Source organism: Trachurus trachurus (genome assembly GCF_905171665.1).
Source record: "Trachurus trachurus genome assembly, chromosome: 22".
NCBI lineage: Eukaryota > Metazoa > Chordata > Actinopteri > Carangiformes > Carangidae > Trachurus > Trachurus trachurus.
In genome coordinates, this window is record NC_139907.1 from 20,777,886 (window position 1) to 20,922,064 (window position 144,179).

The 144,179-nt window shown below is 42.0% G+C and overlaps 10 protein-coding genes across 13 annotated transcripts; 3 read left to right on the plus strand and 7 right to left on the minus strand.

Moving 5' to 3' along the window:
* Positions 1-15,772: 15,772 nt before the first annotated feature.
* LOC311005250 (calpain-1 catalytic subunit-like) lies at positions 15,773-34,682 on the plus strand (the record flags this gene model as incomplete). The annotated part of the gene is made up of 20 exons (XM_083997606.1): positions 15,773-16,009; positions 16,133-16,202; positions 16,286-16,404; positions 16,745-16,878; positions 17,180-17,354; positions 17,726-17,800; positions 17,966-18,051; positions 18,401-18,475; positions 18,929-19,086; positions 25,204-25,349; positions 28,904-29,112; positions 29,268-29,307; positions 29,475-29,543; positions 29,704-29,761; positions 31,138-31,199; positions 33,834-33,902; positions 34,009-34,087; positions 34,204-34,320; positions 34,513-34,565; positions 34,656-34,682. 20 exons carry the CDS (start codon positions 15,773-15,775, stop codon positions 34,680-34,682), a joined length of 2,058 nt encoding a protein of 685 aa, XP_083853732.1.
* A 15,803-nt stretch (positions 34,683-50,485) lies between these two features.
* LOC311005251 (uncharacterized protein) lies at positions 50,486-59,004 on the minus strand (the record flags this gene model as incomplete). The annotated part of the gene is made up of 7 exons (XM_083997607.1): positions 50,486-51,597; positions 51,706-51,796; positions 52,230-52,268; positions 57,510-57,537; positions 57,691-57,810; positions 57,988-58,097; positions 58,959-59,004. The coding sequence occupies 7 exons, from the start codon at positions 59,002-59,004 to the stop codon at positions 51,540-51,542; spliced, it is 492 nt and encodes a 163-aa protein (XP_083853733.1). The 3' UTR covers positions 50,486-51,539.
* On the minus strand, positions 52,376-54,252 carry LOC311005875 (uncharacterized protein; the record flags this gene model as incomplete). The annotated part of the gene is made up of 4 exons (XM_083998482.1): positions 54,204-54,252; positions 52,947-53,077; positions 52,642-52,761; positions 52,376-52,486 (listed from the first exon to the last, which is right to left on the minus strand). Exons 1-4 carry the CDS (start codon positions 54,241-54,243, stop codon positions 52,376-52,378), a joined length of 402 nt encoding a protein of 133 aa, XP_083854608.1. The 5' UTR covers positions 54,244-54,252.
* Positions 59,005-63,372: 4,368 nt separating the features above from the next.
* ldlrap1b (low density lipoprotein receptor adaptor protein 1b) lies at positions 63,373-101,728 on the minus strand. The gene is made up of 9 exons (XM_083997817.1): positions 101,382-101,728; positions 82,200-82,342; positions 80,246-80,358; positions 76,445-76,559; positions 74,750-74,822; positions 70,152-70,247; positions 67,528-67,661; positions 67,122-67,156; positions 63,373-64,737 (listed from the first exon to the last, which is right to left on the minus strand). The coding sequence occupies exons 1-9, from the start codon at positions 101,464-101,466 to the stop codon at positions 64,593-64,595; spliced, it is 939 nt and encodes a 312-aa protein (XP_083853943.1). The 5' UTR covers positions 101,467-101,728; the 3' UTR covers positions 63,373-64,592.
* A 3,500-nt stretch (positions 101,729-105,228) lies between these two features.
* Positions 105,229-117,680, minus strand: maco1b (macoilin 1b). Of its 2 annotated transcripts, none has more exons than XM_083998898.1 (11): positions 117,388-117,680; positions 115,874-116,015; positions 113,994-114,120; positions 112,691-112,814; positions 111,841-112,019; positions 110,680-111,238; positions 109,115-109,273; positions 108,696-108,878; positions 108,443-108,563; positions 107,634-107,808; positions 105,229-107,516 (listed from the first exon to the last, which is right to left on the minus strand). In XM_083998898.1, exons 1-11 carry the CDS (start codon positions 117,465-117,467, stop codon positions 107,326-107,328), a joined length of 2,040 nt encoding a protein of 679 aa, XP_083855024.1. In that variant the 5' UTR covers positions 117,468-117,680; the 3' UTR covers positions 105,229-107,325. The 2 variants fall into 2 exon arrangements, with proteins under 2 accessions (XP_083855024.1, XP_083855023.1); XM_083998897.1 differs by having other exon boundaries at positions 110,680-111,241.
* A 1,019-nt stretch (positions 117,681-118,699) lies between these two features.
* On the plus strand, positions 118,700-121,321 carry rhd (Rh blood group, D antigen; the record flags this gene model as incomplete). The annotated part of the gene is made up of 10 exons (XM_083998910.1): positions 118,700-118,850; positions 119,172-119,352; positions 119,480-119,630; positions 119,734-119,881; positions 120,007-120,179; positions 120,306-120,443; positions 120,533-120,660; positions 120,744-120,823; positions 120,980-121,053; positions 121,204-121,321. 10 exons carry the CDS (start codon positions 118,700-118,702, stop codon positions 121,228-121,230), a joined length of 1,251 nt encoding a protein of 416 aa, XP_083855036.1. The 3' UTR covers positions 121,231-121,321.
* A 96-nt stretch (positions 121,322-121,417) lies between these two features.
* On the minus strand, positions 121,418-124,691 carry tmem50a (transmembrane protein 50A; the record flags this gene model as incomplete). Its single annotated transcript, XM_083998911.1, is given in 9 exon segments — positions 121,418-122,191; positions 122,289-122,349; positions 122,558-122,650; positions 122,916-122,983; positions 123,578-123,690; positions 123,930-124,059; positions 124,061-124,062; positions 124,595-124,648; positions 124,650-124,691. Coding segments are annotated over 9 exon segments (609 nt in total). The 3' UTR covers positions 121,418-122,145.
* A 731-nt stretch (positions 124,692-125,422) lies between these two features.
* mgst3b (microsomal glutathione S-transferase 3b) lies at positions 125,423-127,241 on the minus strand. Its single transcript, XM_083998264.1, has 4 exons — positions 127,026-127,241; positions 126,766-126,888; positions 126,456-126,528; positions 125,423-125,757 (listed from the first exon to the last, which is right to left on the minus strand). The coding sequence occupies exons 1-4, from the start codon at positions 127,149-127,151 to the stop codon at positions 125,657-125,659; spliced, it is 423 nt and encodes a 140-aa protein (XP_083854390.1). The 5' UTR covers positions 127,152-127,241; the 3' UTR covers positions 125,423-125,656.
* A 994-nt stretch (positions 127,242-128,235) lies between these two features.
* rsrp1 (arginine/serine-rich protein 1) lies at positions 128,236-131,663 on the plus strand. Of its 3 annotated transcripts, none has more exons than XM_083997931.1 (5): positions 128,236-128,463; positions 128,925-129,496; positions 129,628-129,806; positions 131,098-131,172; positions 131,314-131,663. In XM_083997931.1, the coding sequence occupies exons 2-5, from the start codon at positions 128,950-128,952 to the stop codon at positions 131,467-131,469; spliced, it is 957 nt and encodes a 318-aa protein (XP_083854057.1). In that variant the 5' UTR covers positions 128,236-128,463; positions 128,925-128,949; the 3' UTR covers positions 131,470-131,663. The 3 variants fall into 3 exon arrangements, with proteins under 3 accessions (XP_083854057.1, XP_083854059.1, XP_083854058.1); XM_083997933.1 differs by lacking the exons at positions 131,098-131,172; positions 131,314-131,663 and adding exons at positions 129,879-129,935; positions 130,262-130,525; XM_083997932.1 differs by lacking the exons at positions 131,098-131,172; positions 131,314-131,663 and adding an exon at positions 129,879-130,525.
* Positions 131,664-133,341: 1,678 nt separating this feature from the next.
* On the minus strand, positions 133,342-139,490 carry syf2 (SYF2 pre-mRNA-splicing factor). Its single transcript, XM_083997849.1, has 7 exons — positions 139,443-139,490; positions 139,033-139,131; positions 138,683-138,808; positions 138,347-138,464; positions 136,583-136,673; positions 135,922-136,020; positions 133,342-134,632 (listed from the first exon to the last, which is right to left on the minus strand). Exons 1-7 carry the CDS (start codon positions 139,458-139,460, stop codon positions 134,467-134,469), a joined length of 717 nt encoding a protein of 238 aa, XP_083853975.1. The 5' UTR covers positions 139,461-139,490; the 3' UTR covers positions 133,342-134,466.
* Between the last annotated feature and the right edge of the window lie 4,689 nt (positions 139,491-144,179).

Genomic DNA, 144,179 nt, shown 5'->3' on the forward strand with positions numbered 1-144,179 from the left:
ACACTAAACGGTAAGTCAGGTTCATGTATCGTCGGTGGTTTTCCACCTCTCCTGCTCCACTCACCACATGGCTAATACAGTTAGCATGCGCTAGCTTAACTCCACCAACTCACCATGACACCGCCAAAAGTAGTGATAGTCCCGGCTCACGGCTCCTAAACCACCGCTCGGACTCAAGTTGCGTCCCTCAAATAATTATTCAGTGGTGATAACCGCGTTCACAACCACTGTGTGCTTAATTTCTGCTTGTTTTGTATCTCACCCCTGCAGCCTCACCGCTCTGACTCGGCACTGACGAATTCAAACTGGAAGGGGCGGGACTTACTCCCCTCTGACCAATCATTGATCTGCGCTGCCTGATCTAGCCAATGAGGATCAAGTGTGTGCAAAATCACTCTGACAGATTAATGAACAAATGGGGAAATAATGTGAATAACTAGTAAACTAACTGGACCCAATTCTCTACTGGGGATCAATAATCAATTCAAAACAGTTATTGTAGTCTTACCATGATCCACGGTCACAATCTGTGCCTCCAATGTGGACTTGGGAGCTAAGTAGTCTGAAGTTGCAGCAGGTTCCTGGTTCCTGTTGTGTCCCGCCGGCTTGGGGGTCAAACCACCAGTCAATCACTATTGGTGCAAGTCTTGAATTTTAATATTTTAATTTTATTATCCTGTAAATATACCCCAAAACCATTAAATCCAAATTGGCAAGCTTTCAGGCCACCATATAGCTTCCCCCTAATGTACACAACCAAGTTGCCCACTTATTTCAAACAGCCCACACAAATATAGTGGGCTGCATAGAGCTGCCTGTATTTTATATTGTGGCAAAGGAGTTGTTGTCCTCATTCGGGGAAAGATGGACTGTAGAGTAGACAATGGATAAATAATTGCCTGCCCATCTCTGTCAGGTTTCTCATGTTCCCATGATAATTACTGACTTTTCTCATATCAAACTTCATATCACAGATATCATAAAATTCAGCTGCTGCTGATTTGAACATTTTCTAAAGTAGCCTATGTGAAAAATAACTTTTGCCCCATACTGTAATCAGTGTCATACAAAACGTGCCCATTGATATCGTGAGAGAAGATGAGTCAACCTAGTGCATATTTCCTTATAATTGATGAGTAAAACATTGATAAGTAAAAAATAATTATTAGCTGATGACTGACTGAGCAGTCCTCTAGTCATCATCAATCATTGTGATAGAGCAGGATGGTTTATATATATAAAAAAAAAAAGGCTATAATGTAATCGAGGCCTTGTTAACATACTGAAAACCTGTTCTGAATGTTGCTTTGAGAATGTTCCTCTGTTATTTTCCTCTAACATCATGGAAATGTTTTATAGAATAACATTCAATAATCCATTAACTCAAAAACATCCCCAGAACGTCCTAAGCATGTTTTAGACAAATGTTCTACGTTTGTTAACATATCACATTGCAGAAATGTTTGGGAAAAGAACATTGTGTAGTCTGAAATATCAATAACATCCTGAAAACATTTTTGAAATATTACTTTGAAAATGTTCCTCATGTGATATCACTTAACATTGTGGGAATATTTTAATAACATTTTGTGATCTGTTACCTAAACATTGTCCCCAAAATATCCTCAAAATGCTATGGGTAAAACGTTCTTCCTTTGTTTATAAATGACATTACACAAACATGCTATTTGTGATCTGAGGCATCAATAATATCCTGAAAACATTTTCCAAATATTACTTTGAAAATGTTCTTAATGTAACATTATGGGAACATTTTATAAATAACATTCTATAATCTCTACGTAAACGTTGTCCCTAAAATATCCTCAGAATGCTATGGGTAAAATGTTCTTCCTTTGTTTATAAATGACATTACACAAACATGCTATTTGTGATCTGAGGCATCAATAACATCCTGAAAACATTTTCAAAATATTGCTTTGTGCATATTCTTCGTTTATCATCATATAACATTGTAAGAATGTTTTATAAATAACATAATATAATCTGAGGCCTTAATAACATAATTAAAATGTTTTCTGGATGTTGCTTTGAGAATGTTCCTTTGTGGTTTTCCCCTAACATCAGGGAAATGTTCTCTAGAAGAACATTCAATAATCCATTAACTCAACAACATCCCCAGAACATCCTAAGCATGTTTTAGACAAATGTTCTACGTTTGTTAACATATCACATTGCAGAAATGTTTTGGAAAAAAACATTGTGTAATCTGAAGTATCGATAACATCCTGAAAACATTTTTGAAATATTGCTTTGAGAATGTTCCTTCTTTGTTATTGTATAACGTTGTAAGAATGTTTTTAAAATAACCTATTGCAATCAGAGGCCTTAATAACATCCTGAAAATGTTTTTAAAATGTTTTTTTGATAATGTTTTTCCTTTGTTATTATGGAACATTTAGATAATGTTTTATAGAGGGGCATTCTATAATTGTTTACCTCACCAACATCCCCAAAACATCCTTAGAATGTTTAATCTAAAACGTTCTATCTTTGTTAACATTTAACAATACAGGAACATTGTTTGAAATAATAAACATCATTATAATGTTCTTTAAACATTAGATGAAAATGTTTTCTTTAAAACACAAACAGAACTTGTAGGGAATGTTAGCCAAAGTTGTGGGAACGTTCCCTGCTAGCTGGGTTCAGGCATAAAGTCACAACACACTGACATTTACACTGACAATGAAAATAACGCCATACTGTAACATGTATCAAAACACGGGCTGAGAGACCGGTTTTAATGTGAACGTTATTTATAAAAGAAAAACCCAACCGGTCAGACCGCCTTGGCCGTTCTAGTGATCAATGTTCCAAACAAAACATTAAAAAAAAACACATGTATTTCTTTTATCTCCGGCGGTGTCCCTTTGATGTGCACGGCTGCAGCAGCCCGAACAGCACATGTCGACGTGCTGAGTCTTGTTGTGCTATGTGCGTCACATGGCTGGCTGAGAGTGTCACCTGTCTCATTATCACTGGCTGTTTGTGTTGTCTGTCAAAACATGGATGAATGTTGTTGTTCTATCGGCCGTGTCTTGTAGCCTATTTCTATTGAGGGAAAGTGATTTCAGGATATCATTATGTTTTTACCGAGCCCGAAAGTGACAGGCTATTGCCCGTTCACACACTGGCAGCAGCACCCACTGAGTTGATTAATTGCTGTGTGGAAAACCACGCTGTGGTTTGTAATCGCGTGCAGACGGGTGTGTTCGGAGCTGACGAGAGGGCCGAAAAAATTGAGTGAGACGTATAGCTGCCGTTGTTACATTTTTCTCATTGAAAAACTAGACTGTATTATTATATTGTCTGTCCATTCCCCGTTTATGTTCACTGCTCCCTGCTGCTGCATGTTGTCGTCCTCCTGCTCACAGATGCCACCTGGCGGTTGTTTGGGCACATTGCCGCTTCTCATGAAAACACAATTGATCCTCCACTAAAAAGGCGCGTCACGCGAGAGGCGAGAATCACGTGTGAACTCGGCCACAACGAAGTAGTAGGCTTTTTATTTAAATTACATCCCAGTCTTGTAATACATTTTCTGATTTAGCTTCATTTTAAACGTGTGTGGGTATGAGCCTGAAAGTAAAGTAAACTATGTGTTAAAGCAGAAGTAAGCGGAATTTTTGTGTTAATATAGGCCTAAGTCTTAAATAGTTATATCTTCCGACAGCAATCACTTACATAGAGTGTTTGGTCTGAAACACGGGTCTGTCAGTCACTCTGCTCTGCTGTAAGCCGAGGAGAAAACTTGAATGAGAACAACCTTGCCTGAGTTTCATCTCAAGTTTTCTCAAAGCATTTTATGACCGACAGGTTAACAGCACAGGTCAGAAGTCACTCTTGGGTACAGGTACAAACAGAAGAAGTAAATAACCCTATGAAGCTAAAGTGACTTAACAAGATGAAGGGGAAAGAAGGTCAGGCAACAGCTGTGTATAGTATCTGAAAATGTGACAACATTGTCTTGGACAGCATTGTTGTGTTTGGGAGTGTGGATGTGTCATTAAGTTTACCTTGGGTCAAACTATGAGTCATTACTTCTTGTTACGTTTCATTGGCTGGCTCTGCTCACACCACATAAATATTACCTCACCCCACAGACAGATTATATCATTAGCGCTTTCACTTGACTTGATTCTCAACTTCAGGTCAGGCAGTGAGTCATAAGTGCTCTGTGTATGTTTACAGAACTCAACAACAGAGTTGGACAGTAGTAATGAAGCTAAGCGAAAGTTCAGACAGCACGCCTCAAAGCCCTTTCCCTGTTTTCCTGCTATCCTCTCGCTCCACCCTCATTCTCTTAATTCAGCCAATCACAGTCTGCCATCCTCTTTCCCTTCCACTAATCAGTCATTAGCATCAAATTTAAAAGTTCTCTCTCTCCTGTCATCCAGCCGTCATTCCTGCAAAACTCTCAGCCCACCTCCACCCCGGCACCACCTCCATCAAGATACAGACTGTCTTAACCTGGATCTTCAACCGAGAAGTTCCCTCATCAGGCGACTTCAAGCTTCCCTACCACCACCAGTGTCTAGGCCCGGGGGGGGGGGGGGGGGGGGGGGGGGGGGGGGTATACTTCAGATGCAAGCTTCTCATCCCCAGATCAGTTTCACAATAAATGTAATTTCATCTTCATCCTCAAACCTGGCTCTCGTGTCGTAAATGGTCTATCCTGATTGAAATGAAGTATGATCACTGACTCACGGAGCTGAGACAAAAAGTGTTACAACCATCCCCAGTCTCCCTCCTGTGTCTACACACACACACACACACACACACACACACACACACACACACACACACACACACACACACACAGCAATACGGACCAGACTATAACAATAACAATATAACAATTGCAACTTTCTACCTCAGGTGCAATCTTAATAAAAGTGCCATCTGTTTTTTTTTTGTTTGTTTGTTTCGTTTGTTTTTAACACAATGTGCAATCCACTTTGTATCTTTGAATGTTCATATATTATTTTTTTGTGTGTGAGTAGGGAGACCGGGGATGGTCGTAACAAAGCCACCCTGGTAGTGGGGTAGGTTGTAACAGTGGCACTTCTTGAATTTGACTTCAAATAGTGAATTCTGTGATATTCCGGTAGTTTGAGAAGTGTAAGGCACTGCTATTTATAGAGAACAAATGGGGGAACTCTGTGTCAAAATTTGGGAGCCCTACTACGAACACTCTGCAAGTTATAGGGGAGCTGAGACAAAAAGTGTTACAACCATCCCCAGTCTCCCTCCTGTGTCTATACACACACACACACACACACACACACACACACACACACACACCCCTTATCATCACCTAATTAAAAAAAGAATAACCTTTCTTGAGAAATGGAACTTGGCACCGCAGCTGCTTTACCTTAGCCTCGTAAACCAGTCGCTCCCGGAAATGCAATTCATTTCATTTCTGAGGGAGAGTCTGGCCTCATCCCCGTTGTAAGCGTTTGGCCTGAAACCCTCAGAAGGCCGAGCCAATCAGCGTCGCCGCTGTGATTGACACAGCACGTTGGCCAATCAGGGACCGACTGGTGCAAAACCCTGTCAATACACCAACTTGCTGATTGGCTGAATGGGGTTGTCTGTCAACGCTACTACTCCCGCCCAGCTCCCACCCACCCCACACGCTTACAGGGGGAATGAGGCCAGACTCTCCAGAGAAATTAAATGAAAAGCATTTCCGCGAGAGGCTGGTTTACGAGGCTACATCGAATCTGCTCTCATTCATTTTCCGATTGTAGATGATTAACAGGTGCCAGGTCCCGCCCTTGTCATTTGCCGACCATTTGGGCTATCCTCGTCGTATCCCCAGGCTGTTCATACAGGGAGGAGAAGAGCCTGGTTTCTGTTCACTCTGAATTTTGTCTGGATTCCTGTTCCAGTCCAGAGAGCGGATCCAGAATTCACAAAATTCACCAAAGTAAAAGTGTTCACCAAAATAAATTTAAATTCTGGTGCACCATCGATTTCCATCTCCGGTTTTGAAGCTATTATATTCATTTAAACATGGATGCACAAAAGTTTGTTCACTACTTTCTACTGTTTACTACTACTGAACACCTTGCTTGAAAATTTACTTTGGTTTCTAGTAGATTTTGATAACTTTATTTTATATCAGGGTACCAATGAGTCTAGATTGGGAGTTCTAGACACATTTGGCATCTTGGACAGTCTAAGTCTGGGTAACCACAATGACTCAAGATTCATCAGACTGTGGTTCGCACTGAAGATGGCTCCCCTTTTGTCCCATGTTGATGAAAAGTTCCTGATCCAGCTACAGTAAGCAATCAGAACTTCAGCTGCAGTTCCTTCCAAGAACTGTAAGTGAATCAACTTTCTTCGTCCAAAAAGACACACCAAAAAACATCCAAATACCTCCATGCTGCTCGTCTGTAATGTCCCTCTTGTATTGAAGCCCCGACATGAGAAATTGTTCCAAAAAAAATTAAATAAGTCTATATTTTACGCTTGTTTGTAGCGGAAGCTCCCAGTGTCTCAGTTCACTGCTCTTCCTGTGTCCGTGCAAATCTCGCGTGATTTGCACTGACCGGCGGAACAATTTCTCATGTCGGGGCTTCGATACAAGAGGGACATTACAGACGAGCAGTATGGAGGTATTTGGATGTTTTTTGGCGTGTCTTTTTGGACGAAGAAAGTTGGTATCCATTGACAACCATTATACGGACAAATACTGCTGCGCGGACCCCCCCGTAACTCAGAGAAGGGACGGAGGACTCTGATAATTCTCACAGCTCTCTCAGTCGACATGAGGGTGAGTAGATAATGAGTGAAATTTGAATTTTGGGTGAACTTTCCCTTTAATGTGGGAAGTTGTTCTTGTGAGAACAAGTTTTAAAGCGGCGTTCACACCGGACGCGATAGACGCGAATGGAGCGGCAACTCTACATTGAAAATCAATGTAAATGGCGCGACGACACGCGATGCAGGCGGAGGCGGCGCGAATGGAGCGTCTGGCGCGATGAGACGCGGCGCGAATGAAGCGTCTGGAGCGGCGCGAATAAAGTTGAAAATATTGAACTTTTCAGGCGGCATCGCGCCGTGACATCCAATCAGCGCCGAGTTCAAGCCGACGACGTCACTTCTCTGTACGGTTGTTTACACTCAGAACAACATGAAGGAGAAGCTAATTGTATATGAGCTGTGTGCGGGCACCGCTGCCGTCTTCTACACAGAGTGAACAAAAAAAAACACACACACACACACACAGTGAACCCAGACACGACGGCGGGTGGTTTTCCAGTGTTTACAGCAGGTACAGTGCAGCAACGGTGGTGATATCAGCCACGATCGACATGGAAAGAGAGCAGGTTGAGATCACCGGTTTTCGAATTTAAGGGGCGGAGCGTCTAGCGCGAATGACGCGATGGACGCGAATGATCCAAAATGACCAAGCGGTGCGAATGAAGCGTCTGGCGCGATTATATTCGCGTCTATCGCGTCCGGTGTGAACACCGCCTTAGAACACTGCATGCTATGCATGCATGGTGCAATGTTGTCATGGTCTGCATGTATGCACTCTTCTTCATCCCCTCCACTGCATTTTAAATCCTGTACAGGAACGGGCAGGTTTACCCCTTAAATGTCAGTCACCACTGGATTTACAGAAAATTACAGAGGACAAGTGAACTGGGGCAAGGATAATTTTACATAGGTGCTGCTTACCTATAATGGTACTGTAGGTAGTTCACGTCTTGCAAAAAAAACAAACAGAAATGTGAATGAAAACCTTGACTCTCTTATCACTCCCCACTTCAGCAGCCAATCACTGCCTTGTGTCTATTGTTTCAAGCATTGTCACAAGTGGAAGAAATGAGGTAAGGTTATATTGAATATCACTTTATCCTCCAGTTCTCAAGAAGAAGAGTCATTTTGATGATGTATCAATGTCCATGACAGCAAATCACTTTTATATTTCCAGGGACTTTTTCCTACTGTTTCTTAATGTGGGAAGTTGTTCTTGTGAGAACAAGTTTTTAGAACACTGCATGCAACAAGAATTTGTGTATTACAGTGGGTAATTAACTAACCCTTTTAGGGAGTGGACCTTGTGGCAGTCACGTTGCAGCATTTCCAATGCAATTTAATCATTTTCATTGACAATTTCTGCAGGTATATAACTTTTATCATATAACACAAAGAATCTCAAGATTCAGCCTATGGCATGTTATTGTGATTCAGCTTTGCAATAGGTTAACGTTCCTTCAGTTTTGGTTGGACAATCTGGAGTAGGTGACGCATTCCAGTGTGGTGCAATGTTGTCATGGTCTGTTTAATGTTACGCCTTGGAGGTTGATTCTAAACACCTCTTATCATCACCTGATTCAAAAATAACAACCTTTCTTGAGAAATGGAACTTGGCACCGCAGCTGCTTTACCTGAGTACTTCTAGTCTCTGTGCTTGATGGGAATAAATATTGTTAATGGCTTATGTTTTTGATTTTTTTTTTTCAGGTAGAAGTCAGTCAGGTTTTTTTTTTATTTAAAAAAAAAATCAAAACATTTTGGTGTCTGGGCCTTAATCACTGGTGAAAATGTTTAATTTATTGTAGTCAATGCTGAAGTCATTGCCTGACTTTGCATGTTTTGGCATATGCAAACAAGGTCTCGGTTAATTTTGCATAGGTGAACCTGTGCTATGGGAAATGTTTTACTGTGGGTTACATTGTACTAACTGTGGTTCTCTGAGTGAAGAGACTATCTCTCCACTCAGCTACACATGCCATATGAAGCTGAGTGGAGAGTAGTCTCCATAAATCTGCAAATCTGCAGCAATGGTCGGGACCGGGCAATATTAGGCAATTAGAAAGTGAAAGTTCCAAAGCTGTTGCACATATGGTTGATCTGTTATGAATTTTCAAAGTTTTGAAATTTAGAGAAACCATTATTCATTCATACCATATTCACACGTTACAGATCATGCAACATAGCTTTTCCCCACAGCAATACGGACCAGACTATATTAAAACAATTTCAACTTTCTACCTCAGGTAATACTTGTAATACTTCATCAAGTGCCATCTGTTTTTGTTTGTTTGTTTTTTAACATAAGCAATCCACTTTGTATCTTTGAACATTCATATACTATTTTGTGTGAGTATGTGTGTGTGCATGTTTGTTAGGACTGATTGTGATTTTTCTGTCAAGTACTTTGCAGGAGCTTATATAATTTTGTTGTATATTTTGTCAGTGAAAATAAAGACATTCACAAATGACATGAATGAATTATCATTGCTGTGGCCAGTTTCCCCCGATCCTTTGGTGACAAAATCTATATAAGGACATGGACTTGACCTTGGTCATAGAATAACACCTTTTGTAAACAAAAGTGCATGAGCCACTGGCCAGATGCAGTGCAGTCCATTTTAACAAGAGCGTCTTGTCTTCTCTATGCCCTTCTATGTCTATCTCGTGCCCTTGATGTGACAGCTTCATGTTACAGCTAATCCCAAGATTTAGCCTATGGCATGTTATTGTGATTCAGCTTTGCAATAGGTTAACGTTCCTTCAGTTTTGGTTGGACAATCTGGAGTAGGTGAAGCATTCCAGTGTGGTCATGGTCTGCATGTATGCACTCTTCTTCATCCCCTCCACTGCATTTTAAATCCTGTACAGGAACGGGCAGGTTTACCCCTTAAATGTCAGTCACCACTGGATTTACAGAAAATTACAGAGGACAAGTGAACTGGGGCAAGGATAATTTTACATAGGTGCTGCTTACCTATAATGGTACTGTAGTAGTTCACGTCTTGCAAAAAAAAAAAAAAAACAGAAATGTGAATGAAAACCTTGACTCTCTTATCACTCCCCACTTCAGCAGCCAATCACTGCCTTGTGTCTATTGTTTCAAGCATTGTCACAAGTGGAAGAAATGAGGTAAGGTTATATTGAATATCACTTTATCCTCCAGTTCTCAAGAAGAAGAGTCATTTTGATGATGTATCAATGTCCATGACAGCAAATCACTTTTATATTTCCAGGGACTTTTTCCTACTGTTTCTTAATGTGGGAAGTTGTTCTTGTGAGAACAAGTTTTTAGAACACTGCATGCAACAAGAATTTGTGTATTACAGTGGGTAATTAACTAACCCTTTTAGGGAGTGGACCTTGTGGCAGTCACGTTGCAGCATTTCCAATGCAATTTAATCATTTTCATTGACAATTTCTGCAGGTATATAACTTTTATCATATAACACAAAGAATCTCAAGATTCAGCCTATGGCATGTTATTGTGATTCAGCTTTGCAATAGGTTAACGTTCCTTCAGTTTTGGTTGGACAATCTGGAGTAGGTGACGCATTCCAGTGTGGTGCAATGTTGTCATGGTCTGTTTAATGTTACGCCTTGGAGGTTGATTCTAAACACCTCTTATCATCACCTGATTCAAAAATAACAACCTTTCTTGAGAAATGGAACTTGGCACCGCAGCTGCTTTACCTGAGTACTTCTAGTCTCTGTGCTTGATGGGAATAAATATTGTTAATGGCTTATGTTTTTGATTTTTTTTTTTCAGGTAGAAGTCAGTCAGGTTTTTTTTTTATTTAAAAAAAAAATCAAAACATTTTGGTGTCTGGGCCTTAATCACTGGTGAAAATGTTTAATTTATTGTAGTCAATGCTGAAGTCATTGCCTGACTTTGCATGTTTTGGCATATGCAAACAAGGTCTCGGTTAATTTTGCATAGGTGAACCTGTGCTATGGGAAATGTTTTACTGTGGGTTACATTGTACTAACTGTGGTTCTCTGAGTGAAGAGACTATCTCTCCACTCAGCTACACATGCCATATGAAGCTGAGTGGAGAGTAGTCTCCATAAATCTGCAAATCTGCAGCAATGGTCGGGACCGGGCAATATTAGGCAATTAGAAAGTGAAAGTTCCAAAGCTGTTGCACATATGGTTGATCTGTTATGAATTTTCAAAGTTTTGAAATTTAGAGAAACCATTATTCATTCATACCATATTCACACGTTACAGATCATGCAACATAGCTTTTCCCCACAGCAATACGGACCAGACTATATTAAAACAATTTCAACTTTCTACCTCAGGTAATACTTGTAATACTTCATCAAGTGCCATCTGTTTTTGTTTGTTTGTTTTTTAACATAAGCAATCCACTTTGTATCTTTGAACATTCATATACTATTTTGTGTGAGTATGTGTGTGTGCATGTTTGTTAGGACTGATTGTGATTTTTCTGTCAAGTACTTTGCAGGAGCTTATATAATTTTGTTGTATATTTTGTCAGTGAAAATAAAGACATTCACAAATGACATGAATGAATTATCATTGCTGTGGCCAGTTTCCCCCGATCCTTTGGTGACAAAATCTATATAAGGACATGGACTTGACCTTGGTCATAGAATAACACCTTTTGTAAACAAAAGTGCATGAGCCACTGGCCAGATGCAGTGCAGTCCATTTTAACAAGAGCGTCTTGTCTTCTCTATGCCCTTCTATGTCTATCTCGTGCCCTTGATGTGACAGCTTCATGTTACAGCTAATCCCAAGATTTAGCCTATGGCATGTTATTGTGATTCAGCTTTGCAATAGGTTAACGTTCCTTCAGTTTTGGTTGGACAATCTGGAGTAGGTGAAGCATTCCAGTGTGGTCATGGTCTGCATGTATGCACTCTTCTTCATCCCCTCCACTGCATTTTAAATCCTGTACAGGAACGGGCAGGTTTACCCCTTAAATGTCAGTCACCACTGGATTTACAGAAAATTACAGAGGACAAGTGAACTGGGGCAAGGATAATTTTACATAGGTGCTGCTTACCTATAATGGTACTGTAGTAGTTCACGTCTTGCAAAAAAAAAAAAAACAGAAATGTGAATGAAAACCTTGACTCTCTTATCACTCCCCACTTCAGCAGCCAATCACTGCCTTGTGTCTATTGTTTCAAGCATTGTCACAAGTGGAAGAAATGAGGTAAGGTTATATTGAATATCACTTTATCCTCCAGTTCTCAAGAAGAAGAGTCATTTTGATGATGTATCAATGTCCATGACAGCAAATCACTTTTATATTTCCAGGGACTTTTTCCTACTGTTTTCTTAAGTTGTTCTTGTGAGAACAAGTTTTTAGAACACTGCATGCTATAATTTGATTTCCTTAATGTGTATTACAGTGGGTAATTAACTAATCCTTTTAGGGAGTGGACCTTGTGGCAGTCACGTTGCAGAATTTCCAATGCAATTTAATCATTTTCATTGACAATTTCTGCAGGTATATAACTTTTATCATATACAGGGGCGGAGTGGCCATCGGGAGGACCGGGAGATTTCCCGGTCGGCCGGCGGCCAATAAACTCAAGTGAGCCGGCCCTTAAGCTGCCCTGCGTGGCCGTGTGGTGCTCACGAGTTAAAAGTAACATTTACTGCAAGCCCACATCATAATCTCCAAGCTCTACCTATACATATATACAAAAGTCCACCCATTATTTGAACCCCTTAATGTCTCTCTACCTCTCACTCATGGTTGCGATCAATCCAGCCTACTAAATTATTTTTGTTTAGCCTCCTATCTTTATCTAATTATTTTTTCTTCAATGTTACAGAACTTTCATGACCACAAAATATAAAATAACCAGCAATTTAATTTGTTTGTTTGTTCTTAAACTAATGTAGAATGGTGCAAAGCCTCATGGGAAATGGGAAATCCTATCACTGTGAAAGTTATCATTAAACTAGCGGCTACGGCTAAAAACAGAACGACTCACGGACGCCAACCAGCAAACCTTATCAGTCCTGCCCGTGTGTTACGTTATCTATAAGTTATATTAATTTAACAAGACAACACAGTCCGTGCTTTACTGTAAGTGGGCCAGTGCGCGTCGGTACGCGGACCGCGGTACCGTTACGAGCCGGAACCTCTCACATCACAGCAGCAGCTGCTCTGTCTCCTCCACGGGCACCGAAGCATGTTGGTGAGTAGGACAAGACCCGAAACGAAACCGTGGCGTTTGCAGAGCGCTGTCAGTAAAATCCATTTGCAGAGTAGAGTAGTTGAGAGGGGGAAATAAAGGAATAAACATGACTGGATGTAATGTTATGGTCAGCAGTGTTACTGTACTGTAAGTAGGCTAAATCTGCTTGGGAGGCACTAATTGCAGCTCTTTCACATTCTGTATTTCTGTAATTTCTTTCTTTCTTTCTTTTTTTTTTAGCTAAGTAACAATGTGTTAAAATGCACCAGAATATGGGAAATGGTGTAGCCATTATAAAAAAAATTCTGGGGGAGGACCCCCAGACCCCCAATTAAGTTGTTTAACCCACATTTTTCTTTTTTCTTTTTTTTGCTTGTGGCACTCATATATTTTGCCATACGGAATGACACATAGCTCTGTTTGAGCGGTGAGCGGAAACAGAAATATGTAAATGGTGTGGGTGTGTGTGTGTGTGGGGGTGGGGGGGGGGGGGGTTTGGGCCGGGCCGATGGTGGGCCGGTGCGGTCAGAATTTTCCCGGTAGATTTTGGTGCCCCACTCCGCCCCTGATCATATAACACAAAGAATCTCAAGATTTAGCCTATGGCATGTTATTGTGATTCAGCTTTGCAATAGGTTAACGTTCCTTCAGTTTTGGTTGGACAATCTGGAGTAGGTGAAGCATTCCAGTGTGGTGCAATGTTGTCATGGTCTGTTTAAAGCTGCCCTGTGGAGTTTTGCTCATTACGAGCCATCAGCCGTGTTTTTTTTCCGAGTAGGCTATTGCAACAGTCAGCCTGCGCCGTTCGACGACGTTAACCCCCCCCCCACCCACCCTCCTCCCTCTCCGAACGGTAAGTGCAGGTAACCAGGCAACCAGGTGACTGGCGAAGTAGGAACAGAAAAAAAAGGTGTGGTCATTCAGCTTTGGCATTTATTTAGGGGTGTGACCTTGTACATGTGTAAACGTTTACACGGAATGAAACTGTAAACGTTTAGTAAAAAAAATCCCTAAACAATATCTAGGCCTACACGCAATTTATTTTCATATTTTTATACATAGGCCTACATTTTGGGGGGGCTGGGTGAAAAATAGTCCCGCACAATTTAGAGAAAACTATAGCTGTGTCTCAATTCAGGGGCTGCAGCCTTCGGAGGACCCAGCCTACGCGGTCTCCGGAGGCAACGGCTTCGGAGGCTCCTCCATCGGCTGCATCAACCGTCGGTAAATGAGACGGTCTAGCCTTCGGAGCATTTCCTGATTGCATCCGAATGTAAACAACGGCCGAACGTAAACAACAGCGTAACGTTAAACATTTGAAAGTGGCGCCTGCAACGGCTGTTCCGCTTCTCCGCTCCTCACTTTTTTTTGCTGTGACAGACGGTGACATGCCTTATCAGTTCTGAGGAAGGCGGACGAAAACGCAGAAGCCTCTTGTCTTATCTCGTGCCCTTGATGTGACAGCTTGATTGATCATTGGCCACCACTCTGGTGCTATTGAAATAACTGTGTATAATGTAATTAACAAACCAACAAACCAGGTCAGGTGTGCTTCACACAAAGGGGCATCTATCAGGTTCCTTGAAAGTGAAAGTGTTTTTCTCCTTGTCTTTCCCTCTGTCTGTTAAAAGATTACACTGCAGGTACACTACAGGCGGGGTTTGCTCCATCTTCAGTCTTGAGGCATTTACAGGCATTACATAGGCACCTAAGCTTCTCCACTATGACTTGCTGATCCACTTCCCTCTTCACTGCACTGCAGATTTTCTCTTTCAAGCCAGTGAGGTAAGTTCTTTGAAAACTATTTTCAGTAGTAGTGTGTGTTGTCCCTATACCAGCGACAATCTTTAAAAGACGTATAATTTTGTCACACTGAACAGTGATATGAATACTTTTAAGCATGTAAATGCACAAAACCCTTTCTTTTGCTAATGTTATTACTAATAATATTTCAAAATATTCTACCATTCCAGTATTCTTTTCAGACCACAGTAATTGCATATTTTATACAAGTCTTAAAATGTATCTGATACAGATGGAAACAGATAAGAGGAAAACCAAATTATTGTAGTAAACAAAACAAATACAGATTTTAAAGGTAATATTTCGGATTTAGGTTCGTAATGGTTTAACAACATGCTTTTACTTACAAACCTCCTTGTGACTTGTTAAAATGGTCCTAAATTCAAAGAATTAAAGAACTACAGAAATATCTTTGTTATTGCGGTTGACTAAATGTCAAAGAATTATTCAGTATTGGGATTTGAAACATTTGATTGATTTTACACCACCTCTCCCTCTTTCCATCAGCTTTGCAAATGACAAGAAGCCATTTAATTTGTAAACATACATATAATGTGGGTCTTTTGGACTTTTTCAGCAGTTAGACACAAGTTACAGTTCCATTTCTTTTTTTGTTTTGTGAAACTAAACACATTCACTTATATATTACACACTCTGACTCATTATCATAATAATTATAATAGTAAACATTGCAAAGGTAGCAGAAGTTAAATACAATCACATGGGTGGCTTAAACTCAAGTCATTTTTTAAGATGAGTTTTTAATGTGACTCTTTGCCACATACAGGACAATTGTAGAAGTTAAAGATTCAAGAATTCTTTATTGTCATTATGCATAGACATAACAGAATTTCATGCCCTTGCATAAAAACAACAACAACAAACTTTCTTAGTGTCTCTTTTAGAACTTGCATGCAAATCCCTAATGAATATCAAAGTAGTTCTTCTTTTCCTTAACAGAGTCCAAACATAACCCGCGACAATGCCTCCTCCTGGTGTGTGCCTGAACATCTTGGGGGCTCGTAATAAGCAGGATGGTTATGGGAGTGTTGCCAATCCTGAGAAATTCTTAAACCAAGACTACCAGCAGCTTAAACAGTACTGTCTCATACAAGGGGTAAGGTACATTGATGACATGTTCCCACCTGACAGAAGATCCATAGGTCAGGGGTTGCTAGCCCCAAGTGACGAGGGACGTGTGGTGTGGCTGAGACCAAATGTGAGTGCTTTTGAGAGCATTAATATCCCTCATCACACAAAAGGTTAATGTAATGTAATGTAAAATGTTTTATAATAAACATATCTATCTATCTATTTTTTTATTATTATTATTATATTTTAGAAAATTGCTCCTAATGCATCCTTCGTACTTGATGGGGTCTCCAGATTTGACTTTGGTCAAGGAATACTTGGTAGGAAAATGTCTGTATTCAAAATGTTTTACTGTTAAATGACTTTCTGATATCTCAATATGTACAATTTCTATTCTATTCAGGAAACTGCTGGTTTCTTGCATCTATCGGAGCTCTGACCTTCCAGAATCATGTCCTCGGGCAAGTTGTTCCTCTTGAACAAACATTTGATGAAAACTACTGTGGGATGTTTCACTTCAGGGTAAATGCACACACACACACACACACACACACACACGCACAGACACACACACGCACAGACATGCACAATTGCACACACGTTATTATCTTTTAGTCATATTTACACGGAGAGAACAGCTGTGTCGGCTGATGTGATGCGAAGCCACTTTGAAATATTAACTGGATGTCTATGACTTCTTTACAAAAAATGCCACTGTGGGCCTCTTCACCTAACCTGCAAGTCAGCAATCCAACCTAGTAATTATTGTTTGAGCCAGTCTTGTGGAGTACAATAGATGAGTCTCATATTCCTTATATAGGCCTACTGTATATTCATCATATCTTACTTTTTGTCATTTCAGTTCTGGAGGTTTGGAAGATGGGTGGATGTCATCATTGATGACAAGCTACCAACGATCAATTACAAACTAATCTTTGTCCACTCAAAAGACCCAAATGAGTTCTGGCCTGCTTTGCTGGAGAAGGCTTATGCCAAGTATGAATGAATGAAAGTTCATTATGTCCGTATGAAATAATTAGTTTCCTTTTTTCTTTTCCAAGACAAGAAATTTCCTCATACCTTTTTGTTGACAGTTTTGGCGTTTTCTTCCGCCTTCCTCAGAACTGATAAGGCATGTCACCACATGCCGAAGGTGGAAGAAAGCGCTGAAACTGTCAACAAAAAGGTATGAGAAATTTGTTGTCTTGGAAAAGAAAAAAGGAAACTAATTGAAATAATTTTGCCTCACATGTGGATTATAACAACTGCAACTCAATATCTCTTCTGCTTGTGTCAGGGTGTGTGGTTCCTATGCCGACATGAATCTTGGTACTCCAGCAGAGGCTATGTTGGATTTCACTGGTGGTGTCCACATGAGCATCCAATTGCAAAACCCTCCTTCAAACTTATGGGAGCTGCTATTCAGAGCTGGCAGATGTAGCTCACTGATGGGATGTGGTACAGCTCAGGGGGTATGTAATATGAAACCACAAAAACCCAATACTGAAGTGTACACAGCCTATTAATATGCACAATGATAATAAAATGTTTCTTGGGGAGACAGAATGAAATTTAAGGCTAGACTATATTTTTTAATTAAAGCGGTGGGCTGTGGAGAAATTATGATTTTCTGCACAAACAATTAAAAAAATATGGTTGACTTAAATTAAGATGGAAAGACATTTTGGTGGATGGGTACATTTTCTTTTAGCAAGTAATAAATACTCAGATTCTGAAAAAAGAAATTAGAGATTGAAGTGATACTTGCAAAAAAAAGAAGTGGCTGTAATCCTCTATACATATCTGTCAGCTCTCAGTGATGATACATATTTTTGGCTTGTAGGAGACCTCTGAAAACACTGTTTTACCAAATGGACTGGTCCAAGGCCATGCTTACACTATCACAGGTGTCAAACAGGTGAGGAACTACACCTCAAACAATACATTTGGAATTGGAAGTAAAGCTAATATCACTTTTCTGATATTGATCATGAAAGTTGTTGCTGCCACAGTTGACCAGATTTATTTGCACTTTTACATTTATTGTACATAACCATGTACCTCTTCTGTGATGATTGGACAGCTTATGTCCCGAGGGCAAGTTGTGGACCTGGTGCGTCTGTGGAACCCATGGGGCCAAGGAGAATGGAAAAGGGACTGGAGTGATAAGTAAGAAATACTATAGGTCTATAGATTTGCTTTTGCAAAATTATTTAAATGTTCTAGTGGTAAAATCAGTTTAAAATATATTTATTGTTGCACACACATACACACAAACATTTTACTTTTTGTTAATATAATCTCTTTGCTGAGAATCTTCCTCTAGTTGTTCTAAACTGGTTTCTCCAGTGAGAGTTAAGTAATTAAGTCTTGCCTTAAAGGCAGCTTAACAATGACCTTTCAATCACAGAACATGCCACCTGCAAGGACCTGAACTGATGTACATGTTAAGAAGAGAGTTGAGAGGGGAGGGGAAATATTGTCTCTTCTCTTGCTTAAACTATTAATTGTCTTCAAGGTCACCTCTGTGGCAAACAGTGAGCCCTCAGGATCGTGAGATGTGTCTTGCAGTGGATGATGATGGAGAGTTTTGGTAAGCACACCAAGTCACAATGTAGAAATCTTCTCTAACCATCAACCTTCTCTAGCTATCTTACACCTGATACACATTTTTATGATATTTTTTAACATGCATCCCAGGGGCATGCATGTTGTTGTTGTCATGACCGTTCAGTAGTACACTGGAAGATAAGGAAAGATGGTTACGTAATGTATCATAAGTCATGCTACGGTAAGTCCAGCAGGATAAGAACTGCGGCCTGAACTGCAGGATAGTACCCCATAAACAAGAGGAGACTGCTTGACTCTAAGAGGATCAGAGATCTGGAAACCTACTGCCACCAGAAAATATTTTCTGATTGCCTGTGGTACCCAACTGGAATTTATGAAACTTTAACTGTCTTTGTCAGGTATAGGGTTTCAAATGTTTTTGACACACAGAAAAGAACATAGCAAATTGTGTGTCATCTAACTTTTGTTTTAACAGGATGACTGTGCAAGACTTCTGTAAGTTCTACAAAGATCTTGACATCTGCTGCGTGACTCCAGACTTCCTTGATCAAAACTCTGCTAAATGGAACACCTCCACTTATGAGGGCAGATGGGTTGCAGGAACCACTGCTGGAGGATGCATGAACAACCGAGGTACTCCCAGGATGTTTGTACTTTATAAAAACCTAAAACGATAAATAAGAAGCTTCATAATTGAATAGAATATCTTACATGATGGTTGATCATAGAGGATGGAATCGGGTCGGGTACCCGCCCAGGTCGGGCAGCCCGCCCGGGTAACGGGCCGGGCCGAGTTTTTAATGAATTAATTCGGGCTCGGGTCAGGTCGGGCTGCATGGTGGCCTGTGATGAGATAAATATTGACATTGTGTTACGCCCGGAGAGGAGACTCCTCCTCATGAGTGCTCATTAGGCACACTTCATGAAACGTAGGCTACCACTGTGATCGGTACCGTTACAATATTCTCAGGTAGCTACCGAGTGTCACAGTCCGAGATTCCATTTTTAAATGATGGATGGCTGTTTTTCAGTTGGTGAATTAAAACGACGGTAGCCTACCTCCTCCTCCACTACCACTTCTCATTTCAAATAATGGAGAGGGAGGGAGGGAGGGAGGGAGGGAGAGAGAGAGAGAGAGAGAGAGAGAGAGAGAGAGAGAGAGAGAGAGAGAGAGAGAGAGAGAGAGAGTGTGTGTGTGTGTGTGTGTGTGTATGGGTGTGGCATAGATAGAACAATTTATTTTTTAAATCGAGTGTGCCAAATACCTGACGTGGAACTAATGCTGAGTTATGGGAGCACTATGACCTGGTGTTTGATCCTCAGATCAAAGAAATTACCGGCTTTGTGCAGTGCCGTAAGTGTCACAGTGTCTTATCCTATCACAGTAAGGGCACGGGGACCAACAGCCTTCGCCGTCATCTTGAAGGGGGAGGGTGCAATCGTTTTGGGGCAGGAAGTGGGAGACAGCTGCAACTAACTAGTTTCACCGTCTCAAGTTCACCGAAAGTTCCAGCTTCGGCAAAATGTCAAGTCACAAAGAAAACAGTCAAGTTCTGCTGCCGTGATGTGGTGCCCTTCGCGACCATTGAGGGGGAGGGATTTTTGGAGCTTGCTCAGGAGCTCATCAATGTGGGGGCGACCTACGGCCGAGTTAAAGTTGAAGATGTGCTACCTGATGTTACCACTGTCTCTAATAATACTGCCACAGAGACGGAAAATGACAGGAAAGTGCTTGTTATCAGATATCATCTCTACTGGTGTAAATGTCTCCATGACCACTGATATGTGGAGTGACTCTTTCCAACAGGCCAGCTACACCTCTGTTACCTGTCATTATGTGACAGCAGATTTTCAGCTCAAGAGTCGTGTCCTTGTCACAGCCAAGTTCCCTCTCGAAAAAGCCAAAAGTGGCGAAAATATCAGAAGAGAGCTTAAAGCAGATATCAGCTTCACGGCCGTTTCGGCTAATGCTGCGTTCAAGGCAGGCTTTTGAAACCGTAAGTTACAGCTTCAAGTCACAACTACGACTTGGTAGCGTTCCAGGTAACCCGTAGCTCGTGTTTTTACCATCCTGTTGTCTGTGAAAGTTCCCTATAACGGCCACTCGTAACTTCCGACCCGTGAACTCGTACCAGATCGAACTGGTATGACTTCACAGGAAGGAAAAACACAAAGTACGAGTTTCTTTGAACGCACCATGAGTTAGCAGCCCCCGCCCTTGTCAGGCATCAATTGGTCCTCGTGCTACGTCACCACATTCACGCGCATCCCTTGGCTGCACACACAGCCCTTCATGCCGTTCTCTCTCCTCATTGGATAACACTTGTATCCCACAAGGAAAATTTTCTCCTCGGGTTACAGCAGAGCAGAGTGACGGAGAGACTCGTGTTTAGGCTGAAATACTTCATGTAAGTGATTGCTGACGGAAAATAGGACTATTTAGGACTTATATTAACAAAAACATTCCACTGATATCTGCTTTAAACGACTACTGATATCTGTGCTGGGATTTGATGCCAGTCTCTTCAACAAGGTGATGTGGGTTACAGACCAGGGTGCGAACATTTTGAAAGCACTCGAGCCATATCCCCACATGTCCTGCATCGATCATACCATCAACACTGCTCTCAAACATGCACTAGATATAGAAGAGCTAAAACAGGAAGCCCTTGAAGTCGAAGAGACTATAGTGGCAGCCAAGGTCCTCGTAAAATATGCGAAGAAGTCAGGAATCAACAGCACACGGTCTACTACTGCTAAACAGATGGCTGACACCAGATTCAGTAGCGTTTTTCTGACCTTACAGTCTTTCAATGCAGTGTATGGAGAGCTCACTGATAAGCTGGCCAGTCGCGACGAGAGCCACCGCATGGATAATGTATCACCTGAAATCCTCTCTTTCCTGGTTGATTTCCTCCGTCCGTTCTATGAAGCCCAGAAGGAGCTTGAGGGTGATAAATCCCTCTCCTTTGTCACCTCCGCCCCCTGGTACACCCCCGAACTGCGCAACATGAAACAAACCGGCCGTCAATTGGAAAGATTGTACAGGAAAACCCACCTCACCGTCCATGCTCAGGCCTACAAGAGTCACATCTCCTCCTACCGTGATGCTCTCCAAGCCGCCAAGACTTCCCATTTCTCCACCCTTATCAACAGCTCTAATCGCAACCCTTGCATCCTTTTCTCCACAGTCAAGAAGCTTCTTCATCCTTCCAACAACAACCCACCCTCCTCCACTAACCTCTGCAACTCCTTCCTCCACTCCTTCAGCAACAGGATCTCCCAAATCAACACCTCACTGGCCGCCTCCATCTCTGACCCCTCTGCCCCAGCACCCCCTCCAATCACCCTCCCCCTCCCTGACCACCTGATCACTGCCTTCACCCCAGTCACCTCCTCCCTTATCTCTGACATCATTTCTGCCTCCAAGACCACCACCTGCTCCCTGGACCCTCTCCCCACCCCCCTAACTAAGGCCTGCCTTCCTCCCCTCCTCCCCCACCTCACCACCCTCTACAATCAGTCTCTGTCCCTTGGCTATGTTCCCTCCATCTTTAAACTTGCATCTGTCACTCCCATTCTCAAAAAGCCTTCCCTTGACCCAGCAATCCTGTCCAACTACCGCCCCATCTCCAACCTTCCGTTTCTATCCAAAACCCTTGAGCGTGTTGTCTCCGCTCAACTCCACTCTCATCTTCAGTTCAACAATCTCTATGATCCCTTCCAATCTGGTTTCCGTCCCCTCCACAGCACTGAAACTGCCCTGGTTAAAGTCATCAACGACCTTCTCATCTCCGCAGACTCCGGTGCCCTCAACATCCTGCTGCTCCTGGACCTCAGCGCAGTCTTAGACACGGTCAACCACTCCATTCTCCTCCAAAGGCTGCGCCAGCTGGGTGTTGAGGGCACCGCACTGGACTGGCTCACCTCATATCTCACTGACAGACAACATTTCATCTCCCTTTCCGGACACACCTCACCCCTCTCCCGTCACACAGGGCGTCCCCCAAGGCTCTGTCCTTGGCCCCCTCCTCTTCATCTGTTATCTGCTCCCTCTTGGCCACATCATCCGCAACTTCAAACTGGACTTCCATTTCTATGCCGACGACATTCAAACCTACCTCTGCACCAATACCACAAATCCCACCCAGAACCCACCTCTCACCCACATTGAAACCTGCATCTCTGCAATAAAATCATGGTTAACCCACAACTTTCTCAAACTCAATGCCGACAAGACTGAACTCCTCCTCATTGGCACCAAATCCACCCTCCGTACATCTGGTCCCATCTCACTCACCATTGATAATGCAACCATCACCCCCTCCCCTCTCGCACGTAACCTTGGTTTCATCCTGGACCCCACCCTGTCATTTGATCCTCACGTCAACTCAGTCATTAAAACCTCATACCTGGACCTCCGTAACATCGCCAAAATCAAAAACTGTCTTTCCCCCCCAGCTGCTGAATCCCTCATTCATGCCTTCATCTCCTCCCGTCTTGACTATTGCAACTCTCTCCTCACTGGCATCACCGCTCACTCCCTCCATAGACTCCAGATGGTCCAGAACTCTGCTGCTCGCCTACTCACACACACTCGGTCCCGTGATCACATTACTCCTGTCCTTCACTCCCTCCACTGGCTCCCTGTCAAAGATCGCATCACCTTTAAAATCCTCCTCCTCACCAGAGGTGGGTAGTAACGCGCTACATTTACTCCGTTACATTTACTTGAGTAACTTTTTGGATAAATTGTACTTCTAAGAGTAGTTTCAATACAGCATACTTGTTACTTTTACTTGAGTATATTTCTTCAGAAGAAGCGGTACTTTTACTCCGTTACATTGAGCTGCATTCCGGTCGCTACTCGCTACTTTTTCTTATCGATCCAATGCGCAAATTGTTTATTTTTTAATGGAGATACTTCCGAGCCTCTGTCACATGACTTCGTTTCACCAATCAGATGTAGCCACTCGCGACGTTTGCCTCCGTTTAACCAATCAGACAGAGCCAGGGAGTCACATGACCGCAACATCACAATTACCGGTAACTCTATGGCTGTGTTCGAAACCACATACTCCATACTACATACTTCCATACTGCATACTTCCATACTCCATACTAATCGATCATACAGTATGCAGAGCGTTCACACTGCTGCGTACTATGATAACCCACAATGCATTTCGCTCCTGCCCGAGCCGAAATCAGCCGTCCTGAAGCTGATTTCACTTAAGCTCTAAACTCTGTAAATATATAACTTCAGCAACATTTGAAACATTTTCAGGCGAGAAAGTACTACTTCGTATCCCCATGGTGTTGAAAAAATGACAAAATAACACATATTTACAATTTTAGTCGGACGAAGTCGGACTTCTCTGGCGTTAGTAAAACCAGCCGTAGTGAGCACTGTACTTTCGGTTTCTGTGTCAAAATAAAGCACCCGTTGCAATTGACCATAAAGAAAGCCGTTACAATGACGTCAGTGCTCTTACTTTATAAACAGGAAGTGAACCTGTCCCCACTGTGGCTAGCTTGGAAACGCCGTTTGGACCGACCTCGTGCTCCTCCTTCTCCGTTCTTTTTTTTTTTTTTTTTTTCGCGGCAAGGAAGAGGCGGTCCTTGACGTCACGTTGCGTTGCATCTTGGGTAGTTTGAGTATGAGTAGTGACCTCATGATGTATACTCAACATTTCGGCCGAATCTAGTATGCATCCGGGAACTTCTCGCCTACTGCTAATCGCATACTGCGCAGTGTGAACATACTGCATACTCAAATCGTTAGTATGAGTAGTACGAGTAGTAGGAGAAGTATGCGGTTTCGAACACAGCCAATATCTGGAAACAAATTAAAATGGTCAGTGAAATCAAGCAAAGTGAGTGATTCCTCCTGTTGCTGCTGTTGTTCACTACATTCAGGTGATGTTAGACAGAGGACGGGGTGGGGGCTTAACTCTTAACAAGTAGTTAGCTAAACAAACACAAATGGGCGCTTTTCTCAAATATGACTCATATTAAGCTCGTTGAATAAGTGGACGGCGACTTGTCAGAATCGACAAGGAAGTTATGTTGGTGGATTTATAACTCACAAAGGTTTAAGTCGCTCCACTGTCACGTCTCATCTATGTGCAGCACACACAGAGTTATCGATGAGGCAGCAGCTTGTACTTTTCTCTCTCTCTCTCTCTGTGCATGTGAGGGAGCGTGCAGCCCCGCCCCTCAGTGAGAGACAGAGCGAGCGGAGCAGCAGCGGACAACACACACACACCAACGTACATACATGTAGGCTATATTACAAGGAAATGCGTATGGTAGATAACCGTGGCATGTTTACAGCGCCGTTGTTTACTTCCCCATGCACAACAGGAATGTATTTATTTATTGAAAAAAAAAAAAAAACATAAAAAGGGCACTTTTTAATACCCTTTGGGCCCTATGTGTGCACGTGCCTGGTGCAAAGTGGATGAGCAGTGATGTGATAAGACAGGACGTCACTGTAACATGGTTTTACACAGCATCTTATCTTGTATGAACCAGTGGCACACTTCATACAAGCCAGACAGTTAAAATTGGCAATAAAAACAACTCACACAAGTCACAATGTCATGTACTCAACTTCAACCTGTTCAACTTGGCAAATCACAATAGTAGATTTGGTAATGGATATTTTTAGATCAGTTTTGACTTGATTCACACACAAAATGTCTGATTATGCCACACATAAACTTTGTTTCTTTCTTTGTCTACCAGACAGTTACTGGACTAATCCACAGTATCGTATCAAGGTTTCAGAGAGTGATGGTGAAAAAAACATGTTGGTATCTCTAATGCAAAAGCCTGACAAGAGAAACCGACGCCTTGTTCAGAGTTTCCACATTGGATTCTGTGTGTTTGAAGTAAGCATAGCTCTTTATTGATTCTGTCATAGTGTGTGGATATTACAAGCATTGTATTAGATAAGTGGTCGAAGCCGATGGGCACCTACACTGAGTTTGGTTCTGCTCAATGTCTCTGCCTCTTTAGGGACGTTTTTTTCTTGTCACTGTTGCCATGTATACTTTCTCTTGGTGGGATCTGTTGGATCTCTGTCAACACTGTTATGAAGAGAAGGTCTTGACCCTCTCTATTAAGTGCCTTCAAGTGATACATGTGTAGATAAAATTGGCTTTACTTCACCATATGCAATGTAGCCCCTCATAATTATACCACCTAAAGGAATTTTTAAAATGTCAGAATCTGTCCCTGGTTGCAACTTGCAAACTACGCCTGAGGCCTTGTATGAGGCCACATTCTATAGAAGTTAAAGCCTTTGGAAACCCAAATCCACCAAAGCCTCCTAACTATGTATTTTAGGGTCTTATGTACAGTGGGTACGGAAAGTATTCAGACCCCTTTAAATTTTTCACTCTTTGTTTCATTGCAGCCATTTGTTAAAATCAAAAAAGTTCATTTTATTTCTCATTAATGTACACTCAGCACCCCATCTTGACAGAAAAAAACAGAAATGTAGAATTTTTTGCAAATTTATTAAAAAAGAAAAACTGAAATATCACATGGCCATAAGTATTCAGACCCCTTTAAATTTTTCACTTTGCAGCCATTTGCTAAAATCAAAAAAGTTCATTTTATTTCTCATTAATGTACACTCAGCACCCCAGCTTGACAGAAAAAAACAGAAATGTAGAAATTTTTGCAAATCTATTAAAAAAGAAAAACTGAAATATCACATGGTCATAAATAACCCTTTGCTGTGACACTCATATTTAACTCACATGCTGTCCATTTCTTCTGATCCTCCTTGAGATGGTTCTACTCCTTCATTGGAGGTTACAAAAGAATTTCTGCAGCACTCAAGGTTCCTAAGAGCACAGTGGCCTCCATAATCCTTAAATGGAAGAAGTTTGGGACGACCAGAACTCTTCCTAGACCTGGCCGTCCAGCCAAACTGAGCAATCGTGGGAGAAGAGCGTTGGTGAGAGAGGTAAAGAAGAACCCAAAGATCACTGTGGCTGAGCACCAGAGATGCAGTGGGGAGATGGGAGAAAGTTCCAGATGGTCAACTATCACTGCAGCCCTCCACCAGTCGGGGCTTTATGGCAGAGTGGCCCGACGGAAGCCTCTCCTCAGTGCAAGACATATGAAAGCCTGCATAGAGTTTGCCAAAAAACACATGAAGGACTCCCAGACTATGAGAAATATGATTCTCTGGTCTGATGAGACGAAGATTGAACTTTTTGCAATTAATTCTAAGCGGTATGTGTGGAGAAAACCAGGCACTGCTCATCACCTGCCCAATACAAAGGGCTGCAGTGATAGTTGACTTTGTGGAACTTTCTCCCATCTCCCCACTGCATCTCTGGAGCTCAGCCACAGTGATCTTTGGGTTCTTCTTTACCTCTCTCACCAAGGCTCTTCTCCCACGATTGCTCAGTTTGGCTGGACGGCCAGGTCTAGGAAGAGTTCTGGTCGTCCCAAACTTCTTCCATTTAAGGATTCTGGAGGCCACTGTGCTCTTAGGAACCTTGAGTGCTGCAGAAATTCTTTTGTAACCTCCAATGAAGGAGTAGAACCATCTCAAGGAGGATCAGAAGAAATGGACAGCATGCGAGTTAAATATGAGTGTCACAGCAAAGGGTTACTTATGACCATGTGATATTTCAGTTTTTCTTTTTTAATAAATTTGCAAAAATTTCTACATTTCTGTTTTTTTCTGTCAAGCTGGGGTGCTGAGTGTACATTAATGAGAAATAAAATGAACTTTTTTGATTTTAGCAAATGGCTGCAAAGTGAAAAATTTAAAGGGGTCTGAATACTTATGGCCATGTGATATTTCAGTTTTTCTTTTTTAATAAATTTGCAAAAAATTCTACATTTCTGTTTTTTTCTGTCAAGATGGGGTGCTGAGTGTACATTAATGAGAAATAAAATGAACTTTTTTGATTTTAACAAATGGCTGCAATGAAACAAAGAGTGAAAAATTTAAAGGGGTCTGAATACTTTCCGTACCCACTGTACATATTATTAAACATGTAAAAATAATTAGAAAAAAGTTTCCATCCAAATTCAAAATATTTGTCTTTTAAGGTTTTGTACAGTAGGTTTGAATTGGGCGGAGTTATCTCTGGGATTTATCACGCAATAAATTCTAACCACTCATAAATCGCCACGTCAGTTCTCTCACCCAGCCCCCCAGTGGCAGCGAACAAAACCGTTCTGCTAACGGTCGCTCCACCACTCCTCTCTAGTCCTCACAACCAGAGCCATGTCAACAGGGATTGTGTGTGTGGCGATTAGCTTTTAGCATTTATTAGCTTTCCAGCGCGACCTGCTGTGTCTGTCTGTCTGTCTGTCTGTGCCCACAGCTCCTCACAACTCCTCTCTACATACAGCCGATACAGCCGTTTTTTTTGTGGGGGGGCGGTGTAAATCCGCGATCAGCATTTAGCATTTATTAGCTTTCCAGCGCGACCTACCTCGTCTGTGTCTGTGTGTCAGTCTGTTTGTGCCCACAACTCCTCACAACTCCTCTCTACATACAGCCGATACAGCCGTTTTTTGTGGGGGGGTGAGGGGAGGGAGGGAGGGAGGGTGTGTGTAAATTGGCGATTAGCTTTTAGCATTTATTAGCTTTCCAGCGCGACCTGCCTTGTCTCTGTGTGTGTGTCTGTCAGCCCCTTCTGGCGCTCACACAGACATGAGTGACGGTTAAAAGCTTTTTTTTCCTGTGAGACTACGACCAAAGACGGTTATGACGCTCCAAAACGAAGCTGGTAGTCTAGTTAGCTGCTAAATAGCATCAATCAATCTATGCACCGCTGAGGACTTTTTTTTTTTTTTTTTAACGGTCGCCATTGACGTGTTGCTATGACATTGTTTGAAGTGGGCGGGGCCAGAGAGATGTCAATCATAACGAGGGAGCTGTCAATCATAGCGTTATCTGCCACGCCCACACTGTCCTGACCAGTGGCCTCAATAGCAAAATGAGCTGTTTTTAAACCAGGTTTTCTAATAGTTATGAATAGTTATTGTCACTCAGACTTTTGTGGATGCTTAATGAGGCACTTGACTTTGATATAATATAAGCATTTTTACTATATATAGTCGGGTTTCCAAAGGCTTTAAATGCCATGGTAACACTGAAAGCTGACATAGTGATTTGACACCCAAAGCCTTTTAAGGTGCGAGTAAAAGTGGGGACATGTTTCTGCTGTGTAGGTGTGTATGCATGATATAATTATCTTTACTGCAAATTTGCCAACTAGTAAACTAATTACTTGCCTTCTCTCCCCAATATGAACTCACTGTCTGATTTCCCTCAAGGTGACAGAACAAGTAAGAAACAATTCTTCTCTCACTGCTCACAATACAGATTTGCCATCTACACTGTTTGTTGTCAATTATATAACTTGAAAAGAATGGATATTTACAGTTTATTTACAATTGATTGCAGTACAAGACACAGAAGGGGAAGTTCCCAGCCACTTTCTTCAACACCCGCTCACCAGTGGCCCAAACAAAAACCTACGTGAATGCCCGTGATGTGGTTGAGTTCCTGCACCTAAAACCTGCTGAATACCTGATTGTGCCATCCACATTCAACGCCAACGAGACAGCCTCCTTCCTCTTGACCATCCACTCCAAAGCAGAGACCCATGGCTAGTAAGTACACACTATTTTCTCAATGTTACTTGTCTATAGTAGATTATATTAAATAATCTGCATGGCATATGTCACTCATCATCACTGCTTTTTATATCAAGAAAAAATTAAATACAATAATCCCATGTGCAATGTCTTTGGATCTTTCCTCACAGTGAGAACTCTGGCCACTGTAATGAGGAACCAGTTCAAAGGGTGAGCAAGAGCTGTAATGACATTGTTTTTTCTCATTATTTTTGCACTCGAATTGTGTTACATGTTTTTAACTACTTTATATCTCATAAGAAATATGTTTTGCATTTCCATTCCCTTTAGAGTAAAATGGCGAAATGTTTTGTGTTTGTTTTTATCTGTTATTTCAGATCAAGCCGGTCTCAAATACAGAGGAAGATGACAATAAAAGGACTATTTTCCGCCAGTACTCAGACCAGGTATGTTCTCACTAACATGTTTAACTTACATTACTAGTTTATTCATGACTTGAAAACTTTTATTAAAATGTTGACACAAAAAAGAAAAAATCAATACATTAAAAAAAAAAATCTTTTCATTTCTCAATCATTTTTTATACTGTTTGTCTGTCATTGCCAGTATGATGAGGTGGACGCTGACAAGCTCCAGAGCCTTCTAAATGAAAAAATCCTGAAAGGTTTGGACAGTAAAAAGAACACCAACAAATTACAGAGCAATTTTTAGGGCCACGGGGCAAGCGCACCGGGCACTACTGTTATTGTGTGGATTTTTCCTACTTATTATTCTTCTCCTTCCTCTTCCGGATGATTTTCGGTTCGCTACTAGTTTAAATTATATATCAAAATGTGCGGTTTGATCGGGATCAGTGTGCGATTACTTTTCTCAACAGTTTACGAATTTTTCATGACATAAGTCGCGAAAAACTGCCCAAAAATTTGCATTAAGTCAATGGGACGGGCGGGAAAAAAAAGAGCAAAAAAGAACAATCATTGGAGTTTACTGCTACTGCTCAGTAGCTACTGCTCAGGCATACTTTCACCTAGATACACAAGTCTTGTGTATTGGTGTATTATTCCACATTTTGATAGGTATTATAGTTTTTGATCAATCCCTGATCAATGGCCATGATCATTTTTGGAGAAATTATGAGGTTATAATGATTGTGTATTGCACGGAATGTTCGTGTCAGAATGCGTGACATCATCGTCAGCCTCTAAAGGCCCCCACATACTCGGGCGTACATGGGTCCGCGGACATCCGCGCGTACTCGAGGCGGACTCAGTGCAGAAAGCGAAAAGCGGATGTCCGCCAGACCCGTCTGCGCAAAGCTCAATATTTACGACCGTGCGTACTCCGCGTACACGTACTCTGTGTCACGCAATAGACTGCTCGGTGGGAAATCTTCACATCAACCTGTTTTTAATATGACGCCATACGCCCGACTATGAAAGCTCAAACGTCCGCGGACAGTGCGCACGGAGTCCGCGCTGCTCACAGTACGCGCACAGTATGCCTGAGTATGTGGGGGCCTTAAGTGCGGCCACGTCTGTCTCTGCTCCTCATCGACTCCAATACAAAGATTTTCTGAAACGGACCTCTGTTTTAAAATCGCCAGTGTCTCCAAAATATTTACTGTAGAAACACCAAATCGTACCAAATTTTTCAGGAAGTCTTTACAGCACTCTTGGTCTGTGTTTTTTTCTGATAGGAGTTACCGTTTTGTCACAGTAAGCCTAAATGCGAGACCAGTGCAGAGGCAGAAAATAGCTCTTTTGGTTGACGTTTCAAGCCGCTCCAACAAACACTACCACGGCAAAAAAAAAAAAACTACCGCCGCTACGTCTTCTTGTTACGTTACTGCTCAATGGTCGGGTCAATATCAACACCTATGGCTGTGTGGGTTAAATGGTGGTTAATGGTGGTCCGCCTGTCCTTTTTTTCCCTAGTTTCTTTTGTTCTTGTATTCTTCTTCTTTTTTGTTTCTTTAATTTTTTGGGTTGGCTTGTGCTGTGTAATATACTTTTGCTGATGATTCATTTCTGTTTAATTTAGGAGACCTGAAATCTGGAGGCTTCAGCATTGATGCCTCTCGCAGCATGGTTGCTCTGATGGATGTATCCTCTACCACCAAAAATCATAATCAAATTCAAACTCAAATGTATTCATATAGCACCATATCATGCAGAAGCAGTTCTGAGTGCTTCACATAAAGATAGGACAACATATTAAAAAGTAAACAGCAATAGATAGCCTACTAAGACACACAGACATTTAGCAAACAGAAAAGTCTCAAGTTTAGCTTTGGAGGAGCACAACGTTGGAGAATTTCTGGGTTCATTATGGTAAACTATTCCACTCTTTAGGTGCATAGATGCTGAAGGCCATGTTGCTGGATTTGGAAAAGGTTCTGAGCACATGGAGGAGATCTCTACTTTGTGGCCTGAGCAATCGGCCAGGATTGTGAGCTGATAACAATTCTGATAGGTACTGAGGAGACAGACCATTAAGTGCTTTATAAACCAAAAGGAGTATTTTAAATCGAAAGTGGAGATTGCGAAGGGTTGGAGTTATATGGTCTGATCTTTTTGTCATGGTTAGAACCCATGCAGTTGAATTTTGGATAAGTTGTAATCTGTGGATTGTATTGTTTGGAAGACCCATAAGCAGAGAGTTACAGTAAACGAGCCGGCTCATGACAAAAGCATGCATGATTTCTGAAACGGACTGGGAGAGAAATCCTCTAATCCTTGAGATATTTCTGTGCTGAAAAAAGGCCATCCTAGTGATGTTGCTGATATGGCTTTTAAAACAGAGATCTCCATCCATGATAACGCCTAAGTTCTTGATTTGTTCACTGGTTTTGAGTGATCAAGTACTCACACACCCGCTGTATTTGGGCTTTAGCACCCACAACCAGAATTTCAGTTTTCTGTTAGCTGCCATCCAGCAGTCAGTTTCTTCCAAACAGCTGACAAGGGAGTTTATGGGTAGGAGGTCATCAGAGGGTCGTTTATTTATTTATCCTTTATTTAACCAGGTAAAACTCATTGAGATTGAGAGTAGTGAAATGAGAAGCTGCATGTCATCAGCATAATTATGGTAATCAATGTTGTATTTACTGATAATGCGGCCAAGAGGGAGCAGGTAAAGATTGAAAAGAAGCGGACCCAGGATAGAGCCCTGTGGGACCCCACATACTATGGCATGACTGTCTGACAGGAAGTCACCAAGTCTAATTATAAAATTCCTGTCGAGGAGGTAGGATTTAAAGCCTTTGGAAACCTGACTATATATAGTAAAAATGCTTATATTATATCAAAGTCAAGTGCCTCATTAAGCATCCACAAAAGTCTGAGTGACAATAACTATTCATAACTATTAGAAAACCTGGTTTAAAAACAGCTCATTTTGCTATTGAGGCACTATTGGGGCCACTGGTCAGGACAGTGTGGGCGTGGCAGATAACGCTATGATTGACGGCTCCCTCGTTATGATTGACATCTCTCTGGCCCCGCCCACTTCAAACAATGTCATAGCAACACGTCAATGGCGACCGTTAAAAAAAAAAAAAAAAAGTCCTCAGCGGTGCATAGATTGATTGATGCTATTTAGCAGCTAACTAGACTACCAGCTTCGTTTTGGAGTGTCATAACCGTCTTTGGTCGTAGTCTCACAGAAAAAAAAAGCTTTTAACCGTCACTCATGTCTGTGTGAGCGCCAGAAGGGGCTGACAGACACACACACAGAGACAAGGCAGGTCGCGCTGGAAAGCTAATAAATGCTAAAAGCTAATCGCCAATTTACACACACCCTCCCTCCCTCCCTCCCCTCACCCCCCCACAAAAAACGGCTGTATCGGCTGTATGTAGAGAGGAGTTGTGAGGAGTTGTGGGCACAGACAGACAGACAGACAGACTGAAACACAGACACAGACGAGGTAGGTCGCGCTGGAAAGCTAATAAATGCTTAATGCTGATCGCGGATCATGTTTGCGGCTGTCAATAACAGTTGAGAAAAGTCTTCTGGCTTGTTTCAGGCTACTATTGTATTTCTTGAGTAGGTTTATGAAAATACAGCGGTCGACAAACAATTTTGTTCTTCTCCAACTCCTCTCAGCTTTACAGCAGTCTCTCTTGAGCTGGGTCGCAGCATTTCTCCAAGGGGCTTTACATTTGTTTTTTTGTTTTTTATCTCAGAGGTGCAGCAATGTTAATACTGTCAAGGAGAAGAGTGTTAAAACGTTCAGTGAGTTCATAACAGCTAACACTCTCAGAAAAAGGTGGTAGGGAGGATTTTGCACAAATAAAATGAGTTTGGAAAGATTGATTCGCAAAAGTGACGTTTCATGACACATCTTGTAGAAGGGGCACGAACAGCAGTTAGGTGTACACTGTAGAAAATGCCGTAATGGTCTGATAGCGCAACATCAGTGACAGAGCTTATTCTGATATCTGTACCCAAGGAGATGACAAGGTCAATTGTGTGGCCGTGTTGATGAGTTGGCTCTGTAACATGCTGTGTTAAATCAAATCATTGAAACAGACTGTAGTGGACGCTGTGGGGTTATCAAGATGAATACTGAAATTGCCAGAGATGATTACATAACACACTGCAGTTTAATGATTCAAATTTTATTTAAATATTTTGATAAAGATCTTACGCCATAGTTATATTTACTCACACTACTCGATTGAAAAGGTCAGAATGACCCGTGTGTAGCTTTGTTGCCTTAATGTTGAGTTAAAAAGACATCAATCACTGGCAAACTCAACAGTGAGGAGTTTCTCCGTCTGTGGAGAAAGGTTGTCGCATACAAGGTAAATAGATCTAAATCCTTCTTAAACAAGCCATAACGGATTGTACTTTAATACATGCATCAGCGTGGAATTAACATTTTCCTCGTAATGTGTTTTCTGTTGCCAGGACATTTTCTTCAAAACAGATGTTTCACGGACTGGTACACTGTCACTGAGTGAACTCAGGAATGCATTTGTGGTCTCAGGTAAACCTTCTTTCAATTATTTTATTCCCTTGATGAAGATTCCCTTAAGATCAGAGGAAAAATAAAACAAAAACAAACTAGTCCTGAATGTTTACCCTACAATGTGTATTTTTCAGGAATCAATGTCAGCGATGACATGCTGAATCTGATGGCTCTGCGCTACGGGGCCTCCTCTGGACACATGACACTGGAGAGTTTCATCAGTCTCATCCTTCGTGTGGACTGCATGCTCAGTAAGTCAAGTCATGCAAGACTGGTTCACAATACTGTAGGTCAGAATAGTAACTGTCTACTACTCTTGTCTTACAAATTAGTCAAAATGCAGTTACAGTAATACAGTAATCTCATAGTGGAAAGATCAAAGGTTTTCCTACTACAGTATTGGGTGATATAGGCTATTTTACAATTTGTGTGTTGTTCAACAGAAATCTTCAAACAGCTGTCTGATGGGAAATCATTGAATTTCCAACAGTCAGAGGTAATACAACATCATTATTCCTGGTTACAACTTTTGACAATCTTAGCTCATCGTTGGTTAATAATCTCTCTCTCTCTTTTTTGTTTCCAGTGGCTGTACATTTCATTGTACACCTAACCTGAGAGGGACAAGGACATACACAATACAACTGGAATTACACCAGTTGATATTTTGAAAAAACAAAAAGAAAAAAGAAAGAAAAAGCTTTTCTTCTCAGTGACAATAATGTGAACTGTAGTGTAGAAATATTTTTTATATAACTTTGCTTATGTACCTCAACTGACAATAAGAGTGAAAATAGGTATAACCAGTCCTATCAAATCTAACTCCTTTAGCGCCCCTTGTGGGCTGTGGCGCAATGACTTGTGGGTGTTTGGTTGATGTTGTAAATACGGGTCGTCAATGTGTTTGTAGAAGACAATGTGTGAAATAGTTGCGATAGTGTGTTAATTCCTTCATTCTGTGGTTACATTGTGTTGAGTTTTACAATGACAGTAAAAATGTCGGCACCGGGAGTGAAAGGGTGTTTGCCGGCAGAGACTTCCGGTCTGTTCAGCTGTTTGTGTTGTGAAAAATAAACCGTTGTTCTAAGTACGTGACTTACGATTGTCTCCTTGACAACCCGATTGTCACAGTATATTATGCAGATAGCCGCTTATATGTACAGGATCATGATGTAATCAATCTGTGCTTGTCAAAATGAAAACTTATGACACACATATTAACACATCTCAGAGCTTAATGCATGGCATGACTGTTTTTCACTTTTTTAATAAAAATAATAACAAAAGGAAAATTGTGTGAATGGTCTCCTTTAGCATGGCATCCACTTTCTCACCAAATGTCAATAATGCATTACAAGTTCAGGCTCTAATTTTGTGGCACAGCTCAAGGTGGCGCAGCATGGTGCAGCCCTCGCAGTGGTAATTTTGTCCTAACATCGTGTGAAGCGAATTTGGCAATTTGGTAGACCTAGGTGTGCCGAGATGGGTGTGGCGGTGCAGCAGGGGGAGGTGTCGACAGATTCATCTTGGCACAGGGACAATTTCATGGCAAAAGACTGCGCCGAAGGTACACTGCGTCTCACCTGCACCGCGCCTGGTCTATGAAATTATAGCCCTGAAAGTTGATGATCAATGTTATCTGTGTTTTTTCTTTACTTCAGCTTAAGCTTTTGAACAAGAGAAAGCACTCTAATTTTTATTGGTTAGAGTGACTGGAAGTCTAGATTAGAAATCATAAAACTTGTGTCTAGTGTCTATTTCGAAGTCAGACGAGTAAAGAATCCACCAGATGTTTTCAAGGGGGTGACTACCGCAGGAACACGATGCAGCTGTCACTAGGGATGTGCACAGTTACCAAAGTACTTGAGTACCCCAGTAAGAAATCTGCTCTGTTATGAATTATTACCTGGTTAACTTAGGATTTAAAAAAACTGCATGTTAGAGCACGGTCTAGTGTCGGATCAAACTACATCATCATGCCATGCTTCGGCTTTTTCGTAGCCTTAATCGGTTTCAGATCAAGCAACATTAATTTTTGCTGTGTAAAAGCATTTTTGGATCAAGCCTCAGACTTTCAAACCTTTTACAAGAATCTGTGGTGGTTCCCTCGGTGTAAACCGTCGGGAGGGAGACGACAGGTGTCAGAAAATATACTTTCAGTTTACAAACATTCTGAAACCTTCCCAGTTATTTCCTGAGACGATGCAAGACAGAGGGGAGCGTAGTCGCCAAAATGTATTGTGGACTAATAAATAATAGGGCTGTCAATCTTCCCCCCAAATCAGGTTTGAATTTCTAACCCATCTTATGTTAAATATTCAAATTTTTAATGTGTTTTTTTTTTTTTTTTAAGCTCATTATAGGGGGGGGGGGGGGGGGGGGGCAGCGACGGTGGCGACAACGACACAGCAAAACGATCCTGCATAGGAGCTGTCCATGGTTACTTTAACCAAAAGTCTCTTGAAGTGTTGAACAAAGAGAACTATGGAAAAATACATAAGTTATCTTGACGTGAATCATATGTTGCGGTAAAAAAAAAAAAAAAAAAGGATTGTTGATTCGGTGGAAACCCGGCTTCACAGGCACCCCCCCCCTCGCGGGGGCTGCGGGGTAGCCTATACAGCCCAGAGTAGTGGTGCAACAGGTCACAGCTGATCCGTGATCAGCACACAAGTGGTCCGCGGATCTATCAATTTAAAAAAAAAGGTGTGCATGTAGTGTGGGGACACAAACGCGCACCGTGGCGGCCGAATGAACGGGCAATTAAAAAAACTCTGCTCGTATATTTGAAGCTGCAGCTTTACCTTGTGCACAACAACAACAACAACTGCATTTTGTTTTATCGACATGTGTATTACTCTGAACGTCGCGACGCACTACGTTAATTTGCCTCGTTAAAAACGTTCGAACGTCAGTTTCCACCTTCGAATGTTCTCATTTTGACTAACATTCGAATAGCGAAGTTCGTTCTGACAGCCCTAATAAATAAGCACCGCTAATGACTGGAAGAAAAAAAAAAGTTTTCTCCTCCGAGGCAGAGCGCATTTATGCCACGGCATTAAGATCTTGAACTCCAGTCTGTACTCTTATTATCCACCTGATATTTTGTCTGACGACGCTGTGTGTCAGTAATGCGCTCTGTCTGACGGACAGAGTGCATTTATGCCCCAGCTGCACACTGTCCGTCAAACATGACTTCACTCTATTTTTATTAAAGTAATCGGTTACCCGGGTAAGACCAGGTTAGGTTGCTCGGTTAGAAAATTATTCGAAATGCCCATCCCTAGCTGTCACTGCAATAAGTGCACAATGGCTGTGTTCAATTTGAGACACCCTAGACAGCAATTAGTACGCAGTGGAAAATTTAGCCAACATGGTTGAGCCAAGGATTGCAGTTACTCTACAACTACAGGCTGGCAAAAAAGGGAGGTCGATCCCTATAGGCTCCAATGATAAAATGCCCAAGTAAATTTTAACTAAGATTAATGCAGGGTCCGACGTTAAGGTTTTTTGGAAAAAACCTTAACGTCGGGCAAGTACTTCTCAAATCTGCTTGCCCCATCTAAATTCTTACTTGCCCTGCCTAGGTTTTTTTTCTGGTTGTGTGGTGCATACTTTCGCTCATGACTTGTATCTTACTAAAATCCTTCAACACTACACAACACTCTTATCTATAATTGCATTTAATTGGCAATCACTGCAGACATGTAAAATGAACTGCTATTTCACATTATTTGACCAGTAGCAGTTACACCCGCCATGTACTATCTGAACAGGTGAGCCACCTGTTTAATGCCCGATCACAGTTGAAATCTTGAACTGAAGGGCATTTAATGGCCAAAAACATTAACCTGGACAACATTTTAACAGATAGCTGGCTCCAATCAGATTTTTATTCTTTTCATTGCATTCACATGCTGCAGTGGACAGTGGATAATTTAGCTTCAGTATTAATGCAGTATCTAAAAAAATTATATTAGAAAAGAGCAATTTAAAAAATCATTTTTAATATGAAAATGTTCATGTCCATCTATATGCTCTCAATACTTGGTTGGGGCCATTTGACTTGAACTACTGGGAATAGCCTAGACCAGGGGTTTTCAAAGTGTGAGGCGCGCCTCCCTTGGGGGGCGCCAGAGAGTTTGAGGGGAGGCGCGACATGAGAAAAAGAAAAAAAGAAAAACTGAAAACATTCAAACAAAAGATGAGTTACATGTCACTTGCACATAGGGCTAAATGATTAATGTTTTTGCAGTAGTCTATAATTTGCAATTATACTGCGATATGATAAAACACGATCTTGTTGTAACACACAGGCTGCGATATGCTCGGTGCCGATGCCGCAAATTGAGCCAGCCCCTGCTGGGTCAGGGAGCAACACACACAGTCTCACTCCCGACGCGTCATAAACTGATGCTTGGTCAGGGCCCTTTCGCGTTGTGCACTGACGCCCAAGGTGCCCCTCAGCACCTTATTTCTTTATTCCGACGCAGGGAGATCTCAATTGATTCCAATGCAATCCCCTCCGCGGCGATATGTGACGCTCAGAGCAAGTGATCTGTGTTGCAGGGAGAGCGGAGCTCAGCTGAGCTGGCCTCAGGCTCGGCTGATAGCCCTACTGTACGTCGGCTGTGGAACTATTCTGGTTAGAAAAAGAAGAGCTGCACAGCATATGAACGCAACTCAAAGCGACCCGGTGCCTCTCACAGTGACCAGTGAGCTCAGCTGTAGCGCCGCGTGTCCTCCCGCATAAAGCCGCAATATACCGCTCCTAAAAAAAAAAAGAAAGAAAAAAAGATGCACGTCGCCGCGGAGCTGACCAGCTGACATGTGGTCAAGACGTACAGTGGAGACCTGTCACAGTGTCACCTGTGCATTGATATAAACTTCAGCCTCAGACTGTCTGCTTCCCAGATGATCACACAGGGAGAGCATGAAGCTGCTTGTGTGATGAGTGTGTTACAGAGTTCTATATCAGTGTTTAGGTTTATTAGTCAGTGCTTTATGTTGTCATGATAATTAATGCGCTTAATGAATCAAATATTGTTTTGGTCATAGTAACTGATAATAAATAGGCTATGTTTAATTATCTCTCTTTTTTTGGGGGGGGGGGGGGGGGGGGGGGCGCACAGCTGTTTATTTTTCATTAAGGGGGGGCTCACTCTCTCACACTTTGAAAACCCCTGGCCTAGACTTTTCCATGTTACTCTAGTTTATTGAGTTGCTCCTGTAAAACGGATGTGGGACATTGAAACAACAGTGACAGGCAAACAGCCAAGGGGTGTCAAACTCAATTTAGTTCAGGCACGACAAACAGCACAATTTGATCTCAAGTAGGCCTAACCAGTAAAACAATAGCATGATAGCCTATAAATATATTTTAAAATTTTAATTTTTCCCCTGTTTTAGTACACTATTAAGATGTTTACAGTTAATTAACAATCTTTTTACAAAACATTATGAACCACCTGAAATTTCTTGATAAAAATATGTGCAATTCAAAATTTTCACAATTGGCAAATTCATGCTGAGGGCCGGATTGGACCCACTGCCGGGCCGCATGTTTGACACCCCTGGTTGAAGCACCGTCTCCACGTGTGTTTATTGACAACAGGATTATAACCTAAAAAGGACACGTCAGCTCGTCGGTATGGTAACGGTAACAGGTGACTGTTGCTGCGTGCGTCTGCCCCGAGTCTGAAACAGCGGCGGCGTTAATGAAGCAGCGTCAGGCCGCTCACCGTCAGTGAAATGCTCGGTGAAATCGCCGATTAAATACGGCGAGCCACGAGCGACGTAGATAGCCTATCTCACCTGGTAGAGCACACCAGCTGCAGCAACCCAGTTCGATCCCACCTGACAGTCCCTTTGCTACGCGTCAATCCGGCCAATCCCCCCTCTCACTCTCTCCTCTCTCCAGCTCTCATTTCAAAATAAATGCATAAAAAGTCCGAAAATAAAAAATTATAAAATCTGAGTCAGTGCTTGCCCGACTGGGCAAGTCCGCACAGGTTCTACCTGCCCGCGGGTAATTTTTACTTGCCCCGGGCAATCGGGCAACCGTTAATGTCGAACCCTGTAATGTTCTGCTTAATTGAGGTGATGTCACTTTGAGTGACAGCTGGTTGGGTATACACTTGCAACAAACCAGCTTGCACCAAAGTTTCAGTACTGCACACACCCCATTTGCTAATATATATGGACTGACCAGCAGCTAGGTGACAACAGCAGAACAGCTTAAAGGGATAGGTTCAACATTTTGGCAAACTGCCATAATCCCTATAGTCATAGTACAGTAGTACGCCAATTACCTTTATTTGTCGGTGCATGTTGTTGGAGAAGATGTGACCTGCACATCTGCCATGCTATGAAATAAAGGTAATTAACATACTTAATATGAGGTAATAAAGAATACGATATTGCAATTTTGATTACATTGCAATTAACTGTGCAGCCCTAAACACTGCCCTGTCACACTCACAGTTTCTCACAATGAAACACTGTAGAAGTAAGTATACTAAGGGAAGGATCTGAATTGAGAAGATGCTGCACACTGTGTTTGATGTGGTCATACAGCTCCACCTAGTGGTGAGACAGCAACAGTACCTTTGACTTGTGACGCGCTGCACACCCTGGGAAACCTTCTCTTCTGGAGTGTGAGGGTGTGTAGGTTTCAGCTCGTCTGACAGAGCAGGCGCCTCTGGTTGGTTGTTGTTTGGCTGGTTGGGAACAACGACAACCGATTTCACCTTGAAAAAGCACAGAGTTGTGGGTGTGAGCAGAGAGCATCCACACTACATGCTGTTCAAAATGCAAAATACATACCTACATGTGGGCAGAGTCACATTAACAGTACGTACCTGATAAGGAAGTACAGCTGTGGCAACTAACCTGGACTTGAAGAGGTAAGGTTGTTTCATAACTGGTATCTAATGTGGTCTCCTCTCTGTTGAGTGAGGCCAGACACTCCTCGAGAGGCTCCCTCACATCTCCACACACCTCCTCTATCACTTCTCTCTTCTGTTCACCAGTTGTGGACAATTTTATAGTGACATTGTGGCACAATGAAGACTCGAATATCGGGGGGCCGATGTCCCACATCCCTTCGGCCTCACCATCTAGAGAACCAGAGGTCTCGGACTCCGGTGGTGGACAACTGGCAGGTGGACACAAATCATTTAATGACAGCAACTTGTTGTTGAGTGGTTCAAATAAACTTTCAGCGTACCATTCAACCTGTGGGCCCAGCCGGTTGATGGCAGCATTTGTGGCCAGCTCAGGGTTTCCAGACTGAGGACTGTTTTCAGTTTTCAGTTCCTTGACAAAGGACAAGGAAAAATATCCCTTGTCTGCTTCTTCCTCTTTTGCTTTTGGCGGCATTCCTTCCTTCAGCTCCTGCTGTCCTTCTCCCACTCGCTCGTCTCCTTTTCCCAACGCCTCAGCTTGTGCCACACAGGGAAGTGAGACTGCTTTATTTTGAAAAGTGCTGCTGCACTTGCAGCCCTGAGCATGTTCAGAAAGTCCTCCAGCAGTATGAGTGCTAACAGGATTGAGGCACAAGATGTCATCAATGTCACAGTCAAAAGCAGGGGCCAGATTAAAGACCACATCTTCAGGGTTAAAACTGTGTGGTGTCGTCCCCTTAGTGCCCCCTGGCTCTACTGAGGACCCACATTTAATATGCTCAGAGTGCTGAGAGTTTACAGTGTCTTTTATTTCACTTCTAAGAGCATGTGTCTTATCTATCGATGTGTGGTGATGAGAGTACAGTTGTCCAAGGGGGCTGCACTCATCCACAAAACACCCGAGGTCTGGGGACAAGACCTCTGGATTAAATGGCTTTTTAGCCGGGGTCTCATAACCATCATCATGACTGGAATGCTCCAATTTCCTTTTTTCCCCATGGTTGTCCACTGCCACAGGTTTCAAGTTTATAAATGAGCTGACAAACTGTCTTGACTGATCCGGAGCGGGTTTCTCTTCGCTCGTGATTATCTTGGAATAAACAGAAAGGGGTTTTAAGTGCTCCCAACTGGATGGACTGAGCCTCGTGAAGACGGTGTGCTGAGCCTGGCTTTTCATCCCTGCCTGAAAAAAACACAAACACACAAATCATGTCAGTCGCATAGCCCCAGTAAGACCTTCATTTAGCAAAAGCAAAATAAGTGATGGGGATGTGATGAAAGTAAAACAAATACTATACAGGCATAAAATATTTCAGTTAAAATGTAGCAGATGATCAAGTATTTCGAGAATAGCAAAATTATGTGTTCTGTGGAAAGTCTTTAGACGATTGGTCTTCTCTGATATTCAAGCAAAGGCTAGTTGGAAATCTTAGAAGCAGCACTACTACATGTCTATGTCTTGATCTGTACATTTTGGCTGTTGGTGATACTTTGAAGGTTTAAGTTTCTGTTTTCCTACATTTGTTTCAAAGAAACGCTGACACAGGCGCAAGAGTAAATGGTGAGGCCAACTGAAACCGATTCATGAGGTGGACACTTGATGGATCATCATCTACTACCACATGCTTAACCAACCGTCTCAGCTCAAATTATCAGTATGGCGAGCTTTGGCCAATCAAAACATACCACACCACAGACTGTGAAGACTTCATTACATGTTGCCTCCACCTTTAGCTACATTAAATGAGGTCAATATGGCTCTACAGCTGAAGAAAAAAAAGCTCTCCAAACCAAAGGTGTTACACCCCTTTTAAAAATGTTGAAATACTGTCTGATCGAGCTGCCCTGCCCAAATATAACAGAAAATCATTTAGGTAAATGGGGGAGCTTCACATATCCCTACCCTGAGCACTGTGTGAGTTTCCACTGGACTAGATTCAAGCTTTGACTCTTGGAAAATAACATTTTTGAAATCTAACATCTAAGCACAGTAATAAGAACATCACCCAAGCTCAATCTCCACCACGAGCTGCACAAAGGGCAGGCATATGTTTTTTGGATTTTTGGAGATGTGTTTCTTTAATTATTGATTTCATTAGCAACAGGTTTTGCTTCTCAGGTAACAGTCTGTGGAGTAATGTTCACAAACTAAAATACTGACAGGAGACACCTGTGTGGAGATGCAGAAGTACCCAATAATTAATGGTTTAATGGTGTGACGATCCAAATAATATAATATTGGAAAGGCCTGATTTACCTATGACCTTAGATAGTTGGCAATTTCGCACGAACCTGAATTTATTCCTAGTTGAAGTCCCCAGATTAAGTCAGAAGGTTTATCGTCAAACTATCACTGTGCCGCCAACATTTGTCAACGAAGATAACTTTATAAATCAAATCAAATTAATTAAAACAGAAGACTTCGTTTAGCGACACCAACTCTGTCGAAAGGATCTGAGAAGAAGTTGAAACTGCAATCAACATTTTAGGCGCGGCCGTAAAAACTATCCCGTCATGTGAAAACATGGTCGCCAACACAGTTCAAATCCGACATTTTCCACATCAAACTTTAGCTAGGCCGTGTGACTGCACAGTGTCGCATTTCTCTCGCTTTACTCTGTGACTTACACTAAAACTACTTCAAACTGGCTAAAATCGTAAAACGGAAGCTAAAACTTGAAGAGGTTGAAGATTGGCCATCGTTTATTTTGACTTTCATAATAATTTCCAAAGTTATGTAGCTTGGGTCGACGACGTCGGTGAACTCTGCGGATAATGACTCGGCGGGCATTGAGGTTAGCGACCCAGGCTTTAGCTAATGTTAGCATTAATTAGCAAGCTAACTCGCTAACGATATTTCACAAAAAATCTGCTGTTCCTGTCACTTGAGCGAAATTCGTGTTAGCTGAATTTATTTAATATCCAGGCTGAACCGGAATGTTATACAAACACTGGGTTGAACTCACCTCCTTTCATCAAAGTCATCAAAGTGCTGCTGCTTGGCTTGTTCTGCAAACTCTACCGAAGACGTTTATCTTTGACTCTACGACGCTGTCGGCCACGCGCACAGGTGCATGACTGACCACAGTGCACGGGGAGGGGGGCGGGGACGCGCTTGGCTGCGATTCAAAACACCACAATTCCATGTAACCAACACAGGAGCATCACAGTGGAAGATTCTAAAATAGAACGTTCTGTTGTAACACAGAATGAAAGAAAAATTCAAAATTCAGACATGCCTGCATATTTTATTTGCTTATAGGTTTAGCAAGCTAAATTAGTTTATTTTAGGCCTACATCATTTTATATAATGACGCTAGTATGAACACAAACAGTGTTTGGATGCCCACTGATGGTTGAGCTTCATGTAGATTTTCTCATACTTTAATTCAGTGGTTCTCAACTGGTGGGTCGGGACCCAAAAGTGGGTCGCGGACCTGTTCTGGATGGGTCGCGGACAGCTGGTCAAAAAAGTAAATAATATTTAATGCACATCTGGTGTTGGACATGTCTTTTATTTTGAAAAATAACTTATATTGAAAGGCACGCGTCTCGTGAACACATGCAGTTGTAATGGTCCTCCTCAGTTTCTTATTATTTGCTCTGAATGCAAAGATATCCGTTTCTTATCAATGTGGCCTGAATGCAGTGAATCTTGATTTGTTTTGTGGGTCTTTATTTTGTGCAATTTGATATTTATTCACTTTTGTGAATATGCTCTGAATGCAGAGATGCATTAGAAGTCAAATATATCGTTTTGTTGGTCTCCATTTTGTGCAGTTTGATATTATTTTATTCACTTCCGTACATGCAGTTGTCATGGTCCTCCTCAGTTTCATTCATGTGCTCTGAAATGCACTTTGCTCAATAAAGAGCAAAATGAGTTTTTAAAGGCTTTAAAAAAAAATCTTGGTTTGAATTCTATTCAGTGGGTCGCGACTTAATGACCATGGGAAAATGTGGGTCCCAGAGTGAGAGTAGTTGAGAACCCCTGCCTTAATTCTTCTAAATGACAGAAATATCCAGTTCAGTCTTTTTATGGTCACTGTAGCCTATTTTGGTAAGTAAGCAAGCTTGAATTTAAGATGGTTTAGTTTGACAATGAGACTTTATTGGATTTGAAGTCAAGAAAAAACACTATTCACTTGATGCTGGGTCTCATACAAACTGTGAGCAGCCCTAGTGTCTTTTACATTACTATGAGGAACAGCTGAGAAAAACAAAATACTTTCAAAGATCAAAACCTTTTGGTTTAGCTTGGTGATAGGTGTGTTTTTGTGATTTGAGGGAACTTAACATATCAAGACAAAAATAAAAAATAAATTCAAGACAGTGGTTTTATTCAATATTACCAACGTGATTTTGTGGGAACATTTATACTTTAATTTCAATCCTTGAGAGAAAACAAAATATGTTTAACACAGTTAAAATATGATGAATGGACTGAGATTCTGAACCTGATGGATTAACCATGTGACCCAGACACCACAGTGGCAGCAGTCCCCCGGACTTCACATGTAGACATCACTCTCATTTGCTTGAGAAGCATAGGCCTACTTAATCTGACAACACACCTGTTTCAAGCAACATCGAAGATAATGAGTCGGGAGGATCTGTACTCTCAGGAACTGCCTCACATCCACAGCCAGAACGGCCATGTGTGTGTGTTTTTTTCTATTGTCATACAACTCCACCTAGTGGTAAATCTTTGACTCTGTTTAGTGTTCATGTGATTCAAATATGGAAGAGTGTGGATATTCCACATCTCCAAAGATTCTGAGCCCACAGACTCCACTGGTGATCCACTAATTTGGCAAAAGTCACCAACTGAGGATGAACTGCACTGACAGCTTAGCATGTTCAAATGAACTTTCAGATCCATGTCTTTTCTCAGGTCCTCTGAGCTCATCCTTCATTCCCCTCACACATCTCCTCTTGCCAACCCTTACTAACCTCCGCCTGCATCGCCCCCTCCCCTTTCCCCTGCTGTTAAACCGGCCTGCCCTCCCTTCTCATGAACCAGTCTGCCATCCACTACCCCCATTAACCACTTCCTCACACTTAAAACTGTGTGGTTGAGAGTCTATAGGTTTTTTAGACACACAGTGGTTCTCTACCTCAATTTAAAAATCTATACATGGATATTAGAGGTTGTTCAGGTAATCTAGACTGAGCTTCTGGTCAAGTCTTTGTGAATCAAATCACAAAAACTATTTTTCAATATACTAAGGGAGGTTGCAACACATTTATCTGTACAGAGCCAAATAAAAATTATGCAGTTCTCTGATGATCCCTGTCAAAGCACACAAATAATGTTGAATGTCGTAACCATCAGATAAACACACCAGTGAACCACAGTGAGGACTCTGGGGAGGAAGTTGGGAAACCCCTTTTGTGATTTGTCATCTCCATCTCCATCTTCCTCAGTTTTCCTCCATAGGTGTCTTCTGTTGGGGTGAAGTCTGTGTCCATTTGATCCTGTTTGGGACAGGCTCTCTTCATCAGTGGACATCTGAGGGTTGAGTCCAATGCATGACCTAGGGAATGGTGAGAGTCTGTAAGTGTGAAAGAGCAGGGAAAATTTGACTTTTTTTAAATCCAAGACAACATATCACATGTAAAAATGTATTTGAATGATGTAAAATATATTAGACATGACACAAACTTTGTTATTCCTTTTTATCCCAAGCTGCCATTCATGCTGCAGTTATTCTTCCTGAGGTCTACAAATTGTCTAATGAAAACAATATCAGCTTAACACTTAACACAAACATACCATTAGTTGTTGTTTTGACAAGCTGCAGGCATAAAGTCACAACACACTGACATTTCCACTTCAAATATTTGTTATGAAAATAAAGCCATACTGTAACATGTATCAAAACTGTAGTAGACTGGAACAGGTCAAACAATGGTTTTAGGGCATGTTGAGGCATGTAGCTACCCTTATCTCGACATTTCCTCCTCCAGGCCACATGCGCAGGAAGGCTACGTGAGGAAAGACGGTCAATATAGGATGGGGGTTTCCTGTATACAAGGCATGATTTTTTGATGGTAAGAATCAGCACACGTAGTGCTCATAAAACTCAACTGTGAAATATCATATTGACAAATTGGATAAACCTTATTGAGCAATTGAGAGCTGTTGTTCAGTATGTCTATGATATTTAAGTCATTTTAACAGCCCCTGAAAGATCCCTGGTCAGACTGGCCATACCCTTGTAGACCATGACAAGTCAGAATGTGGGGTGTAATCAAAAGGGTAATTCAAAACCCCCAAAATGTTTAGTTTAGTTTAGTTTAGTTTATTGGTTTAAATACACTGAGACAATGCACATTAATAAACATTTCTGTTTATTCTGACTTGAGCACTACAATAATTAATATGTGTGGTTCCACAAACATTCCACCTCCCACACACAATGGATAGTAGCCTACAATATTTTGTTTGAACGGCTGCCTTTATGGGCTCCCAAGTTCCCTCCATGTATGACTCACATAAACCTAAGTGAAGCAGAGTTGTAAAATGGAAGGTCTGTCTTTCTCTGACAGAGCAAATGAACTGGACTGAAAGCCAGAAAATGTCCAAATTTAGCTTCAAACTTTAGTTTTTATTTGATATATTGTCTATATGATTTTATTTAATTTACATTCCAGTCTTGTAATACATTTTCTGATTTAGCTTCATTTTAAATGTGTGTGTGTGTGTGTGTGTGTGTGTGTGTGTGTGTGTGTGTGTGTGTGTGTGTGTGTGCGTGCGTGCGTGCGTGCGTGCGTGCGTGCGTGCGTGCGTGCGTGCGTGTGTGTGTGTGTGAGTCTTAAAGTAAAGTAAACTGTGTTAAGTTTTGTTTCTTTAATGGCACAAGCTCAATTTAAAGAGGTTCTCAATAGCTCTATTCTACAAAGGAGTAATGAAATAGGCGATTAAGCAAGGTTTTCTTCCTCAAACACCCACTCAATTACAAGCCAGACTTTCCAGAAGTAAAACCTTTGTTCTGCAGTTACTGTACTTGCAAGATGTCACAGATGTATTTGCAGGAAGGACATAGCAGCTATTATTTTTTAGGAATGGTTCACAAAACAGCTGCAAAATATATGGTACTGCTGAGTTTATACTGTATACCAAAGATCAGTTCCCATGATCAGTTCTATTCAACTTGAAATAACCCCACGCCTGTTGCACCACCGGCAAGAAGGTACAGGATGTGGCCAGCAGAAAACAGTCTGTTAGCTCTTAGCTGCTTCCAGCTGTGACTGGTTTGATCTAGTCTGGGGCAGTTCAATTGAGGATACACTGGTGTGTATGATTATGTCAAGACACATCAGTGTGGTGCAGTGACCACAAGACCATGATATCAAACTAGACTCAATGTTGCTTAGGTGATCTGCTGAAATGGGATGCTGCTGGGTAAAGTTAAAATGCTCTCAAGATACTAATTTTATAGAAGCAACCTTACAAATTTCCACCGAGATGTCTCATGTAGGCCACATGGGACTCCCAGCGCTCCTACCTGTCCTACAGTAGCAAATTGAAGTGGGAGCAACACTAGACACTGATAGAAGGTCAGGCAACAGCTGTGTATAAATGTCACAGTCAACATTGTCTTCGACAGCATTGTTGTGTTTAGGATTGTGGATGTATCATCAGTAGCCTATTTGTTTACCTTGCGTCTTGAGGAACATCAAACCATTATGTCATTACTTCCTGTTTTGTATTGGCTGGCTCTGGTTCACATCATATCTGTGGCTTACCCCACAGATATAGTAAGTAAAGTAATTATTACTGGAAGAGCTTTCACTTGACTTGCCTTTCAAATTCAGGTCATGACACCAGTGAGTCATAAGTGAAGTGCAGGGCTTTATGATTGTGTATGATTGTCTAAACCAGTGGTTCCCATTCCCAACCTTTATAAACCAGTCCCTACAGGATTTCGCAGGCGTTTTTTGTGATTGTTGCAGCCTAAAATGCCTAATTTCGGCCCACCTTCATTCCCATAAACAATACAAAGGCCAAATGATGCGTTCTAAGAGCACTTTTCTTTATTCAATGATAAAGATTCAGGACTGAAATGAAAGCAGGGGGCATGTAGGAAGCTCCACAGTCACTAACACAGCCTGCTGATGCTGCCAGTTGGAGGAGCATCCTGACTGAATCCTGAAGAAACCAGAGAATGTCAGGTCATAACCATGTAAGCCACACATGGCATCCCCAGCCCTCCTACCTGTCCTATGAGCAAATTGTAATGAGAACAACTTTGCCTGAGTTTCATCTCAAGTTTTCTCAAAGCATTTTATGACCGACAGGTTAACAGCACAGGTCAGAAGTCATTGAGGAAATCGGGTGACTTGGGCACAGGTACGAACAGAAGAAGTAAATAAGTGACTTAACAAGATGAAGAGGAAAGAAGGTCAGGCAACAGCTGTATAGTATCTAAAAATGTGACAACATTGACGAAGCTCGTTGGACGGCATTGTTGTGTTTGGGAATGTGGATGTGTCATCAGTACATTAAGTTTACCTTGGGTCAGACTATGATGTCATTACTTCTTCTTATGTTTCATTGGCTGGCTCTGCTCACACCACATAAATATTGCCTCACGCCACAGACACAGATTATATCACTAGCGTTTTCACTCAGGAAGTGAGTCATAAGTGCTCTGTGTTTACACAACTCAACAACAGAGGTGGACAGTAATGAAGTATGTAGCCTACTTACTGTATTATCAATCAATCAAAAACTTTAGTTGTCCCCTGGGGGCAATTTAAAAGAGCATTAAGTAGCAAAAAACAATAATTTAGGAACACAGCAGTCAATGGTTTATGAACAGATAAAAACACACACGTGCACAGACACACAGACTATTCACTACTTTGACTTAGCTACATTCAACATACAAATATTGAACTTCCAACCCAGCTATGTCTGTGAAGCACTAGATGCTTTGAAAGCGAGTGAAACAAATCTTTTTATTTTGAAAATTTGATACAATGACAACATAGGCTGCTATCACAGGCAAAACTCATAGTCACAATGAACAGTTTTACCAGTACTTTTAGTCAAGTGTAAATTTGAACTTTCCAGCAGCAGGTAGGCCATACCTGCCTACCTGCTGCTGGAACAAATGCCTTGCACATTATTTACATAAATTGCAATCTTTAATCTTAATCACTTAAATGTTCACTACTTTTACGAATGTCTCATCACTTCAGACATATTTATTTTTAGCACTCCTGCCATCACTTCCTGTCACCAGACCACAGGATCTTGCTCCTCCTAACCCACCTTCACTGGCTGAAGAACATCACCCGATAATAAGAACACACCCCTTTGGCTATATGGAAAACTAGCTGTACATACAATAAAAACGAAACAACTCTCATTTTCAGCTCTTATTTTTAATAATTTCAAGGAAGTGTAACATGATTTGATTAAGTGTATAATACAAACAAACAAGGAAGACAGAATTAACAGAGTTAAAAGACTATAATAACCGCACATAACTGCCTCACTGCATAATAAAGTCCAATACATCAGTACAGCTTCAGTATACTGTATTTCACAATCAAAGTGTATATAAATCATAAATATATATACTGTATAACAAATAGTATTATTTACATCTGCATATAAATATCAGGTATCTTTTAATAATTTATAAAAAAAATATCTAATGAATTGTCATGGAGTTACAATATATTACTATTAATGCATATATAAATAATATAATAATATTAATACTATTCATGGTTATATATATATTGTATACATTATACTATTTTAACTATATTACTGTATATATAAACCCATCTCTACGTCTTTGTGCGGTGTCAGAAGAAAGTTAAGGCTTCAGAAGAGGGGTTGCTGTAATGCTACAGGACACTGAAAGGGCACTCCCTGGTGCTGCATTACCAGTCTCCTAGCTTCCACAGCTTTAGTTCATGTCAATACCACTGTTTGGTCCTGACTGGTCCTGGGGAGATCACTACATTACTACTGGGCTTTGGTTCTCAAAGTGCACTCGCTGGTACAGCAGAGAGTCTGACGGCTTCCACAGCGTCAAGAGCTTCCTTCAGCTGTGCACCAATACATGACAAAATTCAACAGTGCTAACACAGTTATATGTTGCTACCGGACTGAGATGCTGCTTTGTTAAACAGGCAGGTACACGATTGACCTGAACTGATTAAAGAGGATTAAATGTCAACTACATGAGGACCGAAATGTCTTTTCTACGTTGAAGTCTTTTGCAAATGACTGGACAGTGTGCGGGGAAACCCTTTTTTCCAAAAATACATAAATATGTACTGTATATAAGCTTTGAAGGGGAATTTGCTGTTTCATTTCCACCAGAAAAAATATAATAATTATAAGACAATGGTACACTTATAACAGTATGGCTTTCAGGTATAAGGTATTAATGTATTTACTGAAGAAACTAAATGGCAGTCTATGTTAACACACTCCATTAGACATCAGATCATGACACCTTTGTAAAAGATTAAATGGAAAGATGAATCAGATTAAATGTTGTTACATCCCTTGTAGAAAGAAGGTCTTTCTCATTTTACCCCTCCTCTCCGGATGAGCTGCTTTCAGGGTCATTTTTCACTGAATCATAGTTGCTGAGAAAGAGAACATAAACAACATTTAAAACATTGCTAGATGAAGACAACGCATGACACTTTGTAGGCTGATGTGAATGAGAAAGTTTACACTTTGCTTTTGTCTACCTCTTTCTCTTGATCAATACCCCAACAACCACCAGCAACAGCAGCAGGGCAATGGCAGCAATACCAGTGCCAACATAGAGGCGGTAAGTCCCTGTCAGTGGAAAACACCTTCACAGTTAGTCTACCAACAAAACTGTATTTTTCAATCATCAAAAGACGCAACAAATGTTTTATCATACTGTGATTCTTTTTCCACCAAAATGAGCATGTACATGCAGAAAGCCAGTCAAGCTTGCTATTGTTAAACATCGCTGAATGAATGATGGAGAAAATGGCCGAAGATAAAGTACCTTCTTAAATCACTGCTAACTGCTGCTACTACTTGTGAATGAAACATGTGTTGGTGTTGAAATTGGCCAAACAGGAACTAAAGACACATGATGTCACCTGACACCCTGTCACGCCCCGAGACTGATCACACTGCTGGCTTCGGTGCCCACCTCAAACAGATTCACTTTGTTGGTTAACGGTTTTCTTGTGTGTGACACATATCAGGAACATTATGACTCAAAGTTAACCCTTACCGTCCATTTCCAGCGCTGCAGGCTTCACATTGCAGGTAGCTGTAAAAACAAAACAATCTTTCCTCAGAACTCTAGATACTAATATACACATATTTCATTTTTAAATAAATGATATACAATCAAAGATAAATCATAGAACCAAAAGTTTACAGTGACAATGGTATAAACACGGGAGCATTTAAAATGTCCCTCACATGCAAAGTTAGAGCCAAGAGGACAAAATACTTACTGGTGCAGTTCACGAGGAAGTACACAACCTAGAAGACACAAAGGAACAACACACTGAGATTAATGATGTTTAGAGGTCAGCTGAATAATGGTATTTTCAAATTCATCTCCTTAGCTCTATGTTCTTATTGATCATAGATTAATCTGTGGCATCATTATCACATTCATAGCGTAGGCCTAATACCGGTGAGATGCACTTGCACTTATAGATGACGTGGTCAAAGCACTGTGAGGTGATCAGAGTGCTGATGTTGCTGCTCTTCACTTCATCTCTTCCTCCTCCTTGATGTGCCAGCACAGTGTCCTAAAGTTATCAGACAACAGAGGAAAAATATCTATCACACAGACCATTCAACAAAAACAAAAACATTATATAATGATAATAATCATATTATCAGACTGTGTTTTTTTTTGTTTTTTTTTTGCTGTGACAAATGAGGATATGTGTGTGAACTACGAAAACATGTGATTCTGGTTAGTTCATCTTACCTTGGAGCCTGTTACATTTGACCAGGAGTATTCACAGTCAGATGCAGTGACAGGTGTAGCTCTGTAAAGAAACTGTCCAGCTTCCTTAGTCACAGTGCAGACCTGTGTACTGCAGAGCTGCAGAACACAAACTGGGGACAAAGAAGACAAAAACATAACACAAAGACCGACTTTGTTATGAAATGTTCTTAATTCAATAATAATAAATTCATTTCAAAGACTAATAAGTGCTGTTCCTGGTAATGTTGTTTAAATAATCTGGGTTTTAAAAAATGTGTAAGTCATTCACCCCATTACAATTCTGATTCTGTTGTTATTTACATTTCTAATTAAACACATGTTTTGACTATTTCCAAGTTCACAAAGAGCAACAGGCACAATGCAGCAGGGCACAGACAGCTACAAACTCCATTTCTCTCTGTCTAATGTTGTGATCTTTGATATTTTAAGGCAACTACTGCTATTATCAATAGGCTACTGATTATCGTTTCAGTAGCCTACTTAAACAGTTTTCTTATTGGTACATTAAACAAATGTGGCCTCAGTGACCTCAAACTGAGTTGAGTTTAGCGCTGCATTTTGGAAACAAAGGCTGTCAACTGCGCGCAGGTAGTTTGTATCCACCCGTCAGCTGCACTGCACACCTCTGTATCCTCTGTATCACGTGTTATACAGAGAACGAGAGATGCGTTATGTGGCGTCAAGAATGTCGTTCTCTCAAATGTATAAACTTTCATATGAACCTCCGATATGATCACAGGTAAACTGTCAAAGAATAAGTCGATGTTTTCAAGCCGGACATCACTTCAGTGATAGTCTCTGCTTTAGTTGTGCATGATCCCGTGACGGGCGTGCAGTTCTTGGCAGGTAGGCACTTCTCGGCACAGCACTGGCGGTCGGCTCCACTACATGAGGGTAGCGACGCGCACTTTATCTATCGACATTTTACACGACATGCACATAAACATTGCGTATTTTACATAAACTATGAATATAAGACGCAGTTGACAACATGGTACAAAGAAAACAGTTAAAGCGCCGGTGTCGCTAAGAAAAGACGCAGGTTACTATGATAAAAAGAAGAAGGGGGAAAAGCTGAGCAGTCACGTTCCCTACTTGACATCATCGACAGTGACGCAACGACAGTCTTTCGCTGTGTCAGTCGATTAACTTTCCACGGTCGCTCTAAACTGTTGCACATTGTTGCACATATTTCACGAGCTTTGTAATTTATTTAAACCACTAGAGCCTACTCACCAAATGCCAGGGCAGCGACCGTCTTCCAGCGGTGTCCCATCCTTCTTTGCGCGTCTACCCAAAAGCATATGGGGGCGTACTAGGAAGTCAGGCTGATGTAACGTTACAGTAGCCTACGCTACCCTCTGAATATGCTAATAGCACACTGAGTTCATAGTGATGTCAAAGTCGTCTTTTAACCGAATAAACATCAATTCTTTTATTTATTTAAAGGTTTAATATCAGGGACAATGCACATTACATAGCTACTAATGTAAACATGCCAGAATTTTAGCCAAAAGGCTATTTTACATCTGCTGTCCCTGGACTGATGTTAAGTAGTCACCCTAAAAGAGAATAAAATTAATCAGTTATAGACATACAAAAGGATTAGAGAGATTAAAAGGCATAAAACTATGCAAAAGTTCATATAGCAGCCTACAGCCTACACACACAAACTAACATGAACTCAGCTCAAACAACAGCCAATTGCAGACAAAACAGACAAATCATAACCATTATGTCTGAAGTATTCATATAAAGACGGGTTATTTTGAAGGAGGTTGGGTTTTCTGCACGTGTATCAACCTTTTTTTTTTTACAGTCTATGGTATCAACTGGTGGAAATCTACACCCCCCCTGCAGGATTTGCCTGTCGGATTTGTCTGCCTGAGGCATAGAGGCGCCACCTACTGGCATGTTTGAGTATCTCAAGGACATGATAAAGAGAGATTGTTAATTAGTCACCTGGGAAACTATTCAATTACTGCCACTATAAATGATTCATTACATTTGAAAAAGCTTGTGGACGATGATGGACACAAACGCTACACAATGTATGGACGTAAACATGAATTCTAAACAAGCGTATCTGTTTGTAATGAAACGAATCATGATTAAAAAAAAACATACCAACATGTGTTATACCAAATGTGACAATAAAATGATTTCCTTTGTGAACTACTAATGCTGAGCCAACATCACACCACATTCTGCAGCACATAGCCTACAGAACACACAACAAATTCATTGATCGTAACATCTCTGGTTCAGTGCTGTGGCACTAAAACAGAGTGCAAAGGTGATGAGTGTGAGGCAGAGGCACAGGAAACACTTGTGATGAAGACGTGGACACACTGGAGGACTAATCAGGTACATTCAACTGCAATAAAAACAAAACTCTAATTTTCAACCCTTTTTTTAATGATTTAAACGAGAGTATAACATGATTTGATTAAGTGTAAAATACAAACAAACAAGGAAGGTAGAGGAAGGAAGTACAGGTTGAGATAAAAGTCTATAATAACCACACATAACCAACTCACTGCATAATACAGTCCAATACATCAGTACAGCTTCAGTATATTTCAGTGTCTATATTATAAATCAAAAATATACATTTCTGAATATAAATACAATATAACAAAAATTATCATTTACATCTGCATATAAATATCAGGTATCTTTTAATAATTTATATTAATGCAAGGAATACTATAAATATTTTAATGGTATACATCTTGGTAAATATTATACTATCTGAACTATAACATTATATAAACCCATCTCTACGTCTTTGTGCGGTGTCAGAAGAAAGTTAAGGCTTCAGATAAGAGGGGTTGCTGTAATGCTACAGGACACTGAAAGGGCACTCCCTGGTGCTGCATTACCAGTCTCCTAGCTTCCACAGCTTTAGTTCATGTCAATACCACTGTTTGGTCCTGACTGGTCCTGGGGAGATCACTACATTACTACTGGGCTTTGGTTCTCAAAGTGCACTCGCTGGTGCAGCAGAGAGTCTGACGGCTTCCACAGCGTCAAGAGCTTCCTTCAGCTGTGCACCAATACATGACAAAATTCAACAAAGCTTACATAGTTATAATACTGTTTGTGTTGAGTTTGAAACACAAACCTTGCTACCGGACTGAGATGCTGCTTTGTTAAACCTGATTTCAATCTGAGAAACGGGCCGGTACATGATTGACCTGAACTGATTAAACAAGATTATTTGTCAAAGCACACAGCCATGAATAGCTACTACAAAAATGGCAAAATGTTTACATAATGACATTAGCTTCATGACTGCATAAGAAATAGCTTAACTTTGGGTTTGAAGGGAATTTGCTGTTTCATTTCCACCAGAATAAAGACACCTGTGCCTCCTGCAGTAAGGCACACAACAATGACTTGGCCTGAATATGGAGTATACAACTAACCATAAAAACTACTGTGGGGGAACATTAAAAGGATACATGTAGATTTACTTGTAACAGTCGGATATTAATTTAAGATACAAGGCACTAATGTGTGTGCTGAAAAATTAAATGGCAGTCTATATTTACATACTCTATTACATAGAAAATGGAAGGCACACTCTCAGGCTCAAAGAATGCATCAGATCATGACAGTATTGTAAAAGATCAAATGGAAAGATGAATCAAATAAAATGTTGTTACGTCCCTTGTTGAAAGGTGAAGGTCTCTCTCTCTCTACTCCATACACAACGTGAGCTGCTTTAGGGCTCAGTTTTCACTGAACCATTATTGCTGATCCTGCCAATGATAAGAGAACATAAACAACATTTAAAACATTGCTAGATGAAGACAGTGTATGTCACTTTGTAGGCTGATGTGAATAAGAAAGTTTACACTTTGCTTTTTTCTACCTCCTTCTGTTGATCAATACCCCAACAACCACCACCACCACCAGCAGCAGCAGCAGCAGGGCAATGGCAGTGGCAACATAGAGGCGGTAAGTCTCTGTCAGTGGAAAACACCTTCACAGTTAGTCTACCAACAAAACTGTATTTTTCAATCATCAAAAGATACAAATCTTTTTTCTTTTTTTTTTTTTATCATACTGTGATTCTTTTTCCACCAAAATGCATGTACAAAGCCAGTCAAGTTTTCTATTGTTAAATATTGCTGAATGAATGATGGATAAAATAAGCCAAAGATAAAGTAGCTTCTTAAATCACGCCCGAGACTGACCACACTGCTGGCTTCAGTGCCCACCTCAAACAGATTCACTTTGTTGGTTAACGGTTTTCTTGTGTGTGACACATATCAGGAACATTATGACTCAAAGTTAACCCTTACCGTCCATTTCCAGCGGTGCAGGCTTCACATTGCAGGTAGCTGTAAAAACAAAACAATCTTTCCTCAGAACTCTATATACTAATATACACATATCTTAAAATAAATGACAGTGATTACAATCAAAGATAAGTGATTGAACCAAATGTTTACAGTGACAAAGGTATAAACACAGGAGCTTTTAAAATGTCCCTCACATGCAAAGTTAGAGCCACGAGGACAAAATACTTACTGGTGCAGTTCACGTGGAAGTACACAACCTATGGAGAAGACACAAAGGAACAACACACTGAGATTAATGATGTTTAGAGGTCAGCTGAATAATGGTATTTATTTATATAGCTCTATGTTCTTATTGATCATAGATTCATTATATTATCTGTGGCATCATTGTCACATTCATAGCGTAATACCGGTGAGATGCACTTGCACTTGTAGATGATGTGGTCAAAGCACTGTGAGGTGATCAGAGTGCTGATGTTGTTGCTCTTCACTTCATCTCTTCCTCCTCCTTGATGTGCCAGCACAGTGTCCTAAAGGTAACAGACAACAGCGAAAAAATATCTATCACACAGACCATTCAACAAAAACAAAAACATTATATAATGATAATAATCATATTATCAGACTGTGTTTTTGGTTTTTTTGCTGTGACAAATGAGGATATGTGTGAACTACGAAAACATGTGATTCTGGTTAGTTCATCTTACCTTGGACCAGGAGTATTCACAGTCAGATGCAGTGACAGGTGGAGCTCTGTAAATAAACTGGCCAGCTTCTTTAGTCACAGTGCAGACCTGTGCACTGCAGAGAACACAAACTGGGGACAAAGAAGACAAAAACATCACATGAACACCGATTAAACACAAGTTTTTGACTACTTACTGTACAAGTCCACACCATAGACTGTAAAAAATAGAACATACAGGCACGTTCAGGGAACATCGAGGCACAGCTGCAAAATCAGTGCCGCCGCCTTTTACACTTGGTAAAAAGAAATGGACTTTTCCCAGTCACCTGACGTACGGACGGAAGATATCCATATCTTGGCACATGTAGACAATACGGAAAATGACTGTAGTGGCGTGATGTCGCACGTTCACACGTGTGGTGGTTGTTTTCAAACAACTCTAGTGACTATGGTATAAAGACGCAAAACGTCGCATAACCTGGCGGTTCTATCGACATTAGAGCCTATGCACATGCACATTAGACTATGGAAATAATAAACAACATACACACTCCGTCCACTTCATGCCAGCAAAGTCTATCCCATTGAAAACAGTTCACGAGCTGGTGTCGCTTTGAAAACATTGGCACGTCTTCCGTACACACCATGAAAAATAACTGTACCCGCGCGGCTTACGTCATCGATGGTGATGCAAGACTGCTGTAGGCTAACTAACAGAAACTAACAGACTAACTTTTTTACTTAAAGTGCTTACGCATTGTTGCGTCTACTTAACGAGGTTTGTTTTTGTTTTGTTTCTCTGAATTAACGACGAGGGGAAATAATGTTCTCGGCTATTTTGCAAACCCTCCCCCTTCTTCCCCAGCCATGTGCGTTTGTTTTCAACGAAGCCGGCGAGAAGGTCCTAGCGGTGGATAAGAGTCATTTAACCATGGCAATAATTCCCAAGCTGTTTAATTAAGGTGAAAATCTTGCATAGCCCATACTCACGTCCAAGTGACAGCGCCACAGAGACGATCCGCCAGCTGTGAGCCATCCTGCTGTTTCTCCCAGTCAGCGCGGCCAATCTGCGTTCTTATAGAGCTGTGGCCGGCTGCAGGAGGAGGAAGTAGTCGGAGGAGGAACATGACTCACACTGGGGGAATTTGCTTTAGATGCATTGTGAACATAGACTGTAAAAAGAAGATTGTGAAGTGGATTGATTTCAATAAACGTGAACATTGCTCCGTATGTCTTCGAGAGTTACTTTGTAGGATTTTGATCTTTTGTACACATGTGCCTGCGAACATCTATACATTTTAGGTCAGTGTTTTGCTTAAAAGAAAACCCAGCACATCTTAAGCTTTATGAATTGTATTGTCATACAAACATGTCATGTGCATAAAGGAAATACATTCACCAGCCATTTTACAAGTTACACCTGTTCAACTGTTTGTTAGGCCCATGGCTGCTTAAGTTCAACTCGGCATTACAATGGAGAAAAAAAAGGTGATGAAAGTGACTTGAATGGGTTGTTGGTGCCAGAGTATTTTCACACAATGTTGATCTCGGATTTTCATGCAACTATATCTCAAGTTTATGGAGAATGGTCTGAAAAAGAACATGTCCAGTGAATGCCAGTGGTCAGAGGAGACTGATAGAGCACTCAGCTGCACACATGTGGAACCTTGAGTGAATCAAGATAGACCACAGCAGCAGCTAGAGGACCTCACCCAACACCACTCCAGTCGACTAGGCTGGAGACCCACACACTACCCCAGATAGCAAATGTTTTGGCTGTATTCTGGCATCCCTTTGTCATTTTTGGCTTTGGGAAAGCCCTTTGGCTCAAATGTGGTATGATTATGGTTAGCCTTAATACATTGGTTCCCAACCTGGGGTCTGGGGCGTCAGAGATTTCAGGGGGTCCACAGAGCTTTGTCTGTTCTGGGGTTGTGAGGTTATCAAAATTATATTTGTGCATATTGAAATTTTTAAATCCCAATAACACACCCAACTGGATAATCAAAATCATGTATAAACACAGACCAAAAACCTACATCCTACTTATAGGGAGATGATAACAACAAAGGAAAATGGACAGAAAGATGAAATAAAAAATGAAACAAAATAAAATAAAACAAAATAGAATAAAAAGGATCAGAAGAATGGATTCAAAATGGCACTCCTCATTGTAAGAACATACCCATGGCAGGGCTCCACTTTTTATCAACTGTTTATCTTAGTAAATAAAAGTTTGCATCACATTATTCTTTTGATGCGTCTGTGCAGGCAGGGGTTGTGGATGGAGGGGGGGCCTGGCCTGTCTTCGACAAAAGCTGGGGGGGCTTCAAGGAAAAAAGGTTGGGGACGATGGCCTTAAATAGACAATCTGTGCCAGCAATATATGGCTGAGTTGTGGCATATATCTGGTTAACAAAGACATTGGCAAAGAGTGGGATAAAAGGGTGGTATGGCACTGTTTATGGCAAGCCAAAAGATGAGGCAAAACATACCCTATTTTCCCCCTGCAGAACACTGGGCAAATGATGGCCCTGGAAGAAGACCCAGCCTCTTCCTGAAATTTAAAAGGATTTGGTGAGCTGCCTTTGATTTTATTAGAGTAGGGTAATGTAATGGTAGTTGATTTGAAAATCAAAATGTAGGTAATTCTCTCAATATTTTCAGGTCATCTCTCTTGGACCTTCTGGGCCTGCCACTTTGAAGGTTATGGGGCATTCTAAAGTAGGCTAAGCCATTAAAAAGGACCAGGCAAAAAAGGACACCTGACGAGGGATGAATGGAAAAGTTACAACTTATAGTGGGTGAGTTTTATAACTGTAATAGCCTTTAATAAAGCATTCTTAGGCTAAGTAGTAAGTAATAAATTATTCTGTTTGTTTTCTTTTTGTATCACATATGCCACAAGAAGAAACCCCATCTGCTCAGATGCAAGCATAGCACAGACCAGTGGTGGTTATGGGCTGGGGACCTGTCTGCCAGCCTGGAGTCAGTCAACAGTAAATTCAAAAATAAAAAGATGATGAAATAATATTAATCTTCATATTGTTTTTTTTTCTTCTCAATACACATAGACACACAGCAAGGTAAATTTAAGGTTAATTTAAAGTTTATTAAGGGGAGCAATCATTTTATCATCATATTTAGCTTTGGCTACTTTTTGGCTGGGTTGTGAGGATTTGGAGCTCTTCTGGGACAATTATGGCTGTATTTTGGAAGTCCACAATTAGTTTTGGGTGAAGTTTGGCCCCCTTTTGGTGTGATTTTGGCTTGCCTATTTTGGGCCATTTAGGGCCCAGAAGCCTGGCCATAATCTTGCCAAAATGACCAGCCAGATTTGGGCCAAAATGATGCCAAAATATTTTTGCTAGCTAGCCTATATGATTTTCACAGTCGTTGCCAATTTAGAAAAGACTTGGAGTTCACACATTTAACGACTGTGCCATGATGGATCACAGACTACATGATTTGTTAAACCAACTTACAAAGCCACTTGAACGCACCAAACTCGGGAGCGGGAGTGACAGTTTAACGCATGTGGGGGAGCATACGTCAGTCTGACTGCCCAAAAGTCCGACAGCTCATTTCTCCGACTACCCATTCTACAGTATTAAGGTTAGGTTTAGGGTAAGGTTCAGGGTTAGGGCTACTTATAGGAGGTCGGACTAATGGACGCAAAAAAGAAATGTATGGTCGGAGAAATGGGTAGTCGGACAGACGCCATGCGCCCACGCATGTGTCATGGATCTATTAGTGATTCCTACGTGGTTAGTTGAGTCAAAGACTGTTTAGAAATCTTTGGCTGAGTTGTTATGACTTTGCTTTATTAGTGAAAGTGGTTCTCCCGTGAACGCTGTTGCTAGGCAACCATGTCGTCAACACATTAAAGTGTAAACCGACATGGACAACATGACTTGCTGATTTGAGTCCGTTCCCCATCACACACTAGGGGAGCATACATCACCAGTCCGACTGCCCAATAGTCCGACGGCTCATTTCTCCGACTACCCATTCTACAGTGTTAAGGTTAGGTTTAGGGTAAGGTTAAGGGTTAGGGCTACTTAAGTCGGAGAAGTGGGAGGTCGGACTAATGGACGCAAAAATAAAGAAATGTATGGTCGGAGAAATGGGTAGTCGGACAGACGTCATGCGCCCCACACACTAACAGATTTCGGCGCCAACTCGTTATGCCGACTGTCCCCAACTAGTGCTGACTGGTGCAGACTAGGGTTACACCCCGCCTTTCCGAAAACAGACTTCAATTCTTCGTAATAGCGGGTTTACTATTTTTCTAAAGACCCCGCTGTTCCGAAAAGGCTGTTGGGGTGTTTCGGAGGGAACGTTCGGAATAGCGGTGTTTCAGAGTGGGGGGAGTTTCGGAACAGCAGTGTGTCGGAATGGAGGTGTTTCAGAATGGAGAGCCGTCCCCGCAGAAACTAGACCTGAATGTGCATCGTGAGTGAAAGCGATTTTTTGGCCCGATTTTATTGTGGGTAAAATCGTGTATTTTTTGCCTGATTTTACCCACAATTCACAGTCGGGTCTAGTCTATACCAGTATAGGCACTTACGTGATGGGGTAACAAACAAATCGGCAGGTGTAGGCGAACAGACAGCGCCAGACTTCAGTGTCAGCAATTCAAACATGTTTGATTTTTTGAGCCGATTCTGGACGCAGTCGGGTAACGTTAATGTTACTGGTTACCGACCCCACCGCAAACACGTCACCCACAGCCAATGACAAAGACGAGGTGGGACAAATGAAATTGCGTATGAACGCAACGTCCACTCCTCCACAACTTGATCCATACCAGTATTTTCTTTTTAATTGATTTCTCACAGCAGATAGCTGAGTAAACTTGTATGTCGTCCATGTTTGTTTACACTTGGTAAAATGTGTTGACATGGTTGCCTTTGTTCATGGGGAGAATCACTTCCACAAATGAAGTGAGTCAAGTTTAACTCAACCAAAGACTATTTACTCAACTAACCACATCTGTGGGAATCACACACTACACTCTTAAATTGTCACAGAGTTTGGTGCGTTCAGGTGGTTTCAGTTGGTTTGCCAAATCAGTCTGCGATCCCTCATCTGGCGCAGTCAAGTGTGTGATCCCCAGTCGTCATAAAAATCTGTTCCCATACTTTTGAAGGGGACTGTATGCCACTAAAGCAGGTGTGAAAGCAAAAGGCACTCCTTCAGCTTGACGAGCTCACTTCTACCTAATGAAGGTGGCCTATGAGTGCATGTCTGGTACTGAATCACAGTGAAATCAGGTAAAGCAGTTTGCAGCTTTTTTTTTTTTTTTTTTGGCAAGCTTTGGGACTAATTTACAAACAAACAACAAAAATAAATAAATCCAATAATCTCTTGGAATAAATGTAACACACATACATACTTAGTTTTTATTGAAATTTATGTAAATTGATGAATTAAATTATATTCATACATAATCAAAATGTCAAAAATAACACAGGGAACCATACCTGGAGAAAATAGTAAACTAACAAATGCAACATTATAATTTAACAAAAAGGGGTAGCTTGCTGATAATTACCAAACTCAACCCCTTGGACTTTCTGTTCTGTTTGTTCAGCTATGCATCACGGTTGATTCATGAAGCCTGTTAACATCCCCAAAGAGAAGAGTAAAACTCCCCCTCATCTACTATGATCCTTGGACATTTCAGTCAAAGCAGTGTCATGAATTCACTGCAAGTCAAAGTTGACAATGAAACGTTAAAAACTCCAAGGAGGAGAGAGAAAAGAGGCACTGCATATAAGCCTAAATAATGAGTTTGATGCATTCAGACGTTAAATTCCCTTACATGAAATGTGTGCTTTTAAAGATGGATGAATGCTGAGTGCAAAAATAGATTTTGCATTAGAAAGGAAAAAAAAAAAAGATTGTCACCTTGTTCTCATCCATTTTCCACACAAACACTCCTTACCAACACATACACACATTTTTTAAAGCTTTTGTCGCCCAAGGAAAGGCTGATGCCTCGAAGCGCATAGGTAGTAACTTAATAGTTTTGCAGAATATTACAACTGGTGCGTCAGTGGCCTTCACCAGTGAGTTTTAGCCTTGAATCCAGTTATGTTTCCCCAGCTCAAAGCGAATTAAACATGTGACAGCACCCATGTTGACTCAATGAACTGTTCCACACTCGCCTCCTCACGATTCTCATATATCAGTTTAAACATTTATATACCATATATCTCCACTCACACACACACGCACACATGCTTTCTGTGCACAATGTATACAAGCACATACCTCACATTACAAACGGTGAATAAGTAAACAGACACAAAAAGGAAGTAATACACTGTAACAAACATTAAATAACTGCATGTTTTTTTCCATAGAAAAAAGGGAGAAGTTGGTTTGTATTGCTTTGGCCTGTTCTGAGCAGCCTGCTCATGTTGTCCTCCTCTGGTTGTGTAGATGCAGAGGCATCGACAGAGAGCCACAGGACTGCACCACTGAGAGGACTTGGCAGCAGCGAGAAGGTGGGGAAACCTTACCGGTGTCACAAATGTCTGTTTTGTTACTTTTCTTCTTTTACCACCTGTTCTCCTCATCTTTCCCTGTTTTTCCCTTCTTGGCGGAGGTCTCACATTAGCATCCAAAAGTGTCTTTTTGTGCTGTGAAGTCTATGTCCTCTTGGTCCCATTTGCCTGGGGACAGGCACTCTTCAGTGTTGAAGTCCTGAGGGTTTACCCCAATGTCCAGGACCTGGGGGTTAGTGCGAGACTCAGCGAGTCTGGAGGAGACGATAAAGAGAGATTGTTAATTAGACACCTCGGAAACTATTCAATTACTGCCACTATAAAAGATTCATTACATTTGAAAAAGCTTGTGGACGATGATGGGCACAAACGCTACACAATGTATGGACGTAAACATGAATTCTAAACAAGCGTAGCTGTTTGTGATGAAAAGAATCTTGATTTTATTTTTAAAAACAAAGCAACATGTGGCCAGATGTGGCAATAAAATAAATTTCCTTTGTGAACTACTGATGCTGAGCCTGTCTATTTAAAAAACTCATGTTAGGCCTGCAGCACATACAGAACACACACCAATCTCATTGATCGTGACATCTCTGGTTCAATGCTGTGGCACTAACAGAGTGCAAAGCAGATGAGTGTGAGGCAGAGGCACAGGAAACACTTGTGATGAAGACGTGGACACACTGGAGGACTAATCGGGTCCTGTGGTGGACAGCTTTTTTCTTATGAAGCCTGGGGATGGATCTAAATGTGAAATGATGGTGGGAGGGGCTTCCCCCTTGTACGAAGTCAAACAACAGTTCTGAACTATGTTAATGGTGAATGGCCTTAAAAGAAAATGTGAAAGTGTGTCTTAAATAATTTGACATCCGTGTATATGAGCAGGCTTGGATGTTGGGTTGACTAGGGGAGGATGAGGTGAAGTGACTACATCCATACATGACACTGTTACCTGAGTAGGATTCAAAGCTATCCAGACTGTGGCTGGGGGCGCAGAGAAAACATCACAAGTCAGGTAACATTTAAACTCCTCACTCTTATCATCAAGTGAACCGACCGTTTGACTGAACTTCAAATGTTTGTGGGTAGAGCTGACTTTCAGAGAGCCGCTCTCTGTATGACAGGAAAAAACATTGTAGACAATCAGAGGTGCTTGGGTGATTTACATCTACAGCCAGCAGATGGCAGTGCAGTCTCTCAAATAGCAAATTAAAAAAAATGCAATTACGCACTCCTCCTCTAAGAGAAGTGAGAAGAGATGTATCAAAAACTAAAAAGGAAGAATTGCATTTAGGATTAGCCTCCTTGAATGTAAGAATATAACGTTGGTGCTTTAGTGAACAGATGTTTTGATCATTTCCACAACTTGCTTCCTGTTACATGACCTCCTGGGTGTTAAGACACTGGGTGCTCTAACAGCATAATCTGAAATAGAAAATAAAAACACTTTCCAGGTATCTGTTTATGTTGTATCAATTTCTCAAGTCACACAATATGGGTAACTGATGTGTGTATGTTCCTTTTATGAAATCATACTATGATGTCTGATGAAGCTCACAACTTTCAATTTCAATCCTCATGCAGACTAGTATGGGCCACAAACCAACCATTAGACGGAGTGAGGATAATACAAAGACTGTCTGCACCTCGCAGACAAAGACATTAACCTGTCCCTCAGCTCCCTCAAGTCCAGAAATCTACATGTGGATGTGTCTCTGTTTATGTTGGCAGCATCCTCATTAATCACAGAGTGGGAGCTTAACGGCATTAGGGTGTAATTACAGTGTGTGCAGACAAATAATCATCTGATAACAGGGCTAAAATGGCCTCTTAATGCTTGATTAAAGAGACTGTGGAGCCCGTCCTCGCCTTCACTAAATGGAAGTGAGAGAATAAGACGACCGATGTCGAATTAACAGAGGGAATGAAAAGCAGAGCCGGAGGAAATAACTGCACTAACGTAGGGCTGAACGAGTCTTTATGGCAGTCTGGAACAAACAGCTGTAAACACTTGTGCACTCTGACTGCAGACCACCACGGCTTATCTGAGTGTTGCCGATACAGGCTAAATTGAAACATTAATCACACAAACATTAATACGACTCCGTCTCCGTTCTGATTAGTTTGTTGACGATGTCGACAGAGTTTAAGGAGCTCCGAAGGGCTCAGACAATGAACTTTCCTGTTGCCCTTGAACCAGAAAACTATGAGGCCAGGTCTTTTCCCTCAGTTTTCTGCCGTTACTTCCCTATGGTTTTGTGATAAAAATACTGAGCAGTGCGTCCCCCCCCAGCAGCACCCATTGTTAATCACAGGCTTCCCAAACGCATATGAAATCAGCATGTGGGCCTGAGAAGACGGCAAACCGAGTAAAGCTGCAAAAGCTGCACGACTCGGGGAGGGGTGTTGGCTGTGCCAGGACCTGTAAACTGAGCCCGTCCCCCCCCCACCCCCCCTCCCTCCCTCTGTGGGAGCGCACAGGGGTGAGCCGCGCTGAGGGAGAGGCAGCGTTTATTACAGGAGCAGCCAAAACCGCATGTGGCTATTTCCAGAACGGCGGCTTGCATGTGTGGCTGTTCGGCAGAGACAGCAAGAGTTTAGTGGAAAACGTGAATGTACGCCGGCCGGTCCTCACCTTGAGAAAGCCTCGTCCAGGCCGTCCTCCAACTCCTGCCACAGAGAACAGACACACACGTTGGTTTTGTGGAGTGATGAGAACAGTTGTTACTGATGAGATATTAATGCACTGACACATGAACACAGTCACCTTTGGCCACTTTTCCTTTTGACCTACACTGGTCTACGGAGGTTAATGTGGTCTGCCTGCAGCCCCACACCCTCTCCAGCTATGTGACCATTTGATAAGGTCAGTTCTGTTCAATAGGCCATTGTCTAAGTGCAGCTGCAGGGTCTACTCCTCCAAACACGGCGGGTACAGTTCATCACCAAGCACTTTCACCGAGTAATCGGTCATTTCCTGCGTGGTGTCCCGTCTCGTCCCTAAACAGCTGAAACCCACTGAGCAGCCTGTCTTGTCTTACCCATACGGTATTGTTGTTCTCTGTTGCGTGGTTGTGCGCCATGAAGGGATCCGATTCAGCCTGCTTTGTTCCTGAGTGGACCTGTGCCACGTTGGCTCCCTCAGCCAAGTCTAGAAGTTTCCCCGTGGCTACCTCTGCAACATGAAACAAGAGACATTTGAGAACATTTACATAAACATGCATTACAATTCACAATCAGCCCTTTTTCTTTTTTAATCTCCCATTACATTTCGTCCCTGTGTTGTTCTAAGATTGCTCATCATAATTTGTTATCGTTTGATAGGCTCCCGTGATTATCATGGCCTCGTGCGACAGTAAACAGCGTGCGCACACCAAGTATAATGCCACGCTATTCATTAAGATCCACTTTCCCTCTAATGTATGTCATTAATGCAGCCGTTTGTGGATTGTCCCTTCGTGATAAGTGAGGGTGGTCTAACCCCACGTCTTGACCACAGTGACACTGCTTATCTGTAACGGGATTGGTTTGTAATTGCCCTGCCTTATGATAAATGTGTGTCAATAACATGTGTCTGCTCTCGTTTCTGTCAAGTCTTTAGTCTAATGGGGTCCACCGAGAGCAGTAAAAACCTCAATGACTCGTCTGATTGCTGGCACAACTGGTTCCCCTGTGCAAGCACTTCACCGCCGACGCTCTGCTCTCCTTAACTGACCTTTTCCTCGACATCTATGTTCCTTAAAAGGCCGGCTTATAAACGACTGAGTCAGCATGTAAAAGCAATTCTCCCCACTCCAACCTGTCCTCTCCGTCAACACCGGCTCTGAGGCATCCAGAGCGTTCGGCTGTTATGAAGAAGGCAATATTGTGAGACTGGGACCGTCATTCATGCGGAAAAAGAGGGAGGCTCAAGGCTCATCTGATGGTTATGCCCTGAAGTTAACAGCTCAGGTGTTTGCCAAGGTGGAAGTGGAAAAACACATTCAACTCAGAGCTGCAGTGATCAGTCAATGAATGAATTAGCTGATAGCAAGAAACGTAATCAAGAACCATTCATTATCTCGAATGATTCTCCAAAGTGAGAATTTGATGCTTTCATTTATGAGGATGTCTTTAATCAGTTGTGTGACACTAGTTTTTGACATTTTATATCTAATCATAAGTTGTAATCCTACATTTATCCCTGTGTAACAGAAGCAAAAAAAAAATCTGTACAATGAAACACAGGAAGAAGTGGCAGTTAGATTTTGTCTCCACTGGGAGACGTCTGGTGCCAGGAGTGAACCGAGGGTATCATGTCTCCTGAATAAAGCTGAATCATGGGCTGACAACAACACCAGTGAAGCTGAGAGCCTCAGTGGCCATGCCATTTGATCGGCCACAGTGAAGGGTACATAAACGTAACCTTGTGATAGCTTTAAAACTCTGCTGTCCCCAATCACTGCTTTAGGGCTGGCAGTGAAAACCTCTGTCAGGAGAAAAAAATAATGCTCTGCCCGATTCAAAAAGGCACTCAGATGCTTGTGTGCAGTGCTGCGTATTACTCTGCTGTACAATTACGCCAATTTGCTTTACGGAAATCCAGTCCACTGGCAGCTAAATGACCCACAGGATGGTGAGTGGGATAATGTAAGTCCAGAAAACACACACACACACAATCCCCTATGTTACCAGAATCAGTTTCCAAGTCCGACTTTGTTGAGTCTTCTAACCGGGGGATCATCCTTAAAACCTGTGTCGGTCAAAAAAAAAAAAGAGCTATACAGCTCCAGATAAAGTATCAGAGCAGATTTAGAGAGATCCCTCTCTGGCTGGAGGCCACCTCGCCAGGCAGAGGAGGAAGCTCAGTACAAAGCTGATGTTTTCAGATGTTGAGAAAAAAAAAATACAGTTTCTGTCTCAAACTGAAACCTCCAGAGCCAAAAGGATCAGGGGAAACTCTGAGAGTGGCCGCTGGCGTTTTATGTGTGACAGGAAAAGGGCATGTCCACGCACAAAAAAACAAAGAAGAAAGGATTATGAGGCATGAGCATGCAGACATTGAGCCACTGGCAATAGGATGCTCGTCAGCTCTTTTCATTGTAGGCCGTGGACAATATGTGGAGATAATCATGCCTTAAGGTCGTCTGGCCCACTGGATGTCAACAACATGTTTCCAAGGCATGAACTGTGTCTTGAGTCGAGGAATCTGATGGAACAATGGGGTCGCAGATAATGTGGGCTCCTGCTTTTTTTCTTTTTTTTTAAAACACAAGTAGTGTGAGAGTGAGCATGACTCCCTGAACAGTCCTCTGTTATCATTTAAATGTCAAGGGGATTGTTGAACCAAGATCTGTTTTTAATGGATCCACAACACAGCAAAGGGTAGGGGGTGGGTGGGTTAATATTTTCAAATTCAAAAAGCATCATCATTACCATTATCATCATCATACATAATCACCTGGAAATGTCACTTTCTGTTCATTGTCATGATGTTAGCGAGACGGAATAAGCAAGAGACGCAGATTGTCGTCAGCTGACCTGTAACCTCAATATAGGCCAACCTTTGACAAGTGGCTGAATACTCCTCCTCCTCCTCCTACTCCTCCCCTGAGGCTACGACTGTGGTGACAGAGAGGGTGAGGGACGGAGAGAGAAAGATGTGATGATGGGTGACATGACTCACCTCCTCCCTTCAGGCTGCCCAGGCTGGCCGAGCTCTCTGACTGAGAGTTGCTGGCTCCTTCCCCGTCTGAACCCGACTTCACTCGCTTCTCTTTCTCTGTGTAGGGGGGGTGGTGGGGGGGTGGTGGGAGGGGGAGAGGAAGGCAAAATGAACACACACAAAAAAACAAAAAACAGAAGTATTGGTGTGACTCAGGAACTTGCAACCACACGGCGAATGCCCTCGCAGCGCAGCCGCTGAGGGAACCGTCACCTTCCTAATAACTGACAATGTTGAGTATTAAAACTGTCTCACAAAGCGAAAGCGTATGATGTGTGTAAACAAATCGGCGGCAGCAAATTGGCACAATAAGGTTGAGGCCATTACTCAAGCCATCTGTCAGCTGAAAACTTAAAAAGGCCCCGCCTGGGCTTCAAAGATGAGAACACACTTCCTATTTTACGCAGCGGTGAGTACGGCAGCATTCAAACAGAGCAAGGCATGGCATCTAGGTCAGACGGATAATAGGCTTTGCTCGCTCTAAACAGTCTCACCTGCTAAGAAAGTGGTTTGAAACACAGTGCGGGTTGCTAAGTGCAACTGTAAACACCTTTCATTGTATTTCCTGTACAACACCACCCTGTTGCACTCTGGACTAGTAGAGCAGATGCTGGGGGTCTATATTTAGCATTGCAGATGTGCCTCTAGGAAATGTGCTTGAAAGTTAGGACTAAAAACACTTCCACTTCAGACGCTGATTTATGGATCGTCAACACTTATTCCAAGCAGGAACAGGGAATACTGTTTGGACAGGGACAGCTGAAGTGCAGGCAACAACACTTTATGTGTGTTTTGTATTCAGTAACCATCTGGGGTTATACATAGGATGAAAAACTTTAAGATAACATTTACAAATGTGCAATATAGGAGAGTGGAAAACAAAAAAAGTGGCCTAGTAAGTAAGAAAGATAAAACATGATGCGAGTCTCAGCCTGTCACTCACATGCTTTCACAGTTCCCATTATACTGCTACTTCTTGTACATGTTGCAAACCCTCTGAGTGTAGTGTCCTATCACTTCATGAGGAACATGACATCTTCTTTTCCACTTTTCAATTCACCTTTCAGCTACACCCCCCTGGTAACTTGCCCTACATGTGGGGACCAGCAGGAATAGTTACGAGATGTGCTGCTGCTGCTGCTGCTGCTTCTGCTGCTGCTGCAACAATATAAACTTAAAAGTATATTCTCAAGGTGCATCATTTCTTATAAATATAGCTCAGTCATACCACAGAATCAGATTATGGCAGGATAATAACTGTTCAACTGCTCATCTGCATTTTGGGTAGCAAATGTAATATTTTGAGGTTGCCATGCGCTTTCTGCTCAGGTCAGCATGTGTTTTTTGCCTGTGCATCCAACACAAGATGGGCCTCAGATTTTATTCTGGTTTTGTCAGAACAACCTTCCAAAAAGCTTATTTTCCATCATCACCCATCTCGCGTTCCAAAAATATCTCCCCTCTCGCTGAAAATCACTGTGTGAACACCAACTCTTGGCAGCTTAACAACAGAACTCCTCTGGAGCGCTCTCAAATATCAGCACATTCCCTAATAGCGGTATTCTCATTCTCCAGATCCACGGTTCAGTTCAGACATTCAGTTTTTTGAATCAGTTTGGTTTATCCGTCAGTTTTGATATGTGCAGCTTTCTGAAACAGGCTTGCCAAGAATGGTACTATAGGTTCAGTCTCAATTTCAGAATTGTTAAACCCCCCATTTCCTACAAACGTTCATAACACATTCAACTACTTGACCTTAAAACAGAACAAAGAAATGTATTCGAATTTCGGAGGCAACAATTTCCTACTCTGCTTGATAAATATAATAAATTTGTTTTGAAAAGACTAATGACTCTGAGTTTACTCACTAATGAACACAAACCCTAAAATATCCCTCATCCCCAGGAAGTGCTGTAATAGTCAGGCTGATGCTCAAACGAATCAAGAAGCTGCACAGGAAAACAAAACCCTCTGCATACGTGTGATGACTCCCTGAGGGGCCGAGATGCTGACCCACTCTAACTACATGGCTGGAGATTAAATGTCCATATGTGTCTATGTTAAAGAAACCTGTTTACTGCAAGGAGGTGTTTTTATTTCATCACCATCCTTGGTTTAAAAAAGAAAAGACATCTCATTTCCCATGAGCCCAGGTAGCTTAGTGATGGCAGTGTTTCAAAAAAAAAAAAAAAAAATCCCTCAGCACCTGTTCTCTCCCTGTGGCCTTTCTGCTCTGTAGTTTTCACTCGGTGTGACTGACTGGAGCGTCAGACTCGTGCTAAACATGGAACCGACTTAAAGATATGCAAGTTCAAAGCTAGCTGCAGTGTTTACAGGGAATATTCTATCAACACAGATTCACGCGCGGAGATGTGAGCTGTAATATTCGGAGGAATGTGGGTCAGGAATGCGTGGTGGTCTGTGGAGAACCACTGTGGGTGGTGGAGGGGGGAAAAAAACACATGCTGCAAACTAGACAGCAGATACCCCTTCTTCCTGCCCTGATCCTCAGGGGTCTTCTAACTTTAATGAAAGAGACTCGAAAGGTTTTTTTTTTTTCTCCTCTGCCGATCTCACTTTCTTCTTCTCCGCCACAAGAGAACACCACTACTTCTTTATGGAAAAGAAAAAAACAGATTCCTCCTCTCCCCTCCGTAACCTCCTACCAGCTAGGCATCGGTTCTCCTTCATCAGCGAGACCGCGCTGAACTGTAAGGAAGCGGCTCCGCAAATTAAAAGACATACCAAACCCATCTAGAAAAATGAAGATGAGCAGAGGTGAAGAACAGTGAGAGAAAAAAAAAGGGGGAATAATGCGGTGGTAGTTAGTGTGTGAAAAGTGGAGTGGGGTTAGACGGCGAGGAGGCAGCGTGCACTAATTTGCCGATTTTATATTCAAGCTACAAAAAAAATACAAACAGGCAAAATGAAGAGGCGTGAGGCGGGGGCCTGTGGCCTTGATCTTGGGAGAAATAATCCACCCCCAAAATGGAAATGTGCAGACATTAAAACATTCTTAAACACCACGGCAGAAGAAGAAGACGAAGACGAAGACGGGGTAGAAATGTTGAGTGAATGAAAGAGGCGGTTGGAATTTTCATACAGTGAGTGTGTGCGTGTCTCCAAAGGACTGAATAAATAAGCCCGCCTTCACATGAGACAGAATCAATGGCACCGACATTGAATCTGTCAGGGGGTTGAGCTCCCACTGACACACGCATACAATCATTTTCCTTTCTCTCTTACACACTTGCCATCCCAACACCCCTCTCTGCCCCGCCTTTCATCCTCTCTTGCCCTCTCTCGCCTGATCCCCATCCCCCCCCCCCTCTTTTGCTTTTGCTCTCCTCTCCTCCTTTACTCCTCATAATAAACAGAAGCAGGAGCTGGAACGGGAGGATGGGGGAGGAAGAGAAAGAGAGATAGGGGAGAATGAAATAACTCGACAGGGTGTGGGGTGAGGGGTATTAAGGTGCCAGGTGCGAAACAAGACGGACAGCAACAATGAGATAATCAGAAAATTCAAAGAGCATCTAAACACAGCAACATGCATGTAAAAGATGAGGAGGATGGGAGTCGGTGCTGATGCAGAAGCCGATATTATGTGGCAAGAACTGCTCATTTACACTGGAGTCACACATGCAGTAAATTACATGCATGTTCTGCTGAGCTGTACGGGAGAATGTGTGTGACACCGTCCTTACACAGCACTTTGATTGCGTGTTGGTGCTCACCGTGGTGTCGGCTTATCTCCTCACTGTGCACTGCTATTGAGGGTGCTGACAAATTCAAAAGAGGGGGGGGGAGGGACGGACGCTGCTTACAAGTTCGACATAAAGCAGAATAATATAAAGACAGTGTGTTATGAGGGAGAAAATGATCACGGATGAGATATACGAGGGGAAAATCCCAGCTCTCACACATCTGAGTCCTGTTCTTACCGTACAGAGAACAGAGATCTACTTCAGTCAGCCCATACTCTGCCCTAGGCTAACCTTAATTCCCCCGCCCACCTCCACCTACCCCCTCCACCTCCCCCCATGTCGATACCTAGATGAGTCTTTAACCATGACTGAGTTCCCTGTAATAAAGAAGCGTCACTGAACTAAAACAGGCACCAGTGCTCTCTGGGCGATGATTTAACCACTGTGTGAAGAACTGGTCCAATCAATGGGGACATTCCTCTACTTTATATGTGTGTGTGTGTGTGTGTGTGTGTGTGTGTGTGTGTGTGTGTGTGTGTGTGTGTGTGTGTGTGTGTGTGTGTGTGTGTGTGTGTGAGACAGAGGGAAAAGATAACAGTGACGGGCAGAAGCAGCAGTTCCTCCGCCGGTTCACATGACCCCTGTAGAGGGCGTCAAGGTCAAGACCAGGACGAGAGAAAGAAGGAGATTTATGTTTCCACCAGGCCGTCTGGGGGGAAACCTCAGGTTGAGAGGGAGGGTCACTGTATAGCGGACGTGTACAGTAAGAGAGGAGGGTAACAACAGCGGGGAGGAAAGAAGAGGAGCGTTTTCACTCATCCGTCACACTCCGGTCGTCAGGGCGACCATGCGTACCTTCCTTGGCAGCCTGCCAGAATTCAAACGCCACTCTGAAAGCCTGAGCCACCGTGAGGGTTACCGCCTGGGCCTGTGGGTGGGAAGCACAGACACACACACACACACACATGAATAAGACAGATACATAGAGAGCAGAAGAAGGAGGATGAATAATACACAGATGCATCTAATCCACTGGAGGGAAAACTCCAGGAAGTCAAGGAACTGTGACCACGATATAAAAAAACAGGAACTGACCACTAATACAAGGAAGAGTTCCTCCACAGATACTTCAAGAGGAGGAAGAGAAACCTGTGGGATCCATGACCAGTTGTTTATGCAACTGGGAGGATATGTGGCCTTTTGGCCTGAACTAAATTAGCAGGAGGAAGGAAGAGGAGGGAGCGGTTCACTCTTTCTACAAACCTCCAGGGATGGAGAGAATGCCAAGGGAGGGATGACAGCCTCCACACCCTTCATGCTCTCACTCCTCCTCTTTCTCCTGACTTAATACTTTGGGACATTTGCGAGTAGAGTACGACTCAAAGTGGCAGTGCAGTTGTTCCCTCTGCAACGTATCTGCATAAAGTGCTTTTCACCCACCGCCAGAAGCGAAAAAGCAGAACCTGCATGAGAAACCCACAGCACGGAGAATCTGTAGTCTACATGCCCCAGCCATTAGCTGGATTTAGCTAGATATTTATTTATATGTAACAAATGCCACTGATGGAAAAGACTGACATTTGTGCTCATTTGCTTACTTGCTGAGAGTTAGATGAGAAGATCAATACCACTCTCTGGTCTGTACGCTGAATATAAGGCCACAGGCAGTCTGCAAATAGTTTAAGGATTAGGACGATGAACAGGTGGAAACTTTCTGATTGGTTCAGTCCAAATGTAACAAAATCCACCTGCCAGCCACGCTGCCTAATGCTTTACTCTGTTCAAAAACATAGATGTAGGAACAAGTTGTGGTTTTACTGGAGGAGTCGTATTAAAGACCGTTTCTTAGCTGGGAGTGGGCTAGTTGCCTGGCAACCTCACAATGGCAACAAGATTTCAGAAAGTCGCTGAAAGAGTCGGATATAACATGTTGATTAGTGAGCTTTGGAGGTTTTGTTACCTTCAGACAGATCGTTTCCTTGTTTCCAGTCCTTTTCCTGGGCTAAGTGAAGCAAACTGCTGAATATATATATATATATATATAATAATATATATATACGTATATCTTTACTTTCAACACACAGATACGTGAGTTGAATCAATCTTTACGTTTAGCACATTTTCTAGGAGATCAGGTGGCTGATTAGTTTTGTCACTGTGACTCTCTCTCCCGATGTCCCGTCTCCCCCCCCACTGTGACTATCATTGAAGGCTTAAAATGGGCCAAAAAAAGAAGAAAGCACATCTTCAAAAATGTTGATGTCTCCTGATGTGATTATTTACTGTGTGCCTGTTCCCCCATTCTCTCTCTATCTCCCTTTCCTGTCATTCCTCTACTGTCCTGTCCAATAAAGGCAAAAAATACCAGAAAAAATAACTTGTTAATGGAAAAAGCAGTAAACATTTCATCTAAAATTAAGATTCATGTGGTTTCAGAGGCTGACTGTTCAGCTCTGACTCTCCGCTGACAGGTTATTTTGGATAAATGCCCTGTACGCGTACACAATGGATGTCTCAGAGACACTTAACCGCACAAACTCATTTACTCACCATTTTTCTCTTGGTGCAGAGGAAGGCATGACACTCCAGAGTCTCATTGTGTTGGCTCTGTACGATGTAGGCAAACACTTTGTCATGCATCTTGTCCGCCGTGCAGTATGATATTCTGGAGGAGAAAAAAAACACACACACACAAACGCACAGAGATGCACGTACTTTAATAAAACACAGAGACCTTGCAGAGTCTTCGCAGATCAAGTGGGACCATCATGTAACTTCATCTGCACTAAGCCCTTAAGCTAGTCCAGCAATCCGATTTAAACTGTTCAATCTAGCATTTCTCTAAAAACTATTACAACAAAAAAAATCCTAAAGCCAGCTGCACTCACAATCTCACCGCTCTGCACGTGTTCAAACACTCGTCCCAGCTGTGTGTGTGTGTGTGTGTGTGTGTGTGTGCAGGTACAGGGCTGAGCCATGTCATGAACTTGAATTGAATCACGCTCATTGAACATCTGTGCTGTTTTGCCAAAGGGATGCCATTCCTCTCTGCTTTTTAAAGCAGTTACTTCATCACACCCCCACTGTGCACACCTGTTAAACAGCCTCAACACACACACACACACACACACACACACACACTTTTAAATTACGGCTTTAATATTGGGTCTGGCCCCTGTAAGGTGCGTATAACAGACACAGACAGGAGGTGATTGTGTCTGTGTTTCCGTGGCGTAGAAGGTCGTCTCCTGATGAGAGATTCCTCCGTGTCGTGAGTTTGTGAGGTATCAGTCTCGCTTGTCAGTCTCAGGTGCAGACCGGGGTTTTAAATTAAGCTGTAATGCTTCACAAATAGCTTTTCTCCACTATTTGATCATCGTGTCATTACCCTAATGCCAAAGTTACGGGCACACACAGAGCAGTTGGGGGGGACGGATCCGAAATGACGGAGGAAGGCTGTAATGAATGTCTGCCATCTGTCCTTCCTCTCTCCTTCGAGCCCCAACTTCCACTGTGCTATCGTCGCACACTCAGTTAACTAACAACGGGAATATACGCTTCCAAAATAATAAATAAAGAAATAAAAGTGAGGGAGGGAAAGTTTGGAGAGGTCTGAGAATCACAGCTGCGCTCGAGTCGGCACAACACGACCCCGAGATTTACAGGCAAACGTTTGGGGCGGGAGGGCATCAGGGAAATTGGGTGTCTAGGCAAATCCATTTCTTTTATTGGTCATCCATCTTCCCCCAGCAGATGTCTTGGGAGGAGAGCGTCAATGGGGTGCAACATACAAGCAGCTGCTTTATGTCTTCACACCATCCTGAGGTTACAGCTGGACTCACCTCGCCCAGCCAGCCTTTTAATTACCGTACTATTTAAATTCTTCAAAATGACAGACTCTATTATCAGTGCCGCACTTTACTGGCGTCCCGTTCTACGGGGGCCAAAGAAAATGCTGTAGAAAAGGTTAATAATGACTGACTGAATATAGAAATGACTCGTCTGGAAGTTTTCAAACGTGAGGTGACAGGCACACAGGTGCGTGTCGGTCGGCTACACAATGGGCGGATGGCTATTGTAGTTAGTGGCTTGCTGGTTTGGCCCAAGTATCCACTTAGTCAACATTTGGAGCGGCGGCGGCGGCGGCGGCTGTGACACAGTTTGCATACAGAGTCCTGCCTCCACACGCCTCATGAAGGCTCATTAAGGAAGCAAGGCTACTTCTTCTCAGAGCCGTTGGTCTAAACTCACAGACACACACAAATATTCTTATGTAAATATTCTTATATTCTTATATAATTGAAATTTCCCAAGGATATTGCTTGATGAATGAAAAAAGTTTCTTTTCACACACTATATTTTGTTCACTCTGGTTCAAAATCAGTTAGTTGGGAGTGTTTTTCCTCTTGGTTCAGTTTCTTTTCACAAAAAACATCCAAGCAAACTTATGAGAATCCCTACAAACCACATGAAAATATTCACTCAGATCATTGGTCAGACGTGTGTGTAGGGCAGGAGCAAAAAAAAAAGTAAACACAGGAAGAAGGTCCTTCACCGTGGTGTAACTACAAGCAGCTATGTAAACTGCTACGGTTTGTGTGCTCTGCCACATCACGCTGCTACAGAAGCCACAGGAGCCGGTACGCTCACACACGCCGAGTTCACCTGGGAGTTGGGTCAGAGCAGGGTCGGATCGAGTTCTCACACCAAGAGTGTGAAGTGGACATAGATCCCCGTCTCTGTGTGGTTGTTTTTGTTCACACCCAAGAGTGTATTTTAAAAAAAGGAGAAGAAAAACTTTGTTTGAATGACCATGTTTTTAAGTTTATTTACACTGCAAACAGGAACTGCTACCATGTAAATTCAGCATACTTGTTATTTATTTCCCCGAAATGTAACAGATACAGGCGTGAAGTGGAACCAGCCGCTAACTAAGCGATGCTTAACAACATTGTACTTCCTGTTTACATCTGCTGAAGCTGTAATGGAAGTTTAGTGGGGGAGGGTGTCAGACTTTAAAGAACAATAATTTATTGCTAAATTAGTTAACTGGGAATAGATTAGCAATAAATCATTTAAGCTGATGCTAATGGCTATTAATCATCTAGTTCCTGCTGTGACAAGTCAAACATTTGCAACTTTTTGGGAACTATTGGTCAATATGAACACATATATATTTACACTTCTGGGTATTTTTCCTGACATTTCATATTCCAAAACTAACTCAAGACAGCAATTATTATTACCTCATCATCAGCTGTAGCCTTAATGGCTGCTTAAAACTGTTCAGAAAATACTACAGCTGACGCTGACCGAGTGTGTTCACTGTGACCTCGGCATTTTATGCAAAATACGCATCTTATCGGCATCATTTTATCTTTGCCTTAGATAGCGACATCTGTCATCCTGCCCGCCCCTGCCTTTCATGGACCTCAGGTTATTCAAGTTCATTCTGAAAAATAAATAAATAAATAAACAAACAGCCAAGTGAAGTACGGACTAGATTTTTAATATAGATAAATGCCGTGAGTCTGACAAATTGACTCCATCTAGCACGGCAAGAAAATGGTTATTTGATGACAAGTGATACAAAATTGAACAGGTGGAAGACTTCTCTCTGAAATAGCTAAACATCCACTGGTGACGCTGCAGAACTGGAATCATTTGTCAGTGACGACAACTTGTCAATTATGCCGCACTTAGATAACTTCAGTTCAGATTTTGTCCCCAATCTGCCAGTTTTAAGAAGACATTCACCTACATAACTCTATTTATCCTTGGGAAAAACGATGGAAAGTCCCATCTTGACTTGATGTGTGGACTCATAAATGTGGAATTTGAGAAAAGTGATTCAAGCTTTGCTCATAAGCTTAAGGCCAACGGAGGTCAGGCAGGCTGTGGCAGGCAAGAGAGCTCTGCAGACATTTACTAGTGAAGGGGGAGTGTGAGTGGGAGTGTGTGTGTGTGTGTGTGTGTGTGTGTGTGTGTGTGTGTTTGTGTGTCAGTAAGCCACACCTGAGGTGAAAGCTCAAGCATACAGCTGTTCCAGTGCTCTCATGAGATATTAGATTGATGAGACACGCTGCTGATGGACTGTTTGTCTCTCTCTCACACACACACACACACGCACACAAACTTTTGGAGTTGCCTTGGAGTACCACACCTCCTTAGACTCACATTCATCCAGTGATGGATGAGAACAAGAAGGATAACAACTGTTGTTTTATTGGAAGTGATAGGGACAAATTCAGGGTGGAAGCATTTCACCAATTGGAGCCGCCCAACTGAAACCAGGACACGAAATGCATGAGAAACATTAGCGATCTCCTGAGGAGCTGGAGGAGAACTGACCTGTATATGGAGATGTTTTCTATCAGCTGGCTGGAGGCACTGTCGTAAAGGATGATTCCTCGCGGGGAGACCGTTAACGTGACTTTTTGGAGTTTTTTTCCACTTGCTTTGGCCTGGAAGACAGGAGTGTGAGATTGAGAGATAAGAAAAGGAAAGAAAATCCATCCAGCTGAGTGCTGATTACGACTGAAACTGATCATTTCTAACTAGGCCAGCCAACCAAAACACGCCAAAGCCAGGGTTACCAGTACATCAAGTTACAAAGTAAATTTCCTGTCTGCTAGCTTTCAAATGATGCCATTAAAATATTCAGCTAAATGCTTGGAGACCTGACAGAACCGCAAAAACAAACATTTGAGGAGTTGCTGGCTGGATAAACAAAGAGTTAAACAAGTTAAACAAAAACAAACATGTGGGGATGAGACTCAAAAGATACGTCCATTAAAGAGTTATTTAAATCTTTTCAAACTATGCTATGACAGAAAAGAAAATCACTTTACACCAAGTCCTGGCTCCTACTCTACAAAACGACGTGTAAAGAGAATCTCCCACTCTGTATCCTGACTGACATCCTCTTCAGAGGGACACCAAGGGCAGCCAACAGATTATGCCCAATCAGAGCCTCTGCCGCCCTCTCCATATATCACGGTGCCCCAAGTCCCACCATTTTGCCACTGCTAACTTCATTATCCACTGAGCTGCCAGATCCAATAACATTAAGCCTTTTCTACTGATGATAAAGCTTGGCCGGGGCCACACAATGAGCAACAGTGTCCAAACTAATTGCCTCCTCCTCTAAATGTCAGCTTTGGCCTCGGGTGGAAGGAGGAGGTGGAGGAGGAGGTGAGGATCGGCAGCCAACCAGTCACTTCTGACCGAGGTGTCAGTCAGGTCAAAACTACTGTATGAGCTGATGACGAGAGGAAATACAGTGGAAACCGCTGATAGTGATCACGTGGGTCCAGAGTCAATGTGAGCACTATAAGTGGTTCATTATTATTTATAATAACTGATTTTTTATTATTTCACTTCATTTTTTATGCAGAACATCATCTAAATGCCATTTGTATAGTTTTTCCAATGAGAAACGGAGTAACGGAACTGACAGCTTCACCATTTACTGAATTGTATTTAATGTTTCGACTCGTTTACAGCGAGCAGCAGAAGCAGACGTTCAGCAAGGAATCATGGGAGTAAGAAATAAAATAAATACACATAGTTATAAAATTGTTTTTGCACATGTTTTCATTCATAAAATGACTAAAAATGAACACCATATAAGCGGATAAGGGACGACAGATGGAAAGTAGCTAGTAAGCTAAATCCGGTGCAAAGCTTCTCCTCTCATTTTGAGACTAATGTTATTTTGTACATTCTCCCTGATACAAATAAACTTAATAAAAATAAATTATTGATTACTATAAACAAATTATTTAAACAGCATTTGTATAGAATGATTTTGTCCCAAGCCTTTTTTCAACCTTGTGGTCGGGACCCCATGTGGGGTCGCCTGGAATTCAAATAGGGTCGCCTGAAGGTCTAGTAATTGATTAAAAAAATTCTGATAAAAATACTTTTTAAAACTAATTACAGTATTATTAACAAAATTAAGATTGTCTGTGGTGTTTTTAAATCATAAATAACTATCTTCGATACTTTCACTTTCTCGAATATAAATCGAAATCAAATAAAATGCAGCATATATAAATATCTGAGCTTGCACATCTTGATTGAGGGGTCACCAGAAACTTGTGATGTCAAAATGGGGTCATGAGCCAAAAAAGGTTGGGAACCACTGCTATAAGCGGTTTCCACTGTATCAGAGACTGTGTTTTTTTCTGAACACTGATGCGGAGTGTGTTGACAGGATAGTTTGGGTGACCTCTGTTCAAACTATTCCAGCTATGTGTGTGTCTTCGCTGCAGAGGGTGTGCACGTGCGCGGCGTCTCTCACCGTGGCCACTATCCTTTTGACGGCGGCCGCAGACAGCTCCTCTCCTTTGGGCTGCTCTACCATGGTGACCCCCAGGTATTTGAGGTGGAACACCATGCCCTCCAGCAGGGTCTCCCTCGTGTCCGTCCAGTTCTCTGGAAGCTCTGCGAAGATGAGAAGAGAGAGGCGGACCAGTGAGTGACACCGCTGCTGCTTTTACTGTAAGACAGGCTGAGACGTGTCAGTGAAGCGTTCCCTCAATCCACTTGTGTGATGACAGACTGAGCCGGGGTTAGATACAGCAGCAGCCAAACCATGTCCTCATTATGGCTGTGTGTGATTCACTCTGTCTCCTTGCAGTATAACTAAATCAAGTGCTTTTATGGGCTAAATCGTGACTATTTCCACAGTACGTGTAATTGTAAACCTACTGCAAATTGTGATGAAAAAGCAGAAAATAAGCGTTTTGTTTCAAACCTAAACAGAAAGTTGGCACATCTGTTTTTTTTGGCTGTTCAAGCTGTAATCCTGCTAAATGTGGCATGGTAAGGAGAGTGTAAAGTAGCAGTTTTCCTAAAATATTTAGTACCCAGGAATCAGTGAAATACCCAGAGGGTTGAAAAAGTTTTTGAGGATTCAGAGACTCTTTCAACCATGAAAATGAAAAAGATTTTTTACTTAAATTGCAAATTGCCACCATATTTCTCATCCAGGATACACAAAAATGATTCATCTCTGCTTGTTTTGTACAAACACAGACAAATGTAAACTCTCCATTATGTATGAAAATATAAAACAACAGAAAATGGCATTTATACTAAGAAATGTAGGTGATAATAAACTGGTGCTGAGAAAGGGAGCACTGTTATTTCCAGATGCCATTTCTGTTTTGAAAACAAAGAACATTATAAATAGAGTTCAGTAGTTCCTATAGTATTCCATGCTTGATTTTTTATTTTATTTTATTATTATTATCAGTGCATCTGTTTTGTACTTCTGCCGCTGTTACACTACAATTTCAATGCATTGGGAGAAAATAAAGTTTATCTTATCACATATCAGAAAATGAAGATGGCTCTGTCTGCACTCCACTGTAAACCCTGTAAGTTCCTCTCGCCTGTCACTTCATGCAGAACACAGGCTGCTCAAACAGAAATGCCATAAAAACAAAATGAAAGTTAAATAAGAGGTGTCCATTGGTGATATACGGAATGACTCTGTGCGTCTAAAACAGGTTCAAGAGATAAAACTGCCCCCTCATGACGGTTTCCCAGAATTCATTCAATTCAAAGTCATTATTACAGATCACCTCCTGCAGCTTAGAAGACAGTGACGCTGGTTTTAGTTCATTTCGTCAGAGGAAACGCTCAAGCCAACGTCTTTTTCTTCACGTTACGTCAGTATGAAGAGATCTGGGTATGGCTGGTCACACGACCGACAACACAGAGAGGGAGCAGCGAAAAGAAAAGAATAACTTGACGTGCAAACGGACGTTCTTTCCACATGACACCACATCACCAAGAGACCCAATGTTCAACTCGAGCCGAGCCGACAACCCAAACTAGGTGTCCAACATTCAACAGCTTTCAAACTGATAAAAAGGACCAGTTGCACAGACTGAGGGAACTATATCTCACGGTGGAAGTTCACACATGTGGACAACAAACTGCATCTTTAGTATTCAGGCCATTTGCTGGAGCCAATAAAGATGCTAACTTCTCTCTCTTTGAGGCTCATAAAAACTTTATGGACTAGTTGCCACTGTGTGGTGATAGTGAGTAGAGGCCATTTGTCTCTTCAACAACATCCCTCCCTCCTGGGTGGTCTTCACTCCTGTTGTCACTGTTGGCATGTTTTTCTAGAAGGACATGTGCAGCTATGCTTTTACACCATTATACACTTTATACTGAAATAATTGTCACATTTAATGATCGACAATGAGCAAAATACTGATTAGCCTTAATTTCTGATAATCGCTTAAACATGTTTCATTTTTTTAGTAGCCAAAAAGGCCAGAATTTCACTGGTTGCTCCTTTTCTTATGCATGTCTGTGTGATACTACAAAGAACATCATTATATTCTGGACAACAAGTCAGAAATAAATACATTTAAATGAGTTAAAGGGATAGTTCACCCTAGAATGATATTTCGCTCATTATCTACTCACCCTCATGTTGACTAAGGGCTGGAAGAATTATCAGAGTCCACCGTCCCTTCTCTTAGTTACAGGGGGTCTCGGCGTAGCAGTGAATTTCAATGCAACGGTTGCAAAGGGACACCGGAGCTCTTCGTAAAAAAACACACACAAAAAAACATCCAAATACCTCCATGATGCTCGTATGTAATGTCCGTCTTGTGCTGAAGCCCCAAATTGCGTAATTGTCCCGAAAAAAAATTAAATAAGTCTATATTTTAAGCTTGTTTGTAGCGGAAGCTTCTCGTCTTCTTCTTCTTCTCCTATTCCTGGTCCGTCCAAATATCGCGTGATTCGCAGTAACCGCAATGACGCCGGCGCAAATCACGCGATATTTGGACGGACCAGGAATAGGAGAAGAAGAAGAAGACGAGAAGCTTCCGCTACAAACAAGCTTAAAATATAGACTTATTTAATTTTTTTTCGGGACAATTACGCAATTTGGGGCTTCAGCACAAGACGGACATTACATACGAGCATCATGGAGGTATTTGGATGTTTTTTTGTGTGTGTTTTTTTACGAAGAGCTCCGGTGTCCCTTTGCAACCGTTGCATTGAAATTCACTGCTACGCCGAGACCCCCTGTAACTAAGAGAAGGGACGGTGGACTCTGATAATTCTTCCAGCCCTTAGTCAACATGAGGGTGAGTAGATAATGAGCGAAATATCATTCTAGGGTGAACTATCCCTTTAACTTGAGCTCCAATACATTCTGATGTGCTCTTCCATTTAATCAATCCAGAAAATAAGAGAAGATTAATTGAGAAAACAATCGGCTGATTAATTAAAATGAAAATTGACTTATCTGATAACGCTCAAATAAGTCTTTGATTCATTTTCCCCATTACAGCTCCAGTGCTTTAATCTTCTTTAGCAGCACATGACTGTTGTGTAGTTTTGAACAGACTCACTCCCGGCACCATAAAAACTATAGCTTGCCTCCATGTGTCAGCTGTTTTGGTCTTCACTAAGCAAATCCATTTTCTAGTTTTAAGCTTTTATGATAAACCACCAAGTTATAATGGCTGATGAGCAAATGATGGAATTATGGCATGGTACAATCATTTAAAGGATTAATTCAAGAACTAACTCAAGTATTTTTAAAGCTTTGTGAATGCACTTATACTCTGAACACACATCACTGAGGAAATGTAAACCATTTGAAGAAAGCAGCGGGGGTTAAACTATAGGCTAACGTTCCCTCCTCTGCAGCTGAACCAGTCCGACTGTGAGTGGTTATGGAGAATGGTTTTTAATGGTCTAAATGCAGCTCCAAGCAAACCTATACTTAAGTAATGGGTGAGTCTTAACAGTGCACACCCACTCTAAGGTCAAGGGCTTTGCGCTCTTAAGTGTGGTGCACAGATCCGGTGGTCCCCCTCTGCTGTTACATTAGTGGGTAAGTAAGGGTAAGTAGCACCCTTACTGTAATACAATCAGAGGCAAAGAATCACTAGCAGCCACCAATGACCTCAATCAAGTTACTGAGTGGTCCAAGTGGACTATAAATGTCCATTATGGGGTAGTAGCCACTTAAGGCATTTGCAAAGTTACACCTGATGATGAGGATAACGCAAGCTTAACCTCAGGAGCCATGACATTTCACACCTTTTGGTGTCTGCTTGTGTTTGTATAAGCAGCTGTGACCCTTTGGTCCAGAGGTTTCCTGTGTTTACCAAAGGAAACGCTGCTGACTGATCTGCTGCAGCGCTGAATTTCAACAATCTGTCAGATGTGCTTTGAAAATGCTCTGAGTGATTCAAGGCTTAGGAGAGATGTCATTCACATAATACACACACGGTCGTGCAGCAGCGGCGAGGTTGTGTTGGTCCAGCAGCGATAGCAGAGGCAGAGGCTTCACCACTTGAACTGCCCATACTAATGCTTGCACAAGGCGGGTCTCCAGGGATTACCAGCCTGTTCAGCCTGACCGCAGAGCCCTAGGAATAGCCCATCCCAAGAGACAATGGAGGAGGCTACTATAAAAGTACATTACACAATATAGATGATGGGATGTCTTTAGCCTAGCCTACTAAAAATAAATAAATAATGAGCAAAAAAAAAAAAAAAAAACAACCTCACTGTAGCAGTTTTAGTTTGCAATGAAATAACAGTCTTCTATAAAGGGGAGCTATGCAAGTCTGGTTGCTTTTCCACCGTTTTGCTCCCCCTCCCCCCTTCTGGCCATGTGCATTTGTTTTCAACAAAGCCGACAAGGAGGCAATCCATGGAGCAGTGGATAACATTATATATCATATACAATGTTACGATGTGTATATTTGTGTGGTCTTTTCTGTCATAGAAAAAAAGATAGGGTATGCCCGCACACTGATAGTAACACAGTGATTTTTGTTGCACACAAACGTTTTTGACCTGTCAGTCTTCTTCAGGGTCACAGGTGTGTTAATGTGGGGTCCAATTGGATGAAAGGGGGCAAGCTTGAAGGTGAAGGGCACACCCTTCGACTTAAAGTTGCCTCATTGTGCGTAAAAAGACAGTGGAAAAATGTTGACAAATGACAACCATTCAATGACATCATATATTAATTGATAACCCAAATATATCCATAGTAAATCCATAATCACATATAATCTTATCTGTCATAAACAACAGGGTGCGTTTGTGTGAGAGCTGGGACACCGGGTCGGCGGTTTTCGGCCAAGAGACACTACATCAACAGAGAGCCTCCATTCTCCAAGTCATTTATTTAACCATCACCATTAAACCGAAGCTGTTTAATTAAGGGAAACATGTAGCACAGTTAAGGTACAGTTCCTGCACAGCTCCTCTTTAAAACTGACCCAGTGGCAGATCAAATGAGCAACTCATGAACCACAGCTATTTTTAGACTGGTGCATATACCCTGGATGCTGCTGCTTTGTATGGAATAATAATCCATTTTCATATTGGTTACATTTGCATTCACACAACCAACCCCCCTCCCCACCACCAGAACCAGCCCCAGCCCCAGCCCCCTCCACAACAGCAGCAGCAGCAGCAGCAGCTCTCTGCAGCTGCGGTGCTGATTAGAGCCAACTTCAAAGGCTCCTCGGCTACGCTGGAGCTCCGGCCGGTCAGTGAGCGCTGCTGCGCCTGGATGACGCTGCCTGTAAATAAGCCACAGAGACCAGGCAGCCGGCCGCTGATTGTTGCTGAGTGGAAGGGGATAGGATTTGTGGGGACAGGTAGAGGGCTACAGCTGCTGCCAGCAGCGGAGAGCAGGGCAAGTGTGAGGGGTTTGAGTAGCCAATCATCTTCAAGGAATTGTGTGGGATATTTAATCGGTGTGGTTTATTATTTGGTCTTGTTCTGGCTCTTGCTCTACGAGTCTTTACAGGGTCAGATGCCCGCAGCCTGAACCTCTGGAAAACTTTACATACACCTTAATGGTTCACACACTAACAGATGTTACTGGCAGATATCGCCAGAGGGCAAACTAGATGGCTCAGACCGTATAGCACTGCCAGATTTGCAAGATGTAGGCTAAACAATAAACATGGCGCCTCAAGGAGGTCATCATTTATTCATTCGGAGATCAAGGCAAGAAAACATACTGCTCCACTGCTGTAGATGGTATGTAAGGCACTTAAACACAGTCTATCATGATAATGGGAAGTTATATTTCACTCTTTTACATGACGTTGATGATGAGAAACACCATAAATAAAATACTTCCCAATGTTCACCAAGACACTTGATGATTTAAACCTGTCTGTTCAGCAGAGCGGCTTGATCCACAGAATTTACCCTTCTAGCATTCACAACTCTACACTCTGTGACAAATCAAAAATAGTTTTACAAGTTTTTACAACTTAATAAAAAAAAGGAAGAAAAAACTGATATATCACACTGACATAAAAACTGACATTTTGCTATGACACATGCTCTAGGTCCCTCCCATTTCTCTGGATTATCTCCGAGATGTTTCTACACCTCAGCTTCAGTCCACCTGTGGAAAATTCAATCTCACAGCTGACAGCGCGTATCAGTGGGGGGAAAAAATGAAAGAGACTGCAGGCAGACTGCTCATAGACAGGATTATGTCAAGACACAGATTTGAGGGAAGTTACAACAACTTCCTGCTGCACTGAACGAGCCCCAAAGAGCAGTGGCCTCCATAACTCTTCCTAGAAGCGGTCACCATCCGGTCCAACTGAGTAATCAGGGGGGGAGAGAGCGGGGTCTTCGTGAGAGAAGGGATCAAGAACCTTATGGTCATTCTGGCTGAGCTCCAGAGCCCCTGGGTGCACATGAGAGAAACGTCAAGAAGAACAACCGTCACTGCAGCACTCGACTGAGCTGGGCTTAATGGCCTCTCCTCAATGACAGTTTGCAAAAAAAAAATGAAATAATCACCAGCATGACTCTGAAAAAAGACTCTGGTCTGATGAAAGACGGGACTGTTTGTCAACCAGACATGGTTCTTAGAATGGGCAGTCCTGCAACGCATTTCCACGGTTAAGGTTCCTATTTTTTTTGTATTATTGTTTTTATTATAGAGAGAGTTAATGCTGCACTCGAACCCCCTCACTGTTCAAAAGAGAGAAAGCTGAAAGTCTCAAGTTCTTCTTAATTAAGCCATTCTGATTAATTTTCTTTAATTAGCTTTAACTAAGACATTCAATGTGTAATTTGTGAAGTGACTACAGTTCATGTAGCAGTAGGCCTGGGCCGCATACTCATAACCTTGACAGAAAAAAAAATCCTTTCCCCTGCCACTCGGTGAAGCGTGATCAGGCTGAAATCACAGTGTGTCAGTGTAAAGTCCACTCTGCCAGTCAGATGGAAACGTTCTCCCATCCGCTCTGTCTTCTCCTGCGTCGTACAAGTCTCAACACCACACCAGTAAAGACTGAGGCCTTGTCCATACGAGCCCGGGTATTTTTGAAACCGGAGTTTTGCTTCGCGTCCACACCAGTGGTGTAATAAAAACACTCCGTACACACGCAACCGTGAAATCCGCTACCAAGTGACGCAATGCACGTGTGGAAGGCTGTTTTAACCAATCAAAATACAGTGGAAACCGCTTGGATCAAAAGGTTTGGGGCGGAATCATTTCTATACAAATGCCTTTTAAATAATTCGTTATCAAGAAATCCGCTTATAGTGTTCATTTTTGGTCATTTTATGGATGAAAACATGCGCAAAAACCATTTCAAAACTACGTGTTATTATAGCTTTATTTCACAGACTCCAAGTCCAACAATTAAATATTAATTAATTTAATAAAAATGTGTAGCCTATTTATTTTATTTTCGGCGGTGTCCCTTTGACGTGCACTGCTGCAGCAGCCTGCACATGTTGCTGCGCTGTGTCTTGACTCTTGTGCTGTGTGTTGTTGTGCTGTGTGCGTCACCTGGCTGCTGAGCCACATGACTGTCGGTGCGGCGCAACTCTTTATCACTGGCTGTTGTGTTGTCTGTCAAAACATGTATGAATGAAACATCATATCCACTTTATATCGACCGCGGACGTCACGGATACATTTTCGGCTTTTGGCTCGTTCCGTTCATCTCCGCATAGGCTCTTTTTTATCACTACATGACAGCAGTGACCCCCCCCCTCCCGTCGTAGCCTACCCGGTCTGACAGTGACATAGGCTATTGCCTGTTCATTCATGAAAATCATCCCGAAAAGCTCTCAATCAAACAAGGTGGGGAATAAGAAACTGCGGCGCTACTGTAGTAGTTCTGTAATTTAAAAACACACCGGCAGCGGCCCAGCTGATCTGTAGCGTCACTTGTTACTGTAAATGATGCTGTGTGGAAAACCAGCTGCGGTCTGTGATTGAGGGTGAGTTTGGAGCTGACAAGAGGATCGCCCTGACGACCGTTTCGTTATATTTTTCTCATCGAAAAACTATACAAATAGCATTTAGATGATGTAAAAAAAAAAAAAAAAGTGATAAAAATCCACTTTGTCACCTCCATTTTTGCGAGCTCACCTGCAAACAGCTGCAAACAACCTCTGCAAGCTGGCAGTGTTTACATCAGCACGTGTGCAGCTATGACGTAAACGAGTAAAACAATCACGGTTGCAGTGTCCACACGCACCCGGTGAAACCAACCCCGGCCGAAAACCCCACCCTGGACTCCGGTTTCAAAAAACCACGGTTTCAGGTTTCCAAAAGCACGGTTGCATGTGGACAGGACATACAACCGGGAACATATGTTCACGGTTTCAAAAAACCCGGGCTCGTGTGGACTAGGCCTCAGACTGCTGGAAGAGCATGAGGAACAGGACATACACGCAGCTATACTTCCTCACTCTGCAGTTCACCTCATCAGACCTGCAGTATAAGTCTATACGGACATTTAAAAGCTGTACATCACTGTCAACTGAGAAGACTGTAAAGAACAGACGAAGGTTTATGGTACAGAACATCAGACTCCTCAATTGTTCCCGTAAGTGGATGTGATAACAGGTCGTTAAAGCAATGAGCTCTCTGCACCAAGAATCTGTCTGACGGCATTGTGCACAGCACGAGACTGTCACAATGTGTTACACATTTCAACTTCCTAAACTCAGTGGTATTTCAAGCATTTTTGCAAGCATTTCAAAGAAGTCTACACATTAATTAAAAGGAGAATAAGGTTAAGACTGGTGCTATCAGGCCACCTTTCCATCTACTCTGTTTTACTCTTCTCTAATATGGAGAGGGACAGTAGTTACTGTAGAGTTACAGTGTGCTCTACCAACAACAGTGTCTAGAATTGAAGCAGGTTATTGGAGCTGTGGGGTTCAGTGAACCTGTACGGAGACTCAGACCGTCTCTGTTGTCACAGAGCTCAGAGTGTCATGCTACGCTGCAGTCGTCCGCCCACAGTGCAGCCTGGTGTTAAAGGGATAGTTCACCCAAAATTCAAATTTCACTCATTATCTACTCACCCTCATGTCGACTAAGGGCTGGGAGAAGTTTCAGAGTTATCCGTGGCTTCTCTGAGTTACAGCGGGGCTCCGTGCAGCACTGCATGTCCATATGGTTGCGAACGGAGCTCACTTTTCTTCGTCCAAAAAGACACACCAAAAAAACATCCAAATACCTCCATAGTGCTCGTCTGTAATGTCCCTCTTGTATTGAAGCTCCAACATGAGAAATTGTTCCGAATAAAATTAAATAAGTATATGTTTTAAGCTTGTTTCTAGCGGAAGCTCCCAGCACTGCTCTTCCTGGTCCGTCCAAATCTTGCGCGATTTGCATTGACACCCAGTTCACGGCTCCGCAAATCGCGTGAGATTCCGGCAGAGCAACACTGGGAGCTTCCGCTACAAACAAGCTTAAAACATAGACTTATTTAATTTTTTTCGGAACAATTTCTCATGTTGGGGCTTCAATACAGAGGGACATTACAGACGAGCACTATGGAGGTATTCGGATGGGTTTTTTTTTGGACAAAGAAAAGTGAGCTCCGTTCGCAACTGTCATATGGACATGCAGTGCTGTGTGGACCCCCCCTGTAACTCAGAGAAGGCACGGAGGACTCTGAAACTTCTCCCAGCCCTTAGTCGACATGAGGCTGAGTAGATAATGAGTGAAATTTGAATTTTGGGTGAACTATCCCTTTAACGTGAATGTTGTGGAGTAGCTACTGGAGATGTCTTCACCTATAAGTTTAAGATCTGACCATTTAAGTCTGTGCATAAGCCGGGTCTTTACATGGAGTTTTAATGAAGCTAAAAGCACAGAGGCAGTTAGGCCCTTTTGATGCAACAAGAGATCTGGAGAGGCAAGACAGCACAGAGGTCTCAGGGAATTATAACCAAAGGGATTTGAGGGCTGAGCCTGTGCAGCAAGAGAGCATTAGAAAGGTGGTGGATGTGGTGGTGGTGCTGGGTATTTGGTCAAAGCCAGCACACAGGAAATGAAGCAGGGAATTTGGACAAGAAAGGGTCAGAGAGGATCACTATCGCTGTCCTTGTCAACAGCCAGCAACAGTGATAGGGCTGCAACTAACAATTATTTTCATTATCTATTAATCTGTGAATTATTATTTAAACGATTAATCGATTAGGCTAGTTGTTCAAATAAAATTTTAAAAAATGTCAATCAGAGTTTCCCAAACCACAAGATGACGTCCTCAAATCTCTTGTTTTGTCCACAAACCAAAGAGATAGGCTACTCAGTTTATTGTCATAAAGGAACAAAGAAACCAGAAATATTCACATTTAAGAAGCTGGAATCAGAGAATTTGGACCTTTCTTCTTAAAAAACTACTCACACCAATTATTCAATTATCAAAATAGTTGACGATTCATTTTATAATCGCTTATTGTGCAATTAATTGATTAATTGTTGACAGACAACAGACAGACAAGAGAGGAAGGGCCAGCAACAGGATACAGACAGAGAGGCGGCCAGGGATTCAGAAATGAAATACAAGCTGCTAAAAACAGAAAAATGGAAGTTGAGGTAATCGTGAAATAGAGGCGAGTATCAAAGAAAAATATGCAAATGATGGCGACGAGTCAAATTTGTCACCATAAAATTCACACACACAAACCCAAAACACTACAAATGTGATGGACAATTATAGAAATGCAACAGTTTAATCACCATGAAAACAGGAGGAGCACGGTGCTGTGCTGTGAGTGCCGGCTAAATAATGTAGTTAATACTCAGAGGCTGGCAGAGGTGGCGATATGCATGCAGTGATACAGGGATAGAAAAAAACGCAAATCACCACAGTGCCGTCCTGACAACACGGTTGTTTTATCGCTGTGATCTAGAGCTTGCCTCCAGCCGACATTAATTGCGTTCCTCTGCTTGAAAATGGATGAAAATGCTTCTCTAAAAACAAGATACGACCGTCCAGCGCTTTAGGACAGACAAGAGATGGATTAAAAATGAAAATGCTCGGTCGGTGACACATCTCTCAAACGAAAAACAACTTTAAAAAGGTGACAAAAGTTGAGTGGGCGACCAAACTCTGGTGTGACCGAGTCAGTCAGCTGTGACATCAGCGTCTCATGAAACTGCGGAAGTTGACGCATTAGCCGAGAAAATCTTTTTACATCCTTTCTGTTGACATGAGTTTACAAGTCACACTGGATTATGTCAGCCAAGTTGAGGACATGAGTAAAGCAGTGCAGTGAGATATTCAAGACAAACTGTCATAAATGATTATTTTGAGTTTCTCAGGAAGCTAGGGGGGGGGTCGGGCAGCGAAGTGGCCGCGCTTGGTTTAACACACAAACACAAATCAAGACTTTCGGGTCAACAGTCAAAAGCCCCGCTGCCACTCCACAGCTCCAGCAGGCTCCACGAGTCCAGCCTGCTGCATCAACACTTTCCCCTTTGTTTTAATCTGAATGGAGCGTGTGAGCGCTGAGAGCTGTCCGCGTGGTGTCGCATCGGCTTCAGTCAACGAGCAAGAGGAGGGAGTCCCGGTGCATTCATCTGAGCCCTCTGGATGTCTAACTGTGAATGACTCATTGTTTTGTGGTCGGGCTGTGGACACAGTCCTGCCCACCTGCATACCATCTCCTGACAAAACAAAAGAAATGGAAATGAATATAATCTTCGTTCTCCACTGGGCCGGCTGTTGTTCTAAAACACATTTCTGACCTCATGGTGAAACAAGCGCTGATGCTAATGCCTGGGAAATAACAGGGTCTGACTTCTTGTTTTTGGGTGGAGGAGTGCGTCACCTTGGGACGTTGGGAAAGGCTGTGTTGTGTGGCTGACTGTCATGTGGTGCTTTCAGAGGATCAGTGTTTAACTGTGGACAGAGGTTACACTATCAGCTCTACAGCCAGAGACGCTCCGTGTGACCATCTGCAAGTCTTAGTCATTTCCCAGTCCAAACAAATGAGTGTCGGAGGAAATACGTTGGCTACATTCTTTATGTCTGTTATTGTTACTGGATCCAATAAAAAAAAGACCAGAACCAACTATGAGATCCTGTCTTATAATGTTTTCCCATTTCTCCACCCTATCTGTGAGTCTCTTGGTCCCCAATGCAATTTCTGTCATTTTGCAAACATGCAAAGAGCGTATTTGTTAAAGGGATAGTTCAACATTTTTGGCAAATTGGCCCACTGCCATAATCCCTATAGTCATAGCAGTAGGTTCGTTACCTTTAATTGTCGGTGCAAGCTATTTTTAGAACAGCGGAGCAGAGCCGCGAGCTGCTCAGAGCTACGCTACGGAGGCTAATGGGTTTTCTTGGTTTCCCTCATCAAACTCCTCAAATACATAATCTAACAACTCCAAAACGCTCTTGTGCACAAGTTGTGACCTGCACATTCACCACGCTATGAGATAATAACGGAATGTTATGAGACAAGAGTTGTTTTTCGAGGTAAATTCATGCAAAACCTAAAGCGCGTTCCTGTTGGGGGCAGTTTTTCGGCAAGCAGTCTCTGCATTTGCCTAGAAAACAACTCCAGCTCCTAACGTTCCGTTATTATCTCATAGCGTGGTGAATGTGCAGGTCACAACTTGTCCACAACAGCGTTTTGGAGTCGTTGGGTTGTGAATTTGATGAGGGAAACCAAAAAATCCCATTAGCCTCCGTAGCGTAGCACTGAGCAGCTCGTGGCTCTGCTCCACCGTTCTAAAAATAGCTTGCATCGACAATTAAAGGTAACAAACCTACTCCTAAAACTATTGGGATTATGAGAAATGGGCCAATTTGCCAAAATGTTGAACTATCCCTTTAAATCGATACACGTTTCTGGTGGGACCGTCCAGCAGCAGGACGGTGCATTTGGGATCTCCTCAAAATAAACCATTGTCCATTTTCATCACATTGAAAGAACGTGTCACCCTGTGCATAGATGTGTTGAAATAATTGAACAGCTTCATGCAGCAGTGGAGATCTAAAAGTAAGCTACCAAGCTTTAGGTTACACAGACAATCCTTTGTGGCATCAACTCAGCACTGGGTTTTGTTTCTGATGATTAGAGAATATAGAGTAACACTAAAACCAAATAAGCCAAACCACAAACAAGGACAAGGTGAGTTTCTGAAAGATCAATAGTGTCTTGTTACTATGATATAGAGCAAACTGCAACCAATGAGGAAAGCTAAATTTTGCTCATGTAACTTCAGCTATTCACAGGCCTCGGGTGACCTTCGCCTGTGATGTGATGACCTCCTCTTATCTCACCACGACAAGACAAGCACAAGAAAAAAATAGAAAAACAAGCTATTCCAGCATTATTAGATTCCAATCCGGACACTTTGGGCTAATTTAGAAACGGCTGACTCAGATGAGAGAAGATGCCTGGAGGGGTACACACACACACACACACACACACACACACACACAGAGACACTGCACTAGGCTTGCAAAGAAAGAGCACTGGACAAACTCTCACTACGCCACAAAAAAGTTCAACCCTACATTTCTATTGAAAACTATTAACCGTGGTCCCATGTTGTGTACTATATACGTAAGATTATATATTCTGTTCAGGCCGTGCACCACAGACACAACAGCCGTTTCTATTGTGGGGAAAAAAGGATGAGATGGAGAATTGTTAAGAATAGAAAGACTGTTAGTCAAAGGGCGGGGGAAAATAGTGTGTTAGTGCGTGTTAGTACACATGGGGTGATTGTCACCGTCTGTCCCTGCCTGGCGCAGACTGATCCAGTACCATTGTTCCCCCCTCTTAACTGCAGGAAACGCAGGAAATGTTTTACATATCATCCGTAAGCCAGGTCAAAGTCCCTCTGCGTGACATGCACAAATAACGCCATTAGACAAAAATGACCCGAGACATAAACTACAGGCCGGTTCACTAAAGGAGCAATCGATAGGAAGTAAGTAAGATGAACAGTCAGTGAGGTTCCTTTATGCCCAGCAGCTTGTGACCCCTTTTGTCTTTGTCCTTGGGCACCAGGATGCGTCTCTGGTTTCGTCTTTTCTATCAGGCGCATGATATTCTTGAATATCTCCGTTGGAGCAGTTTCAGAGATACCGACGAGGTTTGTGACTGCGCGGCTATCAGTATTCAATTTGATGGCCGTTCAAAACAAAACTAGTTCCAGTCGGGTGAAGGAAAAAGGATTTACTGAAGATAAGAGTCTTATAGTCATAGTAACGACATCCTAACATTGTGACACGTGTCTTTCAGTGTTGGCTAAATCCACTCAAAGAAGGAAAGTGAGGAGAGGGAGAGATAGAGAGAAAGAGAGAGGGGGGGGGAATGAGTGGTCATGCCAGTCAGGGATTACAGCTGATGACCAGCTGAGTCCAGAATGTACTCTCAACAAGAATCAGGGTTATGAAACTGATCCCTAAAGCAGCCTTGTGCACAGCAGCAACACTGAGCAGGAGGAGCTGGACTCTGTTCAGATAACACACACAAATAAGGATGCCATATGTTCACATCTATGAACATTCGCATATTTACAACTAGATATTTATAGAAGAGCAGCAAAGAATAGCTGATTAATCATTCTGCTGAGCTGATTATCTAAATTGTTTTGGTGATCAATCAGTTGATACAGACGAAACAAGGTGAGCTGAGCTCACAGGACCAAATCCCTGCAGATCTGTGGTAAATCCATAAACAGCAAAAACACCACCAGCGTTATCTGCTTCTTATTTATTGACATAAAAATAATATGCAATAAATAAGTTTAGAAATTTTCTGAGCAGAGTTGACAAACTGACTGTAAACTGGTCCCAGTCTCTTACATGTGAATAATAGTGAGTCCATGTGAATCTAGTCAGGTATTAGACAAACTGTCACTAGACCAAACACGACCTGCAGCACACCCTACCAGGTCCTTGCTTAAATTAATTTAAATATGAGGATACAGCATAAAATGAAGAATAAACCTGTTGTTTGCTTTTGACTATTTGAATCTTTGCTTTAGTCACGTATGGCCCCGGGGTTTCTCTTGTACAACCAGTCGGTGTTTGACAATCAGGACCACAGATTTGCGCAATGTGTCCTTTTGATTTTGGAAGTGTACACGGTGCACCTCAGCTGTTTTGCAAGCCTCTTCTCTGCATCCCTGCTCTGCTATACTAAAGTTTTGATCCTCAGAGGCATGTTGCAGGCTACAGGTTGTTGTCTTGGCAGCCGTTGCAGCCCAGACACACAGGTAGCGGAGGAAAAGAGAGGGCAGTGAGAGGTGAAGGAATCTTCCATTAATGAAAATAATCCCCCTTTGCAAATCCAGGGACTTTATAGACAAGATGAATTTACTGGAAAGGGTGTGTCGTGTGAGGCTTCATAAGATTTCATTAATATTGGCAAGAGACAACGGGGATTTTCTCCAAGCTGTAGCTCTGGGGATGTTGGGAACTTAGAATAAAAAAAAAGACACAAGTTCTTGAACAAGCATAAAACTAGCAAGTCGTACCTGAATTACATGCTCAGCACAATGAGAGGAGGGGAAGGAATTTCATTTGCAGTAACTGGTCAAACACCCCAAAGACTTCAGACCCACAACCCTCACAGCCTGACCGACAAGTCAAGTGAAAATGAGGCTACTCCTGTTGTAGGTGCCCACTGGTATCCTGCTAGGCCTTTAGGAGCTAGAGAACGATGCTTTTGTCATGCCTGCAGTAGCATCTAGTGACACTGTAACTCAGAGCAGATTATAAAGGGAAGGAACTGTGACTTCTGGGAACAGAGAGACCGACAACGTAACTGAGATGTCTGTCTAAATATACTTAATTGGGATTTGTAGGCTTAAATCTTGCTGTTCGAGTCTCAGATGGTATTATATTTAGACACCAAGATCTCCTAATGACAATGAGGCTAAAGAACTGTGAACTACCACACTGACCACCATATGTCTAGACATATGGCTCAAGGGGATTACATCAATTATTTCTTACCAGGAAGGTGGACTGGTTAACCACCACTGTGCTTAACGTGCACACCTCTCTACTGGTTTCACAGTACGGCACAGGCTTTCAATCTGCACTGTGAAAAAAGTGGGGCAAATTAAAAAGACTCCATTTCCTTGAATAAGGAATGAAACAAAGGAATCTTCTGTGGTTCACACAGACAGAGAAACAGTGTTTACGCAGAAATAACAACACATGGGAATAGATGTACATTCTCCTAATCATGGATAACCAAATAGAATATACTAGAATAAATATCAGATGCAAAGGAGAAAAAAAAAGAAAATCAGCTCTTGCTTCCCAAATTTATCAAACTGCAGTTCAGAGCCCTGTGGAGCCTGTGCCCGTTACTGGTTCAAAAACAATAATTATGATGTTTTAGGTGTCGCGTTACCCTGCTGTGTCAGCTGAAACAAGAGAAAAGTCAAACATCCATTTCGCCTGGGGATTAAAAATTGTCCTCGTGGAGAAACGGTGACAAAGCATGATTGTGCAGCCGTACTCCACACACACCGGCACGTGACTCCATGCACTGAGAAGCAGCTTACAGATACAGGAGATCTAACAGGGCTGTAAATCAGCAGGGACTTTACAACTCCATAAAAAAAAAATCCTGCACAACGCAATCTCCATTATGGCATGGTAGCCTTATTTGGATGACTTTGTGCAGGGGACGCAACACTGACCGGCCAGAGGTTCAGGAGAGGACACAGTGCACATTGTAGAATGAAAGCTTTTGTCGAGTTAAGACCTGTTATCTAGGTCGTGTAGCGTTAGTTACAACATGTAAATTCAAGCTACAGGTGTAAACTTCTGTCACCACAGTGATGCTATCTGAATAATGCACAAAATGCTAATTAGTCAGATCTCTGGTGCTCCCAAACACAATATTGGCTCACACATCTACAGTGTCAGATATGATGCAGTCCAAGTGGTTTTAAGATCATACGCTCTTCCCATTAGCCATCTGTACGGGTCCACTGACATCCTGGTAAGTAGCCGTTTCAATATTGACGAGTCCACAGAAGACAGCTCCTTGACCGGGAACGTAGGAGGGAGCCGTCTCTCTTCAATGCAGACCGGGATTTTCTACCACCCACACTTTTCCAAATTGGTAAAGAAAAAAAAAAACAGGGCTTTCATGACCTACAAAGATTGTTGATATAACATACCATTTTACCCCTCTGTAAAACGGCAACTATTTGGATGTAATGAGAGGGCAGTGCAGAGACACATTCTGTCTGCTCAGCACACGGCCAAAAAAGCAACTGAGCTGTTCAAAATCGTGCAGGAAATGACAGAGCAGACACATTCTTGCCCGTGCAAAAGGAACAAGACTGCAAATGCGAGGGCATGCAGGGCAAAGGCAGGCGCTAATGTCAGCCTGCTTTAAATGTTGATGTGCACTGATCACTCAAGGGATACGAGCGGTTTTATGCAAACGATACTGGGACCTGTTACGATACATCAGTGACAGTGGGAGATGAAGGAATGCAATGCTAGATGCCAAAAGAGTGAATAAGCCACTTGGACAAGGCCAAGCCCATCACAAAATCCTACTTAAGACAACTTTGCCTAGTATTATGAAACCGAGAAAAGAGTTCTTCTGATACATAACAAGGTGGAGCACACACATTTTTCATTAAGTGCTCTACTTTTAAAAAAAAATCCACATAGCTAGGCTACATCAAATTGGAAAAGAAGCACACCGGCACAAGACCAAACAAGTTGCTGTTTGTGCTTAACACAGCGGTTCTCTGGTGTCTACTGCCCTACAGCGAAGCATATGATTACATCAACTCATTCAAAATAATAGAGAAACTGTTCATCACAGAAATCTCCTATAATGTAGGTAAAGAAATGACATCACAGCTGACTGATAAGATCTACTAGTAGTCTCTGTGGAAGAGTTTGTTTTTTTTACTCTTTGTATTGCCTCAGATTGAATGCAGAGTATAGCAAAGTTCAACATCACGATTGTTTGTATGTCCTCTGTGACTGTGGCCACTATCTGATGCAAAAGGACCGTGCTTATGCACCCCCCTTAGAAGAAAAATAGAGAGGAGTGGACCCGAAACAAAGCATCGTTTGCACTGTCTGGCACGTGTGACATCTTGTTGCCAACTGCTCTATTGTCTATGGCTATGCAATAAAAAAAATAAAGGGAGGGGGGGTTGGTCATGGAGGCACGGGACATCCCCCCTTTGTGTAAGGAAACATAAAGGGTCTCTGCAGCTGAGGCAATGCTAGCACCGTCAGTGTGATGCTGCTGCTCCGCACTACGTTACACACTAGAGAAATTAAGTCGAGCATCATGTGGAAACCCCATGTAAAACCCGAACTGGTGCTAATTATTGAAACCCCCCCCCCGCTGATCTGAGCCACCTGGCTGAAGCGGAGACCCCAGTGAAGGTTTACAGACCCCGCTACCACTCCTTCCTTCCTTCCGCCGCCTCTCATCTGTGTTTCACATGGTGTATCGCCTAGCAACAGTGCGTTGCTAGGATTGTACAGCTTCGCCAGGAAGACGACCACTCATCTCCTCACTCCCCGTCACCGTGTCTCCCCTTGTTTTTACACCTCCACTGGTCCAGAGAGACAGTGTCCCCCCCCCCCCCCCCCCGCTGCCCACTACTCAGCCTCTTGCTGGACATTTCACACACAGCCGTGTCAGTCAGCTGGCTGAGTGACGTGGCAGACTTACAACCACAGTCTCAAACTTTTGTCGTGACTTGTGTCCACTGCTGGCCCCAGGTGACACCAGCTAACACCACGGGAGCCTCGGCGTTGAACTCGCGGCTCCGTGGGCAACACGCCTCAGCGGGAGTCGGTTTACAGCTGCGGGTCTCCGCTGTCACTTTGAGCGTCAAGTTCAATTGCCAAACAATACGTTTCCTACTTTTAATCCCTGCTCAAATCCTGAGCTCTGTGCTACGCGTGTTGTTTTCCGAGTTTCTGTGTCTACCTATCTACCACCCCCCTCACCCCTTCGCTCCCTCCCTCCCCCTCTCTGACAGCTGTGTTGCCCCCGGCAGCTGGAGCTCGCCTCCACACACCAGGCGAGTTGTAAAGTGCCGCTAAGTAAACGCCGGTTGTAAATGTTAGCTACTTGTCGACGCTAGCTCGGTTTAGCCACCCCAAATTAGCAGCAGCTAAAGCCTTCGCGGTGATGTGCCGAACAAGTGAATACTTACTTTTATGCCTGCCCGCACCCCACGACTGTTTGGCGATGCTGGGACTCCTTATAATTGCCCTTCCAGCGGATTTCAAAGCGTCCATATTGTAATCCAAAAAGTGGGGCAAAGAGCCCGACGAGCGCCTCTTCGTCTCTGTCGAAACACTTCGCTCGGTTTAAATCAGCCCTCTCTCCCGTCCAAACTTTGTTTCACCGTCTTTTTTTCCTCCCCTCTCCACGGTTAGCTTTCAGTCGATGGTAGATTATCATGTTGCTCGTCCCCCTGGGCGGTGTCATGTATGTAAATGAACCGGATAACGCGCCTGACGCCGCTTGTGGAATCACGCGAGTGAGCTTGTTGCAGCAGCAGCGGCGGCGGCGCTGCCACTCCGGGCAGTGAAGCTCTGTCTGCTTTTAACGCTGTTCCTGTTACTACACACAGCACAGCAGCACACTTTCACCCCACACCCAGCGTGTCTTTTTGTGACACATAATTTGGTAGTCATTTCACGGACGGACAGCGGGCAGACCTGACGTGTTTTAATTCAGCCACAAGGCGTCTTCTTCTTCACTGAGCTCCATTTCAGTGGAAATGTCATGACCAAATGGGCTGGAGGGGCCAAAGCTACTGTGGCTCAGTTCACTCAGCTTTTCAGAGTGATATAAAACATGTCAAACAGCTGGATTCACACCGTGCACCACTGTAAAAAAAAAAAAAAAAAAAAAAAAAAAAGTAGTATAGTATTAACAAAGTAGTAGTAGTATAACAAAATTACTTTTCTCAAAAATAAATTATTTTTGTCAAAGAAATTGACAAGTCTTTTTTCACCATTGATGGCCAATGTTATTGAAGTGAACAGCTGTTTGTGTGCTTGTTTTTCTGTCATACACCACTTGTGAAAGCAGATTTCAGATCAAATTTGGGGATACAATATTTTTCTATTTTTCAAACATAAATGGTGGAGAAAAGTGCCAAGGTTATTGTAGCCTATGTCTTCTATGTCTTCATCATGACTCATATGTCCAAATGTGAGCAGCTATTACAACATATATGTGTGTGGTTAAGCAGTTGAGGTGGGGCTGGTGGGTGGGTGGGGTTTAGAGTTATTTCTTGGAAAAGATGCAGGCATTAGTCATTGTTCAAGATTGAAAGCCACAGAGTCCCTGCTGGACATCTGGAGGAGAGCGGTCCGCTGATGAAAAAAAAAGAATGAAGTTGGGATCCTGCCTCCAGACAAAGACGCTTCATCTCACAGCCCTGGAGAAGAAACTCTACTGACCAGCCAAGAGGAATTCACATCATATTGACCTCTTGTGCATGATTAAAAACATATGCTTTGGTCATCGACTACTAGTTGAAACGATAACTGAAACAGTAGAAATTAAAAATGTTTCCTAAAATGGTTCAACTGATTATGAAGCAACATAACCACAAATAACATTTATGCTTGAGTCATATCTTTTAACAGTATGACTTCTAACTCCAGCATTGCACATGATTTAGTAACTCTTAGGTAACATCCTGGTTTGTATCATATTCATAATTATGCTGAAATGTTTTTTAGGAAGTTCACGTTCTGTTGCTTAGATGAACAACCAATGTGAATGGCTTTCAAAAAATCTTGCACTACTACATTTCATAGGAGACAATAAGCACAGAGATAAGAACGTAACAGGCTGTCACACCCCTGAGGATATATTAGCCAACACCACCACCACCTGTATACTGTATGTGAAGATCAGGTAGATGTATTTAAAGTACCGGTTGGTGTCGACACAGAAAAACAGATCTAACAGAGAATTATCATCACATCAGCGTAGTGCTGTACACTAAACGATCTCTCTGTTCTCAGAGGTGCATTCCTTTTAAATCACTGTTACTTTGTTGGCAGCTACAACCATGCTTCACTTGAAAGGCTTGAAACAAAAGAGTGCACTCTCCGCTTGTAAATCTGCCAGTTACTGAAGCATGCAAGACACATCTAGACTGTTAAAGCAGCAACATGGGAAATAGTTTGAGTAGGTGTGTTAGGGAGGAAAAATCAATGAGTGTTTGCAGGTGGGGGGAGAAGAGGGTTCAACTAACTGCACAAACGTAGGACCAGTGTAAGAAGTTTGCCCAACATTCAGCATTTACTCTGAAAAAGAGTAAATACTAATGATTAATTTACACAAGTAAGCAGGCTCAGCTATGGGAGTATATCTATACACACTGTGCTGCAAATCCACTGTATCTTAACTGATGATCTGAGAAATCCAATTCAGTTTTAATAGCCCATGTTTTCACTGTGCTGCTCTTTCAGAGGGACAGGTACACAGGCAGGATGGAAAGTGAATTTTAACCAAGAAAATTGCTCATGGACTTTATGTTAATTGAGCAAGTCAAGAGAAACAGGGGAGCCATACCTGGATTTTTTTCATTTATGGCTTATTCACTTCAGACAGCTGGATTTACTGTAGATTTATGAGGCCTAATGGCATTGCGAGTACAGCTGGGCTAAATGTCGACGGCTGGAAAAGACCTATTATAATCTGTTAATTCCACATGCTTGACTCTGCCAAATAGCGTGGCGCTGCGCTGGAACTGTGAGAGCAATAAAATACCGAGGGTTGACTGTAAAACAAATTTATTCCGAACCTAGCCACCGGTTAATTCGAAGAAATTGAGTGAGGAGCTTTATCCACATTTGTCTCGCTGCACAGGTTAATCAAGTGTATTTGGGGAAGTCTGGCATGTGACAGAGTGCTGAGCAGAGGGCTTCTTTCATGCTTTGAAATTCTGTGTCCTTGGCAGAGGGATCCTTTATCTCCCTCCCAAATTTCCCAAGTGCATTAACAGAATTATCACTAAAATCAAAATGTGAGGCAGCCTATAATTTGCTCCCTTTTATGGACCCATCACTGAAATCTGAGGCCCAGAGGTCAGCAGAGCACAGGACTCCCCTGATGGGTGATTATGACTGCATTTGAAATGCAGACAAAGAAAAAAGCGGTGAATGGCTTTAAATGGTGCACACGTCCAACTTCATTTACCTACCAACCCAGCGCTGCTAGAGCATTGTGGAGGCACCACTGGTTAGCACGTTTTGACGAGCTGACTGAAATGAACAAATTACTCTTAGATTCCTTTTGTCCAGGCTGAATGGGATTTTATGGTCTTGAAAAGAGGGAATTAGTGGTTCTTGACAGTTAATAGTCAAAGTCTCTGTGGACAGAGATTATCTCTTCTAACCTACATATTGCACATGGACACTGCCCCCCAGTGGCAATGAGATGATAGGGCATGTAAGAGTGAATTACACTATTGTTGGGTTAATGTCAGATCATGTTATAGTAACTTATATTCAACACATTGTTTACTGTAATTATACTAGTGTGTAGTCTTTCATTAGCACAGATCTTTTCAATTAAAAGGACTTCAAATAATTTTTCCTTGCAAGATGACATGAAATGATAAGAGAATGACACTAATGGTCTGACATGGATTATAGCTCCTGCATTCTCTCCCATAAAGTTTAGAGGCTTGTAAGAAATAAAACCCAATGGAAAACGTTAAAACAACCAAGGCTCAGCCATTTAGTCAGGTAAACCTACAAAAAACACGTACTGGAGCCTACATGTTCCTTATCGTCATCAGGATAGTATCTTTTATGAGATCCCCATATGGCAAAGTTTACAAAGTCAGTAAATTTAACCTGATGTTCATAATTGGTGGAGTGCACCTTTAACGAAACACACTCTTAGCACTGACAGGTTGTTTTGAAATATCCAGACATATGGTCTGAGTCAGAGCAACAAGCAGAGACAAGTCAATTTGCAAGAAAAAAAAGTTTATTCCTTGCAAACCTCACAGAGCGAGAGCGCAGCCAAGGTCAGATCTGGGGAGAAACAGAGCAGTGACTGTGGGCATAGAAAACAAAAAACAAACAAAAACACCTCTCTCAGACTTTCAACGATCAGTTGACCAAACAACTGACTAAACTGTAATTTTAACATCTTTTTCTTTCTTTCTTTTTTTGTTGTTGCCGCCTGGAATCAGCAATCTGAGCGGAAAAAAAAGAAGCTTCTCCATATACAGTATGTGAAAACCACACGCACAACAATGATCATTTCAGATTGATGGTGAAACCACATCAGACTCGAGCCACTTTCTCCCTGTGGGAAAATAACAAGACCAGAAACAGTAATAAGGAAAACTGCTTTACTAAAACAGCAGCCACTTGCCCAACAGTTGCAAATACTGTAACATTCACGAAAAGAAATTTGACTCTCTAGTCCCTTACTTTTAACTACAGTCTAATACAAGCAGGTGACCACTTTCTCTACCTGCTTAACAGAAACTTCCATTAAGCGATATTCAATTGGACTATTTGACCAAAAATGTCAGCCAATGTATTTGCAGTACATTCTTGAACACATTACGAGAGAAACAAGCATTCCAGTCTTGGCACATGAACTGAAGTGGAAGATTAATTAAATAAAATTATTTAACTGCTATATTCACGTTGGCATTTCCGAAGCTTCGTGTACATTGCACAGTCCGTCGTTACAGTTTTCCCTTTCAAACAGCATGTGTGTTTTCTACAGTGCAACTCTCAATTGGAACTCAAAAAAAGAAAAGAGGGGGCGGTAGATAAACTGAGGGGTTTGGGGTTTTAACACTAGTGTGGATGATGTTTTGTGTACGGATGTGCTGAGCCAGAGACCTGTGTGTAGGGGGGGCCAACATCATGTCAGTACATGGGCGATTAGTTGGATGAAGTATTGGACAAACGCGACTTGTATAAGGGACAAAGCTGCCCTTGAGTACACACCATGGATCTGCTTCCCCCACCAGTGTGGAAATCAGTAGGGAGCCCGAAAAACCAAATCAGTGCCCGAAGGCAGCTTTGTCCCAGTGGACTGGGTGGGGTCAACCTCTTTATCCATTTCAGCTTAGCCAGATGCTTCACAACTAATTCAGAGGGCCTGGGCCTTTTCTCATTATCACACTCTATGTCCACAACTCAAGGCACTGTGATCATGACGACTGATGAGAGACTATGCCGAGCACTAAGTAGCTGAGTCTTTTCTTACTGCACCTCCTTCCAAGTGAAAACAAAGTGAGGGAGACTTCGCTCCCGTTTTCGCTTGATGCTGAACATATGGAGCTGTTCGGGTTATTTTGTTTCAAGGTCTACGCTTCTTTTTACAACACAAGGTTTTCCAGCTTGTTGAAATCAACACTTGAGTCTTAAAAGAGTGAATAAACAGAACCACACAATACACTGTAAAACTTTTTACCACCAAACCCCTAAGCAGCTAAAGGGGCGGGGGGGTTAATTCGATGTCTGATTGTGGATTAGAAGAATAAATTGAACGTAACAGGGCGAGTCTGTGCCAACTTTTGCACTACATTCCTCTGGTTGTACAGATGTTCCCAGACTACCTTGGGAGAAAAACAATCTGTCAAATGAAATTGGGATACAAGTCAGGCAGTGTGATGAAGGAGAACTGTTTTCCAATTTTAGGAGGAGGAGGGGGGGGGGAGAAAGTCAACCCAAAAATAATAAAGCAGCTAGTCCCCAGGACCAAAGAGCAGGTAACTGGTTGCAGGTGGTTGCAGTGGCGGTGGGGAGGGGAGAGCAACACCCTTGAGATGAAGATACATACCCGATTCTGTGAGGTTTCACTAGACACGTAAGAGAAAATAAAACTGGGACTTCCTAGTTGACATGTGATGTCCATTTTAAGTTTTTTTGTCTTTTGTTTTAGCTACAACAAATACAGTCACACAATACAACATCCTTCTGACCTGGCAAGGAGAGAACCAAAAAAAAAAAAAAAAAAAAAAAACCCCAAAGAAAAACATCGTTCTCAGCCGCAGACATGCCGAGCAGATTGGGAGGTGGTGGGCCTGCAGGTAAAATAAAAATGAGGGGAGAATGGATGGAGGGAGGGAGGAAGGGGCGGGACGAAAGCGTTCACTTCTTGAGTGGCTGGTAAACAGAGGCGTTGGGGTCTAGGCCGGAGGGATTGGTGTCCATGAACTTGGAGGAGTAGTGGGGGGCCACAGGGGTCATGCTGCTGGTGGAGATGCTGGGCATGACAGCCATCACTTCGGCTATCTTCTGCTTCAGGTCTTTGATTTCCTGATCCTTCTGCAGAATTTGACCTGAAAGCAGACATCAACGGGTCAGTCCGACAACAAGAATACGATTCAAACCCAGAAATTATTTGTAGACGTTCTCACACTTCAAATTTTCAGTTGTTATCTGTCAATCAGACGGACCTTGTGCAATCTCCAGTTGTCTCTTGGCGTCTCCCAGTGCAGAGAAAAGGTCCAGTTTGATCCTGGTCTCTGCACTTAGACTGTTCTCCAGGTGCTGGGTCTTGTCTTGCATGGCTGACAGCGCTGACATGAGCACCTCTGTGTCTTTTTCATTCTCCTTATATTTATGAAGCTCCTGAAAGATGAAGGAGGGGAGATACAGCCAGGTTCAAAGTCATGGAGAGACAGCATCTTGACTGCTTTACCACACTGGTTACTGGATGTTCTGTATTTGGCTGGTTTAGCAGACATGTAGGCAGCACTGTGTGAATACTGTCTGACATAAATAAAAGCCTATAACCGTCTGGCTCCTCTTAGAAGAAGTATATAGTATATACAGTGCAAGAGTCTGTAGCTGAGTTGTTTTCATGATGATCAGCATAAAATCGCAACTCAAAAGTTGAACATTATTTACAACAGTATTTTCACAGTGGTCAGTTGACTTGTACACTCAGGAATTATGACCAAATCATCAACAACAATAAAATTAACTAACGTACAAATTAACATTTCTTTTGAAAATGTAGATTTTTTTAAAACATTTTTTTTAAATCAGAATTCTGTTCACAATTCTTATCAATAAAATTTGAATAAAAATAAGCTCCCCTGGGCAGGGGCAACCTCTTATGTCCTATTTCTGTTAATTTATTGTATTCTTTATTTTGATTGTTTCCATTATTTCATGTATCTGTTCTGTATGTTTTGTAATTAATGTGTTTGCATTATAAATACCCAATAAAAAGACATGGGAAAAATAAAAATAAGCTCACCTGCACTTTCAATTCAAGCTCTCGGATCTGGTCCTCCTTTAGCTTGATATCCATTGTTAGTTTCTTACACTCAGTTTCTAATTCAGTGATCCGCCGCCGCAACGTGTCTGTGCACTCCCCTCTGAAATAAAATAGGAGAAAAGCAGTTATTTTCTGTATATAAAACCTAACAACAAATATACCTAACGAAGAACAAATAAAGAGGTAAAATGGCTATAGACAGCTAGATCTTTGGCATCAGATGTGCACCTACCTGGATGCTGCTGCTAGTGCTACTGCTCTGGCCGCTGTGGCTTCTTCTAACTTCTTTCGCTTCTTTTCGTCTGCGAGCTGTTTCTCAGCAGTAGCTCGAGCCTCCTGCTCTGCTTTGAGCCTCTTCTCCAGTTGGCCCACTGCCTGTTTGTCCTTTTGCTTTGCCTGCACAGCATTATGGAGCCTGCAAGAGCACATGCACAGCACATTCACATACATGGAAATACATGGAGGCACACTCAGTTTCTCATCTAAGCTTTATGCAGTCATCACTTTTTGCAAATAACATTTTTTAACAAGCCAAATTAGAAGACTGTATTGGTGATTTCATCTTTTTGTCTGTTTGAAAAACTAAGTGCAGAAACAATTTAGCTCACTTTTCTATTAGACAATTCCCATTTGGGCAGCAGCACCACTCACTTGTTCTGCAGCAGCTCATTCTCCTGGCGCAGCTGGCCCAGCTCTGTGCGTATGGAGCGCTCAGCACTGCCCAGCGAGCCGATCTGGCTGCGAAGGTCCTGCTCCACCTGCCGGCTGGCCTGCAGGTCCGCCTTCAACTTTTTAACATCCTGCTCCAATCTATCAGAGGTGGGAGAGTGAACAGAGGAGACGCATTTGATGTGACATCAACATGATTTTTAGAAAATGCACAACGTTATAGCCAAAAGCACAGATTAAGTTGCATTTCAACTAATATTACACCTTACTATCATTCAGAGTAGAAAACAGCTGCCACAGCAGATGTTTTAAAGAAAGCCTAATTCTTTTAAATGAGCCAAACACACAGCATAACCAGGGAAAAATACATATTAATGCTCCAGTGTCTTGTGGGTGGGTGACAGAGGCTTCTTAACCATTTTTATGTCCTGCTCTGAGGAAAGAATATCATCAATCCTAGTCAGACTTTCTGCAAGAGAGTCGAAGATTTATGACAAAAATAAGGCGAGACTTTGAAGCCGAATCTGATGCTACAGATACTGTTATAAATTCATGTTATTGCTGTCATCTTACACAGCCTCCAAGCAAAACTTGTGACAAAAATCCACCTAGCAAAAAAAACAAAACAACATGAACAAAAATAAATAGATGCCAGGCAAGAGGAAGGCACTAAAACAATGACAGACACTGCATATCATGCTCAATACCTCGCACATTTTTAATTCAGTCCGTCACCATCAACCCTACAGTGAAATGCTAATATCTGGGAAATAACTTGCCAATAAAAACATGAATAATGTTTTCAATCAACTGTGCTGTGCATCATGATTGCAAAGAACACCACGAGTGAGATAATCATTTTTCAACACCCTCAGTCCAATTAAGTCACACCAGGGATAGGCTGTCTTAATGACCATCTGTTTGCTTTGTGCAGTTCCTGTTACATCGTCGATGGCCTCAGCTTGGGAGGTCAGCTCGACAGGGACAGATTTGTGTGTTTTCAAATGGATTTGTTTTTTGCTATATATAGCACAATCAATTTCTGGTCCTGTTTGTTTGCTCCAGGTACACCAGCTGTCAAAATGTAATTGGTGCACTTCATAAAAACACTGTATCCACTTCTGGGTGAAACATTAAATAAACAAAACCAGGAAATAAACAGTATCCAGCCAATAGGTAGTAGTATAGCCAGGCTTTATATTCCTGAGCCTGAGTTAGTCAGCTGGCCAAAACTTACAAAAACACATAGTGTGTGCAGTGCATCTGTATTATTTTGTTGAATTAGAATAAAAACAATCAGGAAAAAAAAAGAAAGAAAAGTTGACTGGACGTCCCTTGCCTCAACACATCCATGGACACGCTTACACTTGATACAACATTCGGTGAGGCAAAGAAGTTCTTAAAATAGTTCATGGCAGTAAAACATAGTATGGTCTTAATGAATCTGTCAGTGTGTAGCCTGACTCATCAGATGTAGGCTGTGGGTATGAGGCCTGTCACGGGGCGATATTGGGAGGCGAGTCATTGTGTGACTGTGTGCTTCTTACCTAACAAGTGCTTCTGGTTTGCTCAGCTGGTTGTTGGGGATGCAGTTATCCGTGGGATCCCTGTGGGAGCCCCCTGACGTCCCCTTCCCCACTGATAACTTGTGCTTCTTCTCATTCTTCCCCGTGGAAGAGGACGATGGTGCGGAGGAGGGCACGCTGCCGTTGGTGGCACTATGGCCGCGGGGCGAGGAGTTGAGTGCTGTGGCATTGCTGCTAGCATTTTTGTAGTTTTTAGAAGAGGAGGAGGAGGAGGAGGAGCAGGAGGAATTGTTGTCCTCTTTAAGCAAGAGGTTCTCTGTACTGCCCAGCTCTGTGGTCAGTCTCTTGTTGTTCATATGGTTCTCCATATACTCCATTTCTTGGAGTTTAGAGTCCACTGATGATGGCAGGATGCTGTTGCTGTTGTGCTGCTTTTTAGCCTCCCCGCCACCCCGTCCCTCTTTCCCTTTTTCCCTATACTCTAGTTCCGGCAGCGGTGCCGATGTCTTTTTATTGGCTAGGGCGCCATTCTGTGATACTGGAGGTGTGTCCACTTCAGATATTCCTTTAGCTGCTGCTGCTGCTGTAGTAAAAGAAAGAAGGCAGTAAAGAGAAACTTAGCACACACAGGTGACAACTGTCATGAGACTTCATCTCAAAAAGAGTCGGTACATACCTGCTATATCCATCAAAAGTCTTGACTCACTGGCAGAACTTCTAACTACCAATGGATATCATCACTGACTCAAAGCAGTAAGCTGACTAACTAGACACAAGTAACAAGATTACACTATGTCTCCTTGACTTGGCCTACTCCATTCTCTGATTTTTTTTTTTTATATACACTGTAGAATTCATCAAATCATGTCATTGTAAAGTGTGTCCAAGCAAACTTCCATCAGTACGATAAATAGTAATGTTGTGACAGTTTGTATAAATTCAATTGAACCTTTATTCCCACAGTGTTCAGCCTACCCACACAAGTAGAGTGATGAGGCCATTCAATAATAATTATGTATTCTTCTCTGTTAAAAATATCATGAAATTCTACCAATGGAAATTTGCTTGGACACACTATATTTCTCAGATCTAGCAGACACTATAAGTAAACCTCAGATTTCCTGAACCATCATGTGTGCTGACAGTACTGTATATACACGTGTACGTGGATTTGGACCTTACCTTCTTCTGCTTCTCTCTCTTGCCTCTGAAGCATCTGTTGCTCTGGAGGCAGAGCCTGTTGCAGGAGCTGCATGTAAAACTCATTCTCCTTTTGCACCTCCTTTTGCTTCCGGAGGCGCATCTTATAGCTCACGTAGCTCTTGAAGCCGAAGCCCAACGTGACCACTGGGTAGCCAATGCTACAGAGATGGAGATAACAAGTACACTTAAAAGTCTACTCTTTGCTTATAGATCAAAAGTCACAAAGTGCTGATTCAGTCAAATAAAAAACTGCTACAGGAAACAGCCCAACTTCAAGGCATTATATAGGTTAACACAGCAGCAAGGTCCCAAGGACTGCTTAGATCAAAACTGCAGACCCCTCTTAGTCTTACAGTTTGGGAGTGTACCCCATGGCAGTGTTGCTTTATATGCATTTTAGAATATATCAAGAAGACTGCTTGCTTTTAATGTTGCTTCATAATTAAAGACCAAATGGCGACTCTGCAATAATATGCCATTTCCTGAAGGTCAACATAACAAAATGTCAGTGTTGGGCTGACGTGTCATACTTGCACAATAACAAATATTTAAGTGCATTTATTCTTTAAAAATTTCAGGAAAGCGATCGTCATGAAAATGAATAAAGGGAAGGATAAACGAGTAATGTGGCACAGAGAGTAAACAGAGTAAACGCTGTGTGAGAACTTGGATTAGTTCATACAACCATGTCCCTACATAACACAACATCCCTCTGCACCATGGTGACACATTCACGGTCGATACTCAACGCAGACATGTCTTTCAATCAAAATATGCCTGTCAAGGACAGTGCTTCACTGCCCCTGGTTAAAACGCAACAGTGACTCACCAGTGTGCAGCAAACGGACGACACAGGTCCACATGGAAGTTCTTCAGGTCTTTGAATCTGATGGCTGCCTCTATGTACACAAAAAGTATCCATAGAGATACTGTGGGCAGACACACACCTCTCTCTGAAAAACAAAAACACAGGACAGAGATGTTAGAGGAGAGTGTCCAGTCTTATTGTGTCCATAGCAAAGAGCATCAAAACACTTGGGCTGTGTATTTAACTTGCTTCGTCATGTTATACATACATCACATTATATTTTTCTATGGCAAAAGTTTTTTTTTAATGTCTTTCAGTATTAAACAGGGCATCCACATTTGTCTAAATAATAATAATAAAAAAAACCAGGTGCAAAATGTCTAATGATTTATTATTCTTTTAGCATCTATACTGCTGGCATTGGTTTAATTCACTAGACAAACACACCTGGCTTAAACCCAAATTCTAAGTTTTACAATTATGGATAATGTCAGAGTCCTAGGATTAAATTAATATGGCTCTGTCTTTCTCCCTCTTTTGCACAACCAGAACAGTTTAACAATCTGCTGGGGCACTGCAGTGATCTCCCACTGCTCCATTACCACAGAAGCAGGTGCCTTATGCCGGAGTGGTCAGGAGACAGACATGACCTATTGTCACTCTGGCTGTAATACACTCAGACACCTTCACCACCAGGCTGTGGAGTGGTAAGGGATATTAATACTTGTGGGCGACATCCTATGGTTGTGAATGTCACTGGTGAGTTAAGCTGGAAGGCGCAGAAAGCATCTGGGAACCACTCGGTGTCCCTCCCTCCCCCAAATGGCACTTGGATTTCAATCTGACACCTGGCCTTTGGTCAACATCGGGGGGATACCACTAAATCAGAGTGACAACTAATCCGCAGCGTGCGGCTCACTTACACACACCGTGCAAAATTCTAAGAAGCAAGCCAGCTATTTGCAAATATGATAACACAATGTGCATGGGTATTACGCAACACTTTTCACACCTGCTCTTCGCAGAAGCACTAAGTGGACGTTCTGAGAATTAGTGTGATCTGTGACTTAAACGGATGATTTGTCTTAATTATCTACTGAGTAAATAAACCAAAAGCTTTTTTCCTTTCTTTCTTTGTTGCTTGCATTGTTAAACAGAACCTCTGTAGACACAAAGGTTGTAGTCATGAGGTAGCTTTTGTTCCTGATCTACAGAACAGCTGCTTGCAAAGCATTAGTCAACTTAATCACTGCTGTTTGCCGATCCCCATATGTGGTATTTGAACTAACAAAAATCAAGACATCCAAACAAAAGAGAGCCGTACCTGTGTGCCAAACATACTGCACCCACACATATGTACTGGCAGCGAAGAATAGCCATTGCACTGGGATGAAGAGGAGGCAAATGATGTCCGAGGTAAACGCCACACACACAAAGAATACTGAGAAGGCCTGTTGGTGAGAGGAGAAGTGATCATGATAAACAAGCATATGCAATAAAGAGAGATGCAGGCTGTTCCACTGTTAGTATTTCATGCGTAACTGTTAGAAATGAAAGTATCAAAGCTATGGTTTTAGCTTCCCTTGAAAAAAGTAAATGGAAATGGTTTCTAGGCCTCCACTGCTGGATACCAGTTCATGGAAGGCTGGGTGCCATATTTTAACCGGTTATAATGGGAGTTACCTAGTCCTTGGAGATTAAACTTCATATTTCATTGAGGGAAAAAAATCTACCAAGAATGATTACACAAACATTGCATGCTGGTCCTCCCTTTCTACATATCTGCAAGACACACCTACACCTACACCTACACCTACACAATGGATTCAATAGGTTTTAAGCATCAATTCTAGACCTAAGGCCAAATAAAATTAACATAATGTTATTAAAAATTTAGATAACAAGCAGACCAAGAGTCTGATCAGATGTGTATATTTGTATGTCATGTTGGGTGAAAGCGGTCTGACCCAAAGAAGCAGCAAGCAATACATGTGAGAGAGGGAGAACCAGGATCTCGTTTTTGAGAGTGTAGAAACGCAACTCGACAAATGTCAAACTGACCGACTGAATGTTTATAATCTGAAATGCAACATTCATTGTTTACCTACTGGAGCACTCTCTTGTACACCGAGCTGTCTCCCAGGTCCTCTCTCTTATGTTGTTTGTGTTACACTGTTTCTGAATCAATGTTCAATCTTCTGGTTATTTTGTGATCCTGAAGGCATATCTGACTCGGTACTCCGCACAATTACTCTTCTTTTGTTATTTAAGCCATCATTAATTATGTTTACATGCACACAAGAAGTCTGATTATGGGGAGAACTCAGATAAGACATGAAATCTCTTCTTAGGGGCAAACCTCACACATCCTAAGCTTATTACTAATAAATAGTTGTGTGGCAGTGAGCTGTTTATTTTCTCAGGTCCTGTGGTGTGAGGGACACTTTTGTCTTACTGTGTGCTTGTGTCTGTATTTAGGTCTGATTTTAGATTTAATTACTATGGATACAAAGAACCACTATGTGTTCTCAACTTTCATTTCAATACACCACAATTTTGTCAAAGCAATACCTTCCCTGTTCTGCTTCTTCTTTTTCATGCATATCTACTGTATCAGCTACGTTGAGCATACACATACATTACCAACAAGTCATTTCAAAAACAGTTATCTACTTATTAGTATCTAATCCTTGTTATTATTTACATGACATTTAAGAACTTTCAAAACTAAACCTTTCAATGGGGAAGTCAGAACAGGAAAATAATCTAAACCCAATATTACACTATGTCTCTGTATTTGTTGAAGAATGTGCCCTGCACATATGCAAATATACAAAAGGGGTCACTCCACTCATACATGTGTTGTTTCTTCTATTGTCCTACATTTTGATTTCTTTGCATCCCCCTGACTGGAGTTAATGATATCATTTTCACGGCCTGTTTACTATGGCCAAAGAGATTCACGATGATGATATTACTGTGACATTTACAGAAAATGAAATTATAATGATGCCATCAGTCGAATTATTCTGCTATCATGATATTACCATGCAAGGAATGTTGACAAGATTTGTGTGCGCCATCTGGTTTGTAAACTGTAGTCAGCCATAACAGCCTTCTCTGCATAGTTTTTGGTATAGACAACATCTTTTCCTAGGTCAGAACTACGGGTTAGCAGTAGACAGCTAGGTCAAAGCTACTCACCAGTCCCTGGTATCTAAAGGAGTCGTACACACTCCGGATGAAGAGCCAGAACGGCCAAAGGTACTCGAACCTGAACTCCAGCACAAAGTCTGCCAATAGTACCAGTGCCCACACCACCAGGAACTTCAGGTATAGGAAGGTACTAAAGAGGAGAAGAAAAAACATATGAGATGATGAAAGCAAATACACTACAATCTTCAAGTGTGTTTTTTTCATATTGGTGATGTGATCTGTGTGAACAAGAACGATAGGTCGTAATGTATCATTGAGTCTCAAGAGTCAGTAGTGTGTGTGTTTGTGTGAGGGGGTGAATCAACTGTAAGATGCATGTCTAGAGCTGCTGTTTGATAGATTATGTGCCTGTGTGCACTGCACTTGGTCTAAGCAGCTTATGTTATAAGATGCGACTGGGTGTATATATATATAGTACAAGTATGTTGAAATTTAAGAGATTTGTGAGGGTGTTCTGAAAAAGGTCTAGATCTGCATGTAAATATATCCTTATTGCATGCTGCTGTGTACATTTGGACCTATTAGTGACAAGCTACAGGTTACTTTCTTTAGGGTTGCGACAGTTAACACATACAGAGAGCTTTGTTGTACTGATTCTTTCTTGGCATAAAGATTCATGTGAATTTAATAAGACAGAATCATTTGATCTCAGTTTGACATTTTTGTTGTGAGAAGGATGGTGGGGGTGTTCTTTGATCTCTAAAGCATGACTGTTGTGTGCTGAGGGGCATCTTTTCAATAATTCAAGGGCTGCCCCACAGCTCTGGGTCTAGATGCCACGTGTGTAACTTGTGCCCTTTAACGTTTGGTTTATCAGGTCACAGAGAAGTCGGACCTGTCAGGTGCTGCTGGAAGGACAACCGTGCAACTTTGAGTTGTCCAAACTAAGTACTGCAACGCAAGCTGTAAAAGTAGTCAGGCTAACTGACTGAAACCTCAACCAGTTCGTGGTTTACTGTCCCTGTTAACACGAGTTAGGACTCTGCTGGATAAGTGAGGTGTATGTGGTGAAGTTGGCAATGAGCACAGCTGCGGCGGTGGTGGTAGCCAACTGAAGTTACATTAGCTCACAGGGGAAGCTGCTAATTTTGACGCGGCTAGTAGATGACAACTGTTGGTAAAACGACATACACTGAGCGTAGTTTCATCAGTATGCAAAAACCCCACTATAACTTATTTCGGGCAGTAATGTCGCTATGAAAGAGACCTTGTGACATGGTCCAAGACAGCCTGAGCTGCGGCCTAGCGCTACGACTAGCTAAGCGGCTAACGCTGCCTTCAAACTAATGCAGAACGAAAACACACCGCTAGCACACACTACGTTGTCACTAGCAGCTAGCTGGGTAAATACGAGAGCTAGCGTCCATTAACACATCAGAGGCAGTGTCTGTACGGTTCGCGCTCTGCAGGTACCAAAGCCACCAGCCCCTCGGCTCAGTGCCCCCCCGTCCCTGCCGTGAGGGGGACCCTTGCTTTCTCCCACCGGGCTGCTCATAAGTTACCTGCCGTAGATACCCTCGGTGATTCGGTTCCGTTTCAACGGCCGTCGGAGTTTGCTGCAGTCCGCATTGCGCCGCTTCATCCTCCTCCGCTTGGCTTTGGCCTTCGAGTAACCACAGTAATCTTATCCAGTTTTCTTGTGTATACGGACAAAAATAATAAATGAAGTGCCTGTGGTATATGTCGCTGTTACTATTTTTCCTCCACTGGAAACAAAGAAATAAATAAAGGACTCTATTCGGGAACCTCCTCTTTTCTGTTAGCGCAGGCTCAATAAGCTCAAACCGCGCTGTATTTACGTGGTCCACTTGTCAGACGGCTGGTACATCCAATCAATCTGTCCGCCGAGGCCTCTCTCTTTGACGGATGCGGACATGAGCCACTTACGTCGCACCGTCGCTGCTCCACTCGCTTATCCTCCGCCAAAGACGACAGGACAGAGCGAGGAGGTGAGGGCCGCGGTGTGCGAAGCGTCTCCCCGCTGAACCAATCAGATTTCTGTGGACAAATCGGGCTCCGCCGATGGACCAATCAGCTGGTCGCGGAGGCGGGCTTTGTGTCAGAGGACTCTGTCTAAGGTTTATTATGGGCAGAAAATATTATGCAGTCTTTGGGACAAAATTCCCTTTGTGCCAGGCATGAAAACATCCACTCCAGCACACGGGGTTATTTATATCTGCGTCTTTGTGTGTGGTTCATTCACGGACTTGCCCCATGGCCTTGTTTGCCATCTATGTTTTGTTACCAGGTTAAAATGTGTACATTGTAAATGAGCGTGTGTTTTACTAAAAAGTGTGTGTTGCAATTACCGTTGCTTACAGTTGTGATTTACTTTACCAATGTTTGCTTGTTTATACAATTCCCATAGACTCACAGCAAAATGACACTAAAAGAAACTAAAGTGAAGTGACCTAGATATAGTTCTTTTTTCAATAGGCCTAATTGCTGTGCACTCTGTAGAGTCAATTTCAGTAGAATATCCTGTGATATTGGTGGATATTGGATATTGGTGGGTTTCATGTCTCTTGAGCCATAATGTGCTCACTCAAATATGCAATTCAACCCTTAAACCATTCATAACTGTGCTTAGAACTTGCATGGCAGAAATTAGGCTATCTTTTGTAAATCTACTGTAAATGTACCTATTAAAGTAAAAGGCATTTTTCAATGAGCAGTTACACCAGACAGTATTTTCCCCCTCTGATTGCCCAGAAGCTGATAAAGACGTAAATGTTGTGCTTGGAGCTGCGCCCATTTTCAAAACGGCAGGGCTACACATGCGTCAGATGGAAAAGTGCGCAACGAACATCTCCAATGGCTCCTCGGTACGCACCAAGTCTGCGCTCCCGTCTGGCACCCTTGCTGCTTTTATTGCAGCTAGGGTTCATTGTTATATTTGCCTTTTACACTGAGATCCCATTCAAACGACTCGAAGATGGAAAAAAATTCAGCCACATTTACCCAGGTGAGTAGTGAATTGGACGGGGGTCACAGGTTGGAATAGACTTTTAATGTCTAATTCTAAGGATAATATTTACTTATTTGAAGTTCATTTATATATTAAACTACTTTATAAAGCGAAATAAAGTCACATTTTTGAATATACAAGTGTGGGGAGGGGCTGCAGTTATTACTGTTGGGCAATGATAAGCTCCTACTGTTGCTGATTGTTTCTGTGCATGAACTGGGTGTCCAACTGAAACACATCAGAAGTGGCAGTATTGTCTGGGACTGCATTATGATTAAGATATATGACACTTTCTAAGTCACTTTTCTTCTCATGCAGAGTTCCAGGATGTGAATGTGATGGTGATACTGGGTTTTGGCTTCTTGGGCACTTTCCTGGTGCGGTATAGCTTCAGTGCCTCTGCCTTCAACGTCCTTGTGGCAGTCGTGGCCACCCAAATGGCAATCATACTCAATGGTTTTGAGTACGACAGAGGAATGGTCAGGCTAGATTTGAGAAGGTAGGACCTCATACTCCAGAGATCTCTTTTGGTTCTATTTTCCCATTATAATACTGCACACAGTAGTAAAGAGTAAACAAATGTTTCCCAGCTCTGGTTTGGAAGTCACTGTATTGTTTTTGTACAGCTTGGTAGAGGCTGAAATGTGCACAGCCTCGGTCCTCATTTCCATTGGAGCTGTGCTGGGTAAGACCAACCCTGTTCAACTCATCCTCATCGCCTTGCTGGAGGTGCCAGGCTTTATCTTGAATAAATGGCTCCTCCAGACTCTGCTCAAGGTAAACAGCGTCAACCAAGCATTCACCAGAGCTTCACACCATGTCATATACAGTGGCTTTCTACATTAGGTTGTCCTTATAATGTTGTTTCCTGATGGTATAGGTCACACTGCTGAACAGCGTCATGGTGCTTTACATCTTTGGGGCTTTCTTTGGACTCATACTGACCTGGGTCCTGTATAGGGAGGGTTCAGAGCAGCGATTTGAAAAAGATAAATTTGACAACAAAACGGGATTATTCTCCATGCTGGGTTAGTACCTTTCTGTCTTTCCTGGTGTTTATATGATGATGATTATCCTTCAGCTGAGGATCTGGGTTCAAACCCTCAGTCAGAAAGTGCAATAGAAACCCTGTTTGATCTTCTTGGTTTTCCAGGGTCTGTGTTCCTGTGGATGTTTTGGCCCACTTTCAACTCGGTCCTTGTGGACGATCGTATTCCTGAGAGGAAGCTAGAGGTCGTGTGCAGCACCTACCTGGCCCTGGCTGTCAGTGCCGTGACAGCAGCTGCTGTGTCTGTGCTTTCCAGTCCCAGAGGAAAACTCAACCTGGTATGATGTGACAAATGAGATCCTCACACAGCATTACGCTACTTCACCATCAGTCTAAACTGGACTTAAACGACTAGCACCATGGGATCCATCTAAAAACCATGTCTTTATGTCTTCACTCTTCAGATCCATATGCAGTCATGCATCCTTGCTGGTGGTGTTGCTGTTGGTGTCTCCATATCAGTGGTTCATCAGCCATGGGAAGCCATGACTATTGGGTTCTTAGCTGCTGTTGTATCAAGCATTGGACACCGATACCTCAAGGTTATGATCACAACTTATGGACATTTATCCTTTGATTATACATCAGAATCCCTAACAAACTCTTTTTCTTTTATTTATTTATTTTCCAGCTCCACATGCTACTTACATTTCAGTGCCATGACACCTGTGCTGTTTTCAGTACATATGGACTCCCTAGTCTACTGGGATGGCTAGTACATCTCATCCTGCAGATTAAGGACTATGATGATCACACAACGTAAGAATGCAACAGTCTTATGTCAGACACTGGAGCACACATTAACACAAAAAGGTGTAACACCATGTGTCATTCATTTGCAGGGCGATCCGGTTTGCTCTGTTTCACATTTGCAGCCTCCTTATGACCTTATGTGTGTGTCTGGTCACGGGACTCATTACAGGTAAGTTTGTGTGTGTATTTTAGTGAAATTTATTTGAAGTTGCATCTACTACAACACTCAGAATGACTGCTCAGGTGTATATCAATACTACTAATGTAAGGTACAAGATTTAAAAGCATGTTTTTCTAATGAATGTTACATGTCGCTTCTACTCAGGAATCCTACTCAGGTGGAACTTGTGGAGACCAACTCAACACAAAAAATGTTTTGATGATCAGGCTTTCTGGGAGGTATGCAATCTATATTATGTTCCTCTCTCTACACTGAAAGAAAAGGTTATAGTGACACTGAACAGTATTGGAACTGGCCTTGTTTTCTGTAATGCTACATCTTGGAGAAAATCATGAGTTCTCTCACTACAATATTTTCATATTTTGCAGTTTCACCATCTTGCAGTGCGCAAGTAAGAAGATGGAGACAAAGCAGACAAGTCTGGAATCCTGGAGTCTAAAAGATTGTCTGCATAAATTCATGTCAATGTAGAAGATGTCATACAATCCGGTGTGAACGCACCTTTAGAAATTGTGTATATACAAAACTGGAACAAACTTTACATGCAGAAGTATGAATGGAAGACTCATTTATTGTTCAGTATGTTTATGTTTAATGCTGCCATGGTTGTCGAAAAGTGACCTCATGGTGTGGATATTACACAAGCTTAATGGATAGGTGGAGCAGTCCAATGCAAATATCCTAAACACAAACTGCATCCTACAGTTGTGAAACTTTTGTTGGCTTCAGGTCAGCAGTGTGAGCTCATTAACCCTCAACAATAAATCTGGATGATGGAAACATTTCAGAGCTGATGGAGTATTGTTTCAGGAGGAATACAAACAACCTCATATGGTTACATTCACTATATGTGTACAGTATTTTTGCAATATTGTTCTTAATGTGTTTTTTGTACCATAATAATTTATGCAATTTCCAGTCAAACTGTTCAAATTAAATGATGCCATAAAAGTCAGTATACCAAAGAAACGTGGACAGCTCAGGGAAGTACATCTCCCACATAACACATTTTGTTACACACAAAATTATAAACCATTCCAAGTACATGGCTACACTGTCTGAGTGCAAATAGACACACTTAAAGATGTGTCACATTTGAAAATAGTCAAACTCTCAAGAACTCTATTAAAATTTGTGCTTAGTTATGATTTAGCCATTATAAAGCAAATGACATAAATTAAACATGTTAACTTTAAATGCTAAACAAAAGAGAAGTTAATATACATAAAGTGTATAACCACTAAAGCATATTGTCTCATACAATATAGAAAGCAAGCTTTATAATGGTGCACGTTAATACACACAGTCCATTACTGCCACAGATCCTCTGTGCGTCCAAACTTGAAGACCAAACCCCTGCACCAAAACAAAAAAAAACACAGTAAGATCATGTGAGAAAGTGAAGAATGAGCATCAACCAAAAGAAAGATATCACTGAGGACTACTGACTTACCCAAAGAAAATGAATGCATTTTGGAAGAAAATGGCAATACCGGGGTACACAACAGTCTTTCCTGCAAGACACACATCAGGATTGTAGGTTATAACATGAGGCAGCATCTGTTGTTTTTCACATTTATGTAAATTCAGTTACTGTCTTATGTTTAATCTCACTCAATTTTCAAAAGACACTGTGCAGTTGCTTAATACTGTAAGATAAGTAGGCTAGTCAGTGTCACGCCCCAAACTGATTCTTGTGCCAAGCTGAGAAACGGGACTTACCAGCCACTACGAATCCTCCAAACAGAATCCACATGGAGGCAATGAGAGAACCGAAAGCCAGCATGAAACCAATGAAGAGCCACACTCGCGCGCCTGCATACAGAGATAAGAAAGGGTGGATTACTGGGTGACTGAGCACTACGCTTCTTTATGTGCCTGTGTTTTACTGCATGTATGCTGTAATAGTAATACAAGGAAACAGTCTGAAATAAGGGCATATACACTGTATGTAAACCACATGTAATAGTAGCATAATACTTAGCCAAGTGGAGAAAAACCCATCCCCACAAATTAGAAAAGAGCGTGAGGAAATATATTCATGACACATAGTAGCTCAGCATCCGTTTCCTGTACACACCTGTCTGTCCCATGCAGCCTTCACTGTAGCTGTCTCCTCTCACTTGGCCATTTGAAACTGCATTTACCCTACATAAAGAGTCAAATGAGAGAGAAAACATTACAAACATATCAGAAGCTACCCAGCAAGTTTTTTTTTGTACCAGATTGTCTGTCTTAAATTGTAAAAGAAAAAAAAAACATGTTTGGCAACAAGGTGTTCACTCCAAAACTGGATACTCTAATGTTATCTCCTCCAAGGATCCATTCACTTGGTGTTTCTGAAGATTTCAGCCATATAGTGGCCTTCCTTGGATGACGTAGCTAATTGTTCAATTGTCATGGAGATGGTTTAGTTGCCATCATGTGATCTAAGTATGGGATTTCAGTCAGGTGATAACAGCTGCATGTGGAAAACAGGTCAAAACCACTCAAGTGGAAAAGGAATAAAGCCAGCAACTAGGAGCCAGTGGATGGCCCTTGTGAAAAATGAAGGAGGATCTTTGAAAAAGAGTAGCAACTGTTACCATTATACGACCACCTGTTAACTTGTGACTGAAATTCCATATAAGCCATGTACCAACTACTAAACCATCTAAGACAAGTGGTGGAGCTCTGGTAACACAAAGTGGGTGTATATTGAATACTTCCTGTGACAGAAACAGTCTACAAAGCCAGTCTTACATGAGAAAGGCCACTGTAGCGATGACTCCACAAGTGTGATAGGCATGGTGAAAGTCTGCCTGGTCAGGATATTTCACTGCTGCATCAATGATGATCCACCAACCAGTGAAGAACTGCAAAGACAAGATGATCCATGGTTAGCTTGGTCAGCTCATCGCCCATTTGCTGTCATGTGAAGATTCAGTGAGACTGTGTGATAGCTAGCTGAACATTTAGGGGGGAAAAAAATCACAATTCTGTCTTCACTCATTATTAAAGCCTCAAGACAAAATGCAAATCAGACAGACAGCATACACTACCCTTCTCTAACCACAGTCTGTACGGCCTGACAGAGGAAATCAAGAGTACATACCAGCACTCCAGCAGCAACAGACGCGATGGTGTTTCTTCTCTCTCCCCAGTCCACATTGCACTCGCAGTCTCCGCACCGGATTCCGTCCAGGAAGCCTGACATGACTGTGGCAGAGGGCGTTAGTTTCAACAAGCTGTAAAAAAGAAAATCAAAACAAAATCAAAAAACACAACAGAGATACTTTGTCAGCTCGACGACATACGCTTTTAGTGCATACAAAGGCTAGTGTGTGTGGTAGCTATGGACAATTTCCAGCCAAAGTGAAATGTGAAACCAGAAAAACAATTGTGTATACGCAGTAGCTGCTGAGTAGATGATGCTTTACCCCACACAGAGCACCAACTAATCTGTAACTACACGCTAACACGCTAAAGCTACAGACCTCCGAGACATAACAACAACAAGACTATTGACATAATAATGAAACTTAAAGACCGCAGGAACTGACGTTGTCTTCAAACATCAGATAAAAACACGAACGTGTCGAGCCTTTTGTTCGTGGCTTTGGCACTAGCAAACATTTCCTTGAAGTGCTCTCCTTGCTACAAAGTCGCTGAAAATACTGTCATAACTGAATAGACAACGGTTGTACCTGGCAACACACGTACCGTACGTTAAAACACGGCGTTTTTTGACGGTAATGACATGTTCAATACAATCCCTACCTTTATTTTCGGTTTTTGATGTGAACCTCTTGGATAAAGCCGACTTTGCTTCCGAGAGCTGCTCGGTCACGCACATGCGCAGTCCACCCACACCCATTTGATCAGGGAACCTCTGAGACGCCGTTGATGATGGTGCCTTCAAGTGTCGTTGGACAAAACAAGATTTTCCTTTAAAATAATATTACAAGTGCTATATCGATTTTTAATCGACTGAGGTATGACAAAGGTATGGTAGGAAGTTTTAAAATAAGCCAATGGAAGTGAGTGGTTCCACCTCACAAATAGTAGGCTACATACAAAAATTTAAGAATACAGAACATGACCAATGCACATTTTCTTCAGTTTATTATAGGCTAATATATGTATTTATTAAGTGCTAAATATGTGTCCTGTCCTTGGTACTAAACTTACCAAACTATACAGAGCTGCAAATACACATCAAGCAAATGATTAAATATGATTTAAATAATCCTTATATTTCAAGAGGTATATTGTACAAGAGATGTAGCCTATGTGTAGGCTACTTCCCTCTCTTGTATGTATACTTACTTATATTTACCAGCTTAATCTGTGGTTTAGTGTGCAGAGCAGCTAGATGCATGCCTAAAAACATGGTTTATTGAAACAATCAATCAATCATCTCAAAGGACACAACTTCCCTGACACAGTCAAAAGGACATTTTCTTAGATCTAATGGGAAATTTGCGCTCAGTTAGCGTATCATGAGTGAGTCACATGGGGTCTCCATGCCTGTTCCTTAACCATTCATTGTTCACACATGACAATGCTTTCAACTGTGGACTATAAAGAACACTTTTGAAGCAGTGGTATCAGTCGGTTTGTACTTTATTGTCAATGATTACATGGAGTAAACATTCACAACAAATAATGGAATAAAAAAATACCAAGTATCAAGTTAGTGGTCCATAAAAATATGATCATTATTTGAAATAAGCAATTAAAGAATGTTAAGCTAGTAGCCTATATTGTTGATACATTTGACAATATCATGCAAGCCAGTGTAAATGAGCAAACATGAGAAACTAGAGGATAGCAAGAGCCTTAAAAGACACCAAGCAATTGCAAGGCTACAGATATGGACAGAAAGATGACTCCAAAGTATCCAATGTAGCCATAGGCACCACGCATTCTCTTGGCTGGATCTGGAATAAAACATAAAACGGGATAATGCAAATGTTCATCAAAACAGAATTTTATTAAACATATACCAACTATTTAGTAGAAACAATGAATACTAAACATTTGTTGGGATTAATCTTTTGGTATGATGTTTTAAAATATCTTATCTCTTACAAATAACACACTAATTAACCCAGTGCATCGGTGAACCACAACATTTTAACAATTACTACAATTTAGACCTCATAGATGTTTGTCTTAGTTTCATCACCTTTGGCTCATATGTCACGTTCTGTAAATTATTAAACTAAACTGGGCGAGGAAGAGTCACAGCACTTCGACCTCTTGCACCTGAACAGCAGCCTTTACACCTTTTATGCTACACTTTCATGAACTTTTTTTTTTTGTGGAAAAAAATGAATTGTTGCAGTGCAGTGGTTAATATACGAATAAGAAATTATGAATTTTGGTTATTGCTAAGCAGTAAAAACAAAAATAGATGGTTGTACTTTTAATCCTTAATGGGCCCTAAAGTCATGTAACCTTTTACCCATATAATATTACACCTATATATATAATATTACACAACCCTTACAAAGACGTAATATTAGGTAGGCTAATAAATGCTTTACAATTTATTATGTCACCTTGGAAATACATTAGACATTTAAATGTGTGTGTATTGAGTTAAGGTGCTTTCATCCTTCCACATTAGTCTTACCTCCTGTGTAGTACCCCCAGGCATAGGACAACCTGCTGGTCACCCAAATAGCCCCCAGCACAGATGCTGACAACTGTGATTACAAACAAACAATCAAAACAATGGAAACACAAACGTGTTGGATGAAATGTGCTAAATCACTATGACACTGTGCTCTGGCTCTGATTGTTATCTTTTATCTCCTCACCTATACAGTATGACATAGCGTGCTGCCAGTTCTAGTATTCACTGCAATGATCAGGCAAGGCAGTGCAGATTGTGGCATGTTTTATTCTGAAATATCACACACAATATTACTAGATATACTTACTGGATAGACAAGAGCTGCAATGGTCTGGAAAACAAGCCACTGAGGGTACACCTCAAGGGTGTTCTGGTGTGCTCTCTGAATACAGTTGAATACTTCCTCTTTGTCACTGTACATTGTGGGATACTACAAAGATCAAATAATAATAATTAGCCTACCAAGAAACTCGGAATTGCTTTGCAAAACTACAAAATAGACAAACATATATATATTCTGGTGCCGTCTCACAAGACAACCATCTTCAAGTCAGACAACTAGCCTACCTTAACATCGTACTTCTTCCTGGCAGCCCCAACCTTGACTGCTAAATACCCCAGCATTATCCAGCTGTAGAGGTAAGTGAATATAGCATATCCGAAGTTGGGCGGCAGCACAGTGAGAACATCCATCTCGGATTGATTTAGGGTCTGTTTTCAGGTCTCAGGTAACCAACACACACGGCGACGCGCCAATGAGCCGATTGGCAACTTAATAAAACGAACTAGAGAAGCAACCAAGTAAACAGGGTAGAGGTAACGTAGAATATCGCGAGATTTCGTGCCAAATGTTTCTTTTTTAAAGGGCAATACCAGAAATTATTTTGATGTTATTTTGAACAATAATATATGTCTTTTTTTTAAATTCACAACCATATTTGATTTATAATTGATTTCATTTGATTCTGTAGCAGTGATCCATACTTATTTTATTTCTTGAAGACTGATTTAATTATGTTAATGCATAATGTGTCTTAAGTGAGGTTTACTTTTTATTACATTGTGAGTCTGCATTTCTAATAACCTACACATGATTTACTAAGCCCGCAGGGGAATGCTGCATTAACGACAGACATACTACTGTCGGAAATTAGAAACTCCAACTCATGTGCAAGTCGGATATTTGGCTCGGAAACTCGGGCCAACATTGAAAAATAAATGCTGTGTTAATTTTCTTGTTGACTATGTAATTATACTTTTATTTTTTATTTTTATGTTTTATCAAACTCAACTTTGATTTCTAGGGTGTGTGTGTGTGTGTGTGTTTTTTTTTTTTTTATCGTGTGGGAGAGCTGACCACTGTGGAATTTCCTTCGGGATCAATAAAGTTGAATCTATCTATCGTCGCCTGAACCCACTGGAAACTCAACAGACTCCGAAGACATGAATTACTACGTGCAGATCTTGCAGTCAAGAAGTTGAATAATTCAGAGTCTAAACGAGGTGCACTAAATTCAAACGTTGAACACTGTTTTTTTTTTTTTTTTTTTTTTTACAGTCTATGGTTGAACAACGTTCATGCATTATTATAAAGGCAATGTGGCTTACATTTTACATACATCTCTTGAATAAATAATTCGCCCAGTAGCAACAGAGTATTTGGGTGGTTTAGGCCTACTGTATGGCCCACTTTGATGTAAACACAGAGTCCTATCGCTAGTCTGAACAGTGAGGGACACGTCACTGGAATTTTCCACAGGCTCGTCCCACAGCTCGTGGCTCCGCCCGCCTCGCTACTCGCAGTCATTACACAGACGACGACACAAGCCTCAACTTCGACGGAGAAACAACGCTCGAGATTTCGAAAATATTTGGCTACAAACCAGTAATTAATAATAATATCGATACGTTCTTTTTTCATTAAGTATCATCCGTGATTTTTGACGGCGACTTTCTCAACATATCTCGTTATCGGAATCAAAGGTTTCAAGTCACGGTCGACCTGGTAAGTGTTACAACATCAGCTAACGTTAGCAGAACTTTCTACGGTAAAATAAAGTGTTTTACTCAGCTGCTGTGAATATACATGTATCCCCCATGTAATTGTAATGGTGATTTCAGAGTCATTGTCAACAATAAGTTCAGTTAACGGAAATATGAAGACGTAGGTAACACAATAACATACGTTAGCTTAAGCTAGCTAAGCTATTCTTAGCTTGCGGCACACTGGAAATTTCCAGTAATGTGCTGTCGGCCATTGTTGCCGGGCTGCGTTAGATTGCTCGCTAGGGGCAGTACTGAGGTAACCACGGTTACGCAACAACAAGAGGCTTACACAAACACTGGCTGGTGTTTTCAGGAATTATGTAATGCTACAATTTATCATTACAACACGGGCAGTAAGTTACAGTGTGATGTAGTTCATTTTGTTGAGTACTCATGCAGATGGTTCATGTCTCTTCTCAGCTTTTGAAGAACAACATACTTCACGATGGCCAAGGAGGAAGCCTCACCCACTGACATGGCCCACGCTCGTCAGTCTGACGGTATCAATGTAATCTTTGACCAGAGCAGTCCTGCCTCACCTCGCTCCCTCTCTCCAAGCAGCTGTGGCAGCGGCCGCTCCTCCGGCTCTGGCTGCCACAGGGGGCGCAGGATCCAGAGGGGGCGTTACAGGTCTTCATCATCGTCATCATCAAGCGGCAAGTCTACCTCTCACCCCAGGTCCCGTTCTCACCCCCGATGCCACAGACCGTCCTCCCGCTGCGGCTGCAACAGCCATCGCAGATATGGCAGTGGGCGCCATCGTCGCTCCCCGCCTCGCCATTACAGGGCTCAGTCACGCTCCTACAGCCGCACACCCTCACCAGACAGGCCCTCTGGTCCCACACCCTCCAGGGCCCGCTCCAGGTCTTCCAGTCGCTTGAGCAGGCACAGGGGAGTTGTGAGCCAGTTTAGAAATGAGTCCTCCAAATCCCCAGCCAGAGGGTACAGGAGCCGCTCAAGATCCAGATCTTCAGGACATTTGAGTTTGGATGGTAAGTGGATTGAAAAAAAGTGGTGAAATGCTCCATATTTACAGTAATTGCCCAGAGAGGCCTGACTTTAAAGATAGACAAAGGCATTTTGAAATTGATTAAATCTTCTTTCAAACTAATCTATTCCTCAGACAAAAGAGAACTCCTTGAGACCGCAAATACCAATGCTTTGAAGATCCTGGGAGTGGAGAAGCTGGAACTTCCCGAGAGTGTGAAACCGGTCCTGTCGGAGCAGTCGGAGGACCCCGAACGGGTGTCACCAGAACCAGAGACAAGGGTGAGACAAGACCCTGAATGGACTCTGTCACAGGTGGGTGTCTGAAAGTGAATGTCAGCTCATACTGAACACATCACACACTAAAGATGAGGCTTTGTCACACAGATCCCAATTAAAGGCGAAGCGGTATTTTTCCCATCATGGACTAGATGTAAACACAAGGTAAGGGGTGTTGAACTTTAGGGCCAGCTAATAGTTTTTCATACAACTTGTGCATTATAACTATGCACGGACCATTTCTTAACCCTTTACCTAGTGGGTAATGAACTCATAGCACTCTGGCTGTGCATGAAGTTTTTTATTTTATTTTTTCTGTTAAATACATTTCTCCTACCTGTCACACGCTTTTATAGTAAAGTGGCAACAATTTCTACAGATTTCTGTTGATAAGCTTGAGGTCTGTGTTGTGTTGAATTTCCTGTCTTGTGTTAACCTTTGGACCCCTGAGGGAACACACATGCTCTCTGTATTTATTCCTGTCTTCATAGATAACATGACAGTGGTCTCCTTCACTCATCGGCACCTGGGATTAAAAGGCTGTCATGTGACTTGGGTGACGACAATATGTGTTTGCGGGAAAGGTTAACTGCCAAGTCTTATAATGTCATGTATAGACACCAGTTTGCAATTACGCCAACACATATGTAGATTTAGAATTTAGGCACAATTACACATTGTCCATTCAAATGCTAACCACACACATAGATAATTCACAAGCAATTCAGATATTGTATTACACTGACCACACCTCATATAGCAAGGCAGTAGCATTTTGACATTACAATTGTATTTATGCTTGCAGTTGAAATGGGTCGTTGTGATTTAGCAGAATCCTCCACTCGCTGATGGAGCGCAGGCGTGTGGACTGCGTTTAGTGACTTTTCCTGTCAAGAGAACTAAAAACAGACGAAGAACTCCTCTCCATATGCCAAAGATAAGTTGGTACACGAGGCGTGTGCTGAGGGGCTGGGAAACCTACATCTCCATCATTCTGCCACTCTAGACAGAGAAGACATCCTTTTTTATTATTTTGTTTGCATTTTCCTTTTTACTGTTTCAAGGTCTGTCCTTGACGCATTCATTTAATGGTTGAGCCTAGTCTTTGACAGCACTGTGGGGATGGGGGTGGAGTCTGCATGAGAGCTGCAGTTTGTTGAAGCTAATTATTAAGTAGTTCTTATCTATACATAGATGTTTTTATTACAGTATTAGTGACAAAAACTATAATCCATCATTATGAACTTCACAAACTGTAAAAGCTCACTGCCATTAGTTGTACACTCACATCTAACTAGGTCTGTCTTTCTTGTCTTTTTTGAAACAGAGCAACGAGACAGAGCCTGATGACATGTCCAGCCTAAGGATGTCGAAAAGGAAAATCATCTCTTTCAGCATTAATGTAAGTAGAATACATTTCACGTTCTTCCTGTTGTCTCTAAACTCTTATTGTTGATAGCCTCAGCAATCACTGCTTTACACTACACTAAATGTTTATTGATGTGTTTTAATGGCCTTCTTTCTCTTGTAATCTTCTCTTTAGAATTCAGTGGCCAAGCCAACAGTGGCGGCTCCGTCCAGCGCTAAGGTAACTCCCAGAATGGACATCTATGAAAGTAGGAAGCCCTACGGCCACTGGGTTCAAGTCAAGTCAGGGCGATCCAGCGCACGCAAACACACATTCACAAAGTCACACTAGTGTGGCTGACCATATGGACGCTGTACATACTGTAAATATTTCGTACACATCTTCATTTCACGGTCGGCGTTTTCTTTCAGATGTTAAAGAATTAAGTGGGAAGACGTGAAGAATTCATTTCAGGTGGGATATTTTTTTCCCCTTCGTTGTGTATTGTGCTGTAAATAGATTGAATAAAGATGTTTATTTGATTAAAAAAAGACTGGCTTGTTTCTATTAATTTTTTTGTAACCGGACACAAATTGCAGGTAATCGGGTTACTATGGTTAGTATTGAGAGAGGTTTTCGTTTAAAGTAGTTAATCAAAGAAAAGGGGGAGCAACATACTGGCCCATTTTAAGTATGAGGTAATGGTGCAGAGAGATTCAATCAGGTAGGGCAGACTGACAAAGGCTTCAGGAATACACAAATATGTGCAACTAGATATATGCAAATCAAGGGCAGCCTCATACTTGTAGGTACTTAACCAAAATAACTTGTGGTGTTCTGCCAAAGAAAAATCATAGCCTGAGAATAAATTGCTACAGTGGTGTGTGAGGACATGCACAAACAGGTTGGCTGACACTTAGGAGCTGAGAGAGAACACACTTTCCACATCGAAAAGACGAAGGATTGTTTATTGTCCCTGTTTGGCCAGTTGCATGTTTGCGTTGTTTTTAAAGGTTTGTCTCATCAGTCCAACCACAGTGTGTGTATGTTTGTGAAAGGACAGACCAACAGCGATTCACTGAACTTTGACCAAGTAAACAGACAGATAGGTAAACATGGAAACTGGATACAAGTTGGTTGCAATTTCAATAAAGACCACATGATGTCAGTATTATATTACTCCATCTGTGCAGCACATGGCGATCAGGAGTGGGGGTTTTGTTCTTATGAGACCTTCAGAAGCCTGAGTTTCCAGACATTTGAACAACGGCTCATTCTCCATCTTGTTCAATGATGAAAATCTGAATTAAGAGAAATTTAATCCAAGCATACATAAGGACAATACCAGTATATCGATATGAAGTTCAGTACAGTACACCTGAGTCGCTCCACAGTGGACCGATGACTGGTAATTCACAATTACTTAACAATTGGCCTTTTTACCATTAACAAAGACACTGTCTTATGCCTGTTGGATAGAACAGAGCCATTGTTAATATCACTAACAACACTTGTGCTTTATCTACTGATGTGACTGATATGTCTGGGTAATGGACCTGTTTGTTCCTTTGTGAGTGGGGCTGTCATTCCTGGACAGTGACTGGTAAATGACAATTACCAAGAGCCGTCTGCTAATGCAGAATCTGAACATGTTTCTTTCAGGGTAACTTAATCTGCTGTTGTGGCTGCCGTGCTATTTACCCTAAAGCTCTTTAGCCTGACAAGTTCTTGGCAAACGTTAAAATGAAAGTGAATTATTATATAGAGAACGAAACTTTTCTGTTGGGTAAGATAAGTATCTATTCAGTAGGTGATAAATTTTAATCCCACTGAAGATCTTTTACACTGATACGAGGGTACATGTCAAAATCTGCTGTAGTAAAAGGGTAAAGTCATATTGTTTTGAATTTGTCTTACTGCCGGACTGCGTGTCTCCTGCTGTTCATTTTGATTAATTGCTGTGATATGAGTTCAAGCACGTGAAACAAAACACGTGTCTTAGTAGAATTGGAGCAGATGATATACAAACATAAGTGCTATTTATTAAATATACCAAACTGGCATTGAAATTCCCAGGAATGACCTTGCTGTTTTTACTGGAGAAAAAAGAAAAAAAAAAGAAACCCTCAGACAAGACAGGTTTGTCTTGTTACTGTATGACTCAGTTTCATCATGAATATGAATGTTTTGTTGTTCTCTTACAGATTGGTTCAAAGACAGAACTGATGTCACCAAATGTGGTTTATTCTGTGATTTTCTTATGTCTGGTACTTTACAGGGAACATTTTAATAGGCAGTTGGCCCTGAAAGAATCAGAGGTGTCACTGTTCAAGACATTGAATTTATGCACTGCTGTTCCTTTAAAAAAAAAAATCCCCTGCCAATATCCCAAGGTGAATCAGATAAGACGAAAAAAATATATCAGTCATAAACATGAACATTTAATCCACTCCTCCACCGATATCAGAGTCGGATATCAAAGGTATAATTTGAAAACCTCTCCAACCCTTTCATCAGCTCAACACAAACAACACATTGCATTTGCATCTTCGCAAAATATCCTTTGGGGGAATTTCATGAAATAAGGTTCATTAGAGTTCACCAAGAGAAGTGACTAGTCTATGGGTAACAGCAATTACCAGGTGGAGACTCAATTCAATGTTGCTCTGACCAGTCACTGTCCTGAAGAGGGCGCTGTGTAACTACTTTCAGAAATGGGACACTTGCATGGGAACCTGTTTTCATGTCTTTCATCTCCTCTCCAGTCACAAGGCTTTCCTGCTCATGTCACAGCTTGGGGGCAAGTTGGTTAAACTGAGATGTGGGCGATTATGAATAAATTCAATTGCTCAATTGTTGCTCCTTATCTCTGTGCACCTACACTAAAAACATTCTTTTGGCTGGCAACTTCAGCAGCTAAACATGCCCTGGGGTTTGGATGGTAGTTAACCGTAGTTCATTCTCACGCTCAAAAAACGTCTCTGTCATGGGACCACACGCAGTAAACCCACAGAAAAACCAACAAGTGTGCGAGATAACTGGATAATTGAAAGTGGTTTATTTAAAAATAAGGATAAGAACACTCATAAAAAAGTGTTGATTTAACTTCTAATACTGTACAAAGAAACACCACACGTTGTATATCTCACAGATGATTGGATTACCATTCAGCTCAAAATGACCTCAGCATGTTATGAGATGTCTGAGAAACTGCCTTATAATACACAGTCTACTTTAGCTGTTTATGAACATGTACTCCTGGTATGTATCAAGCACAGAGAAAGAAAAAAGTTGCGAGACTGGAAAACTGATGCAGTGAACATGTCACTGTCAAAGTGACTGGATCCACTAGACGGCCGTGCCTCTCTCCAAGTTCTGTTTGATCTCTGCTGTGTATTTGCCGTAGAAACGCTCCGCCTTCTTGTTGAACTTGGCATTCCTCTCGTTGATGTAGTCGATGTCTGCGTCGTCGTTGTAGGCCCTGCGTCGGCTGTACTTGGCCCGCTTCTCGATCCTGACAATTGCAAATAAAAGCAGCTTAGGGAGGATTTCATAAACCAGTACAGCCACTATCCATGGCATATCCATTAACAGTAATTGGCTACAGGCAATAATTTGGCAGTGTGCATTTAAATTTGGCAAGGAGAGTGGCAATGGAAAACCCAAAACACACACACACACACATACACACAGAGGAAAATACTGTCAATTTGTGAGCTCCCAGTCTTGATTCACTGTGTCTTCAAAGCATTGTTGTGCGTCATAGCCTGGCAACTGAATCCTTGTCTAATGCCCCACAGTCACATCCCTAACACAAGCCTTAGACTGTCTCAAATATAGAACAGCTCAGGGAAAGACCAGGGTAATCTAACGTGAAAGGGACTTCTGTAGGAAAAGACAAAAACAAAGAACCAGTGGAAGAACAAAACTGTTCGAGGTAACAGTCAGATGTGAGGGACACTGAAGATACCACTTTATCTTTTTGTGTTGTCGCTCTCATGTGGCTCTCGTAACGGTTTTAGAACCATCCACCCACATCCACTTACCTCATACTAAGTATGGTTACTTGGGTAATCATGGGGCTGTTTGTTTGATATAAGGTTATTAACACAATCTGCTCTGGTCTGACCAGGAGCCTGAGATACCCTGTTGAAGATGCTCCGAGGTTCAGAGAGTAATGACCTGCCCTGCCATCAGCGGGTTGTGTCAGGATTTCCACTCTAGGGTTGATTTATTCAGCTCAGATAGGCCCTGCTTCACACAAAACAACCCCGTCTTCCAAATTGGCAAAGACATTACAAACTCAAACTCCACACATAATTTATCTCAACAGAGATAGTATCATATTCCTGGACCTACCACCATACTACGTTTGTGGTGCGCCAGTTACAGAAGAAAAACAAAATAGTCTGACTGAACCCACTGTCATTCAGAGATGCATGAAAAAAAAACATTTTGGTTTGTTTGAATTGCTTGGGCCAATCATAATAAGCAAGCTTGGCCTAAACAGTGCTGAGCTCACCCATGCTTTTCTTAAATAAAGTCATGGAAGGATGTAATTCTATTGAGGAGGGTTTTACAAACAACTAATGGTCTGCCTTCTGTACAGTTCATTATTTTGTCAGAGTTTCCCATCATTAGCTTGTTAGTTTGGTACAGAGCCCCTTGTTATTTCTCACTGGCAACATCAACAGAGGGCAGAAAATAAAGAGTTAGTTAGTGCTGTGTAAAAGTTTATCTTAGCGGTCTGCCCAGTGAGTCAGGCTCAGGCTCAATGCTTAGACTGAGATCAAATCGACCTACTGTTTCTCAACATCTTCCACCATGCGGTCAATCCCTTCCTTTGAGGGGACATGTGTCCCGTGGATCAGGCTGTTGGATGTGGGGTAAAAGTCCTCGCCGCTGTGGAGAACCAACAAATGGAATTAGAAATACATAACGGCCGATGATCACCATTTCAACGTACTTGAAGTGACTTCTCTATCCCATCATTGTGATTATGTTCATCCCAACGAGAAGATGCTCTGGCTTCAGGGTAAAAATGTGTTGGTGCATCGTTCACGGATCTACACGTGGCATCTCGGAAACCCTGCAGGCACTGAACTCAATCATCTGTGCCGCCCGTGAACACTTACACATTTTTAAATTATTTCTGGAGAGTGTACTGTAGATATCTCATCGATCACCCCAAGGCAAATAAGGGGGTACGTTAGTCGACATATAGAACATGCTTTGTGGACATGTGATGGGTGAGTGCTAAGATGATAACGTCAAGCAAATTTCGCAGTTACGGTTATTATAGCACAAATGTCTTCATGAAATATTTTATGGCCCTGTTCGTGGGACAGAACAAACATCTTTTGATGCCAAAGGACATTTCTTCCCATGTTGACTTCTCCTCTGGGTTAAGTATTAAAAAGACATAAATTACAGCAGAGGAAGAGGAGATGGAGGCTTAGCTCACCTTTCCTCCCGCTGTCTCTCATAGCTTTCCAAGTCTGGTCTGATCTGCTTGGTGAGCCTCTGGTACTGTCGGAACTGGGCCTCAGCATAACCTGCAGTACATTTTGTAAAACAGAGAGAGAAAGAGGGGAAAAAAATTGACTGAGTTATAATGACCGGAACAAACAGCAAGCAGGCATGAGGCTGAGCTACACAACCTGCGGCTGGTTAAGGAGGGACGAAGAGGGAACTCTCCTCCCCCCTCCTTCTCTTGAAGACCCTCTGGTGATAATTTTCTCCCCAGAGGTTTAATTCAGAGGAGGTTTTGATGCAACAGATGGCAGCCATATTTAGGAGACAGTATTTTTTTCCCCCAGTAGATTAAATTGGGAGCAATTTGAGAAGATTAATATCCCAAGGGGTCGTTACATGGGTCTGCTATTGCTTTATGCACTGCTATCTAAGACTTTGATTTTTTATTAAAATTCTTAATTTAAACAGGTAGTCTCATTGAGATTGGGATCTCTTTTTCATAAGATGAAACATGCAGTGTGTACATACACACACACACGATTCCCAGACATACATTTATACATGTTCACATTTCCTGTGACCTGACATTGTATTGTCCTGTAGTGAAATGTAACCAGAGAGCAGAGGTAACCAGGCGGCTTTTGAAGCACAGCTTTATAGATATCAACATACAACGCTCTGTTCAAGGCTATGTCATTCACTGTGTGATAAAGCCGTGGAAAACTTCGATCACATGCTCCCAAACAGTAAAACAAAACAGAAGACTGGAATCACGGTGCACCACTTTTCCACAAGAGTAAATTCTATTAAATCACTATTTACTAAATGAATAGACTGAGGTTCCATGGCGTGACATGAGGGTTACCCATGCCTTAAATAACGCACTTTTATCTAATCACCATTTGCCTCAATGTCGCTTGATGTGACTATAAATAATTGCAAAGAGATTCCACAGCCAATATAGCCATTAAGCGACAACCACAGCAGTGTGTTTAACAATGACCGCAAATCATATTAGGTGTGAAATGGGCAGAAACATATTTTTCTCTCATCAATATAGATATAGATGATGTCTACAGATGTCTTCTAAAATTTAAAGCTAAATCAGACTCCAGTCTTTACTCTGTGTTTTGAGCTCAACTGATTCAAACGGCAACAACAGCTGGTGACAGTATGTGTTGTGTGATCTAAAAAAGGCACAAGCTGGTTATGGATGGTTATGACCATGTGCATACTGAAGCCTTCTGTATCTATCTATTAATTAAAGCAGTGACATGTTTCATAATTTCAATTAATCAAGAAGTTCTGGCTAAGCACCATAGCCTCTACTCTCTCATTATGACGGAGAGACGCATCAACATCATTCATCCACAGCATCGACAGATTGTCGTTTCAGTTAACACAAACACTGAGTTGTAGGTTAGAAATTAGTTGGGAGAAAAAAGAAGTTGTCACATGTTTAGTAAACCAGGAAGGAGACCTTTCATTTCCCCTACACCTGAGGTGATTTAAAGAGAAGAACCACAGCCAACACTGTAGAAATAAACATACACATACTCAGTCAGCACACTGGAATATTACTCTCAGACGGACACATCGTGCCGCTGATTTAAAAACCATACACCTGTGATTTCCAAGCAGACCAGACCGTGTGTACTCAATAAGGAACTTGTACCCACTCCACGCCATGTGTCATACTATAAACAAGTTAGACAACTATGTCTGTGTTCACCAAAGAGTTCCTGCTACTGACCTGCAAATCCTTGGTCTGGATTCTTCTTCTTTTTCTTCCTCTCCCACCGCTCTGCATCATCAGCAGTGATCTCCAGCAGTTTCACTCTGTGATAGTCCTCCCCTTTCTCAGCACATTCCTGTTAGCCAAATATTGTTTCAATAAACACAGAGCAGGAATACATTTAGAAAAAATTGAAACGGCATGCTGTTTGGAGAGACTGAGATTCAATAAACTTCTAAATATAAGACCACATGAGGAACTTATGATAGGACAACTCTGAGTCTACACGCCGGCTAGCTGCTGATCATCAAGAAAACAAGGGCAGTCTGGTCAACACCACGCAAACTAAAATACCTTTTTCTTTTGATCTTCAGCAAGCTCCCACTCCAGTCGGGCTTTCTTAGCCTCCCAGTTGGAGGGGAGCTTCAGTCTCTTGTCCTCTTCCACAACCTCCTGGTGATTGAGCTTACGTGCTTCATTCTGCAGGGGGAAATAATACATGATGATTGGTTGTACAAGTAGCAGTGTACACTAGGATATATCAAAAATACACAGCCAAGCAGCTGGAGTCAATACAATTATTTCTCCAGCTAACACGAGATCATTATTTGTAGCGTGGTTCACGGCCGTGTCAGCTTTAAGAACACAACATTATGTCCTTACCACTCAAATGTGCTTTTACAAGGAGAAGTCAAACAACTCACCCGTTTGAAATGCAGCTCTCGAAATTTTCGTAACCTCTCCTCTCTCTTCTGGGACGCAGCAGATTCACTCGTTTCCTCCTCAGTGACTGTGGTAGACACCTATAAAGACGACAGCTGTCATCATTTATGGAAAATAAAATGTACCGTGGGACGTTTAAATGGCCAAATACGTAACCTTGGACAGGTTAGCCTGAATAACAGACGAGCTAAAGTTTGCTAACTAGCACTCGCTAACGTCGGTTAGCTTAACAACAACAACACGAGAACGAACATGATAAGAGAGTGGAATATAAACACGATCCCCGAGGGAGAAATACAACACAGACATCAAATAAATGTTATTAACCGAACATAATGATCATAACATCAACATTACAGAGTAAAACGAATCAAAAAAAGAAACTACTTACCGCACTACAAGACGCCATTGTTGTGCTACGCGGAGGAAGAAGACCGGAAGTGTGACGTATGTACCGGATATAAAGAAAAACTGTAAAACGAAAACGGTTATATTTTATCATTTTGTCAGAAAATGTTTACATAAAAATGTTCGTTTAGTGGACTCTACACTATACAGTATTTCTTTACAAAATATTTCACTGTTTGTCTCTAATTTTGAATATTTTCCCCTTCTTTTATTTTGAAATTACACCACTGTATAGCCTATATAATTTCAACACTAGCCTAGCCTATATGAATTATGTGAACTATTTCTTTGACATCTTATCTTACTTGCTTCACTTACAATCACAAAAGTAAATCTATATTAATTTCAAACAATTAACCTTTTTTATTCATAAATACCATCAAGTCAAGTGCAACTGAGATGTTGACACTGGAGCCCATCAACCCCACTCCCCATCCCCCCAGAGAAACAGAGAAACAGAGAAACACGCCATCCTCTACCAGCCTCCCTGCCATGTATAAATTACATTATTGAATATTTGGTAATGTAATGGGTGTTTTGTGTATTTTATTTGTGAATAGCTGAACACTTTTCTCTCATTGAAATACAGTTTAAATGTTATTTTGCATTTGTTCATGCATCAACTATTGTGCTCTTTTCCATGATCTGGCTCAAACTAGAGTAACTGCCCTGGGGTTGACTGCCTATAGCCAGTCAAAATATAAATACAACTGTCCCTTTTTTCCTGAGTTTAAGTGTTAGATAATTGCCAGAATGTTTTTTTGCAGAACATTATGATGTCACGGTGAAGTTGACCTTTGACCATTTGGAAAGTCATTACTTCATACATTTTCCCTATTAAACATTTGCGTAAAATTGTGCCATAATTAGTGTGTATATTTTAGAGTTATGGCCAAAAATGTGTTTCATGAGGTCTCACTGACCTTGACCTTTGAACACTAAATTCTAAACAGTTCATCTTTGAGTTGAGTTGGACATGACCTGAAAACTCGATGATCTCAGCTACAGCTGTCATTATTATGGAAACATAATGAGGGACTCACACATAAATAAAAATCAAACTAAAACAATTTTATTGTAAACAACTAAAGTTATTATTTCACTTGTGTCCTGACAAGAAGGTTCCCTGCTTGGACCTCCTGGCCAGCTGGGGTCTGTCTATGGGTTCCCCTGCTTCCTCCCATCTAAAGACATGTAGGTGAGGTTAAGTGGTGACTGCCCATATAAGTATGAATCTAAGTGTGAATGGTTGTGTGTCTCGATATGACAGCCCTGTAACAGACTATTGACCCGGGTGTACCCTGCCCCAGTGTTAGCTGGTGGCTTCCAGACAACCCCACAAACCTATGGGGTTAGTTGCTGGATGGATGGATGGAGTAGGTACTTCAGTAACCAATGCAGAATGGTGAAAGTGTGTGGTGGGTGCAAATGAAACACAAAACCTCAACCAACCAGGGTTACACATGAGGCTGTTTGAATAGACTATGCTCCAATTTACTTTGATGTACACTGTTTGCTGATGTCCCTGCTGATGTTTGCTGATGTTGAGCCCAAATTTATCCAAACGTGTCCAATAAAGAAGTCTGCAGTGAGACAAAAAAGACAATGCTCAAAATTCTTTGCTTTTAGAAAATTCCTGCTGTCAAAATACCATAAAAACTGGGATTAAATATGCTGAACCAAAGTAGTAAAACAAGTTCCTCTAACCAGAAGCACAAAGGCTTAAGAGCCACAAAAATGTCCCAAGACACATGTGCTAGCACAGTGATGACTTTACACTGACAAAGCTCCAACCTCATATCACGAAAACATGAGCTGTAGCGCCTTCTGCTAAAGCTGCTAGACTTAAACCTGCACTCAACAATCAGAAGTAACTTAATCCACTGTTACACAAATGCCAGCTCCACACTTTCAAATAAAGTTGTACGTCTGATCATCCTGAGGCTTGTCTGACTTGATTTGACCCCAAGCTGTGTTCATTAATAGCCCAGTTCCCTGTGTCTGCTGCTCCTTCAAAGAATGTGCAAAATAAATCATGGCCCCTTCACTGAACTTGGGGAGCAGACAGCAACAAGAGCAATAGGCAAACAGGGATTAATAGAGCTAGAAACCAAGACAACTAGACTGGAAATCCAAATTCCCCGAGCAACAGGCAGAGAGAGGGAGACGTCACAATCCTATTCTCAATAGAGACTTTTGAGCAGCTGACGATGAACATGAAATGGAGTCTTGTCTGGAGTTATTTTCTCTGGCAACCCTCTGTCCAGTTATCAGATATGAAAACAATGGCAGACCAGTTATAAAATCAGCCATAACATTTAAACAGGTGACTGGTTTTATTGTTGTGGCTGATTGGTGTACATCCATGGTCTGCTTTAAGAGTTCCATCTGAACCATTAGTCATTTGTAGAAACACAATTTGTAGTTATAATTATCTTCCACTGCTTAATGGCAGTTGAAAAAACAAAACAAATAATATGTTAAAAAAAAAAAAAAAAAAAAAAGCAGATCAGCTGCACCAATGAAACCTGTTTACAAGTCATGTATGATTGCAAGTGTGTCACCGCAAAGGACATCTAATTTCTTGCTGTAATGTTGAATCAGTTGTGTGAAAGTTTTTATCACAGCACCATGGCACAAGTAAATGCTAGGCATCTTGTATTTTACAGTAGTGTCTTTGTGCATAATTTTAAACGAGGTCATCTTGCTTCCTTTTGAAGATTAAATTAATTGAAAAACACTGCTAGACTAATGGAAACTGGCATGACGCAAAGAGACAGCAATTATGAATATGACTGGAGGTTATACAGTGAGAGGCATGAAAGGTCAAGCATAAAGTCATTAGTTTGCCACACAGAGAGTCTGTTTAGACTCCCCTAAACTCAATTGTTATGGTCATTTTCTCTGTGGAGAAATGGAATCTCCTATGTATTACCAATGACTCTTTTTTTACCCACAAAAAACAAGTATCAATCACAGCTTTGGAACATAACCTAGGACCTCCGAATATGATGCTATGATCTGATCAGGAGACGAAAGTAAACACCACCAAGAGCCATTTGAGCATGTTTGACTTGCAAAAATGGATGTCCTCCCCGTTTGATTGCATTATACTAATAGAGCTCTTTTGGAGGATGTAATTAAGTGGAGTTTATAGTCTTAGATTAAAGCATCCTCTAGATCACAGGCAATGTTAATGGAGTGATGCATTTTCACTGGAAACCAGATGGGAGCACATCACAACAGAACAAAACATCATTGGCTGCAGTAATGGGCAGGGCTCCACTATTACCATGCAAAAGAGAAAACATCTTCATAATAAATGACTCTCAAATGAGTAAGAGAGAGAGAAACAGTACAGCAAGAAAGAAAAAAAGCTTTTCCTCTGCATTTAATTTAAAATTAAAATGGCAGTTTGCACAACAGTTGCAAACGAGGAATAGATGCTCTCAGAGTGGTGGATATGAGTTTTAAATTTGCACTGATCAATAGAAAATAAGCTCATGGGTGTGTCGTTTCCTTCAATGGATGTTACTGTCATCCCTTTGTTAATGCTGCTCACACGTCTTTTGCAGTTCTCAAGTATTCTCACATGCTGAGCAAACTCCCCTCTGGGTGCATTCACTCACTGCAGCGGAGGCTCTGACATGTTTTGCCTGGAAATGAACAGAAATGTCTGTTTGCCAGAGCTTATGTAGTGATAACTGTGAGTTCATATTCACTTTTCATGGCACTGAAGAAACCCAGTTTCAGTTTATATTACCGTCCATTTTTAGCAGCAGTTAAAAAGGAGATTCGAGCAATTAAACATTACGGCCAAAATCAGTCAAGAGAATCTCACAGTTGCACAAAGGGAGCACGAGCATTTTCACAACGAGCAGGCCGTATTGCAAATTCACTGTGGATACGTACTGTAACAGTATCCTGGCTACAATTTGGTGAAGGCAAAAGGAAAAGAAATCTTTCTGTTCATTCGCGTGCCAGTGCATGTCGTAGGCCTGACAACAGCTTTGTACGTTTCAGCAGAGATCGGTTTGATCTAAATTTGAAATACAAATTGGCTTTGTGACAGGTAATGTGATCTCAGTAACGCTGTCACTGCCATTTAAAGGATACTAAACCTTAGCGCAGTACGACGTGTATCTCACATGTGTTGGGGCCACCCAAAAATGCTGAACAGCCACTCCTCAATATTAACTTTTCCAGTCAGGCAAATCAGGCCCTGAAATAGGGTAACATTATATCTGCAAATAAATTGCACTTTAGGGGCACATTTATAAATACAGACCAGACCTCATGGTACTTCATAACTGTCTCCCATTAATCACACCGGACGGGATATTAGTTCAGTTTGTTACATGCTGTGAATGAGATACTACGTTTTTGTACGCACAGAAATACATTTGAACAGGGCTGTTATCTTGCTCTTAATAAGAGTTCCTCTAGATAGCACATGGGGGGGCAGGGCCTCTCGCTGTGCAGGCAGCTGCTTCACATCTGGAACTTAATATAAACATCATGGCCAATAAAATCATTCCATTTCCTTAATTACTATTCCTGTCATTTCCGCACTAAATGAAAAGTTATTAATTCAGGGCCAACACAAACACGCTTCTCCAATACAAGGAGCTGCTCCTGAAGCGTCGCCACCCTGACTACAGGCCGCTGTCACTGGACTGGAACCACAAGCTCCTGCCTCGCTCTGCCAGTGTGTGTTTTG

Bases quoted from the DNA above. Each gene is read 5' to 3' on its own strand.
- ldlrap1b (XM_083997817.1), bottom strand. From the start codon at position 101,466: ATGGACGCTTTGAAATCCGCTGGAAGGGCAATTATAAGGAGTCCCAGC. The intron at 67,662-70,151 runs GTGAGTCATGTC...TTCATGTTGCAG, and splicing joins GGGCAGCCTGAAGGGAGGAG to AGGTAGCCACGGGGAAACTT. The intron at 64,738-67,121 runs GTGAGGACCGGC...CGTCTCCTCCAG, and splicing joins CTGGACGAGGCTTTCTCAAG to ACTCGCTGAGTCTCGCACTA.
- syf2 (XM_083997849.1), bottom strand. The intron at 138,809-139,032 runs GTGAGTTGTTTG...TTCCCCCTGCAG, and splicing joins GAGAGCTGCATTTCAAACGG to AATGAAGCACGTAAGCTCAA. The intron at 134,633-135,921 runs GTAGGTCGATTT...TGCAATTGTCAG, and splicing joins GTGGAAGATGTTGAGAAACA to GATCGAGAAGCGGGCCAAGT.
- maco1b (XM_083998897.1), bottom strand. From the start codon at position 117,467: ATGAAGCGGCGCAATGCGGACTGCAGCAAACTCCGACGGCCGTTGAAA. The intron at 112,815-113,993 runs GTACGGCTCTCT...TTTGTTTTTCAG, and splicing joins GCAGTATGTTTGGCACACAG to AGAGAGGTGTGTGTCTGCCC. The intron at 107,809-108,442 runs GTGAGCTTATTT...TTCATCTTTCAG, and splicing joins AGCTTGAATTGAAAGTGCAG to GAGCTTCATAAATATAAGGA.
- rsrp1 (XM_083997931.1), top strand. From the start codon at position 128,950: ATGGCCAAGGAGGAAGCCTCACCCACTGACATGGCCCACGCTCGTCAG. The intron at 129,497-129,627 runs GTAAGTGGATTG...TCTATTCCTCAG, and splicing joins AGGACATTTGAGTTTGGATG to ACAAAAGAGAACTCCTTGAG. The intron at 131,173-131,313 runs GTAAGTAGAATA...TCTTCTCTTTAG, and splicing joins TCATCTCTTTCAGCATTAAT to AATTCAGTGGCCAAGCCAAC.
- mgst3b (XM_083998264.1), bottom strand. From the start codon at position 127,151: ATGGATGTTCTCACTGTGCTGCCGCCCAACTTCGGATATGCTATATTC. The intron at 126,529-126,765 runs GTAAGTATATCT...TTGTAATCACAG, and splicing joins TTGCAGCTCTTGTCTATCCA to TTGTCAGCATCTGTGCTGGG. The intron at 125,758-126,455 runs GTAAGACTAATG...GTTTTATTCCAG, and splicing joins CTGGGGGTACTACACAGGAG to ATCCAGCCAAGAGAATGCGT.